General features: G+C 43.4%; 1 protein-coding gene across 4 annotated transcripts; it reads right to left on the bottom strand.

The window, feature by feature from the left end:
- Nucleotides 1-29040: 29040 nt before the first annotated feature.
- Nucleotides 29041-137883, bottom strand: LOC119975407 (ephrin type-B receptor 3-like). Of its 4 annotated transcripts, none has more exons than XM_038815021.1 (16): nucleotides 137733-137883; nucleotides 110156-110220; nucleotides 105315-105987; nucleotides 58804-58959; nucleotides 53664-53999; nucleotides 48915-49039; nucleotides 48055-48217; nucleotides 46829-46937; nucleotides 46639-46703; nucleotides 45818-45952; nucleotides 45475-45722; nucleotides 44724-44939; nucleotides 43068-43217; nucleotides 38836-39029; nucleotides 32103-32258; nucleotides 29041-31141 (listed from the first exon to the last, which is right to left on the bottom strand). In XM_038815021.1, the coding sequence occupies exons 1-16, from the start codon at nucleotides 137785-137787 to the stop codon at nucleotides 31033-31035; spliced, it is 2955 nt and encodes a 984-aa protein (XP_038670949.1). In that variant the 5' UTR covers nucleotides 137788-137883; the 3' UTR covers nucleotides 29041-31032. The 4 variants fall into 4 exon arrangements, with proteins under 4 accessions (XP_038670949.1, XP_038670950.1, XP_038670951.1 ...); XM_038815022.1 differs by having other exon boundaries at nucleotides 45830-45952; XM_038815023.1 differs by lacking the exon at nucleotides 32103-32258.
- Between the last annotated feature and the right edge of the window lie 6296 nt (nucleotides 137884-144179).

Raw genomic sequence — 144179 nt, 5'->3', positions numbered from 1 at the left:
ACAGAAAGGGGCAGGAGATGGGAGCGGACTAGCCACACTTGGAAGACTTCACCTACTTTGAGGAGTGGGCAGCCCAGCAGGCATGGGTGGAGCAGACAGATCCGTCAGAGATGAGAAATTGGCTTGTCACCTGCAACCAGTAAGGATCCAATCATGTCATAGAAACCTCAGGGCCAAGTGCTCCTCCAAGTTGGAGGCAGCTCATGCAGTCACTCACTCTCTCCTCTCTCACTTACTGGTGCGACCAGAAAGAGGGAAAGACGCAAAAGTGATAACGGCCTGTCCAGTACTCGGACAAACCCAGAGAGGAACAAGAATGTCATGAAGGATGAATGAGCACCTGCAGAGGTCCCACATCAGGCATCTACACCCACCAGCAGCCCAGAGACACAAACCTCAATAACTATTATATCTAGTTTCGGAAGTATCTCACAATTTGATGGTCACTGCAAGGTCACTTGTCCACAGCAAGAGTAGGCAGGGTCAGCGATGCTCTCCGGTATTTGGAGAAGTGCTGGGGAAGAGGCATCTGTGAAGTTTTCGCCCAATGGCAGGCCTCTGGAATCAACCTTCCACAAAATATTGGAGAGACAGCAAGAGGCAGAGGAACATCAGGCTGACGTGTTGGAAGCTCTCAACAGGGTGGAATATGAAGCTGAGGAGGCTGTCTGCCTACTGGCTGATGAAGTGGTGGCGACCTATGACCCCCCTTCTACCCCCCCCCCCCCCCCCCCCCAATGGCTATTGACTTCCCAGGAACCACTTTTGACCCCCTCAGAGTCGCACATTAATGCTCCCCCATCACCTCCCATCCATTACAGGTAAATGTAGAAGTCCCCTACTTACCAAGCTTCCCACTCCTGTTACGATAAACATACCCCACCTCAACATGCTGACCACCAAATTCACATCATCTTCCACATTCCCTCCAACAACCCTCAGTGCCGCTTCACTTGACATTGCCACACCCGTACCCACTCACCCTACACCACCTGGACTACAGAGTTGAAGAAGGCAGCTCACAACCACCTTCTCAAAGGCAATTAGGGATGGCTAATAAATGCTGGCCCAGCCGGCGATACCTCTGGGTGGCCTGGTTCTGGGCAGAGTGGTACCCTGGAATCCTGGCATTGCCACCCTGTCACCCAAGGAGTGCCACCCTGACACTGCCAAGGTGCCCAGATGGCATTGCCAAGCTGGAGAATAGCGAGAATGCCATGCTAGCAGTGCCAAGGTGCCTGGGTAGCCTGGGTAACATGTTGCTTGTGCCTTGGATCAGGCCCAGGGGTGTTATAACCTTATGAGGTGAGGTGCAGGGGGGCTGCACCCTTTGGGGTGTTGGAGGAGGTTCGGAAGCTGCGTAGGGGTGACAAGTGATTGGGGTGCCATTTAAAAATGGGGACTCCAATTATTCCTGCACTGGCGAGCTGAGTTTTCAGTGCAGGAAATGAATCTAAATGCAGCCTCAGTGGAGCATTCATTGCCGAGGCCCAAAAAAGAAGCAGAGTCCCGTTTAATAGCAGGGTTGCCCTTGGCTCTGCAAGCACCAGGAAACACCCTGCTAAATGTGCCCAAAAAACAACTCTTTTTTTTGCCTACAATGAAATATGGTATTGACTTCTCTTTGAAATGCTGCAGCCAGAATAGTAGAATACCTTTCAGGAAGGAATGGTAAAACTCCATGGTATTCTGGTAAGATCAATTCTTGCCCAATTCTAATCCACAACATCACTGATAATGTTGAGGTCGATGGTACACATGGCATTTTTATTGATGAGTAATTCAGAGACCCAGGGTAATGATCTGGGCACCCAGGTTCACAATGGCAAATGGGGAAGTTTGAATTCAATCAATAACAATCTTAAATTACAAGTCTGATGATGAACATGGAACCATTGTCAATTGTAAAAGCCCATCTGGTTTCCCAATGTCCCTATGGAAGGAAATCCGCTATTGTTACCCGGTGTGGCCTACATACGACTCCAGACCCACAGCAATGTGGTGGATTCTGAAATACCCTGAGAAATGTTTGGCAAGCCGCCCAGTTGTATCAAACCACTAGAAAGTCTCATGATGACGATAAAACCAGATGGACCACCCGACATCAACTTAGGCACTGGAAAAGGCAAATTACCCCTATCAATGCTGTAAAATCCTGCTTACTAACATTTGGGGCTTGTACCAAAATTGGATGAGCTACCCCACAGGCTAATCAACCATCAGCCTGACAGAATCACACTCACAAAATCATATCTCACAGGTAATGATCGAGATACCAACATAACCATTCCTGGATATGTTCTCCCTCACCAACAGTGGTGGCACGGTGGTATACAGTCATGAGTGAGTTGTCTTGGGAGTCCTCAACATTGACTAAGGACCCCAAGCCAGGGATTAGCCCTGGTTCAATGATGAGTGCAGAAGGGCATGCCAGGAGCAGCACTAGGCATAACTATTGAGTATCTCATTCCACCTTTGAAAAACCTCTGAGTTTAAATAATTGAAAATTAGTTTTTTTTTAAACTATACAGAGCAATTTACTGGTTTTATTGGTGCACACTTGTCGATTTCTTGATGAATTAAATATGACTTAGTATTTTTAAATGTTTTAATGCCTTTGCACATGAAAAACCTTAATTTTGACAGCTTCACCAAAGAGCAGAAAATGTTGCAATCGGCAGGAATCATACTGATGATTTTGATCTGGGACATGCAAGGCTAACTTCCTGAACAATGGGCGGGATTCTCTCTTCTGGGGACTAAGTCCCCATGCCCGCCGGAAATCGGGCGAGAATCACTCTGGACTTTTTTCTCAAACGTCCGGGGTGATTCTCCGTTTTCCAGGGGACTAGCAGAGCCCCGGCGTGTATCCCGCAACTCTGGCTGCCAGCGGAGCCCTGCCAGCCAGACTGCGCGGCGGCGCATGTGCAGGGCGGCCGCAAGCAGGTCCGTGCATGCGCGCAGCGACCCACTTAGGCTCGGGCACCACCGACATGGAGGAGCCACACAGTGGGCCCGCGTGAAGGAAGGTAGGTCCCTCACAGATCACGATGGCCCGCCGATTCTTGGCCCCCATCGCAGGCCTCGCCAGCGCTGAGGCCCCCCCCCCCCCCGGGGTTAGATAACCCCCGCCTCCCACCAGGACCACCACCGCGGCTGCGGGACCCAGCTCCCGCTGGGTGGTACCACATGTAAACCACGCTGGCAGGAGTTCGGCCGGTCAACCGCAAAGAATCACTATGGGGGCCTGTTCCAACGACCCCTGACTGGCACCGCGTCGACTACGCACGCGGGACTGACGGGTCTGCGGAGAATCGCAGAAGCACCATCGTGCCGGATTTCCAGCGTGAACGGCTATTCTCCACCCCTGCGTCGAGCACGATTCCGGCACAGAGGGTCGGAGAATCCCGCCCAATATAGTTTTAAACTTGTGGAAAAGATCATAGAAAAATGCGCTTGAATTCCTCAATTTTCTGTGCTGATACAGCTAATTTTGAGCAAATCCAGCACAACTGCACAGGTGCTCTGCCTGAAGCAGAGCTATGAAGGTAGCGGGCATCTTCCATTACACCACAATACTGCATCATCAGAATTTAAAGGGAGATGCTGCAACCTGCAAAAATGTCAAGCCCATCCAAGAAAGTACTTTTGGAGAGGAAGTTCAAGGTTGTTTCCCCTGTTAATGCACCTTCAAAAAGGTTAATTGGGTTCTAACATATTTTCACCTTTGTGCAATTTTCCTGGACTAGAATAACCTTGAGACTATTTTGCATACATGTCAAGGCATATACAACTTTGAGTTGGATGATCAGCCATCATCATAATGAATGGTGGAGCAGGCTCGAAAGGCCGAATGGCTTCCTTCTGCTCCTATTTTCTGTTTCCAAGGTTTTCACTTGTAATGCACGCTGAAGTAACAAACTGACATTTATGAGGCAGAGTAGCTGTCAAGATCACCTGATAGAGGGAAGTGACACAGTTCCTGGCACGTAAGAATCTGGAGATTTGGAATATAGATTTCTGCACTTTTTAAACTGGTGCTTTTGTCATTCTTCCTGCAGGCATCAGATTTTTAACTTGGTTGCTTGGGTTTGAAATGCCACTGCACATCAGCTGTCCATTATTGAAAGTGTCCAATTGTTTGCACTGAAATTCTACCTTGTCAGCATGGACATATTTCCTCCTCTTCTACTGTCAAATAATGGTCTTTCCTTCTGTCAACTAGAAATATTAACACATGACAACACATCAAGTGGCTACATGTTTATTGTAGCTATGACTGTACAAGTTTATTGAGACAGATAAATTATTTGATTTTTTAACTGATTATGGACAGGAATCAAGGTCAGGATGTCAAACAGGTTGGCAGTAAGATGCAGCCAGTGCCAGACAAGCACATGGGAATACAGAAGAACCATAAAACCAGAGAAGCTGTGCAATAGATTCTCACGACATAGGCTGTATTTGGAGAATTGAATTTTATTGGAGCTCACTCACTGAAAAGAGAGCCTTGAAGGGTGGCGACTAAAAGACCAATAGAACTATAGAAAACAGGAAATGATGGAATAGTTGACTCGGAAAAGCTACTTCAAACCAAACTGTAACAATAGAGCAATAACCATGGTACAAACTACTGGATGTGAAGTGAGGGGGCAGCGCGGTGGCGCAGTGGGTTAGCCCTGCTGCCTCACGGCGGCGAGGTCCCAGGCTCGATCCTGGCCCTGGGTCACTGTCCGTGTGGAGTTTACACATTCTCCCCGTGCTTGCGTGCATTTAGCCCCCACAACCCAAAGATGTGCTCACGGTAGCATGGTGGTTAGCATCAATGCTTCACAGCTCCAGGGTCCCAGGTTCGATTCCCGGCTGGGTCACTGTCTGTGTGGAGTCTGCACGTCCTCCCCGTGTGTGCGTGGGTTTCCTCCGGGTGCTCCGGTTTCCTCCCACAGTCCAAAGATGTGCGGGTTAGGTGGATTGGCCATGATAAATTGCCCGTAGTGTAAGGTTAATGGGGGGATTGTTGGGTTACGGGTATACGGGTTACGTGGGTTTAAGTAGGGTGATCATTGCTCGGCACAACATCGAGGGCCGAAGGGCCTGTTCTGTGCTGTACTGTTCTATGTTCTATCGGTGGGTTGATCACACTAAATAGCCCCTTAATTGGAAAAAAATGAATTAGGTTCTCTAAATTTATTTTAAAAAAGAATGTGAAGTGAGTATTGAACTTCTGGATAAAGTTGTGGAGGAAAATATTATGGAATCATTTAATATTGGCCGGCAGCTCTCAGAAAAGGGATTTCTGCCCCCAGGGTCCTATATCCCGGGATTGCCCACCACTGGCTTGTTGAAAAATTCCAATGCGCCTGGGACATCAGAGCAGGTTAAAGCCTCACCCTAAAATCAACCCAGGACAATAGAGGATTTTCTTCTGAAAATCAGGTACATCTTTAGACGTAGATTACAGAAGGCATTGTGCCGGAGTTTAAAGCTCTTGATTGCAAAACTAGCTGCCTCAGTGAAATGTTCTCCATTCCTTAGTACTGATCTGCCTAACCTTTGAGTTTGCAAAATTAATCAATACATCTTTGTGAACAGAACATGTAATTACCGGCCCAAGAATCCTTTGTATTGGGTATTTTCTTCACCTCCCATGGTGTTGTAACCACCATGACACATCTGTTCCTGTTTTATTTGTCTTCACCTGTCCTTTATTTTTGTGTCACTTAAGATATTAAAACAATTGTGCTACATATGAAAAGAACATTACATCAGCAAAATAAAAGCTTGGGAAAGCTTACACGACATCAATAAACAGATCAGCAAGTGCTTTTGAGTTGCATCTATTGTTTGATATTAATTCCTAAAATCAATATTTCAGCAACCACTGCCAAAATCCGAGTCCATAATTGCACAATAATCCACAGTCATTAGTTCTCCGGAAATGCTCTTTTGCTGAAACTTTGCCAGAACTTTGAAGATAAATGCACTGAATCCATCAATGCACTGTAAAAGCAATGAAAGTTATCTCAAACCCAATAACCAAGAAATTTACAATCATCATGAAAAGGTACGTTTAATAGGAATGAACAGTTTAATAGGAATACAGATGTGTGATAGAGAGCATCCTATCTGGCTGCATCACAGCCTGGTATGGCAACTGCTCGGTCCAAGATCGCAAAAAACTGCAGAGTGTGGTGAACTCAGCCCAGTGCATCACACAAGCTTGCCATTGATTCTGCATACACCTCTCGCTGCCTCAGGAAGGCAGCCAGCATTATCAGTGACCCCTCCCACCCAGACATTGCTTTCTTCCAGACCATTCCATCAGGCAGAAGGTACAGAAGTCTGAAGACCCGCACATCCATACATAGGAACAGCTTCTTCCCCACAGCTGCAAGACTCCTCAACGACTCCCCATCGGACTGATCGGTTCCCTGTAAGAACACCCTATGCTGCTTTTGCTCATGCATTTGCTTTGTTTGGCCCCTTGTTCCACACTGTAACCAATCACTGTTTGTCGATGTGCCATTTGTCAATAATCTTTGTTGATTATTCTTTTTGTCTACTATGTACGAACTGTGCACGTTCCCTCGGCCGCAGAAAAATACTTTACACTGTACTTTGGTACATGTGACAATAAAAAAAATCAAACAGTGGGCAGAGGTATCAGGCCATGATATTGGCTTGGCTGGAGCCTGATGCTACAGGAGTACATATACAGGAAGAAATTCAACAACCTGACCAGTAATTTTGAGGTAAGACTTCCATTCATATTTTTCTTATCACCTGTGCAGCCACATACCAATGGCCTCTGCATCTGTACTAACAAACCTTGCCCCCTCGGGCTTTCCATCCTCTTAAAAACTTCATGTTCCTCTTTCTGTTTCCTCTTGTACACTCAGCTCTAATTGAATAGTGGAACAGACTCAAGGGGCTGAATGGCTTGATCCTATGTTCTTATCAACAAACTTTGGGATAATTTCTTCCTGAGACCCATTTCCAAATGATTTATGCAAATAAAAGAGAAACACCATTGCTCTAATTTAAGTTAAAATAGCATTTCAAATTCTTCCTAGGTGTTTCAGTCTTCGAGCCTATTAATCCCTGTCCTGCAGTTTACCTCAGACAGCTTTCTAATTCCGTTAATGCTTTCAATGACGCAACTTCACTAAATTATATTTCTTTGTCCATGTAAACCGTACTTTGTGTATCTCTACATTGCTGCATTCTTTAAAATGTAAATGAAGTATAGCAAGCAGCAGGTGAAACATGGCAGTTGTGCCAGAATGAAAACAATTTGGCACAGATTTGGCTTTTTAAGAGCCAGACTGATTTTTTTTTTGTGCCAGTATAACTATAAAATAACTCAAAGAATGTTTCTCATTATAGATTTTTTTTGCATCAAATAAACATCAATTTATTAAAAAGTTCCTTCGTACTGACTTTGTATCTTGGGATATTAAAAAAATAACTGGCCATTCTTCTTACTTTGGCATGAAATTAGATTATTTCCAGAACAGTCATTTGGATTCCTTTTTTAATGCAGCTCTTTGTAAAGGAAAAGCAGACTTTGTAAATCTTAATGAATAACCTTGTTTTCACGCACTAAAACCCCACACAGATGGTATTCATAAGCCATTTCCTCTGGGCTTACCTGTAAATGTCGGCACTGGACTGCATCCCAGTGCTCCAATTGGAGACCAGCCCAGAAGAAAGCACAGTAAATTGTGAATAAACTGTCAATGTAATTTGTGATTAAATTTCAACAACACTGTATTCGAATCTGTGATCAAATGGAGTAGATCTCTGGAGATGGAAGGCTGGGATGAATCACAGCCTACCATATTCAGTATTTGTCTCTTTTAGAACATCATACTTTAATCAAAGTATAAAGCACCTGGTGGTTGTTAGCCTTTCATTTCACTCACTTTATTGTGCAAAATGTTTTTTCAATGATAAGTTTAAGCTTGTCAGTTGTGTACCAGACAAGAAAGCAACCTCTGCACTGATTGAATACTGAAAGCGTAGGCTGAGACATTTAATTAAAGTACAAGAATTGTTTATTGCTGAGGTAGTCCAGACAAACTGAATTCACCAGCATTACACCGGTTTAGTAAACATCTAAGATTATTTTTAAATTTGTACTTCATGAACAAACATCTGGCACAATTTTTCGGTTGTTGTCAGCTGTTTAGAGAATTCTAAATCATTTATTAAAACCTAAACAGAATTTGAAATTCATTGTTAATAGGTGCAATTTTTTTTGTCTTCAAATTTTTTTATTCCTTGTATTATTTGAAATTTGCTCTTTTGTTTGCTCTTGCTTCATGTTGGCTGTGAGCAGAATAATGCTGACTGGATTAACAGTCAAAACCTTTCTCTCAATCAACTCTTTTATATAAAATCCCAGGTTGACAAAAAAATCTGCTTGAACTCCTCTCCCCTCCTCGATAATGATGGCATGATACAACACAAAAGGTTTACTGAACATGAAGGACACATTGGTAACTATGGTAAACCAGTAGATTTTTGCAACATCAAAAAGTCCAGGTAATGGTCCGAAGGGTCCAGAATGGTAGGACTGGGTACTCCAATGGCTTGCTTCCCTGGTCAGGTCCTTCAGGACTTAAGTGGGACTATCATACCCAATCTTATGTATTCTATTAATCTCATGACCTGCAATACCTAACCCTATTGTTAGTGACAATATGGCCTCCTTCAATGCAACCTCCTCCAATCGCAGAACAAGAGGGGATTTCTTGAAGAAATTTAGCAATTGGCCTGAAAACAGAAGCAGGTCCTGTCAGGAAATCGGCATCACTGAGCCAAGTGCCATCCGAAAACTTGAGGGCCCATCGATTCTGTACCAGCCACAAAACTCACAGCGTCCTGACACTGTGGAAGAGCCATTAGATTTTACAGGTATCACAAATGTGGGTCGTGGTCATCTCAGACCAAGGCAGGGGATAATGAAAGATTTTTATTTATTTATGGACTTGGAGTGTAACTTTTTACTGGAAGAAGCTAGCAATAACATCCAACTCAAAATATAACCACTTGTAGTGGTGTGGGGCCATGCTACCTCCCTTCTTGGCCCTCCATACTCTTCTTGTTAAGGAAATTGTTGGTTATCTCCAGCTTCTTCTTCCTCCTCCTCTACAGGTGGAACAAATGCCCAATATCATTATGATGGATAAATTAAGATAAAACAAACAAATTAAGATAAACCACTCTAATTTTTTAATTTTACTTTCAACCCCCCCCCCCCCGCCCCCCCGCCCCCCCCCCCCCTCCCCCCACTCCGGGGCCCACAACCTATACATCCAAAAGCACTAGGGGAATATCAGTGGCCTGCTCAACCATGTCAGGGCTTTACTGGACTTGTTTTTAGTTTCTGTCCTCTGGCAATAGAGTGGAGCCACTGGCCATGCGAGGCAAGTGGTATTTGGTGTCAAATAAGCCATCCTTTCACCTTGCTCTGGCTAAGCAATGCAGGAATCTCAGACCCATGCACTATATAATCATGGCATGTTTGTGTATATTGTGAATGGACATATAAAGTTACGCACATTCAGCAAATGAAAATGTCCTGGTAATGCTACTGATGGCACTTTCATCGAAGGCTTATCTGGCCATATGGGTGGCACTCAGGGAATTCAGCCCCCTGAAATAATTGATAACTCTCTTTTTTTTTTCCATCCCCCACCCCATTGCTCTTTCTTTTTATCAATCCAATTCATGAACTGTGTACCAGAACAGTGAATCAATACCTTATTGCACCAAGATGTGGAGATGCCGGCGTTGGACTGGGGTGAGCACAGTAAGAAGTCTTACAACACCAGGTTAAAGTCCAACAGGTTTGTTTCAAACACGAGCTTTCGGAGCACGGCTCCTTCTTCAGGTGAATGGAAAGGCTTGTTCCAGAAATGTTTATATAGACACAGTCAGAGATGCCCCGGAATGCGAGCACCTGCAGGCAATCAAATCATCAAAGATGCAGAGAGAGAGGTAACTCCAGGTTAAAGAGGTGTGAATTGTCCCAAGCCAGTTCAGTCGGTAGGCCTCTGCAAGTCCAGGCTTGTTGGTGGGGGCCGAATGTAATGCGACATGAATCCCACATCCCGGTTGAGTCCGCATTCATGCGTGCGGAACTTAGCTATAAGTTTTTGCTCAGCAATTTTGCGTTGTCGCGTCTCCTGAAGGCCTCCTTGTAGAATGCTGACCCGGAGATCAGAGGCTGAATGTCCTTGACTGCTGAAGTGTTCCCCAACTGGAAGGGAACAGTCCTGCCTGTTGATAGTCACACGATGCCCGTTTATTCGTTGTCGCAGTGTCTGCATGGTCTCGCCAATGTACCACGCTTCGGGACATCCTTTCCTGCAGCGTATGAGGTATTATTGCACCAATGCACTGAACTGCTGAATGACTGCTGTCATTCATGTTAGCAGAGATCACATGGAAACATTGGGCTGTTGTCATCTTTATATCCACTGAAAAGATTTTGGGGGCAATTTTCAGCTGGTGTTAACTATCAGCAGGAACAGCGACGTGAGCGGAAAATCCAACAAGAATCGGTACACTTGATTCTCATTGGCGAGATTGTGTTTTCTAATTTTCCACGTCCCTCGCCGGTGATGGACTGAAATACACGGCCAGAAAGGGCAGAAGCTGAATAAATTTTAATACAATTCCCAAGCAGCTCCCCGCAACCTCCCCCCCCCCCCCCCTCCCCCCCACTACATTAATCTCCCTCATTGAATATTCATACCTCGCCGACGTGCTGTCAAGTCAGCAAGGTTTACAACAGGATTGGGAAAACATGAATCATTCGGAATCCCCCAAGGGTGCAATGCTCAGTATGCCCATCGATATGGTTGGGGGGGGGGGGGGGGGGACATGTCCGGGCATTGCCCTAGCACTGCCCATGGCACAAATTGCCAGTGAAAAGCTGACAGTGTCAACCTGTACCAGCGGACAGTTCAAGGGGAAGATCCTCGGGGAGCCCCATAGGGGTAGGTTTGCATTATGTCTGTTGGGGGGAGGAGCCCCCACTGCAGTTGGTGGTGGACTGGAGGGTGGTGAGAGCCCCAATATCAATGGTGGTTGGGAGGACCCCTGATGTTGATAGTGGGGGGAGGGGGGGGGGGGGGTTTGCGTGCCTTGGGAGGGTCTGGGGGAGGGGTTATTTTCCGTGCTGACCGATCTCTGGGCTAGCTCCATCAGTTCCCTCCCCACAACAGTGATGCCTAAACCATGTCCACTGCTTTTTTTTTTCCAGAATGGCTCGAAATCTGGACTAAACTCGGCTGTGCCGCTGGAGACGTACGCCACAGGTTTCAGTTAGAGGCTGACACTGAAAATGCTGTTGGAAAAACCTGCAAGCTGAGCCCCAACAATTGGCACATCTTAGTTTCAGCAGCTCGGGGTAAAGGGATACTGCTTATAGAAATAATTCGGATAACAGCTCTTTAATCTGTAGATTGTAGATACCCACGACTCAGATATTGCTCATTGTCACCATTCTCCTGGCTTCCATCTTCTCCTCCATGCCATCGTCATTCTTCTCCTCTGAGCCCAAGAGCATTGGAATACCAAATGGGAAATCCACTATTTTCTTTCAAATAAAACTCTTTTAAAATGGTTTGAAAAATTGAGCAAATACTTTTCAATGCAGAGATCTTACAGCTTTTTTTGTATTGGAAGACATTTCCAGCCCAAAATGTGACTAATAATGCCTCTGGGACATGGTCTAGTCCAACACAGCCCCATTAATAGCGGTGTGTTTTCCAGAAGGGACAACTGGGAAGAAAGAAAGAAAAGTCACAAGAACTACCAAAGCCTTCGCTCACCTTCTCATGCCTGTACCCGATGGGCAGATCAGCATCTTGCCAACAGAGGATGAAATCTGTGCAATTAGCAGATTGCCAGCATTCAGTCAGTCTCTCTGTTCCATTTACCTTGCTACACCACAAAGTTCATCAGGGATAATACTGGTATTACTTGTTTACAGCCTATTTCCATCTTTATAACATCACCCAACTCCACACCGAGTTCTGCTCATCGGTTACTGGAACCCTCATCCATGCCTTTAATACCTCTAGGCTTAACCATTCCAATGTGGCCTCTCACATTCCACCCTGGACAAATATAAGGTTATCCAAAATTCCGCTGACTTTGTTCCTACTCACACTAAGTCCCGTTCACCCATCACCCTTCTCCTCGTTGACCTCCGTTGGCTCCTGGTCAAGCAATGTCTCCATTTAAAAATTTGCATCCTTGTTTGGAATTCCTCCGTGACCTCACCCCTCCCCATCTCTAATTTTCTCCAGCGGGCTCACAACCCTCCAGAATATCCGCACTCATCCAATTCTGTTTTTTAAGGATTTCAATTTGGATTGCTCCATCTTTGGTGGCCGTACTTCCAGCTACCTAAACTCTGGGAACCTTTCCCTAACCCTCTGGGATTTTCTATCTCTCTTTCTCTTGGAAGTTGCTCCTTAACACATACGTCTCTACCCAAATTATAGGCCACCTACCATAATCTCACTTTCTGTGGCTCAGTGGCAGATTCTCCTGGAGTGTGCCTTGGGACATCTTGGGCAGGGTTCTCCGACCCCTTGCTGGGGGCGGCGTGAATCCTGCCCCCGCCGGCCGCCGAATTCTCCGGCCCCCCAAAAATCCCCCCCGACATGAATCGCACCACCTGCCTCGGAGAATGGCGAGGACCAGCGCGACGCAATGGGCCCCGGGGCCACCCGAATTCTCCACCTGCGATGGGCCGAGCGGCCGCCCGTTTTAGGCCCATCCCGCCGGCGTAAATTAAGGTATAGGTACTTACCGGCGGGACCCGGCTCCATGGGCGACCTCCGGGGTCCTCGGGGACGCGGGGGGATCTGGCCCCGGGGGGTGCCCAAACGGTGGCCTGGCCCGCATTCAGAGCCCACCGATCCACGAGCGGGCCTGTGATGTGGGGGCACTCTTCCTCCGCGTCAGCTGCTATGGACCTCCACGATAGCCGATGGGGAGATGAACCCCCTGCGCATGCGCTGGGATGACGCCAGCACATGCTGGCGCTCCCGTGCAAGCGCCAACTCACGCCGGCTGGCAGAGGCCCTTTGGCGCCGGTTGGCGTGGCGCCAAGTCCCTTCCACGCCGCCCGGTGCGGTGCAAACCACTATGGGGCCGGCCTAGCCCCTGAAGGTGCGGAGGATTCCGCACCTTTGGGGCGGCCGACGCCAGAGTGGTTCACGCCCCGCCTATTCCCGCAGAATCCCACCCCTTATTACATTAAAGTTGCTATATAAATACTAGTTGTTATTTGTTGTTGTTTTGCACTGGGAAAGCATTGTAAAACAGTAATTATGTAGGTAACCAAAACAAACTATGAACATTAAAAAAAATTAATTGAAGACATTCTTCCTTACCTGAAGCTCATTGTACTTCAAATTGAATTTGAATGTGATGTCAAACCAGATTTAAAAGTTTAAGAGTGCAGGGTTTTGCTTTGTTCTTATTTAGCACAATTTAATTATTTAACAGTGAACTTGGAAATCAATATTGACAGTAGAATTATTTTTAAGGTATAAAACCGAAGTAAACATATTAGCTATCAAAGTAGCTTGGCACATTTAGAATTCACGGCAAAATATTCTACTGAATCAGATTCCAGTGTGAACATATATTGAAGAAACATTGATCTTATTACCTCCATTTTATTTTTATATTGTTTAAAATATTGTGGTCATTTCAAATTTCGAAAAGTCCGAGTCTATTCAGCCTCTCCGCAGAGCTAATATCTCCAGATCAGGCAACATCCTGGTAAACCTCCTCGGCAACCCCTCCAATGCCTCCACATTCTTCCGGTAGCATAGCAACCAGAATTGTGTGCAATATTCCAAATGGGGCCTTACCAAGGTTCTATGCAACTGGAGCTCGATTTGCCAGTTTTTATACTTGATGCCCCGTCCAATGAAGGCAAGCATTCCATATGCTTTCTTGATTACCTTATCCACTTGAGTTGCCACTTTCAAAGATGAAATAAAAAAATGAAAATTGCTTATTTTCACGAGTAGGGGCAGCACGGTAGCATGGTGGTTAGCATAAATGCTTCACAGCTCCAGGGTCCCAGGTTCGGTTCCCGGCTGGGTCACTGTCTGTGCGGAGTCTGCACGTCCTCCCCGTGTGTGCGTGGGTTTCCTCCGGGTGCTCCGGTTTCCTCCCACAGTCCAAAGATGTGCGGGTTAGGTGGATTGGCCATGCTAAATTGCCCGTAGTGTCCTAAAAAAGTAAGGTGGGGAGGGGGGGGGTTGTTGGGTTACGGGTATAGGGTGGATACATGGGTTTGAGTAGGGTGATCATTGCTCGGCACAACATCGAGGGCTGAAGGGCCTGTTCTGTGCTGTACTGTTCTATGTTCTATGTTCTAGGCTTCAATGAAGTTACTGTGAAAAGCCCCTAGTCGCCACATTCCGGCGCCTGTACGGCTGGTACAGGAATTGAACCGTGCTGCTGGCCTGCTTGGTCTGCTTTAAAAGCCAGCAATTTAGCCTGGTGAGCTAAACCAGCCCCTGATCTGTGGACCTGTATGCCCAGATCTCTCTGACTTTCCCTACTCCTAAGAATTTTGCCATTTCCTGTATATTTACTCTCTATGTTAGACCTACCAAAATTCATTACCTCACATTTGTCCGGATTAAACTCCATTTGTCATTTCTCTGCCCAACTCTCCAACCTATCTATGTCCTGCTGTATCCTCTGACAATCCTCAACGCTCTCTGGCACTCCACCAACCTTGGTGTCATCCGCGAATTTACTAATCAGACCAGCTACATTTTCCTCCAAATCATTTATGTATACTACAAACAACTGAGGCCCCAGCACTGAGCCCTGTGGAACAACTAGCCACAACCTTCCATTCAGAAAAACACCCTTGTACTGCATCCCTCTTCCTTCAGTGACATGGAAGTTGCAATTAGCTTTGTTGCATCAGATTATCAAATTGGGCCCTGGTACGTTTAATTCCTTTTCAGCTACACAGTGAATTGATTAAATGAATATTGAGATTATACCCAAATTCACTTAATGCATTTCCTGAAAATTGTCGAATTTGTTTCCTGTACACACTGAAAAATATCATGAAATTTATAAATAAACAGTCCATCAGACAGAAGGTACAGAAGTCTGAAGACCCGCACATCCAGACTTGGAACAGCTTCTTCCTCACAGCTACAAGACTGCTAAACGACTCCCCCTCAGACTGATCTGTTCCCTGTATGAACACTATTCACGACGCCCTATGCTGCTCTTGCTCATGTATTTGCTTTGTTTGGCCCCTTGTTCCGCACTGTAACCAATCACTGTTTGTCGCTGTGCCATTTGTCAATGCTCTCTGTTGATTATTCTTTTGCCTATATGTACGTACTGTGTACATTCCCTCGGCCGCAGAAAAATATTTTTCACTGTACTTCGGTACATGTGATAATAAATCAAATCTAATCAAATTATTGCCAGCATCTGCAAACAAAGGTGAACACACTTCACTTGGACAGATAATTGGTACGTACTGCAACTTTCTAATGGAAGTTGGGAGGGCAGACTCAATGGCATCACCAAGATTTGTGAATGGCTCATTAACAGTGAGATTAGATACTTCCCCGAATCACCTCAATTGCTCTATGTATCCACTTTCAATGACACTACATGAACAAAGACATGCTCAGGCTGATCAGTAGCTAACAAAATTATACTCCCAAGATACCACTAGTTGATTTCCAGGCATTATTGTACCTGCTGACTTATGACGACTGGGAATTATCTTCTCAGGTTCAAGATCCATCAGATGTAAAGTTGTGCTATGTGTTGCGAGAGCATCTGAAACTTAAGTGTAGTATGGGCAGCCACTGACAATCTCAGTCACTTGCAGAATAATGGTTATCTCTGTGGCCTTCATCTCCTTGTAGGCATGCCGCAATGTTGGCCTTGGAAATGCCGCCATGAGGCCCACAATGATTGCATTCACCGCATGGTGCTACATCTCTCTAGTTCAGCAATCATCCAGCAGAGGATTATGTTCTAAGATGTAATATCAAATACCTGCAGAACCAGGCCTGTGTATAGGATTTAATTCCCGTCAACCTTGTTTTTTTTCGTACCCTTTACTGAACAAGAGAATTGCCCATGGTCCCTTTCCAAAGGGTTGTCCCTCTATCCTATCGTTTCCTCTTAATTGCACCCATCCCTTTAAATTACACTTGCACAAAGCTTGCCATTTCCATCACAACTGTGCTCAATGTACCCAGATGTATCAATATCTCTACCTGGAGGTACGCTAATGATATGACCTCAGAACAGCAGTACAACTCCATTTGGGTTCATCTCAAACCTTCTTCTAGCCACTCAGATTTCAACCAGATCAGAAAATCTAACCAAATCTATCATCAAGAGTGAGTGTACTATCCTTCCACATGATGTGAATGCTATGACGGTAAAATGGCTTTCTGCCAACATTAAAATAACGCTGATTAGAAAATCTAGGCTGAACTGTCAAAACTCATTTCAGTTGGGTTCTTTGCAATCTGTTGAATATTTCTTGAATCAACATTACTTGAACAGCTCCAGGTTTTGCTGAGAAAGCAAGCTGCAACAATGCAGTCACAGGGGAGTAGTTCAGATAAGAGCCCGTTGGACGCCACATAAACAGAATAAAGCCCAGTTGTTGGATAGACTCCATTCCTGTGAGAGTGGAATCAGTCTCTATGCCTGGAGAAAGCCTAATTTAGTTACACAAATCTGTATAAACAGCATGCAATTGATTATTAAAAATAACCTCAAAAATGTAAACATAAAATTGTCTTTCAAAATTTAACGTTTTCCAAGACAGCTAATAAATAAATTGGAGTAAAACAAGGTTGAAAGGATATTGAGTGGGTGTAGTGCACCATAAATAGTTTTGCTTTGCAATTATGGTTAAGAATATTTTGGACAACCTGCCCGAGATTTATGAGCAGAAACAAGATGACAGCTTTACATTCTCTGCAGAAGAAATTTCCTTCTATGACTGCGGCATAGTGCAACTAACCATTTATAGAGAATCAAAGGCACGCACAAACATCCAATAGGCATTACTGTAGTTCATCAAGGGATGACTATATATATTTTAGTATTAACAAGACCCAAACTAATATCAGCACCGACTATTGAAGCTGATAATATTCTACACATGCTGCGAAGGTCTTCACAAAAACTGAATCATAACTTTCAGTTGTCAGTATTTTGTGGTGAAGCTGGTGTTTCTGTTGAGACATCCTATCCATTGGTTTAAGAATCTTCATTCTCACCAAGCAAGTCATCGAAAACAAAGAGCAAGTTACTGAAAATACGGTTGAGCCATCTCTTTGCCGACACATTTCACGGAGACACAGCTTCTTGAATGTCTCTGCAATAGTACAAATGGCCCAGAAATCCTGCTGTATGGAAGTCATGATAGGAATAAACAGTGGAGAGATTTTAAATGTTACCTCAATATTTCTCACTCGATTTATACTGGAACAAAGCCTGTCGTGCAAGCAAGTTTCGTTTTTATTTGATTTGACCTAGGTTGCAAAGAAGCTGCAAATCTGGAAGAGCTGCTTAATACATTTGTAAAGCAAAATACTGCAGATGGTAGAAATATGAAAAAAAATAGAAAATGCTGGAAATATTCATCAGGTCAGACAGCAACTGTGGCGAGAAAGAGGGCCAGCAGGTGGAATTTAATGCCCTCATCCAAGGTCAGTTTTGAGGTGAGAGGGGCATTAAATTGTGTGGGAGGCCGGCAATTTGAGACCCAGCAGACTTCCCATCTTTGCCCTGAATAAATCTGGGGCAGGAAAGCTTGTGGAGGTCCTTCTTGCCTTGTCACCAATTGAGGCCTTTAAGTGAGCAATTAATGCTCATTTTAAGGTCTTATCCCTCTGTTGCTGGTATTCACCCAACAGTGGGCAGAGTATTAACCAGGTAGGAAGAGAAAATCCTACAGAAGTTGCTTGCAGGCTCACGGTGGAGGTGGTGAGATGGGGAAGCCCTTATTCAATGGTATTCAGTGTTTGATCCAGGGGATCTGGCATTGGGAAGGGATGGCGTGCCACCAAGAGCGAACCTTCTGCCCCTTACGCAAAAGCATCCTCTACCCTCTCCTCTCTGATCCCTCACCTTGTTACCCCCATCCTACCATTACTTACCTGTGGCCTGATTCCCTTGGCAATCCTGAGTCTTGTGTGAATGCACTACCAGCAGCTACCACCATTCCCCCAATGGCGCTGCCGAGCAATGCACAGCTGCCGATCCTTTATCTTGCGGAAGGTCAATTACTTCCCAGTTAAGTGACTGTTTTGTATTTCATTTGGTGGACATTCCTGAAAAGAGACAAAACAGGGCTCTGGCTGGCAGATGAGACACCCGTAACTTCTACTAAATGCTGCCCAAAGTTTCAGGCCAATGGCCCTTTATCAGAGCATCAAAATTTGATAAAGGGTCAACCACAGAGCTGCAAAGTGGTTAGCACTGCTGCCTCACGGTGCCAAGGACCCGTGTTCGATCCCATCCTGGGTCACTGTCCATGTGGAGTTTGCATATTCTCCCTGTGTCTGCGTGGGTCTCACCCTCACAGCCCAAAGATGTGCAGGGTAGGTCGATTGGCCACGCTAAACTTTCCCTTAATTGGGCAAAAATAATTGGGTACTCCAAATTTATTTTAAGAAAGGGTCAGCCACGTGACACGTTAAAATCTGCTTCTCTAAAGAGATGCTGCCTGACCAGTATTTCCTGTTTTTACTGCTTTACACAATCCTAGGCTTGTAAAGCAGTAGAAATGTGAAGCAAGTAGCTCGGAGTGGGTCACTGAAGCATGAACCATGCACCCGTTCATTATGGCTATTTTCTACCTTACGGATGACATCCAAGAGCATGGGAGAGAAATTGGTAAGGCCAATAGTTGGTTGGGAATTAAGCAAGCTCGCCCAATCCCCTGTTGCAAGACCCAGGTTAGGACTCATACCTCATTTGATTAAATTGACGGGCTGTCGTGCTATTTACTTTGTTCTGTGGCCGCTTGCTGGATGGTAGCACAGAAAACTAGCCTTCACAAATACATGATGTGGAGATGCTGGCGTTGGTCTGGGGTGGGCACAGTAAGAAGTCTTACAACACCAGGTTAAAGTCCAATAGGTTTGTTTGGTATCACTAGCTTTCAGACCCTGATCAGGACACACTGATGAAGGAGCTACCGTCCAAAAGCTAGTGATTCCAAACAAACCTGTTGTAAGATTTCTTACAAATACAATTTAAAGAGAGCCTTCACCTTTCAAAGGGGAGATGCAATGTTGACTCAGTCAACTGAATTGCAAATGCTCTGAAAGTGTTGGTGAAGGAGGGGCAATTGGATCTTCAGGCACACTTCCAGACGCTAATTGAGACAGTTGTCAGAGCAGGCCAAAACTGGAATTGTTGCAGATATGATTGTATTCAAAGGCAAATGCAGACGAATGATCTGATGATCTTACGCTAAGACTCCAAACCCATACCTCTTACTACTCTCTGCATTACCTGCAGCTCCAGTAATCAAAACATTGCTTTTGGTTATCCACGCACGTCAACTGTCCACAGTGGATTATCAAGTGCCTTCCGTCTCTCCTACCATAACCATTGGGGAATCACATCATAGAAGCACTGGAATGAACAATGTTAGCATAGAAGCCAGGCACTACAGGTTGGCGCAAGAATGACTTTTATTCTCTGGGTTCAATATAAGAAATTGTCGAATGAAGGACACTGAAATATTTTCATGTGTATAAATTTTGTATGGGTTACTGTTGGGTTTAATATTTCTGATACATTTAAAAAAGGAAAGTCGCTATAGTCCCAGATGACCATAGGCTGCTTTTCCCTTTGATGGGGAGAGCTAACTGCTGGTAATTTAACCTGAAGGTCACCACAACTCAGGCGAGGGACAAAGTTGAGAAGATGGGCCTTCATGAGTAACGTCAGCCAGTACAGGAATTGAACCCGTGCTGCTAGCCTTACTCTGTATCACAAACCAGCTGTCCAGCTAAGGGGTCAGTCATTTTCAAATTGTGAAACATGCAATACACCACTGTTAGTCCGCCAATACTTTCTGGGATATTCTACATTGGCTTTCAGCATCGAGTGGGAGTTTCCAGCCCTGACATCAATGGGCACTGTTGCATATGGGATGGTAACATTTGGAGAACTGCTACAAGTCAACAGAGGGAATTCTCCCAATCTGCCTGAGGCAGGTTTGGTGGTGGGCAGGTGCGGAGAATATGGTAGCAGCCAAAAAGCTGTGAACGCGCTGCTGTAAAATCATGTTGCAATTCCTCAAATGGCAGGTCGGTCATCTCGCTTGCAGGTGGCACAAACGCCATTTGCTTTTATTTGCATCTCATGAATGCTCATTAAAACAGTTGCCCGCTTGTGTCCCATCAGGCCTTCTGATCATGCCTGTGGGAAACCATGTTGGCATCAAACTAGATTGAAAGAATGGTGTGCACAAGACTGCCCTCAGTTGACAATACACTTTGAGGTGAGTGCCGGGGCAGACCAGTTCCTGCCCTTCATCTCGAAGCTGAGGTGATCTTCATGGACAGCACCGTGCTGCTGGACCCATGGACCCTTCTGTGTCTCCTGGTGTTGGGGAGTGCAGTGGTCTCCTTACCCCCTGATGCCACTCACCAGTGTATATGTGGACAGCACTGTGCATCCACCACAATAAAGGTCCACAGTTAATGGGAGTGGTGGGGTGGGGTGGGGGGGGGGGGAGTGTGGGGGGGGGTGGTGTGGACTGATGAAGACAATGTGGCAGGAGGGCTATGCAATGAGGTGTGGGGAATGACGAAGGCTCACAATGGCAGGCAGAGATGTGGATGAAGAAGACAAACAATGGAAGGCAGAGGGAAGACCACGGGGAGGGAGGTTGGACCTCGCCAAGCCTGCATGCAAAGCTCACAAACAAGGGAGTCAAAGGGATATCATGCCGTTTACTGGAAGAGGATCGGTGAAGACTCCAGATGTGGTGGGTTGAGATTCAAGTGGGACATGGGCCCCTTGCAGTTGATGGGTTCGGGAAGGGTAGTAGAATCAAAGAACAGACTCCACTTGAGGGTTTTAGCCTCTTCCCTCTGGGTTGCAGAAATGGGACTCTCTAGATCGAACCAAAAGTGCTTTGTGCACCTGTTCCGTAGTGCTTTTGAAGGTTAGTCTAGTCCCTGAAGCCAATTTTCAATTGATCTTCCTGGAAAAGGTTGAGGTGGAAACTGATTTTCAAAGGTTTCCAAGGAGGCAGAGAGCATTTGCACATTTGTGGAGTGGAATACCTTTATATTCTTTAATGTGCTGGAGTTCAAATAAAGGCATTGGGTGGGATTCTCCGTCTCGCCAGCCGGCCAATGGGGTTTCCCAATGCGGGCAGCCCCACGCAGTGGCGTGCAGAGGGGGGGGGGCCGACGGTGCATTGGCCCCGGGCATCCATTGGATGGGGGCATCCAATCAGAGAAGGGAAAAAAAAAAAAAAAAAATTTTTTTGTTTTAAAAAAAAATTTTTTTTTTAAATTTAGATTACCCAATTATTTTTTTCAATTAAGGGGCAATTTAGCGTGGCCAATCCACCTACTCTGCACATTTTTTGGGTTGTGGGGGCGAAACCAACGCAGACACGGGGAGAATGTGCAAACTCCACACGGACATTGACCCAGAGCCGGGATCGAACCTGGGACCTCAGTTCCGTGAGGCAGTTGTGCTAACCACTAGGCCACCGTGCTGCCCCAGAGAAGGAAATAAGATAGTAATTTTAAAATTTCAGCGGTGATAAATCAATTTTTGGAGGCTCACCACACTGCAGAGGCAGTTGTTAGCCCTTTATTCCTTTAACATGGTGTACCCTTTCTGTCTAGAGAAAATGGTCCTTCTCCCCATCCCCCCCACGCGCATGCGCATGATGTACGTGGTCCAACCATCAAAAGCAACAAGCAGACGTGGCTGTTCATTCCTGCGTTTCCTCGAGTCATAACTCGTCTTTTCTTCAGCTTTTTGTGCATCTAGATTAGTTCTTTTACCTACTCAGGTCAGTGAATAGCTCTAGAACAGGTGCAACTACGGTTTTTATAGGTTTTTTGGCGATATTTAATGAAATATTTACGTGGGATGTAGTAAGAGTGAAGCCTGGATGATCAGAGGACTGCTATGGCATTTAATCTCGGAATAGGAGACATTTATTCCTTAACATGCTAATATTCGAATACAGATACCACTAATTTGCAAGTCTATGATATAAATTGCACAAAATTATCAGTGGAGAATCAGTGTGAAATAATTTGATACGAAGGAACAAAGAAATGAAATATGGTTTATCCGTCTGCAACTGACCGATTGCTTACCATTTTCTTCCCATTTTCTCATGCGTCTTACGGTTTTTGAGATAGAAAATGAAATGTTACGAGTATTTCGTGTACAACCGAGTGGAGCACAGAACAGGAAAAAAAAGAGGGCCAGAGTCGAAGAAGAGTCCCATCAAAGAGGGGCATTGGATGCATGGATAAAAAGAAGTAAAGAAGAAGTAGGAAGAGCTGGAGAAGTAAAAGATGATGTGGGTGCAGAGAAGGATTTTTCTGATACGGATTCAGCTCGGTCAGAACATAATACTCTCTCTCCTCAGTCTCGTTGTCAGGATGATGATCCATGTGAAGAAAATAAAGAAGATATTTGCATATTTTTGCAAAGAAGCGATTTTGGCTGTTTGAAGAAACCGATTCCAGATCATTTGAAGATGACAATATTACAACATGGCCCTGAAAGATATCAGAATAAAAGTGGTCCATTTGCTGAGAAGGATGGGAGATCATTTTCCAAACAGTGGTTTGATAAAGTTTCCACAAACAGAGAAATTGTGGAGAGAAAATGGTTGTTATTCTCCATATCGGAAAGCATGCTACTGTTTTGTTTGCTTTTTGTTTTCAAAGGAGCATTTGTTGTCTGTGTCAAACTTTGGAAAGGAAGACGGTTTCTCCACTTGGAGAAAATTAAATCCAACAATACCTGACCATGAGAAAAGCCCTTCTCATACAGCTCACATGAGGGAATACCTGAACCTTGTAGTTCGACTCCATCATTCAACTACGATAGATGCTGAACTTCAACAGCAAATGTCTGCTGAAAAGAAAAGATGGAAAGCTATAACTGAACGGATTGTCGAGGTTATATCCTTTCTGGCAAAACAGAATCTGGCCTATCGTGGACATCGAGGAGAAGGAATATCTGGGTTATCAGAGCCAGGGGAGACAGTCAGTGAAAATACAGGAAACTTTCTAGCAACAATCAGACTTTTGGCCAAATATGATGACATCTTAGCAAAACACTTGCAGAGAGGGAAAGAGAAACCAAAAAGTGTCACCTACTTGTCCAACAGAATTCAAAACGAAATAATCAATCTTCTTAGTGAAACTGTCAAGAAAAATATAATTTCCGAAATTAAGGACGCAAAATATTTTAGCATAATGCTGGATTCAACTCCAGATATTGCCCATGAAGATCAGGTTTCTGAAATTCTGCGTTCCGTTCATATTGATGAAAACAGAAAAGTAGAAATAAAGGAGACATTTCTGGGATTTTTTCAAGTCAACAAGAAAGATGCAGTCAGCCTGGTAAATAAAATTCAGGAAAAATTGGAAGAAGACAAAATTTCCATGAATGACTGTCGTGGTCAAGCATATGATAACGCAGCAGTTATGGCTGGAGTGAGAGGAGGTGTTCAACAAAAAATTCTTGAAGTTAACCCAAAAGCTGTGTTTGTGAACTGCGAGAACCACAGCCTCAATTTGTCCTGTGTCCATGCAAGTGAGGTGCAACCTGTTGTTGTTACATTTTTTGGCATTCTAGAAAAACTCTACTTTTTTTTCTTCATCTACTTCTCGTTGGGAAGTGTTAAAATCATTTGTCACTCGGACTGTGAAAAGACAGTGTGACACAAGATGGAGTTCCAGCCATGATGCTGTGCACGTAATCCACGAAGAGTGTGACAACGTTATTGCAAGCCTTCAACACCTGCTGGAAGGAGAATTTTCAAGGGAAACTAAATCTGATGCAGGATCGCTACTGAACTCTATTCAACAGTTCCCGTTTATAGCTTTATTAAATTTTTGGTACTCAGTTTTATCATCAGTGGATAAAGTCTCAAAACGTTTGCAGGATCCGAAAATGGGGTTCCATGAAGCTTCTTGTGATTTGAGCGGACTTATTCATATCTTGAATTTGAAGAATGACGAAATTATCCACAATGCAATAGATTTAGCCAATGAATATTGTCAAAATTGGGGAATACCAATTGCACGAACAAGGAGAAGAAGAATAATGCCTGGAGAGTCAGCAAGAGATAGTGGACTGATGGCACAAGAAGAAATGAATAGAGTAATGGTTGAGATTGTGAACAGATTAAAAACTGAAATTGAAGACCGCAGTGTCCGTCTTCAAAGACTCAGTGACCGATTTTCTTTTCTTCTGAACTTGAATTCAGGAGTGATTGAAGATGAACAAGAAAGAGAGAAATTAAAAAAGGAATGTTCAGACTTTGCAAATTATTATGACAATGATGTGGTTGCAATTCAGTTATATGACAAAATTATTGATTTTGTGATGCTCCTTCGAGCTGGAGGGAATAGAGTTCCCCCTGATCCTAAAGATGCTCTGGAGTCTTTACTGCAGTATGGGAGGGATGTCTTTCCGACACTGTGTGTTTCATGCAGATTACTGCTTACAATCGCATTTTCAGTCGCAAGCTGTGAAAGGTCATTTTCAAAACTGAAAGTAATAAAAACATATCTGAGGTCTTCTATGTCACAGGAGCGACTGACCAACCTGGCTTTAATAAGCATTGAAAAAGAATTTCTCACAGCTGATGTAAAAAGTGAAGTAGTTCAGGTGTTTTGTGACAGGAGGTATCATTTGGGGAAAAGAACTTAATAAATTTGATTGATTTATATTAAAATCGAATAAAGCGTTTATTTCATGTTTCATCTGTGTTTATATATTCAAAATGTTTTCCTTTCTCATAATATTTCTCAGTATATTAGGCCTTATACTTGAGTCTTTGGGGCATACAATCAAGATTTGCCCCGGGCATCACCAGACCTCTGCACGCCACTGGCCCCACGTCGTTGGGGAATCCTCGGGCTGCCGGCGAAACGGAGAATTCCGACAGCGGACAATCCAGCGCATTGTATTTTAAATGTTGAATGAGCCATAATAGTCATTAAATTGAACTGATCATTTGGGGTAAATTAGTAAAGTGGGTATCGGAGACCATCCTGATGCAACATGGAGAGCATGCTGGCTCACGTCCTGCATTCTGAATATAAAAGCTCAATGTAATTGTAGATTGGCTTAGTTGATAGTTTGCCTTCAAATCAGAGTTACTACACATCACAAGCACATAAATCTAGGCTTAACCTTGAAGTGCAATACTGAATTATGGGCACCATGCTCCCAAAACATTTCTATGTGCGATCTTTGGTGGGGAATGCAGTGCAAATCCCGGCAGGTGGGTCGTCACAATTCAGGGGCGGGATTCTCCCCTTCCCGGCGTGACGGGGATCCCGGCGTAGGGGAGTGGCGCCAACCACTCCGGGGTCGGGCCTCCCTAAAGGTGGGGAATTCTCCGCACCTTTGGGGGCTAGCCCAGCGCCGGAGTGGCTGGCACCAGAAGACTGGCGCAAAAACCCGGCACTCCCGGCAGCAGGGCTGACCGAAAGGCTTTCGCCGGTCGGCGCATGCGCCGGCGGTGACGTCAGCGGCCAGCTGTCGCTGACGTCACCACCGGCGCATGCGCGATGTGGGTTTCTCTTCCGCTTCCGCAATGGCAGAGGCCGTGGCGGCCGCGGAAGAGAAAGAGTGCACCCAGGGCACTGGCCCGGAGTCTGAGCCGGGGGCCCCGATCGCGGGCCTGGCCACCGTGGGGGCACCCCCCGGGGTCTGATCACCCCCCGCCCCCCCCCCCCCCCCCCAGGACCCCGGGGGCCCGGTCGCGCCGCCGTTCCCGCCGCCACCAGAGGTGGTTCAAACCTCGGTGGCTTGAGAGGCCTCCCTGCGGCGGGACTTCGGCCCATCGCGGGCCGGAGAATCGCCGCAGGGGCCTCGCCGATCGGAGTGGCGTGATTCCCGCCCCCACCACTTCCCGGGTGGCGGAGAATCTCTGCAACGGCGGGGACCGGATTTTCGGCGGCCCCAGGCGATTCTCTGACCCTGCTGGGGGTCGGAGAATTTCGCCCAGGATCATAATTCACCCACACTTAAAAATATTTTTGGAGGGAGGCATGTTTTGCACCGGCACTGAGAGGGGCGGGGTCGAAATATGCCAGCAAGCTTGGCTCCACAGAGATCTGGGCGCTTTATTAAAGGGGCACTGATCTCAAATTAAGTGACAGGTCCCCTTCCTCCTCTCACCTCATACATCATGACTCCCCACTGACCCTCACCCTTGATCACAGAAAATCCTCACCCTTAATCACAGGGCAACTGCTCCCTCTCATGGCTGTTAATGCTTGCCTCCCCCACACTACGCAGGCATAGGGTGGCACATTTCCCCCCCACCGCCCTCATCCTTTCTGACATCATCCCTCCCCTTCCAAGGGTCACTGGCCTCAACCCCCCTTTTCCACCCCCTCACAGATCGCTGGCATCAACCCCCTCTCCCACCCCCACTCAAGGATCGCTAGCATTGGGACCCTCCCAATGGGTCTCCCTTCAGGCCCTGCCCATGGGAGTGCCAACCTGGCAGCTCTGGAGTGCCAGGGGACAGTGTCAGACACTGCCGTGCCATGTCCCCGGCCAGCCGGAGGCTACAATGGCCTCTGAGCCAGCATTATCATCATGGGCCTTCGTATGTTGAGACCAGTCATGATTCGCACCAGTTTCCCGTGATGTTGGAGGGTGGAAGAATAACAGGATCTGGGAGAATCCAACTTAAAGCCAATTTTGAATATTTAAATACTACTTTCAAAACCTAACCTGGTACACTCCCACCCAGGACATGTTTGGAGGACTGTTTCGAGCTCGGCACAAATACAGTTTCTGGCCTCTTCCGGAATTCTTCTGACATTGCGGGAATTGTGCCAGGCACAATGGAGCCAGAGAATCACCCCCTAAGTTGTTTGCTAGAGAGCTGTTTCCTTCAGATACAATGTTAAACTGAGGTTATGATCCCCAACTCTAAAAGAGATTGCTCCAGTTGACCATGTTACACCAAGGCTTTTATGTCTTGTACTTTCTTGTGAGTTGAATTGCTCATTGCTAACTAACCATTTATGATCCAGTTAAAATCCAGCTCTGTACAAGGATTTAATAAAGATCAATTCGGAAGAGAAAAAAGAAACCTGCTTCCATAAAAGTGACGTGAACAATGAAGGTGAAATATGTACCGTGGCATTAATCCATAAAAATTTATGGACTACAGCTGCCCCTAAATTTCCTTGAGCATAAGAATATGAACTGTCTTCACCTCACTCTCGTTTCCAGGGTCAGAACTCTAAATGCAACATCAAACATTCCACTGTATTATATTCAGCTTCCTGTCAGCGGAGTTGAAAAGAACCAAATGAAATACGTTTTCATGTTAAGACAAAGACCAGAACTTACCTAAATTTTTGACTATTTGTTGCAACTTCTGCCACAACTTAAATACGACCAGCTATTCCATCTTAAACCAGTCTCTATCCATGAGCTAGAGTTAGAAGGTTACGGGTGAATTACGGGTGTGTGCCTCGCACTAGTGAAAACCACTCCTTGGAAAATGAGTTCAAATGCACTGTTAGTTCATTACATTCATTGGATTTGAGTTTGAAAACTGCAGCAATAAATTAGTACCAGAGACTGTCATATTGAAAAATAGGTCATCAGAATTAAATCACTTCACACTGAACACAACAATGAAACCTCTTGGTGAAAAAAAACTTAAGGCAATACAGATTGAAATTAAATCCAGCGATTCTATCAAAATGTCAGAATATTTGGCACCAACATAATAGCCTCCAAATATGCAAGCTTAAACCAAACTGCTTTTATAAAGTAAAAGGAAATTATGAATAGAGGATGCCACAAAGCCCATCATACAAATGAGAATAATTTATCCAAAATATGAAGGAGAGGACTTAGCAGGGCGCTGGTAAAGAAGTAGATTCACAATGTGAAGATTGCAGTTTGAATCCATCAACTTTAATTCGGAGTAGTTTTTATCAGTTAGAGGCTGAAGTTGCAAGGATTCCTAATTATATTAGAGCATTCCATTTCTCTGCAGGTGGCTGAACGTTGCCTACAAATTGACAGCATGAGCACCTCTTGTTGACCAGTCACCAGATGGGGTTGAGATCAGCGGGGGCGGAGGAAGCAAGAAATATACAAAATGTACTCGGCTGTTCTAAATACTGGAGGATGCTCTGAGAAAATATGCAGCCATGTGGGAGGAGTAATGATTTACTTCAAGAGATCATGGATTTCGGTATTCTGCAGGACGCAATTAACAACATGCATGTGTATAATCACCTCATGAATGAGATTGAAGATTCAATATTAATATTCATCACGGTATTAAGAGCTTGTGAAAGATGTCCTCAAATTCAGTGATATCCTCAAATTGTCACATATATTTATCAATTGGCTGTCAGTATTAAAATAGTAATGCTGCATTCATAGTGTCGAATAGGATAATTTGAAATTTTAATTTTAATAATAAACTTTACTTTTCATTGGGCAATTTCTTTTGTAATTTTTCTGCATTGAATTACTATTTCAGGTCCCTGTGACTCATTTTTATATATCTAGTTAAAAAGGACTGAATTTCCAAGAAAGTTCTCTTCAAAAATAACCTCCACACAACTAAGGATGCCTCCGACAAGAGTGTTGTAATTAATCGCGCCCATAACACATTGCATTACCAATAGCCAACTTTAAACACAGGCAGTGGCACCGAGTTTGATGCACAAAACAAAAGAAACAGGCACAACAAAATACCATAAACTTCTTAAATAATTTAATTGCAAAAGTTTTTTAAAAAATATTTCTACAAATGCAAGAATGCATCATTTTTCACCATTAAATACATCTCAATATTTTAAAAAGTTTGCAAAATACTATACAGGTATGTTTTCAAAGTGACTGGAAGACAGCCATTAATTAGGTCTTTCTACAAAAGATTAGCCACTGTAAGGCTATTACAGAAGTACTAAGTGGAAAGATTACTCGAGAGGAAATGGTGGGCCAGATTATTAAAGCTTGCACCAAATTCACAGCAACATAACCAAATGTGTTACCTTGGTCACAGATGCTGTGCTGGCACCATGAACTACTACTGAATAATCTGTCACAACAAATAGTTTGGAATTATTTTTTACAACGTAGTGTTATTTTACAGAACAATTTGGGTTTAAAGATCTACTTTGTGATTTAGGAATACAGAACGTCAAATTTTAACTGTTGCATTCTGCACATTTTTTGCCTTGTCTATATACAATACAGGCATGTGCCATTTAGAGTGGCAAAATATACATGGTCTGTATTTATTCTTGAAAGCCCACACATTAACAAAGGGAAATATCTAATAGTATGTACAAATGTACAGTCTCCTCTGCCATATTTTCTTGGAATATTGAGTAACGGGAGGTTTGCAGCTGAACTTAGAATGATGCACTGTAATACAGCCTAAATTAAAAATGCTTATTGCCTTTTCCATATTTTGTTCCACAATTACAGACTCTATGCACTCAATTGTTTACAAAGGTTTTATCTGTTCTTTAGAAAAAATAAAATTTCCTGTCTTTTGGCAATGGCAACAAAATTTAACAGCACTTGATTGAACAGATGGCCATGAAGTTTCTTCAGTCATGTACAGCCACTCACTTTTCTTGACAGCTCTCACAGTTAATGTTCAAAATCACTTTGACGATTCAGACTCTGCTTCTACCATTCAGAAAGTTCCGCCCAACTCTTCTTCCATAGGTTACGACTTCATAAATTTCAGATGGAAACCAAAGAAATCCTAATAATAAAGTCCAGAAGGAAGACTCTGTCCGCCCTGCATAACAGCAGTTTTGAATCAGTCAGGATCAGTTCATTTTTTGAGTTTGTGTCATCCATCTTTGCCCAGGTGTTACACATATTGTAAGAGCTGTTTCATACTTGCCTTGGCAAAGCATTTCCTTCACATGCCAATGCACAGATTGAGCCAATACGTCCAGTAATCTGTTTACTTAGAGTAACCATAAATTATAGGAACACCTGGGAACTTCAAGTGAAATCTTATATGCATGATAGCTGGACATGTCTACTTTCACTTCCCTCTCAAGATGTAATTATCTTGATGCCAGTATTCAATGCTCAAGTGCCACACAAGTTGTGAAGAACCGTCAATTGGAACCAAAAGGTGCAATCACACCTTGAAGGTATTCCTGTTTAGCTGTTCCAATCTGGTTTTATTGCAAGTTGAGATTTAGGAACAAACCCAAGAGTCTTTATACAAGGTTGCCACATTATATACAGAATTGTTCAACTTTTTTGTTATTTTTTTCATAGATGGTGCCACGAAGGAATGCACACATAAGCTGAATTTCAAATCTGTGATCCAATATTTCATGTGGTATCTTGACACATCGCTTTTAAATAATACATCTTCAATATGAAGACTTAATATATACTGGCTTCTGGGCAGATGTTGCCTCCTGTGGTAACTCTTGATAGTTTTCGAAATCGTCACAGGTTTGGTGCACTAGGAGTAAGATTCCATGAAGCAAGCCAATTGCCCAGAAGATATAACTATTTTCAGACTGCATTCCTTTTTGGAGCCCTTTCAGACATTTTTCAATTCATGCTACAATTATCCTTGAACTGAGGGTTGACTTGAAACAATAGTTCTAGGTGCTCCACACAGGAAAAACTGGAAGCCAGGCACTGCACGCAATTAATCTACTTGACTTCAATCTTAATCAGTTCCAGAGTCTCTTGCTGTCAGACCTGCACTGGAAGCGTCTGGTTCATCTGTAACCTCATGTCCTGAATGCTGCCGAGAATCTTCTTCTGGTGCCCAGCCAACGTGACTCCTATCCTCAGTAAGTCTCTGCAAAAGAATGTACATTTGTTACGTTTACTTTGGCAAGTTAGTTTGACTGTCTTCCAAGAACAAAATACAAAGAATGTTCAATAATTCAATGCTGATGTCCTCAGAATGTTCTTTTTGCCTCCAAAGCCATGAAAAGTGCAATTTCCAAAATTTAGGATGAATTTAAAGGCAATGTTTTACAAATATCCTAATTGCTTTGGTTTAGGACATTTCTTTTTTAGACTTCTCTTCATCTTCCACGATTCCTCTATTTAAACATAATACTTTTGCATTATTTATGTTGTAATAAAAAGAATATAACTATGATTACACAATGTAGTAGTCTTTAAATGCAACCCGGTTAGCTGATTGGTATATGTCTCATGAACATTGGAGAGTTTTTTTTGGAAATGGGAAAAATCCCTTTTGCTATCTCTTAATCCCAAGTTCTCACTCATTAATACTGTTGTTAATATTCCTCATCTACAAGTTAATTCTACAGCCCCAATGATGAAAAAAATACTTATAATTATTTGGTCCCAATGATTGAAAAACACTTGTGAGTATTTGATATACAAAAACACGAGAATGAAGCCAGTTCCCCTTCAAGTCACACACTATCCTGACTTAGAACTTGCTTCACTGTCACTGAGTCATCAACCTAGAACGCCCATTCTAATAGCACTATGAGTGTAACCGCAACAAATGGACTGCAGCGGTACAGGAAGGAGGCTCACTATTGTCTCTAGGGCACGAGGGATGGGCACCAAATTTTGGTCTTGCCACCAATGCTCACACTCCACAAGAAATTTTAAAAAAAATTCTTCCACCTGGTATTGTAGGGACAGAATCCACACTTTATGTATAAAGCAAATCATGACTAAAATGGCTGCTACAGTTGTGCATGTTTGTATCTCAGCCTTAGTTCAGAACAAATTCCATGAACAGGCTAGAGAGAGTGATGAGGGTAAATACTTACTCTGCCGTCATCTGAGCAACCAAGTCGAAAGAGGTGAACCCAGCATTAATAAAATTCTCCTTGTACCGACCCATTTTAATTGCATCTAGCCAGTCTCCCACTGTGGTGAATGTGGTGTAGTCAGGAACAGTACGGTCCAAAAGAGGCTGGGAAGGGCTGTGGGGAAGATAAGACAAAATCAGTCCACACCTTAAGCCCTGCTTACATCAGTATCCAGAGTGAGTCTGTAACAAGTCACTTCAGGTACTGAACATGATAAGGATCACAGCTGCCCTATCTACACTACTCCTCATAGCGGTACAGTTCTGACCATTGATAATCGACAAAGCATGTCTCTACTGCTTTAAGATGTAATGTGGTAAAGGGGGTAACATAAACCACTACTGATGTTTCCTGTTAACATCTGCGTTGCCTATGGAACTATAAACTGCCAATGTCATTTGAAGCTTTCTTTTCTGCCAAATCCTCAATCTGAAGTAGTATTCAAAATACAATTACATGTTACATGCACCTTGACCATCAAGACTTGCCTCTTGTTCACCTTCATGTGTGTGTTGAATTTTAACTGGACTAAATACCAAAATAAACCAGATAATTCTTTACTACCAATCACAAGTGATATGAAACAATGGAAAACTGAAACAAATCTCCAAGAAGTGAAACTGGTGAAGTTAAGACAGAAGCAATGGAGTGTGTGTGGGGGGGGGGAGAAGAAACAGAGCATTTTTATTTTATTTTTCTTATAGTTCAGTGGTAAAAGTACTCAAGTCCCGACCAGATGGTAAATGGTATTTACCAGCGTCATGTTTATGTTGTAACCTGCACCAGGGGAGAAGATTTTTTGTGTATCCTGACTCTGGCACGGTTTATTCTGCAGCTGCATCTGTGCTACAGTGGCAATGTTACGCAACACCAAAATCATTGGTTGCCAATAGCTCGGAGTCCTTTGGAATACTTCTCTGCCAAAGTTTAGTTGTGCAGTTTTACCTCAAGAGAATTTAGTTATATTCTTTACTGGGGCTGGATTTAGCAGTGATAATGATGATGGCAAAACTATAAGTATTCGCTAAACTCCTCTGAAACTAACAGCAACTTCTGTAATCTGCATATGAACAGTTAAATGCTGAAATCCAGAAGTTGCTGTCAATGATTCTACCCGTCTTCAGGTGGTGTACTGTTAAGATCCCCCAGGATGCAATCAATTAGAGCTCATTGAACTCAAGTGAACTTCAACTGTTCAATCATTATTCTTGCTGTAAAAACGCTTGAAAAAATTATACTTATTTAATGAGGTGTAACTGATTTTTAATGGCATACCAGTTCATAATTACTATTCAACAGCCTCATTGGCCCGGAAAGAGTACGTTTATATTTGTTGAATGTCAAATTTCTCCATAATGATAAAAACATCCTGAATATTTTAAAAATAATATATTTTTTAAGTTTGTGATATTTTAGCTTCTACTTTAATCCAATGTGTGCACCTCAATCCTTTAATCTGTTACTCATATCATTTTAATTAAAAGTGAAGGGAATTGGTGGTTGGTTACTTCCTGTTTTGCTGTCTGAGAATACTTCAATTTTCTGAACTTATTTATGGAATGTGGATGTTGGTGGCAAGGCTAGCATTTATTGCCCATCCTGAATTACCCTCACCGCCACCTTCTTGAAAATGAAAATGAAATGAAAATCGCTTATTGTCACGAGTAGGCTTCAATGAAGTTACTGTGAAAAGCCCCTAGTCACCACATTCCGGCGCGATTTAGCCTGGTGAGCCAAACTAGCCCCATGTAATGATGAGCTGTTTGCGCTGCTTGATGATATCACTGCTGTTGGACACCTGAAGATCACCATGACTTTGGTGCCCGATTGAAACTGACATAAGGGAAGGTGAAACTCATGCCACAGAGATTGCTAAACCTTTGTGGGCAGTCTTCTTCAAGGTCAGTGGTGAGCGCTTTTGCTTCACTGCTGACTGTGATATCCAGCCCTAGCTATCTAATCCTTTACATTGGGAACCCAAATTAATGTGTTAGGTTTCCTTTATAACAAAACAATGAGACATTAGTTGCTTTCTTTGAAGTAAACTTATTAAAATATTTAAAACAATTTTTATAATTACAATACATGAAAAGTACAGCTGTAGCATTTATGCTTACAGTACATAGTCTACCCAGAATATACGTATGTCAGATATACAAATGACAAGTACTGAAACCTGACGAAGATAGTTCAGTAAAAGAACTCCAGTTAAATCGAGTGAGAACAATTAGCAGTGAGGCCATCAGGAAAGAATTTGAGACCCAGTTTAGTTTAATACTATACAAAGGTTAGTTTGCTTTGGACATATGAAGTGTTTTATGAGTGACAATTGCCAAAAGGTTCCAACCAAGGCATCCACAGACAGATTCAACGATAATGTAAAACAGACCATACAGGAAATGGATGAGAATATTTGAAGGAGCAGATCAAGCATGCATGTTTAGACGGCCCTAGTTAATGACCCATCCTGTCACATGGGCCAATATTAGAATTAATCTATTAACCGATGACGACACTGATGATGCATATGTGATTAAAAGCACAAAATGTATGAGCCCCTTTGGGAATTTGGGACTATGAATCATATTATTGACAGCTGCGCATTAAAGCCAGCATAGAGGTACAGAATGAGTCAAGGTTGTAGTAGATGTACTGTTATTTAAATGATATAATTTGAGGATCTGTTCCTCTGCACCTCCATTCAGAGGCATAGGGGATGCTTTCTAAAAGGAAGGCCTTGCTTTTCCTGTTGGAAGAATTTACAAAAATGCCCCGATCTCCTCCCGGGCACAAATGTTCTCAAGTTGCTTTTTCTAAATTTTTCCCATATATTATTTTAAATGAGGAAAATAATGTCTGAGAGGCACCGCACATCTCATTCCTTACATATGCTAAAGCTGAAATGGCAATTCAGGGCATGTGTTTTATTTACCTTCACCTCCAGCAACGCATAGATCAAAATTAGGTTCATATGAATCTAATTTGGGACATCTTTTTCACTTATTCACAAAGTGGGTTGAGGGAAAAGAACAGATGTCTTCAATCTTTCATTCTTGAATAAGCAAACAAATACTAGCCCGGGCCTAAGAATCATCTTTTCCACCCCATCCACACAATTTTGCTTTCTTTCCTAATGATTGCTTATTAAAGTTCCATTGACATTCACAAGCCGCTAGTACTTAACTGAGGTAGTTATTTCAAAATGAACGTCGAGTGAATTCCAGCAGATTATTCAATGGTGGGGGGTGGGGGGGGGGTGGCGTCATTGCCAAACCCACCACAATTCTCACCCATCATCTATGCATCAAAGTGCATAGATTTTTCAGCAAGCATTGTGTTCAGAGTTCTGAGCATAAGCTGCTCTGCACCCCACATCAGTTAATTCAGCAGACTCAGGATTTAACGTGAAGGTTTACAACTAGACCATGCCCAGTTTTGGGTGCATGAGGGATTTTGTTCACACCCACACATCCTCCAGCCTGAATGATGAAGTTTTCTATGTTCCCAACGAAGCATGGAATGTCTGCCAGTCAAGAAAATATCAAGTGTCATATCAGCTTTTAGATAAATGGTCTGGGGAGTGGGGGGTGGGGAGCCCTGGAGCTGGCTTCCCGAAATGCAACTCACAATGCTACAGACTGCTTTATGGCAAAGCAAACTTGGTGAGGGCAAGGTGTTAGGCCTTTTATTTGCATAGACAAAGGGGCTTTAATAATTGGACTTTAAAAAACCAAGCTGTTGAGAATTAGCAGAGAATGAAACAATATTGACCAAGCTCCTCCTCCCAAAACGAGGCGAGCAGTCAGAAAAACTGGTGTTAATAATAGAATCTCTACAGAGGAGGCCATTTGGCCCATCGAGTCTGCACGGCCCAAGTATCATTCCTAGGCCCAATCCCCGTAACCCCGCCCAGCCTTTGGGCATTAAAGGGCAATTTATCATGACCAATCCACCTAACCTGCACATCTTTGGGTTGTGGAAGAAAACCGGACACCCAGAGGAAACCCATGCAGACAGGGGAGAACGTGCAAACTCCACGCAGACAGTAACAAAATGCCGGAATTGAATTTGCTGGTAAAGACTGCCTTGTTTTTAGTTCTTATCCCTTCGGGTAAGGAGTGCGCTTCTGAGTGGAAAACCTTATTTCCTGCCCACTACATTAGGGTTTCATTCATTCTGCGTAGCACCCAGAAAAACAAATGCTGCATGAATCACCTTCTTGGCCAGACTACTCTTTTTCTACATGACTCAGTATTACTTTGCGTCGTTCATTTAGACAGTGAGTTATCTGGTGAGTTCCAAGTACCCTTTGTTAATATTTAGTTCCAAAGAGTCAGAATGGGACTTGAAAAGTTAACTCTGTTTCCCTCTCTACAGATGCTGCCAGACCTGCTGAGTTCTCCCAGCATATTTTTGTTTCTATTTCAGATTTCCAGCATCCGCAGCATTTTGCTTTTATTTAACTAAAGTGACTTACTTTTGTACTTCATTGACAAATCTGCTTGAAAGTACCACATTTATAAACAAATGAATGAAAGAATACAAAGTTACATTGGTTACATAGGTGGACAGACAGATTAATTGATGAAATTTAATGCAGAGAAATACAAAGTGATTAATTTTGATAGGAAGAATGAAGAGATGCAATACAAATTTAAGCGATTGCGGGAAAAGAGAGCCCAGAGAGTCCACGCACTCAAACCTTAGAAGATGGAAGGTCGAGTTGAAAAGGATGTTGAAAATTCATACCGGAAATTTGACTTTATATTTTGAGGCATGGAGTATGAAAAAAGTATCCTGAACCTTCATAAAACACTATCAGACACCAGCTGGAGTACTGCTGTGCTACTTAGAGCAGAGAAGGTTAAGAGGAGATTTCATTTGTGGTCAAATTGGTGAATGGTTTTGATGAATAAAGAGAAAACTGTTTCCAGGACAAAAGACTCAGTAGCCAGAGGGCACAGGTTTAAAGTGATTCACAAAAGAATCAGAGGTGACATAAGGAGAGAAATGATTAAGCAGTGAGTTGTTATGACCTGAAATGTGCTGCCAGAGAGGGAAGTGGAATCAATTGTAACTTTCAAAGGGGAACAGAATCAATACTGAAGGAGAAAGACTTCCAGGTTTATGGGAGTAATGTAGATAGAATCATAGAATCCCTAAGTGCAGAAGGAGGCCATTCGGCCCATCGAGTCTGCACCGACCCTCTGAAAGAGCATCCCTAATCTCAGCCCAAACCCTAACCTATCCTTGTAACCCCACCTACGGCCAATTTAGCATATCCAATCCACCTAACCTGTACATCTTTGGACTGTGGGAGGAAACCAGAGCACCCGGAGGAAACCCACACAGACACGGGAAGAATGTGCAAACTCCACAGAGACAGTCGCCTGAGGTCAGAATCGAACCCTGCTCCTTGGCGCTGTGAGGCAACATTGCTAACCACTGTGCCACCGTGCTCTTTGAAAGAGCCAGCAAAGGCTCAATGAGCCAACTGGCCTCCTTCTCACTACATCAACATATGCTGAAAGAAATAGATGATCATGGCTACATGGTGGCAAAAAACACATTCTTTTGTTGCAGACTACAAACACCGAAAAAATGAAGCACAAGTCAATTGTCCACCTGATCACATTTTACAGCAGTAAATGTCAACCAGACTTCCTTCTTGTACCAAATCTGAGCAAGTCAGTCCTGAAGCCTGACTCATTAATTTTATCTGTTGGCTTATGTCAGTCTTGTCATCGATGTTAACTCCAATATCGTTCATGACCCTCCTCATTCACTCTAATGTATGCACAGTGAAGGGATTTTTAAAATACTCAGTGCTTCATGTCAGTGAAATTAATTATTTCATACTCCTCAAAACTCCTTAATCATTCTGCCATGAAAGTTTAATTTAAGTTTTGACAAGTGATTCAGGTAGAATCAGAGATTTTCTTTGGGTTGAAGGCTTCATCTCTGTGACTAGAAGCATACTTCATCTAATAATCCCCATAGATTTATATATACTTTTTAATTAACTTGTCTGAAACTACCAAAAACTTTTCAGGACTCATTGTTTATTCCCATCATGCTGATAGCATTTTAAAAAAAATTTTGTGCACCCATACATGTAACTAATACACCTTAATTTCTATTCTTCCTGCATTCTTTAGCTAGGATTCTTATCTATCTTATCAATTAAGGGTCCCCTGACCTTGTGACCTTTAATTCAAAACAAGAAGGTCACTTCATTATTGTTTCCTGTCTATCACTCATCAATAAGTATCTATTTGCACAGGCAGAAAGAAAAGATCCAAAGCATTTTGAAAATCCTCAGCGTCTCTCCGTTTGCTGAAGAGACCATATTGTTTTTTTTGTGGTGCCACAGGTCACCTTACATGACAGGCATTATACTAAAGACCATTAGATAACCAGGGTCATGACCTATACGCACACCACGCTTGAGCAGCAGGCGCCGAGATCAAGATATTAAAGTTGATCACTTAAAATGTCAGTATTTCCAATTGTGAATTAAATGTTCTTTTTTCAAATGAAAGTACTATTTTATGGCATCTTTTTAACAGGAATAAATCATGGTTACATTATCTAATATAATGATTAATGAGGTAGGAAGTTAATCAAAATCAAAAGCTACCAGTACATTTCTATGTGGTCTTGGAAATTTCCACCTTGTAATGAGACATACCCTGGATTTGCAATGGAAACGACTTTCAGACTAGCTGCATTCCGAATGAGTTTGTCCAGTGTATTTACAATCTGGGCAAATTTGGGGCGGTTGTTACGATCTTTCACCCAGCAGTCCAGCATCAATTGATGTAGAGCAGTTGGACAGTCCATTGGAGGAGGCAAACGATAGTCCTGTTCCACAGCATTGATAACCTACAAGGGAATCCAAACCATTATGAAACAATGCAAATACACCAAACTCATTTTCCATAGCTCTCCAGATTCTATAACAGTGTCTTTAGAATGAAATGATGTGAAGATCCCGGCGTTGGACAGGGGTGGGCACAGTAAGAAGTCTTACAACACCAGGTTAAAGTCCAACAGGTTTGTTTTGAATCACTAGCTTTCGGAGCACTGCTCCTTTACCTGAGGAAGGTGCAGTGCTCCGAAAGCTAGTGATTCGAAACAAACCTGTTGGACTTTAACCTGGTTTGAGAATGAAACACAGCAAATGTCACGGTATTATTTAAAGAGGGAAGCAGATGGAAACCAGGGCCAGAGGTTTATGCTCTCCACTGGTGGGCTTTTAGGTGGGGGTGGGACGTGAAATTGAAGGGTCCCTCTGTGTTCCTGCTGCCTCAACCATACAGAGATTTTACAATGGGTGCCCTTCCTTAAGGTCCGTTTACCTGGGCCTCTGGTGCCTGGACTTGGGTTCCGATGTACTTCTGCATTTCTTCTTCTGTCCACTGCAGTGGTGTTGCTGCAGGGACTTGAGATCTGCTAGCCAATCATTCTTCCTGAGTGAGGGGCAGAAGTCCCATCTGCAGCCGCTTAATGTTCATTCGAACATGAACTGGGTGCATGGCACTTGAAGTCAGTGGGATGTGTTCCCCGTTGACTGTTCAGATGGCAGGAAGCGATACTCCACCATCTGAAAATTTCAGGCCCAGGGAACTACAATGATGTTGGGTTAGCTTCAATTGCAGGGAAATTATTGAAATACATCAACGTAGTGCGTCTGAGCACTTGGACAAGCCTGAACTGATCAAACTGAATCAGCAAGGATTTGTGAAACTCTGTGACTTCTGACTAATCTAGTTGAATTTTCTGAGACGGTTACAAGCATAATATGTAGGGGAATGCGTATGTATGCAGTCTACGTGGACCTCCAGAAAGGTTTTGTTAAGGCTTTGCACAAGATTAACAAGACTGAGAGCATTGGAACATCGCTGCACAAGTTCCTCAGGATAGTATCCTTGGCCCAACTACTTTCAACTGCTTCATACGTCCCTCCATCATCAAGTGAAATGAGGGATTGTTTGCTGATAATTGCATAATGTCATTTCTGTTCACAACTCCTCAGATAATGAAGAAGCCCATGTCTGAATGCAGCAAGACTTGGCCCGCATTCAGACTTGGGTTGATAAATGCAAAGTAACATTCACAGTGATCATTTCCAATTATGGAATCTAACAGTTTTCCCTGGAAATTCAATGGCATTGCCATTGCTGAATCCCCAACAATCAACATGCTGGGGATTGCCATTAACCAGAAACTGCACCAACTATATCAATAGTATGGCTACAAATGCAAGTCTGAGGCTGGGAATTATGTGACATGTAACTAACCTCCTGACTCCCCAAAGCCTGTCCACCATTTACAACAAGAAGTCTTACAGTGGCAGGTAAAGTCCAACAGGTTTGTTTCGAATCACTAGCTTTGGAGCGCAGCACCTTCCTCAGGTGAAGGAAGGAGCTGCGCTGGTGTTGTAATACCCCAGTCCAACACCGGCATCTCCACATCATGGCCACCATTTACAAGGCATAACTCAGGAATGCAATAGAATATTCTCCACTTGCCTGAATAAGTGGGGTGGCTGAGGTGGGAGGGTAACAACACCAGTAAATGCAGGGATACCAGTGTGATCACTGTTATGCATGTTTAAGCACCTCGGCAACACTCCTAGCCCCACCGGGACAAAGGCCCAATTCTTTGTTGGCAAAAGCACTTTTACTCTGGAACAGAGAATCCTGGCCCAGGTAAAACCACAGGAATCTTATTGTTTATTAAGAAAGGAAGTACGGAGGCTGTGCATCAGCATTGTTGAGACCCTGGGCCGGGCCGGAGAATCCCCACGACGGGACATGTCACCCCGATGCCGGCACGCGATTCTCCACAGAGCGGAGAATCGGCGCCATTGGCGCGGCGCCGGTCTCGGGTCGCCCTATGTGGCCCCTCCGCGATTCTCTGGCCCAGATGGGCCGAAAGGCCGTGGAAAAAAAACGAGTCCCGCCGGCTCCGTTCTAACCTGCCCTGAGCCGGCGGGACCTCGGCGTAGAAGGGTCGGGTAGCGGCCTGTGGGGTGGGAGGGGGGGTCAGACCCCAGGGGGGGCCTCCGATGTGGCCTGGCCCGCGATGTGGCATGGCCTGGCGGGTCATCCTCTCTAGTTGGGGGCCTCCTTTCCTACGCGCCGGCCCCTGTAGTCCTGCGCCATGTTGCATTGGGGTCGGCGCGTAGAAGGAGGCCACTGCGCATGTGCGGATCCCACGGCACACAGTTCGCGCCGGGATCGTCAGCTGGAGCGGCGCGAACCACTCCAGCGCCATGCTGGCCCCCTGTAGGGCCCAGAATTAGTCCTGGCAGTGGCCCGTTCACGCCGTCGTAAAACGGATTAGCGAATCCCGCCCCCGATCTGGAATACTGCGTTCAGTATTGGTCGCCTTACTGTTGGAAAGATGTAAATGCAGTTGATGCATTTCAAAGTAGGTTTACTAGACTAATGCAATGGGAGAGTTGTCTTATGAGGAAAGGCTGGACAGGCTAGGCTTGTATTTGCTGGAGTTTAGAAGCGTAAGAGGCAATTTGATTGAAACCTGAGAGATCTTGATAAGAGTGGATGTGGCGGGGTTGTATTCTCTTTGGGGAGAATCTAGCACTTGGGGCCACTTCGGACAAAGGTGAGGACAGTTTTTTTCTCAAAGGGCAGGGTGTCTTTTCCACAAAAGGTGGGGGAAGCAGAGTCTTTGAATATTTTTGAGGCAGAGTTTGATAAGATTCTTGGGTCAGGTTTCTCCGTGTTACCGCTGCCAGTGAGAACGGAGAATTTGGTGCCCAGCCAAAACACCATTCACTGCAGCGGAAACGTAGAATCCTACCGGCGGAAATGAATGAAAATTCCAGCCCTTGATTAATGAGGGAGTGAAAGGTTATTGGGAATGGATAGGAACGAGGAGTTATGGTTACAATCAGATTGGCCATGATTTTATTGAATGGCAGAGCTGGCTCAAGGGGCTGAGTAGCCTATTCCTGCTCCTAATGCATTTGCGTGTAATTTGTGCAGACGGAAGAAGAAAATTGAAAAGGGAGATCGGAAAGTGATGGATATAGCCCGACTAAAAGTGAGGACGTGTGAGGGGATCCACTTTGACTCCAAGAAAGACAAATCAGAAAATTGTCTTAATTATGTGAGACTGGGAGCTATGAATAAACAAAGAGATTTAGGTGTCCATACACACAAATCACTAGAAGCTAGAGCATAGGTATAAAAAGGAACAAAGTAGGTGAATGGAATCTTATCAATTATCTCAAGATGTAAAAATACAGAATTGCAGAAGTAATACCTCCATTGTACAGAGACCTGGTTAGAGCTCATCTGGAGTATTGTGTTAAGTTTTGGGCAACAAACCTCAGGAAAGATACACTGGTTTCTTTTGAGAGAGACAGACTTGGTGAGTTACCAAACTGATCATATACATATTTTTGAATCAAAATACACAGCATGCTAAAATCCAAGATTTGGCAGACATTCTAACAGTCCAGTTTCTCCATGGAGGCTGCATATGCTACAAGATCAAAAGCCTCACACAAGACGATAAAAGCAAAGGAATTGGATTTCCTTTCAGCTGCTTGACATTCAGCAATTTTGTTTAAAGCCTTGAACTGCCCACATCATTCCCTGTGAGAGCAAAATGCAGCCAGTCCCTTTCTGATTCTTCTGTCGGATCAAAAATATTCAGTGAGCATGCCATGATTTCAAAGCAAGAAGCCATCCTAAGAGTTGTGGATATCTGCGAGATAGCTCACCGCCTGAGGTTTTCCCTTATTGTGGGTAGAAACCTGAAGTGGATTCTGGAGTATAGAGGTATTCTTATTTCATTAAAAGTGAGTGAAGTTGTAATATTTTATTTTAACACTCAACTGAATCCCATATGCAATATGCCTGCCTGTTCATTAGTTCAAACACTTACATCTTGATTTGACATGTCCCAGTAGGGTCTTTCTCCATATGACATAACTTCCCACATGACAATTCCATAACTCCAGACATCACTGGCTGATGTGAACTTGCGATAAGCAATTGCTTCAGGGGCTGTCCACCTGATTGGAATTTTTCCACCCTGGTAAAAAGAGAAAGTTCCGTTCAGTTTCTCTTCATTTTTAATGCATTAATACCAAGCTACATGCAACATAAAACAAATGGCTACTTTTTTTCAGGGAAAAAACAGTTTAGCAGAAAGCTGTGAATCACCAGCCCCTCCCGCTGTTACTCTGTTCAGTGTTGAGGGCAAAAGATTTCCGTTTTCAAATTACAGAAAGGAGGGAACAATTTTTGACTGCTGCTTCCCGGTTTCTCACTTAAAAAATGGATACTGGCCGAGGAAAATCAAGTGAATTCCTTTGGTCCCTTTGAGACCAAGGCCGACCTGATTCAATTTTCAGGCATGCCTTTTAATAGCAGGAGGCTGTTCATCGTCATCATCATCATCAAAGGTTTGGCTATTTAAAATCATCTTTGTTGCAGCCAAAAGGTTGCAACTGAAAAGTCATCCAATCTATCGTTTTAAAAATGCAAATTGGTTTCTAAGGACCCTGACTGCCACTTTCACATATAAATGCATGAAGTGTTTGCAGTTTGCACTAGGTCCAATTGTAGCAGGTGTTGAATATTCTAACCAAGGATCATTGAAGGGATTGCTGAAAGACACTCCAAAAACAGCATGGGAAATTTCTGAGGAGAATTTCTATTGAATGTGGAGGAGCAAGAATGCTTCTTTTGGATCCGGCCCTGCTAACAGCCCTTTCTTGTCTACCTGCCCACATCAGCTCCCCCTCCACAGCAAAAGGCCTGCTGCATTCAGGGGAAACAAATCTACATGCAGCCAAATCAGTGGCCATGTACCCTAACCTCGCTCTCATCCTCCCCTCAGCTTTCAATCTTTCCTTGATTCTCGATCACCCAGCTCTCTTATTCACCAAAACAATAGTAACTTAAAGAAAAGACACTTCAGGTTTTATAAAAATATAACATTGAGAGACAACGACTGGAATTCTCCAGTCATTGCTATTCACTTTTCTCATCGACACTGCACCCCTCCATGGGTTTCCTGGCGGCGTGGGATGGTTACAAGGCGGAATCCTATTGACAAGCGGCGGGAAGATAGAATGCCCTCCACCAGCGAACGGCGCCCCACCAAAAAACATGACCTTCAAGCGGCTATTGGATAGGTACACTGATAACGGTAGAATGATGGGGTGTAGATTAATTTGTTCTTAATCTCGGGACAAAAGTTTGGTTTAACATCGTGGGCCGAAGGGCCTGTTCTGTGCTGTATTTTTCTATGTTCTATACGAGTGGAAATCTGAAGAATCCCACCCAATGACACAAAACAGCTTTAACAAGGAACTGGAATGCTTTCAAACTGGGTGTTGATAATTTAAAACATTCAGCATTTAAACTGAATGGAACTACACACAATGAATAGTTTTATCATTTAGATGTTTTTATAATTCATTTTTGGCCAGAATAACATTTGCAATGTTTTTGTACTTTCAACTACCTTGCTTCATTGTGTTCATGACTTGAGAAAGAATTTCATGAAACATAACCCATTTGTTGTCCTTACCAGCGAACTTGTGTAGGTTGGGTCAGTTGCATCATCCTCCAAAAACCTCGACAGCCCAAAATCAGAAACTTTGCACACAAGGTTACTATTGACCAGAATGTTCCTGGCTGCCAGGTCTCTGTGCACATAGTTCATTTCTGATAAATATTTCATCCCAGCTGCAATCCCTCTTAACATGCCAACCAGCTGGATCACTGTGAACTGTCCATCATTCATCTGAAAAGCAAGCAAAATAATAACCAACAAGGTCAGAAATTCAATGAACTAAATTTATGAAGCATTCTGTTTCTCGAAAGACAGCGTAAGAGGAGCTCGGGTTTCTTTGAAATTCCTGAGGCAACCCTGATGAAACAAAAATGACATCCCTTCAATCAGGTGACTATAAGGAACACACCTGCACTACATCACACAAAGAAATCTGCCAAGTGTGCTTGTATTTATTTCCAGGCTCTCAGTGAGCATATTAACCCCTGTCATCAAAGCATTTCACTTCAGCTGAGGGAATCCATGAAATTCCATATAATTAAATGTTGCTGTGTCACATTTAATCTAGGTTTAGAGGGAAGCTATGTGCTAAAATAATTCATCATGCACAGTAACACGGCTAAAGTTCAGCTTTGATGGAGTACAAAGTGGTGGCGGTGGATTGGCTGTCCCACCTGAATTTCCTTTCCATGGATTTCAACTTGTGCAAAGGAGCACACAATAGAAATCGCCATTATATGTAAGAGGCCTTTAATTTTTCACTTACTCTGAGGAAGGAGTCCAAAGCACCATTCTCCATAAACTCGGTAACAATCATGACAGGGCGGCTTTTAGTGACCACTCCCTCCAAATGGATAATATTTGGATGATCAAATTGTCCCATAATACTGGCTTCACTTAGGAAATCCCTTCGCTGCCTTTCAGTATAGCCAGCCTTAAGTGTCTTTATTGCTACAAAAATCTCTCTTCGCCCTGGAAGTTTAAGGCGTCCTCTGCATACTTCCCCAAATTCACCTGCACAACAAAAAATTACAAATTAAATTTCAAATTTAGCATTACATAAAACGTAGTCAATTTAGATATATTTGAATGTAAGAGATTGTCAATGCCTTTTAGTCTACCTGCTCCAATCACTTCTTCAATTTTTACACAGGATACATCAATTTCCTTGGCAAATTCTCTGACAGCTTCATTTGGATCTTCATAAGTGAATGGATCAATATATACCTTCATTCCTGGTGTGACTATATTTGTATAAGAAAACATGATAAATAGCGTTAATGGAGAAATATGCATTAAACTTTTGGGAATAATGGTTAGCTAAGGAAAATAGAAATTGAACCTCATTGTACTCATTTTACAAGAACAAAATGGGAGGAACTGAAGTCGATCTTCAGTGATCGCAACGACAGCTTTTGGCTCCTGTGTATATTTTTAGTGAAATAAAGGAAATGCTTTGGGATGAGCAGAGCAGAAGTTTGTCGTGCTCCATGTAGATTCCAATATGGCTACTGACAAATTTTTTTTAGATTTTAAAAAAATTCTTTCATATTTTTCTTCTGTGGAGACAGGAGGGGTAGGAATGTTCACCATGGTTCCAGAGTACTGTGACCTCTTCCCCTCCCCACACCGCACAACCCTACCTCAGGCAACTCTATCCCACTCAGCACTTACAAGAGGCTGTTACCGTTGAACAGCCAAATTTCAAGACGCTGAAATGTTTGAGATGCCTGTTTGAAGACACAGCAGGTGCTTCATTTCACCAAACATATTGAAATGAGCCCTGTAGCTCAGTTTTGGGTCTGTTGTGAGACCCATGGTTAAGCTCATTTGCTGGCTACACAGCACGTATTTGGGGCCTGAAAATATATTGAGACAAATTTCTACCCCAGTGTGTTTATTAATGGAAAGGCTTCATGAAGGAACTTACTGTGGCCAGTGCTATATTGCTGGAGCTTCTCAGTGTATTCTGACTCAGAGCCACTTCCACGTTTCCTTCATACAAAATAATTAAAAAAAATCCGTTATGTAAAACCTCAATTGTGATACCAAAAACTTAAATATGAACAATGAGAATTCTTATAAAAGATTCTTTTAATTTAGTAAAAATATTTAATTACCTGATGCACACAAAAGCAACCACAAGCACAGCGACAATAAAAACCAGGCCTGCAGTGGCCGAACCTACAATCAGGGGTAATTGTTCCTGGATGCTTTTCCCACTCTCACCTAAATGGAAAATGACAAGTTTTAATTAAGAGTCCAGCAAATACAATGGTGGTTTCACAAATAGAAATAAAAATCAAAGGAATGCAAAGCCCTTGACAGTCGGAATATTTTTTATATGCACACTCTACATAACATAAATTTAATCCTGATCGTAAATCATCATCTGCTTCCCACGGTTCTACATAGTATCTGGCCTCTTACAGATTTATTCATTTAAAAAAAAAATCAGTTGACAAGTGCCACTATTAAATCATAACAAACGTTGAAAATTAAAAGAGATTCAGATTACTCAGGCTTGTTTTAACGCCCAAATAAGAGTCCCATTTTGAGCGCGCATAGCAGTATGTTTCTATCAAACGGGACTCCTTTTTCTACCTTGTCAAGGAATGCCCTGCTGAGGTCACACATACCTCACTTCCTGCCCCCCGATCTTTTGAACCCTTCGGATTTCCCACTGCGACCAGCGGACCTCCTCCAATGCCCCAACTTACCTCTTAGAGATCCTCCAGCATCCCCCTCACCCAACTCTTAAGGGCAGGGACACCCTCGGGCCTGATCCGTGGCACCGGGAAACTTGGCAGTCGGGCATCTTTACACTGCCAGCCTCTCATCTTTGCAGTATCACCCGGGCACCTTGGCAGTGCCAGGATGGCAGTCAAGGTGCCAGGATGGCAGTGTCAGGCTGCCAGGGATCTTGTTAGATCTTGCGAGGAGTTCCGAGCACCACAAGTCTCGTGAGAGGCCTCTTGTGAGTTTACCAGCATCGTCACATCAACGAGTCAGGCATGACGAGGCAGTTCGGTCACACCCCTCATATTTTTCAGTCTACTGATAATGCATTTGACATAGCGTTAAATTATCCACAACTAATTTAACTTTATTAACAGGATTTTCTGGCCTCCAGGCGGCAGGCTTTCTGGCGGTGGGATCTTCTGGTCCCACCAAAGGCGATGGCGTCTTCCATGGCTTGCAGAGCAACCGCCAGCCAATGGCGACCTGCCTCTGCCACCAGAAAAACTGCCGTGAGGAGTGGGAGGGGTCTTGGAAAATTGCGGCAGATATTTCTGAACACTTCTATAGAATGCTGCCAGCCAAACTCTGAATAAAATAGACATACTTTTCATTAATGTCTGGAAATCTCGCGTTTCACTGTACTTTCCGTATCCAGCCACTGTCCTGGCGCGCACCTCAACTCCATAAAATGCAGTTGGTTTCAACCCTTCAATACGAATAGTGTTTTTCTGACTTGTAATGGTCGATGCTGTTGATTCATCTTGGTCCTGGATTAAAATAAACATAAAAATATTGAGGATAATGTATGACAGCATGGGGTTAATTGTTATTGACCCATACACAACATGATTCAGAAAGTTTCATTTATGAAAAATTCACTGTTTTGAGAAAAATATATGATGCATTATTTTTTTAAAAAAACTTTTTATTGGCATTTCTCATATTTATAAACAATTGTATATATAGACCATTTTTTCTCACCTGCGTTAATTAACTTTATTGTACAAAGTTTTATTTTGTCTTTCATTTAATTGGCCCTGTATACATTTCACCACCCTCTGGATCGGTCTATGGTCTCCCCCCCCCCCCCCCCCCCCCAATTCCTTCCTCCCCGCCCTCCCTTCTCTCCCCCTTCCCTTGGCTTCGGCTGTGTTTTGCTTTTACTCTCGTTACCCTCTCCCCATTCCCTCCTCTTTTCTTCTTCTGTGGTTTTATGATGCATTATTTGACGCATTCATGAGAAGATGATGCAACAAACGACTTGAAAAAAGCTGTTCATATTCTCTGAAATATTATTAAGAAAATAGATTCCCTCATCAACAGTTTACAAGATTCTGCAGTTTCCCCCCCAGTAATCAACAGCACTAGGCACAGTTGGAGCAACTGAAAATAACTACTGGTCAGAAAATGTGGCAGTGGTCAGGGGTTCGTGTTACCAACGTATCACGCACGGCATTACTGTACCTTTTCACGATATTTCAGTTCATAGTCCAGAATTATGCCATTGGGTTTTTCAGGTGCTAGCCATGATAGAGTCATGCTATTGGAAGTGGCACTCAGTAAATGCACCATAAGCACAGGAGAAGGAGCTGCAAAGAATGCACAAGCATTAAACATTGCCAACACATTGTTGTTTAGTTTCTGCCACCAAGCACTACCAACAGAAACACATATGGGTTACAGTACAGGTCTTTTGATCCATTGTATGTCTGACAGATCTATACTACAGCAATTCAAAACAAACCACACATTCATGCTGACTCTCTATAGTCCTGTACCTTCCCCTGTTTCAAATATATTGCAAATGTTCTATTATAAAGATGAAGTCATCACTGCCTCATTAACTCTCTCTGCAAAGGTATGTTGTTGTTGACTATGTATGGGTGGATGGTGGATTCCAGAATCCTTTTCTTTGATGGTTGTATTTACAATGTTGAAGGTTGTTTGGAGGTTGGTGGGACAGAGGAATTGTTGGCCAGGGGATTGACATTGTATTTGTTACCGTTGATTGTTTATTGGTGCGTGTAAATTTGGATGAAAATGTGAATAAAGGAGGAGAATAAATATATTTTTGAAAAAAACTCTCTCTGCAAAGTTTTCACATATCTAGCACCTTGTGAAAAAATCTCCTACCACTGTCCTCACTCCCATGGTGATAATTCTAAATTAGCGTCTCACCGAAACCTGAGCTGGGAATGAACTGTTTGCAATGCATTCTTTCAAAATTGCACACAGTGTTAAAAAACTCCATTAAATATCTAAACTTCGCACATTGAGCCAAGCCTGGTACCTAAAACTCACAGGATCTTCCTTCAGCTTAAAGCCACAATGCTACAAAACTGTCTCATTTGTTCAAGCACAAGGACAGACGTCTAAAAGCATGTCCTGAGCAGCTGCATACTTTCAAGAGTGATGAATACAGTGAAGTCTGCAGTGGGATATGTCTTGTCTTGTGAGTGCAGTTATTCATCACATCTCATTGCGCTCATGGCATATCTATTTATAACACCCATACTTCAGCCGCAACTTCAGAAAATAAATTCTTTCCCTTTATAACCCATAATGGACACACATTCTTATACTAATTATAAAGTTTAATAAAGATTAAGAAAATTAACTTTCCTTTATTTGCGAAGGATAATGAAAAAAATATTTCCAAACACGTTTTAATTATTTTTCATCCAAGATTATTACTTTAAGGTAATCACTCAAGATAATTAATTCTTCATCAATCTCATTGTTAAGACCACCAACTTCCATCTCTATGACTGTGCCTCAGCTCATCTGCTACTGAAGGCTCCATTCAATGGGCAGGGTTCTCCATCCTGGGATTCCCGGATCGCATTCCCTGATGGGATGGAGAATCGGATGTCGGGGCAAAATTGATCGGGATGCTCCGACTCCCCCTGCTGGCCGCATGAATGAGGTCCTGCACGCCAGCGGGAGCATTTAAATAAATGTAAATAGGTGTTAATGACCCAGTTGCATCCATTTAGGCGGGCCCAGCGTCCTATGACTATAGAATCAAAGAAAAGTTACAGCACAGAAGGAGGCCATTCGGCCCATCTTGTCCATGCCAGTGAAGTCACGCACTTGAGTGATTGGAATGCACTCACCTATTTTTGATGTTGTCAATGTTTACACACATTGGGGTTTCACCAAATAGGTCACTGAACCATGAAGGGAGCTGAATGAATCAAAGCTGCAGATGGTTTGTAAAGTTGTTAATCACAGACCACTACTAGAAAGCTTTGAATGGCTTGCACTAATGGATCTGGGGGAACTAGATGCAGGTCACAGCTGCTCTACTTCCAGGAATGGACATATGGAGCTGCAAGGTAAGTGTTATGGGTGTAATTCTTCTACTGCTGATGTCTAGACGACTCTCTAGCTTCCAGACAGGGGTCTCTTTTTCAGTGTGGGCGAGTAATCTATGGGGCAGGGCGAGTCTGTGGGAGGGGGGAAGAGTCCCTATAGGCAGAGGGTCACAGTAGGAGGTCCCTCTATTACAGGGGTCACTGTGGGAGTCTCCACATTACATAGGTCCCCGTGGAGGTCTCCCAGGTTGTCACCCTGTTACAGGGGTCCCTGTTGGGGTCTCCATATTATGAGGGTCCTCGGAGGGGATGGTAGGGGGCACCCAGGAAATTTTGGATTGGGGGATGCTGTGGTGTTGGTGATCTGCAGTGCGGGTGGGTGGCTGGCCGCAGGATCTCGCTATTGGGCTACCCGCTCAAGATGACAGCTCAATAGCGGGATTCCCTGGGAATAATATGCATGGCGAGGAATACAGAATTGCTTTCTGGTTCGTGCTCCCGGGGTGATTGTAAACCGATTGCAATTCAGCTCCGGTGTGAGAACAGTCTCCCAACGGAGAATCCTGCCCATATATTTTGTTACTTCCAGATTTGATTATATCTTTATAAAAATAATTTTAGAGTATCTAATTAATTCTTTCTAATTTGGGGCAATTTAGCGTGGCCAATCCATCTACCCTGCACATCTTTGGGTTGTGGGGGTGAAACCCACGCAAGAATGAAAGAATGTGCAAACTCTATATGGACAGTGACCCAAGGCCGGGATCGAACCTGGGACCTCGGCGCTGTGACGCAGCAGTGTTAGTCACTACGCCACCGTGCTGCCCGTACTATTTCAATGTACTCCTGGTCAGCCTCCCACAGTTTACCTTCCCTAAACTTGTGGTTAGCCAAATCTTGGTTTCACAAATCCTAGGTTCTGCTCACACATAATTCCCATGCTCACTAACTTACATTGACTGCTGGTTAAGCAAATGTCTCCCCTTTAGCATTCTCATCTTTGTTTTCAAATTGGCCTTATATCTGCTTATGTGGTTTAGTGTTGAATTTTTTGTTTCATGATACCTCTTTGATGCGCCTTAAGGTGTTTTACTATGTTAAAGATGCTGTACAAATACAAGCTCTGTTTTTGCTGTTAAGAACACATATGTTCACTTGCTTTCCAAATTATTGGTTTTGGACAGCAATCTACATGAGGAGCAACTTTGCTTAAATGAGGTTTCAAGTGGAATTGTGAATGCACTGAGGAAGTTCCATCATCCTGCTGCAGTGTTTAAACCCAACAATTTTAAAACTTTTACCCACAGAGTGAAAGACTTCAGATTTTCTCCATTTACAACTCCTGCTGCCATCTTCTCTAACCCAGTCACGCAACAATAGAAACTAATACCGTCCATTAAACAGCAATCAATGGACAAATTACATACATACATACTGCCTGGAGGTAAGATTCCCTTAACGGCCTAACCCAGAACACAGTCATCTGTCTCTCAGGGCCTAATTACAGCTACGCCATCCAGCACCTGGACTGCCAGTATGAATTCCTTTCTGACAAAGCCTGATGGCATCCCACCAGCTGCTTCAGGCTGTGACTTAGCAGGTCCCTTAACACCATTTCATTGTGTCAGACTTATAATATAGAAAGTGCCAGATGAATGAATATTCAAGCTCTAATCACTGAAAGATAAGCTACAGTACAAAAGGGGAGCTTAATGTGAAAGTCAGACAAGTCCTAACTCTAAGGATGGCCACCCTCAAATAAATCCTCTCATCTGAGGGGTCGAGAGCTTTCAATAATTGGAATCAAGAGTTTAAGAAACCTACAGGACTGTTACCACTGCAACACACATCCTTTGTGTGGTGACAGACTCAACAAACAGAACAAGCAGACGTAAAATGTGCATGTGTGCATCTGTAAAACACATAAAAAGACTAACACAACATAGGAATTGCAAACTTGGTAGGAATATAATTTGTTTTGTGCAACAAATATGTGTCAAAATGGCATTTTTCAATATGCATATTTTCTTTGCAACCAGGAGCTGCAATAATTCAGGTAATTTTATTTTGAACATTGTAAATATTTGTTGTTCCTTATGACATAGGCAGGCCAATAATGACATTGTTGGGACTAATTGTCCTGCTGCAACATACTGTTGTTTGCAGAAGCGTCAAGTGCAGGCACGTTGGTTGCAATAACTGAATTTTAATCTTCTTGTACCAGTTTCAGGTAGTGTACAAAAGTGCATTTCAGCTGGTATGACAGACCAAGTTGGATCAGGGCAGAGCTAGGAGGGATCAACTCAGACATATTTCATTGCATGCATCCTTAATATTAACCCTCCAAAATGAAATGAGACAAGAAAGGTTTCATCAGAGATCACCAAGAGTTATGCCCTGACTTGAGCCATGCTGGAAAACAGTAACATTTAATAAAAACAACTATCATACTGACAGATAAAAAAAAAATGACCTCGAGGAAGGATGGAGCCAGAATGCCAGCACTTTGGTAGGTGGTGCAAAAGTTCAATCCTGCCCACCTCCATGCTCGCCCCCATTGGAGCCTCAAAATTCAGCTTGAGATTTTGAAGTTGGTGCCAATTGTGTATACTTTAATTGTGAATGCAAGGTCCAATTTTGTGCTTGTAATGATGGAGAAACTGTTGCCGTTCAGCATCATTAACCTGGGAATCAGACAACAACCTCACTTTACCATCAGTGGTATCCTCCTCCTCCTCCACAAGGTGCAATGTTGTCTTCACAGATGCAGCCAAATCAGAACTCAGGAATTTCTCTGTACCACATTATAAAGTGTAGATCGCACTGATCCACTGAACTGAATTTATTAGGGAACTGAAAATTACTATCTTAAATGTCGAAACACTGCTCCACTTACCAGCCTGATTTGTAGTAATGTTAACTGCTACAAACTGAGGAGAGTATGGATGCTTGCTGGAGACGCCATTTACTGCTTGGATTTCCAATGAATATCGGGTGTGAGCCAAAAGGTTACTGATAAACACCTGCCTTTCTGTCAGGCCCAGCTGGCGTGGGACAAATTCTACATTGTCATCGCATCTGGAGCAGATTTTGCCCTCCACACTGCACTTCTTGCAGATGATATTATAGAGCAGGTCGTCACGGCCACCGGTTTCCTCTGGTTGACTCCATTCCAAGCTCAGAGAGGTCTTGTTCACATTTGAAATGACATTACGGGCAGCAGAAGGCACACCTTGGTAACGTTGAAATTGAAAATGGAAGTTAGAATGTTTGTTGAACATATATACAATCAACATGTATAAATGCTGAATACACACTGTTCATAATACATAATAATGTGTTATATTAATATATACAAAAATATATACAATAATAATATATATACCATAATATATTACATTTAATATTGTCTTGCAAGCACTGAATTAAAATACATAAAATCCTTTTGCTTCTATTTCACAGATGGCAATCTTTTCAGTGGAGTAATCTATAAAAAATTCAAATATACAAGCAGACTAGCAGGACTGCAATATTTACTTCCTTCCTTTATTGTAAAGTAAGAGTAGATTTGGAGCTACTTTTTAAAATGAACTGTTATTTTGAGACAGCAGGAGTATCATGCACAGCAAGTCGACAGGATAGCATCAGCTTTTAAAACAGTCTGTGAAGGTCACTAGAAAGGCAAATTAGTGTTTGAAAAGGAAAAGTTATAAAATGCCATCAAAGCCTGTTCTCAAAGGAGGCATCTGGGGTTGAGTTCTGCTTATACTGATAAGCTAGCCATGGAAGCAGCTGAGACCCAAGTTTTACAGAAGGCTGTAATGCAACTTCAGAAGTACTTTTAACAGCTAGACCGTTGCCTGCATTGTGCTGATAAAAGAAATGGAAGGCATTCAGAGATAGTGGCAAACCTTTAAACGCAAGGTAGATGTTGTATGGTGCATTTTTGCACCAAATGTGTTGGGGGAAACTATTTGCAGAGAATCATTGTAGGAAAGATAACATCTGGTTTGAAAGAGGATAAATATAATGGGCGGGATTCTCCGGGAATTGGCGGGGCGGGCAGAAACGGCGCATGGAGTGGCGGGAACCACTCCGGCACCCCCCTCCGCACCTTCAGGGGCTAGGACGGTGTCGGGAGTGGTTTGCTGGCCGGTGTGGAAGGCCTTTGACGCCGCGCCAGATGGGGTCGAAGGGACCCCGCCGGCCGGCGCGGGTCCGCGCATGTGCATGAGCGTCAGCGTCTGCTGACGTCATCGCCGCGCATGCGCAGGGGGGTTCACCTACATGCCGGCCATTGCGGGGGCTTACACGGCCGGTGCGTAGGAATAGAGTGCCCCCCCCCCCTCACATGGTAATTAGAGCTAAGGAGGATCATTCAGAAATATCCTAATGTTGCCTCAGTTTAATATCCAACTTGTTTCTTAAATAATTTTTATAGTTTCTCTGCCACAGATCTTATTACCTTTTCTAACGAACTTCCTAATGTTAGACGTTTTTTTAGTTTGAACTGCTGTCCTATTCTATGTTCATAATGTAATTTAGATACTCTGGATTTACCTTTTTCATTCACTTAACTTTACTGCTTTGAGGTCACCATGCCAGTGCTTCTTTACTGGGCTGAAAGCCCTGAGGTTTCGCCAGTTTTTTTATCATGTCTCAGACACCTGGCACAAGGAATTAGCTTAATGGTTCCATGTAACCAGTATGGTATCTAGGTTCCATTTGTTGAGATACAAACGATCACATCAAAGTCTGTAAAGGATTTGACCTCTCCATATTTAATTTAATCCAAATTAATACTGTTATTATGTTTTGAACTAAGGAACAGCATTGAAAGTAATGTATAGAGTCATAGATGTTTACAGCATGGAAACAGGCCCTTCGGCCCAGCTTGTCCATGCCGCCCAGTTTCTGTCACTAAGCTAGTCCCACTTGGCTGCATTTGGCCCATATCCCTCTATACCCACCCTGCCCAGGCCTCTAACTGTCTAACTGCTTTTCAAAGGACAAAATTGTACCCGCCTCTACCACTGCCTCTGGTCTGGCAGCCCGTTCCAGATGCTCACCACCCTCGGTGTGAAAGAATTTCCCCTCTGGTCTCTTCTGTATTTCTGTCCTCTCACCTTAAACCTATGCCCTCTAGTTCTGGACTCCTCTACCTTTGGGAAAAGATGTCGACTATCTACCTTGTTGATGCTCCTCATTATTTTATAGACCTCTATAAGTTCACCCATAAGCCTCCTACGCACCAGGGAATAAAGTCCCAGCCTATCCAGCCTCTCCTTATATCTCAGTCCATCAAGTCCTAGTAGCATCCTCGGAAATCTCTTCTGCACTCTTTCTAGTTTAACAATATCCTTCCTATAATAGGGTGACCAGAACTGAACACAGTATTCCATGTGTGGTCTTACCAATGTCTTGTACAACTTCAACAAGACATCCCAACTCCTGTATTCAATATTCTGACCAATAAAATCTAGCATGCTGAATGCCTTCTTCACCACCCTGTCCACCTCCGACTCCACCTTCAAGGAGCTATGAACCTGTATTACTAGATCTCTTTGTTCTGTAACTGTCCCCAACTCCCTATCATTAACTGAATAGGTCCTGCCCTGATTTGATCTACCAAAATGCTTCACTTCACATTTATCCAAATTAAACTCCATCTACTATTCATCGGCCCATTGGCTCCATTGGTCAAGATCCTGTTGCAATCTTATATAACCTTCTTCACTCTCACCTGTGCCACCAATCGTGGTGTCATCTGCAAACTTACTAACCATACCTCTTACATTCTCATCCAAATCATTGGTATATATCACAAATAACAGTGGACCCAGCACCAATCCCTGAGGCACACCGCTGGTCACAGGCCTCCAGTTTAAAAACAACCCTCCACAACCTCCCTTTGGCTTCGGTCGCCAAGCCAATTTTGTATCCAATTGGCTACCTTGCCCAGAATTCCGTGAGATTTAACCTTGTGCAACAACCAACCATATAACGGAAACATGAAGACTAATTCAATGAGTAACATCAGTTACCTCAGTAAGATCCGAGCAATCATTGTTATGAAAGGTATTTAATGTTAATCTGAAAATGTTTTCTCCTCATAGATTTTGGGGGAAATTTGAAAGTATTGATTACGAGGTGTATAGTTATTTTAAAAGTAGAAATACATATTTTGACAAGAATATGAGGGGCTGGTTCAGCACAGGGCTAAATCGCTCGCTTTGAAAGCAGACCAAGGCAGGCCAACAGCACGGTTCAATTCCTGTACCAGCCTCCCCGAACAGGCGCCGGAATATGGCGGCTAGGGGCTTTTCACAGTAACTTCATTTGAAGCCTACTTGTGACAATAAGCGATTTTCGTTCCATTTCATTTCAATATTCAGCCAAGCAAATAAAATCAACTTGCAGTATTTGTATCCCAATGTGCGGTGTGCTTCACTGGCAATCTGATATTTACTTACAAATAGATTATTTTAAAAATATATATAATTACATATTTCAACAAAGTCGAAGAATATTTGAGACTAAGTACCCAATGGTGGCTTAAACAGTGTAAAACAATCTCTGGTCAGTTGAATTATTTCATACCTGCACCAAGGCTACCAACTAGTGACAAAATACACATGTAACTACTTTGAACAGTGCTCAGGCTTAAAATGAATGTGTAGTAACTACACACAGAGATGGTTGCTTAAGATTTACAGACTAGCAGCATGGTCATTAATGTGTCAGAGGTGCCTTTACTATTCCAGATAATTAAACTGCAAATAACCCAATGGCACTATAAAAATATATCTGTCTCAGACATGTTCCCCCTAGTGCCATAAAAAGTAGAAACTAATGGGTTCGGGATCACAGGGAAAACTGAAAGAAGATTATAAAAGACTTGGAAGTGGTTTAAAAACTGCTGTCTTTGTTCTTGTAAGTCATTATCTGCTTTAAAGTCTTTCTCAAGACAAACTGCTATTTAGATCTGTGAAATAATCTATGTGAGTAAGATTATATCCTGGTTTTAGGAAGCTTAGGTTCTGCAATCGTTGTACCAATGCTGAGAAGACTGCACTTGATTAGTGTTTAAAATAGTTGGAGGTTCTTTGGATGCAATGTCATTCTTTCAGATGGGTCTGAAATTACCCACTGCTACACTGGTCATGTTCTTTTGGTTACATTTCAGTTTACATGTACAACGTCAAACTGTACGAAAATCTGCTGTTAAATTTTCAATTAATGGGAAACAACAGCAGAAGAAGTCTGATCATGGTCACCCTGAGTAATTTGACCTTCAACTTTAGATGGATAGTGAAGAGCGTTAGGATGTATGTGAAGCTTTATCATGGCTTATCTCCAGCATGATTCATTGCTATGATAGCTTATTATTTTAAAATATGAAAGAAGAATTCAGACGTAGTTACAGTATTGAAAAATAAATTATCGGTTAATGGTGAACATATAACATAAAGGACGTAATTTCTGAGCATCGTAAGACTTATTTTTTAATATAAATTTAGAGTACCCAACTCATTTTTTTCCAATTAAGGGGCAATTTAGCGTGTTCAATCCACCTACCTTGCACATCTTTGGGTTGTGGGGGCGAAACACACGCAAACACGGGGAGCATGTGCAAACTCCACACGGACAGTGACCCAGAGCCGGGATCGAACCTGGGACCTCGGCGCCGTGAGGCATCAGGGCTAACCCACTGCGCCACCGTGCTGCCCCCTGACCATCATAAGACTTAGCAAAAAATTTGGAAATTGGTTAATTTGTTAAGTTGCGAGTTTTGACATTTTTAAGATCATATTTGGAGCTTTAACAGGAGCAAATAATTGAGATATAAGTGTTCTATGAACGTGTAGGAGAGTAGGACACATATTTGTGCATCAGAACAGTGCCCTGGAATCAGAATTAATTTTGTGAGAATACATCTTTGTTAGAAAATCAACTGAGCTTAATATGAATGGCATGCTGTACTAAAAGTTATTATATTCATTTTTGGTATAAACAGATAGGAGCCAGTGACTAACTTGTGCATCCCATCTCAGGCAGGTCACTGTCTGCTCGATAGAATCCATTTTTGCAGGGACAGATAGTGGCTGCTTCGGAGTTGATCCTGCTGTTAGATGGGCAAAGGGAGCACGGTTCCTGCCCCTGTTTGGATTTGAATTTTCCAAGGCCACAAGCTGAAAACCAAGAACAAACAGTAATTAGGATCATAATATTTTCCCATTAAATGCATGTGGATGTCTAAACATTACTAGTAAGTCATTGGAACAAAGAGCTTTCCTTGCAGGGATAAAACCACATTTGGAAAGAACATCAGTAAATTTTACTTGGGAAGGAAGTGATCCAACCAACGATAATCCCAGAACCGTCTGAGATGAAAGCTGTAGAAAACACGGATCTAAGATTGCAGTCTCCACACACACACAAAAGACTCTGATTGTACAAAGTGAGCAGTGTATCAACATTTAAAGATAACAATGTTTGTGCAGTGCACTGCGATTCTGCGGTTAGGTGTCACGAACGCATCGGTTTTTTCCTTTTTCATTTTTTCCCCTTGTAATACATGGGCTTGGGACAGCCCGGTGGCGCAGTAGTTAGCACTGCTGCCTCACGGCGCCGAGGTCCCAGGTTCGATCCCGGCTCTGGGTCACTGTCCATGTGGAGTTTGCGCATTCTCCCCGTGTTTGCGTGGGTTTCGCCCCCACAACTCAAAGACGTGCAGCATAGGTGGATTGGCCACGCTAAATTTATACTTTAAAGAAATATAATACATGGGCTTGGAATAATGGTGGTTGATCACCATTATAGCCACCATAAAAATTTGCATTTAGCAGGTGGTTTTGGATGCTTTTCCTGCTGCCACGCCTCCAAATTTATCCAGCCTGGGGACCAGCACCAGTACGTGCTGGCTTGCCTGCGCCAGTGACTGGGTCTTTCATAGCGAACGAGTCCTGAAATGAGACTTAAACCTTTGGCCCAGAGACAGGACAGCTATCCACTCCAGGTCCTTCACTGAGTAATTAGCTTATTCCACGGTATTTGCAAAGCATGTAAAAAGCATCTCAGGATAGAACACATCGATTCCTGGAATTCAATACCAGAAATGTTCAAAAATATCTGTAGACTATTCAACTCTGAATTAGTTTTTTTCCCAAATATTTTTATTCTCCTCCTTTTTCACATGTTCTCCCGAATTTACACCCACGAACAATAAACAATAATCAGCAACAAATATGTCAATCCCCATAACAATAACAACGATCCCATCCTCCCACCAACCCCCAAACATCAGCCCGCATGTTTACATAAACAAGTGACAAAAAGGAATCAGGGATTACCCATAGTCACCCTTAATACATACAGCCCCCTCCCTCCCCCCGACCCTCCCACCCATTCCCCCAACTAATGTTCGATGTTATCCAGTTCTTGAAAGTACATAATGAATAATGACCATGAATTGTAGAACCCCTCCGAGCTTCCCGTCAGTTCAAATTTAACCTTCTCAAGGGTCAAGTATTCCAACAGGTCCCCCCCGCCACGCCAGGGCACAGGGTGGAGAGGCTGCTCTCCATCCCAGCAGGATCCGCCTTTGGGCGATCAATGAGGCGAAGGCTATGATATCTGCCCCCGCACCCGTTTCCAACCCTGGCTGGTCCGACACCCCGAATATGGCCTCCCGGGGACCTGGGTCCAGTTTCACGTGCACCACCTTGGAAATTACCCTAAAAACCTCCTTCCAGTACTCCTCTAGGTTTGGACAGGACCAAAAACTCTGAATTAGTTAGAGGATTATATTGAAATATGACCCGGAAATGCCAGTTTGTACAGATTTCTGGTATTATTTGTCAATGGCCGTCAGCATATGTTAATGGACCAGGTTTATTTGTCGTAGGACACGTAATGGTGCCTACCATTCATTAGACCTGCTCCTGCACTATTCACACAATGATTTTGCTCACAAAGTTGCTGAAAGCACAGGCAGATGGCATTGCAGCGAAGGAAATAGGGCACTCGGACCTGAGTGAACAGGGCAACTAATAAGGTACATCCCTAACTCATGACGCTTAAAAATTGGGAAATAAGCCCAGGAGGAGAGAGAATTAAATTCAATGTCAAATTGGATATGGAAAGAAATATAAAGGAAGAAAACATTGGAGTAAAAGAGAAAAGGAGACAGAAATGAAAAATAAGAAACATCAGCCTGGATTTTCTGGTCCCAGTACAGAAATTCCTGCCCAAAGTCAATGGATGCTTTGGCTGTCTCTCTTAATTCTCTGTCACGCCCAACATGGGGCCTGCCCAGAAAGCTCTGGCCATCATGTTAAAATGTAATATTTTTTAAATGATTCAAAAAATTTAAACCTGAAGGAATTAGACTCTACACTTATAATAGTTAATTTTTGGTGTCAGGAAGATTGATTTGCAGTAAATAACATTTATCATGTCAGTAAAAGGGTACTTACGCTGCTAATTACTAGCTCTAAATGTCTGTGGCGAGTTTAGTTTGTATCTATTGCACAAATACAGTAACTTCACGATATTCACTGCATATCAATAGTGAGACAATCAAAATATACCATTTTCCTGAAGCTGGCAGAAAAGTGGTGCAATTTGGACAGCCGCTTTCAGATATTTACATTCAACCAGGCATCTGTCCCTCAGCTGAAGATGCTGCATATTCACAGATAAACAACAGCAGACACCATTAGCAACTCATATTTATTTTGGCAGCAAATTCCAGCCCATTGTAATTTTATGACTCCGCTATTACTTCAGCACTGAGGGCCAACCATGAAATTGACAAACATACGCTCATGGTTTTTACAATTTTGACACTTTTGCTTTCTATATCAGATAACGGAAAATACACCTGCACAAATTATATTCTTTATAGGATTACTGTGATAATTTAGAGCCACTAAATATAACAGAGATAGCACAACTCCCAACCCTATGAATAACAGAAACTGGAAATTTGTCAAAGGCATACTGCACAGAACGCAGCCATTGCAATTAACTGTGAAGCATTTTTTCCAGGATGTGTTAATATTAAATAGGAACATACAAAACGGGGGCAAAAGTAGGGCGTTTGTCCCCTCGATGCTTGCTCCACCATTCGATAAGATCATGGCTAATCTCTTTGTGCTTCAAGTTCTACATTCTCATCTCTGCCAATAACCTCTGATTTCCTTGCGTAACAAGAATCTATCTTCATGTGTCTTAAAAATATCCCGTTACCGCTGTCTTCTGAGGCAGAGAGTTGGAAAGTCGCACAACCCTTCAAGATAAAAGTTTCTCCTCATCTCTGCCTTAAAAGGGGTGACCACTGATTTTTAAAATGTGCCCCTTCGTTGTGGACTCAAGTATAAAAGGGAAAGCCTTTTTGACGTCCACCTTGTCAACACCATTCAAGATCTTATAGACATTAATCAAATGACTCCTCACTCTTCTAAACTCCAGTGGAAAAACGTTTGGTCTGCCTAACCTTTTACTCATTCCAGGTATCAAATACCAGCTGCCCCACAAATTGGAAAATCACAGGAGGATTGCCACGGTATTTGCATGTGGCGAGGGAACTGAGTGCATTTCTGAGAGTTTGGTGGGTGGGGGAGTTTAATGTGTTAATCATCTTCATGTAAAATCTTGTCTAGTCTGTAATTAACAGTAACTGCAAAGTACTGAGTAAGTAGGCTAAATTTCTTTCTTTTTTCCAGCCGTATGCAGGTAAACACACTCTGCCGAGAATTGAGTCATTAATTAGCTAACTGGTTGAATCTTGTGCATCTCGTCTCAGTTTAGTTTACTTTAAATACAGGGTTCTTTAGTGTAGCTAAAGCACATGAGTGCAGCTGAAGATGTGAATGCATACTTAAGAGTTGTGTGAGTGGTGGAGTTCGATGAGGAGGGTGAGGGAGTAATTCGGACAGGGTAGGGAGTGGGTAAGAGGTGTTCATTTTGGTTAAACCTTTCTCACCCTCTAAGGTTTTGGTTCTTACTCGATTATAGGGAAATGATCTAGCTGTTTGCTGAATATCTGGTAAGTGGTTAAGATCTGTTCCCGTCCTAAGGTTTAAAATAGTATAGAAACTTGTGGCAAAGTTAATAAAATATAAAAAAATGCAAAGTAATTAATTAAAACACACTAAGGATGACAGGGCAGATGAAGCATCAAGGCTACAGCATAGAATCATAGAATTCTTACAGTGAAGAAGGAGAGCACTTGGCTCACAGTCTGCTCTGACCTCTGAAAGAGCACTCTACATATGTCTACACCCCGCTTTTTCCTCCACACTCCACCTAACCTTTTGGACACTATGGGGTGATTTAGCATGGCCAACCCACCTAACCTGCACATCTTTGAAGCCCCTGGATGCTAATGTGAACCAGGGCAAGCATGTCTTCAGTGAGCACTTGCGGTTTGAGGAATTTTGAATAAGAGTCATTGAGCTGGAGACTGAGCTTCAGAAATTGCGACACATCATCGAGGGGGGAAGTTACCTGGATGCTTTGTACCAGGAGGCAGTCAAACCACTTAGGATAAGGCCTTCTGATTTGATCAGTGTCAAGGAAGCCACTTAAGTGGGGGGAGCAAAAATGAATGCAGTGGTAGTAGGGCAATATAAATGAGATAGATTGGCAGTGACCTCTGCAGCAAAGAGCGAGTGCAGATGGCTGTGTTGCCTGCCTGGTGCCAGGGTTCAGGACATTTGCTCAGGTGGAGACGAACTTGACAGGAAAGTACAGGGAGTACAAATCTGAGAGTAAAACAGCAGATAACACTAGATGTTACAAAAAAAAAGGACAAAACTTAAGGCTCTGTATCTGAATGCATGTAGCATCTGAAGCAAAACAGGTGAATTGGTAGTGCAAATAGAAATTAATAAGTATGATCTCATAGTCATTACAGAGACATGATTGCAGGATGACATAGATTGGGACCTAAATATTGAAGGGTATGTGACTTTTGGGAAAGATAGGAAATTCAGAAGTGATGGTTCTGTTAATTAAAGGCGACATTAGCACAATAGTTAAAAATAATCAAAGTTCAGAAAACGACAATGTAGCAGTTGTTTAGGTAGAGATGATAAAGGCAATAAGTCACTTGTGGGAGTGGTGTACAGGTCCCTTAGCAGTAATTAGATGATAGGCCAGGGTATCAAAGAAGAAAAAGTGGGAGCATGTCAGAAAGGTAGGGTGATTATCATGAGCAATTCTAAACTACATACAGACTGGAAAAATCAGATGGGCAAAAGTAGTGTGGATGAGAAATTCATAGAATGATTTTGGGATAATTTCTCAGATCAACGTGTTTGGAGGCAACCAGGGAGCAGGCTATCCTAGATCTGATATTGTACAATGAGATAGGATTAATTAATGACCTCATAGTGAATCATAGATTCCCAACAATGTAGAAGGAGACCATTCAGCCCATTGAGTCTGGACTGACCCTCTGACAGAGCACTCCATGCAAGCCAACTCCCCTGCCTCTTATCCCAATAACCCCTTTACCTAACCTGCACATCACTGGACATGAAAGGGTAATTTAGAATGGTCAATCCACCTAACCTGCACATCTTTGGACTGTGGGAGGAAACCGGAACACCCGGAGGAAACCCACGCAGACATGGGGAGAATGTGCAAACTCCACACAGGCAATCACCCAAGGGCAGAATTGAACCCGCATCCCTGGTGCTGTGAGGCAGCAGTGCACCCAAAGGCACTCTATTTGCAGTGATCATAGTATGATTGAATTTTACATTTAATTTGGAGAAAGAAGAGGGGTTCTAAGACTAGTCAGTGTTTTATTTCCACTTTTCTAACTTCGGAAAGCACTTAGCATTGTTGAAGTGGCCAGCAGCTGTCAATCGAAAAAAGAACGTTTATAAACATTGTGGTTAGGATTAGTGGAGGGTACGTCAGATACATTTAAGTGTGAAGAGAAAGATAATTAAACAAACCTCCAGCCTGCTGTGTTTAAACTACTGTCAATCAATGCCTTGTTAAAGTACTGCACTACAAAATTAAATGAATGCTGAGCATATCAAAGGATCTTGGGGGATTTCAAGATTTTTCAATTATTGTGGGCTTTCTAGGAAGGCTCAGAAATGCATAGGACTGAGGGAGAAGATGTGAGGAAAGGGAAAGTCTTCCTGACTTGAATCTTGACAGGCACATGAACGGACAGGGTATAGAAGGATGCAGGCGGTTGTTGTAGATAGGACACATGATTGGCGCAAGCCAAAGGGCTTGTACCTGTGCTGTATTGTTCTTTATTCTTTTGCTCTTTGTTCAATGAACAGTCTGATCTGCTCAACATGTGTCAGGCAGAGCAGTTCAGAGTGAAAAGGCCACTTCAAAGTTTAAATAGGTCAGACACGGGGTGGGAGTAAGTTGGAGATTTGGGTTTCCAGCTCATCAATCGCATTCAAGTGAATGCACAGGAGCTGTTTGCATGTTCCTGACGGCAGGGCGGGAACGTGGGACTGCCACCTGGTGCCAATCCCATTATTGGGCAAACACAGGATTCTCTGCCCAATTGAGATTCCCAATTTTAGTGGCGGATAGCGAAAAATTCCACCTCACATCTGGAGTACCACTTACAGTAATGGTCACCTTATTTAAGAAATGATGTAAATACAAAGGAAGCAGTTCAGGGAAGGTTCACAAGATTAATATCTGAAATGGGCAGGTTTTCTTATGGTGAAAGGTTGGACAGGCTAGCCTTGTATCCATTGGAATTTAGAAGAGTAAGAAGTGACTTGATTGAACCAGATAAGATTCTGAGGGGACTTGCTATGGTGGGCACAGAAAGGGTACGGGAGAATCTGGAACGAGGGGCCACTGTTTGAAAATAAGAGATGGTCCCTTTAAGACAGAGATGAGCGAAATTCTTCCTCTCAGAGGGTTGTGAGACTTTGGAATTCTCTCCCTCAAAAGTTGGTTGAGGCAGTGTCTTTGAATACCTTTAAGGGAGAAGCAGATAGATTCTTGATAAGTACGGGTGAAAGGTTATTGAGATGGGCAGGAAAGTGAAGCTGAGACTAAAATTACATCAGCCATGACCATATTGAGGTAGTAGGCTCAAGGGACTGAGTTGCCTACTGCTGCTCCTAATTTGTATGTTTGTATGTATTGTCCAAAAATTGTTTGCAACAGACAAGGTTCCTGACTATCAATGTGCTCAAAGAAAATTACCCTCTCGTTTTAAATGCTAAAAACTAAAAATTTAGTCTCAGGACACAAGTTACATTAGTAGACCCAAGAGTTCAACCAATAATTTTGCAACGGTAACGGGTTGATCAACTTTGCAAAGTTGAAGTAAGTGAGATTGTGCAGGAAGGCTGTCAAAAGTCTTTCCTTACCTGTCTCCAGCTGGTCATTCAGCTCTAACTTCCTTTCCCCCCAGCCCAACTACCAGTGCCGCACCTACAGTTCTAAATCTGATTGCACTCCTCACCTCAATTTGACTCCAACAAAACTTCTCAGAGTTACGTGAGGTTCCAGTGTCATTTTGAAATGACTGAAACAAAGTCTCACTTTAAATCAAATTCTGAATTATTTTCCAGCTGAGCTGAAAGCCTTTAGAGAAGTGAGCCAACTTTTCATGGCTCCAGTCTCAATGCAGAGTCGATCTGATGCTGGGAGGAAATCGTAAAATTGTGCCCATGTGCCCAAATCATTGCAGTTTCAATTTGTGGTGTAGGAATCTGGGAACTACTGCCAAAAACATGTTACATTACAGGCTGTGATCATTACTTATTTAGACCCCGCTCTACATTCCTTGGCAATTTAAAAAAAAAGTTACTGGCCTACGATTCCCTTAGCACTAAGCTCACCTTATAAAACAAGCACATGACTAATCCTTTGCTCTGGCCCACTAAAGTTGGATTACTACAACAAAAAATGAATGGAAACTTTTAAAATATGATACGTTCTCCCTGGGCACGATTTAACCCCACCAAAAAGATCCCGGGCAGGATTTTGTGATCCTGAGGCTAAGTGTTGACGCCGTCGGAAACGCTATCGCATTTCTAGGGCACAGAAAGTAGCAGATGGTCCCATTCAAACTGGGCCTTGCCCAATAGCTCCTGACAAGCGAGCTACAGTGCTATCTTCTGGGAATTGTAGCTTTGAGGGCCAAGCAGTACACCTCAATTCACACATACACAACAGCAGCCTGGTCACTTTGTTAATCATAAAACAGAAATGTCACCTGCCTAATGACTCCAGACGATAAACAGACCTGAAATGGGCAGCATGCACATAACATTAAAGGCCGGAGGCTTTCTGGAATTTTTGGGTTGAGTGGGGTGACCTTTGCACAATGGGAGGCCACTGAGGTAGTAACCCCACCTTTCTTCCTATCCACCTGCTCTGCAAAGCTCACCATCCTCAATCCACTCCCTAGACTGGACAACCCCTCACCACCCAATATCCCCACTCTAACCTCACTCAGAGATGCATTGGGTCTTCTTCTTGGGATCGGTTGCAGTCCAAGCAGTGCCCAATAATGAGATATTAGTTCTGTTGAGCCTGGAACTACCTGAAAATCCAAATGACCATTGTTCCTGAGGACAGTGCTTCCTCAACTGTGAGGGGCGAAAGTCCCACATTCCAACTATTTAGCCCGCACGTAGAGTATTATGGCTGTGCGGCGAGCTGGCACGGATTCAGTTGGCTTCCTGCCGACTTCTCTCTTGAGGGGGGAGAGCCGTCCGCACCCCATCCCTGAAATATGCAGTTGGCTCTTTCCCGAGGCCTGACAAAGGCTGTCCGATGTTTTAGAATAGTTTTGAAGCTTTCTGACGGCTGAAACAAGCTTTCCCTATCCGTAACTATTTACCTTTAAGTGGAGGCAACCCTTTCTATTTAAGATTTTGTGCACCCTCTATTTGGCTGCCTGTTGGTACGAAATCAAAGCTCAGTTGGGAATTGTTCAAATGATCTAACCCTGAAAAACGAAGCGCAGCAACCTCAGTGTATTATAGGTTAGCTTGAGCGAGCTAGTCAGCCCTAATTGGGCTTCCCGAATTTGGTGATGATATGTGGTGATCTTTAATATTTTAGTTAGACAGTGAAATTTTAATGAGGGCCTTTCTGTGATATAAGATTACTCCAACTGTTATCACAGCAGTAAAAATAGAATATATCTACAAAGAGCCTCTTGGCAAGCAGAATCTGACAGGAAACTCATTCCTTTCTAATCTGACCAATGTCAACACTGATCTCTTGCAGCAGACTACTTCCAGAACACTCCAAGACAGTGAAAGAACTTAGTGTCTAAGTGATTTAACTGGCCTCTTTGGTGATGTGACACAAAAAAACATGCCGGTATTGTGCTACCTGGTGCTACCTCACAACGTCTGAGGGAAAAACCCCATTTTTCAAGAACTATTTTCACAGCTTAAGAAAAGAAATCCTAATTCAGAGAAGGGATTGATGTGAGACAACTTGTTCACTTCCTCCACTGAAATCTTGGTAATGATTAATTGTAAGCATATTCCATAAAATCTCGAGTTGAATAAAACAGGTTGTGGGTCACATGAGGTGAGATCACCGGGCAACGTTTCAAAGGAACAGTAACCTCCTGTGGTAACCTCATGGGTCAGGGTGGTTTAGAACAAGACAAAAGGTATATTTCAGAAAGGAAACATTGGGGCATTTACAAAATATTGATTGGATCATGTCAAGTTTTAGGAATTGTGGCCAGGATTCTTTAATAATGGGGCTATGTCCCCACGCCGGCGTGAAAACCGGTGGCAACGACTTCGGCGTTAACGGCCCCCAAAAGTGAGGAATTCTCACCTTTCTAGTGGGCTAGATCTGTCGGAGTCGTCCCCGCAGATCCAGCCGGCGGGAAACAGCCCGCGCGAGTCCGCGCATGCGCGGAACGGCCGGCGTATTTCTGCGTATGCATGGGGGTTCCCTTCTCTGCGCCGGCCCCCGGGCAATATGGCAGAGCCCTACAGGAGCCCGGCGAGGAGTAAAGTAGGCCCCCACGGAACCAGCCCACCCGCTGATCGGTAGGCCCCGATCGCGGGCCAGGCCACCGTGGGTGCCCCGCCTCCCCCCCCCCCCCCCCCCCCCCCCCCACTCCAGGACGGCCCCCGCAGACACACGTTCCGGGTCCCGCCGTGTGGGAGGTGAGTAATCCATGCCAACAGGACTCGGCCAAACTCATCGGCGACTCGGCCCATCGAGACCCAGGGAAACGCTGGAGGGGCCGCTGTCAATGGGCTCCGACCGACGTGCTGGGAATCCCGCAGGTGCCCGAAAAACGGCGCTGGAAAATGGTGAAGCCGGTGTCGGGGCGCAATTCTCGTGCCCCCCTCCCGGGGATTCTCCGACCCGGCACCGGGTTGGAGAATTCCGGCCTGTATGTTTCATGGACAATGGCCATTTTATTCAAGCTGATATGGAGGGATGGGAAAGAGAGGCAGTGGGGGGAACGGGGGTAGAACTCCTCTGTGCAACAAGTGGAATTCTTTATAATTTCATTTCACACGGTGGAGAAGAAATCTCCCCACAGGGATACAACTTATAGTTTTGAGGAGAGATTTGAAACACTGGGACCATTTTCACAAGGTACAGACAAATGAGAGAGGAATTAATGAACTGTTAAAAAAATTAAAGGTTTTGATTGGTGACAGTTTTCAGTTAATGGCAGGGGTTACAATTGAGGAGAACAGAGAACATTTCTTCACACAGAAAATCATGAGAAGTGGAATGGGATGCTGGCTAAAATAGAGCAATTGAGGTATGGACGGGATGATGTACAAGTAATTGACAAAAGGAGCACAGCATGCACAGCAATGAGAGTAAAATACTCATGGCATGATTGATGTACTTTCCCAGTGCTTGTACCTGTGTCACACTGAGGGTAATTATCAAATTTGAAACATTGCTGCTTCACAGCACCAGGGTTCCGGGTTCGATCCTGTGTGGAGTTTGCACTTTCTCCCCGTGTCTGCATGGGTTTGCACTGGGTGCTTCGGTTTACCCGCACAGTCCAAAGATGTGCAGGTTAGTTGGATTGGCCACGCTAACTTGTACCTTAGTTTGCAAAGGTTAGGTGGGGTTACGGGGATCGGGCAGGACCGTGTGCCTATGTAGGGTGCTCTTTCAGAGGGTTGGGATAGATTCAATGGGCTGAATGGCCTCATTCGGCACTGTAGTGATTCTCTGAAATCCCAAGCTATGAAATAAGAGGAACACTACACCTGCTCGGAGTGAACTAACTTCACCATAATGTAAGGATCATTCTGAAGCATAACCTTGTGATGCTCCCAACATGTATCACTCTAGTCTCTGAGCCACAAGGTTTTGGTTCAAATCCCAGAGCCTTGCGCACCAAATTCCAGACTGACATTACTGAGGAAGTGCTGCCTTTCACTAGAAATGTGAAATATGGGCCGGCTGCTCTGCTCTCTCAGGCGGATGTAAAAGATCCCATGGAACCATTGTGAAGAGCAAAAAAGTTTCCCCTGGCATCCTAGCCAAAATTAATCCCTCAATCAAACCATCAAAACAGATGATCTAATTGTTATCACATTGCTGTTTGTGGGAGCTTGCTTAGTACAAATTGACTGCTCCAACATTGACAACAGTTATATGTACTCCGTTGATTGATAAGTGCCTTGGGGTATCCTCAGGTCATGAAAGGTGTGTTATAAATACAAGTCTCCCTTCTTTTACTCATATTTACAATTCTTAATCACATTTTCCACAATATATTTAATTGCTTTCTTGACAGTTTTTTGCTTATGTGCACAGAATTTGGTTCAGATTCAGTGACAGAAAGACTGAGATTTCGACGGGATTCTCCTAACCACATGTTTCTCAGCGGCACACCTGACACAAAAGCTTCAACAATGCCTCAGCCCATCCCATACACTCGGATTACATTTGCCTACTTTGTGCTACATGTTCAATATATTACGATGTTTTGATCCATTGCTCAGTGATGACTCCTAAATGATTGCAGAATGGAACTTGACTGGCTACTGGATCTCACAGCAGTCTATTTGGGATTGAGGTAATTACATGCGCGGAGATACTTAACCAGGGTTAAGATCCGTACCACTAATAGTTCCAGCTGCAAAATGGGTATGTTTGAGGGCGTCATGTAGCGCAATGGATAGCACTGGGACTGCGGCGCTGAGGACCCCGGTTTGAATCCCGGACCTGGGACACTGTCCGTGTGGAGTTTGCACATTCTCCCCGTGCCTGCGTGTGTTTCACCCCCACAACCAAAAGATGTGCAGGTTATGTGGATTGACCATGCTAAATTGCCCCTTGATTGGAAAAAAATAATAATTGGGTACTCTAACTTTATTTTAAAAATGGGTATGTGTGGTAAGCAATTAAAATTGTAAAGTTCTGTGCTTGCTTTGTGCAAGCAGTGGTAATTGAGTAGCAGATTTAAAAGATAGCACTTTGTCACCTTACATAATTTCATAAACTGGAATTTTACCAGCCTTTTGGTGATGGATTGGGAGGCAGGAGGGCTGGCATAATAGCATGGGAAGGCAACTGGAGGATGGAGAAGGTGAAGGTGCTCAATGTCTTCTCACAGCCATGCCATTTTTCTAAGAGCAGGAAAGTGTAAACATTGGCCACAGACTGGAAGCCTGAGCCACTTAAGTGGTCATTTAAGGGCCATTTCACACCTCTGGGGGAACTCGCTCTCTCTGCGCCGATGGGAAGGAACCCACTACCATGTGGGGAGACCCCCAGTGAGGCGGGGCAGTCTCCCTACGGGTTCTGGGTTGGTGTCCCTTCGTTTTGGGATGTCGATGGCCCACAGAGTCTCTCCTTTTGTAGCAATGGTAGCCACCATGACAATATGCTGCCGTGCTGCCTTTGCACTTCTCTCTAATTGATAGGCGCTGGCACTGCTGTGGCTGCTGAGCTGCTGTCCGTCAAATTGGGCACAAAATCCAGCCCATAGTGTTATTATTGCAAAGCCATCAAACTATTATTTGGTGTGGTTGGATAGTTAACCTTGACAGCCTACTGCCTGTTAATACAGCATTGACACTGGTTGTCGCCTTTTCTGAGAAATGCTACACTGTTGTTGTGCCTTGAATACCAAGCAAGGGCAGCCCACATTTCATGCATTTTATACAGAAGAAATTTACTATCTGTAACTTTGGGGATTTTGTTCCTGCAGCACTTCATGGATTGTACAGAGATTTCCTTCGTGAACAAAACTTTTTCATCTCTGAAAAGCCATTTCCTTTAAATGCTCATTCTGAGGTAACACCTGTATGAGTAGAAGTTCACAATGAATATTGAATGAGGTTACAAACTTAGTTGGTAAGGCAGGAACAGGAATTCACAATGTATTAGTGAATTTTCTGCTCATACAGTTCACTCCCTTAGGTGCACACAACTCAGAAAAGACAGAAGATAAATTGAAGCATCCAAGGTAAATTATTCTGCTAGTGGAAGATGTGAGAAGACCGTGGCAGTGACAAATGAGGGCAAAAATTGTCAAAACAACTTTTGTTCGGAGAGCTAAGACAAGACAATAAAATACTTCAGGCATATTCAATAAATAGCCACAGATAAATTGCCAGTTTGTGCAATAAGCTCTCCCAGATACACAGCTAACATGCACATTCATTGTCAATGGTACTAGGAGCTGGACCAAGTTATCCAATCGGAGCAACAGTGAATGATAGACGAATGAGGCTGCAGACACTACAGTGATATTATGTGATCTCTACAAAAGCATTTTTGGACCAATATGGATGAGAAATGAAAGTGGTGAATTGGAATTTGCCTGCATTATCTCCGGAGGCTCAAATAAAGTTTAAATTGCAAAAGTAAAACATGTAGCTATTAATTTTGAGATGCTCTGACTAAATTTAGGACGTAGGTATGGTGATATGCATCACTGTAAATACACAAGGGGTTAATGTAAATACACGTAGACTAGATAGACACTGGAGGGAGCACCAGAGACATGGCAGACCGACATTCAACCAATAGGCCAGTAAGATACGGCACGACCAATTGGCATTCACAACACACAAAGAGGTGTCACTACCACAGGGGGGCATTACACCAACCCATATATAAGGACACAGCACACATGATCCTCTTTCCAGTGGAGACACTCAGTGAGTACACAGGGTTGATTTGAAACACATCACACCCACCACGTGGATTTTAGCAGACTGGTTTGTCAATCTGAGTAGCTATAGCAGGATTAACAGGAGAGTCGAATCCAAGTAGGAGAATCGTTAACAGTTTAATAAATGTGTTAAAGCTATCTCCAAATTTGAACCTTCCTTTGTCAGAGTGCACATCAAGGAAGCAGCTTATGCTACGTCGAAAGCATAACAAAACATGGTACCCATGGACCTGTTAAATCCATATAGTTACAACTCAGCAAACAGTGACAACCAGCGACGGCACCCAGGCAAGATGATGTTTGGAATTCCGGTTCCACAGCAGCTCAGGTACCAAGGCAATCTCAGTGAAAACTGGTGTTGGTTCAGGCAGAGATTCGAGATCTACCTGGTAGCGTCCGACCTAGATGGTGTGGCGGATGCAGAGAAACTAAAGCCTCTACTTACCATCGCAGGTCCAGAAGCAGCTGAAATCCTCCAGACCTTCAAATACTCAAAGGGGCAAAACAAGAGCGACTTCCAGGCAGTCCTGGACAAATTACAAGAATTCTGCGAGGCACATACAAGAAGAAAAGGTAAAAGAGGCGCCAAAACTCACCACGAGGTAGGCTTGCAGCAACAAATGGCAGTTTTAATTTGCAGCCTTCTTGAAAAAGGAGCTGCACATGCGCAGTTTCGCGAAGAGCGCACAGAATGGGAAGGTCCTCTCGCGCATGCGCAATTGCAAAAAAGGCCTTAAGTAAAGGAACAGTGATATGCGCATGAGCAATCGCCTCCTACGACCTACGACACACGTGTCATGACGTCAGAGGCCCCGGACCACGGCCACTGAAAGGAGAAATGTCCCAAAAAACAAGGAAAAAAAGTTTTAAAGTCGTAAAACCCGATTCATTCATCTGGAACAACAGTCTAATGCCTGAAACTCGAGCAGTAGCTGAAAGTAACCTCTGCAGAACCCTGCAACAAGCAGTTAGCACTGCCCAAAGAGATGATACAGACTTTGAAGACTATGAATTCTTCTTTGGACATCGCGAGCCCAATGCCAGCTCCGACACAAAATGTGATGATATGGTCTTGGAAGATTTCACCTTGGGAGGTGGCTACCCCCAGTACCAAATTCGAACCGCAACTAGACGTGTTGTACATTGAAGACCCCGACGACGAGTTCTTCGTGTTGGGAAATCCTCAGCCCAGCATGTATGACATCCCGACTCGTGAGTGCAGGATTATGCTGCGCGCCAAAAGACAGGGAGCAGTACAAGCCCACAGAGAGCAGCCTGCTGCCACACAGAGAGTGGTCCACGCACCGTGAAGAGTCCCCGACTCCATAGAGAGTGGTCCACGCATCACAAAGGGTCCCAGCCTCTACACAAGAAGTGATGACAGCCAACACAGCGAGGCCAATGCACGATTCCACACAGGGAATGCTGCAAGACTCCACAAAGGGAGTAACACAAGCCTCCACAGCAAGCTTGTGGACAGACTCCACGATTGAAGGAACGCAAAACTCCAGAGAGCAGTCCTTGCATGAACAAGACCATGAGGGACTAGCAACCTCCTCTGAGCAATCATCAGCAGACGATGCAAGTCTGCCACGCTCAAGTGAACAACAGAATGACTATGACAGTCTGCCATGCTCAAGTGCACAGTAAGAAGACTATGACAGTCTACCATGCTCCAGTGAACAGCAAGAAGAATATGACAGTCTACCATGCTCACGTGAACAACAGAGCGACTATGACAGTCCACCCAGATTGGTTGAGCCACCAGAAGAAGACTCTGACAGTCTACCCAGCTCAAGTGAACGACGAGAAGCTACTGAGGCTCTATCCACTGTATGTGCGACAAGTGACGATGGCATCCCACTTCCCGTACAAGATGTGCAACGTGACAGACCTCAGCTAGTGTGTGCAGAGGCACTCGACAATCACAGTGAGACTATTGGTGACTCCGGTGACACCACGTTACTTCAAACATCATTTGCGCGAGTCTCTCCACAAGCAAATGCATTCCTGAACATTTTGACTCCGGACGTGGAGCATCAAGAAACCTTAGCTGACTCAAGTGAACCTGAATGACTCCGGACGGGGAGCATCAAGAAACCTCAGCTGACACAGGTAAACCAGAAAGGGCTCCAGACGGGGAGCATCGACAAGCCAAAACTGACTCAGGTGAAACAGACCAGACTCCAGACGGGAGCATCGACAAGCCAAAGCTGATTCAAGTAAGCCGGACATGACTCCAGACGGGGAGCGCCGCACATTCAGTGACGGCACCCTCAAGGAAACAGCAGATGTCACAAAGCATGCTGACACGAGTAACTGTGTGAAGGACTCTTATTATCCACAGAGTGTGGTCCTTGAGCGCAACAAACACGACAACAAAACCAACCAACTCAACAACAACATCAAAGACAATAACAAGAAGCATACCAGAGGCAACAACGTTGACAGCAAGCACGACAAAAACAACAAAAATGGAACAACGACTGGTACGACATGGTACAACTCTGCCCATGAGGGACACTATTCCTGCTCAGCTCAGTACAATGACATACCATGGCAGGACGATGCATCTTACCAATTCACGTTTGCTGCACTACCAACAGGCACCATGGCTTTCAAGACAGATTGCATATATCGCTACCACAAGCATCGGAAGAAAAAAAAAGACTCCAAATCAGACAATGAAGTGATTTGACCACTTCTTTGTTCCTTACGCACAGGGACACTGATGGCATTCACAAGGGCATGCCACCATCAACATCACCAACCAAACAAGAAAGACACTCGACCATAATAATTAATGGATTTTGGATTCATACCTATGATTTGGACTTATTGTTTAATGATCACAGTCATCATAACTTGCACACAGCATCACTTATCTGCCTGTTTTTGTTCAATTTTCTTTAACACTGTACAGAAAATATGTAACACGAAAAAAGGCGGGATGTGTTGATATGCCTCACTGTAAATACACAAAGGGGTAATGTAAATACACGTAGACTAGATAGACACTAGAGGGAGCACCAGAGACATGGCAGACCGACATTCAACCAATAGGCCAGTAAGATAGGGCACGACCAATTGGCATTCACAACACACAAAGAGGTGACACTACCACAGGGGGGCATTACACCAACCCATATATAAGGACACAGCACACATTATCCTCTTTCCAGTGGAGACACTCAGTGAGTACACAGGGTTGATTTGAAACACATCACACCCACCACGTGGATTTTAGCAGACTGGTTTATCAATCTGAGTAGCTATAGCAGGATTAACAGGAGAGTCGAATCCAAGTAGGAGAATCGTTAATAGTTTAATAAATGTGTTAAAGCTATCTCCAAGTCTGAACCTTCTTTTGTCAGAGTGCACATCAAGGAAGCAGCTTATGCTACGTCAAGAGCATGACAAAACAGTAGGATCTGCATTGCTTGGCATGGTGGAGGAAGCAGATTCAGTCGTAACATTCAATTAAGAGCTGGATAAGTATTTGAACGGAAACATTTTCAGAGATATGCGGAAAGAGCAGGGGTGCGGTATTAATTCGACAGGTCTACCAAAGGGCTGGCACAGGCATGATGCGCTCAATGGCCTCATTTGGTGCTGCATTACTTTAAGATTCTATGCGGAGACTGTTTCAGATGTTCCATCAATAGTTTAATGGCTAAAAGTACTGCCTCGTGTAGAATAAAGCCATGTACACCAGAATGCCTTGCATTTTATTTCAGATCTGTGCATAGTTCTCAGTGGGAATAGCACTTGCAGTTATAGATTTGGCCTCTTCCCTGTTTAGCAAGAGTTCCCACTCCTGATTGATATTCCTGAGGCAAATCTGAATTTGTGGAGGCTGGCTAAGAATCAGATTAAGGTTAACTGTCATGCCCGCTATGCCCAGATCTCTGGGTGGTGTATAAAGCACAGTCCATGGGCTAACTCCTCAAACAGTGTCACCTTCAGGGAAGGAGATGAGAAAATTGTGGGAAAGAAAGTTTTGGAAAAATGACATTTCCCATCAAAAACCACCTATGTGATTTTAAATTCCTCCAAACAACTTATTGCTTATTGCCCCAATTGAATGCATTTAAAAAATATATTTTTTGCTATGAAAGGTTTCCTTAAGGCTGCAGAATAACTGTAAGCTATTCCTTCATGCAGCCCAGCTAGCGTGTTACAATTAATGTTCCCGTGAAGTGTTATTTGCATTATTTTATGTGATCACCATCAGGGCTGCCTGCGGCATTGTATAATGTGGTTCATTGAACATTGTTCAAAGCCATTTCAATACATTCTTCCAAAAATTTGTACTTGAAAGACCACAGCAGAAGTCTTTTTGTATTTAAAATAACCAACTCAGTATTTTCAAGTTCAGAAATATCAAGATGCTGTTGACTTGCTGCCTGAGTAATCCTTCATCATTGTCTTTGTGAATGGGACAGTTAATATCATTCAAAAAAATAGATGTTCCTGCACCTAACCTGCTCCGCAGTTTAATAAAGACACGTAGATGCTTTAATGAAAAGCAGATGGCTTCAAAATATGCCCAAAAGCATAACATTCGAATACTGTAGTGTAATTAAAATATCTCAACCATTCCCTTGGTTATTTTAGTACAATAAAGGTAATAAAATAGTTTAATGAATATATGTACACCATGTTGAGGAGAAAATGCCTCAGGCACTGCATCCTGCTATAGTAAATTTGTAGCCACCATCTTTATATTGCATTAACGAAAAGCAGAGGGGCTGCACACAGTATCAGCAGGAAATTAATTCATCAGCAAACCTGAAATGAAACTCTAAAACCAGTAATGTGTTGGCAAACCTTTCGATTAAACCACAAGTTTACATTGGTTTATTTTCAAGCTCGTGAAGTTCAATTATATATGTGATTTCTTGCTGCCGAGAGCCTCTATTCTCCATTTTATACACACACTGAATATGTCCTCCACTCTTCGATTGCCAAGCTTATCACAAGAATTTTAAATGAGTAATTCCCTTAATAATTGTTTAGACATTAAAACTTCATGCTTCCTCATGTATATTTACATTTTGTTGTGCTTTCAAATGTTTCTGTTCGCAAAATAGAAAATATGTAGCATTACAAGCAAATAACTAAAATTTCCCTTTAGGTAGCCTGGTCTTTTATTGAATTTAAGCCATCATTAGGTTAATTGGTTTTCAAGCTGTGATCTCTGGGCCTGAGGTCTTCTTTGCGGAGGTTCCAGGGTCCCAGGCATCATCAGATTCCCAAATGCCTCTTCATTTGACTTACCAACATCATGGCCCAGTATTTACAGGGAGATTGTGCAAAAAAACGTCAAGTAGTCCATGGAGCTTGTGACAAAGATATCTCAATGAATTTCATGACAGGACATTATTAACATTGTGTAGGTGTGCCTTACACAAAAAAGAGATTTGAAGACCAATTGCTTGGTTCACAAGTGAAGTTTCTCCTGCTACTCTAGGTTCACTGTCACTAACATATTATACCACGTGTTGATACAAAAGCCAAAATGCTGCAGGTGCTGGAAATCTGAAGACAAGAATTGGTGGAAATACTCAGTACAGCAAGCAGCATCTGTGGAGAGAGAAACGGAGGTAACATTTCAGCGATGACGAAAGGCCATCGATGCAAAAGATTGAACCAAATTTTCCTGGCCCAATGGAAAAGATTTTGCAGGCAGATGCCAGGGAAATAGTGGGAAACCTGATCAGAAAAGCTCTCCAATGCAGTCCGTCCCCTCCATGCAATTTTCCCAGGGCAGGATGCCAGGAGAATGGGAGAGAGTGGCCAATAAGCTCCTATTAAGGCTCCAATCAAGGACGATTATCCCACTTTTCCATCATTAGACAAGCTACAACATTGCGTCCGATACCCAGAAATTGCCTCCAGGTGGCAGCTCTGAAGGCCATCCTCTCAAGTATCGAAAGACAGCGTCGCAAAGCTGTTATGGTTGCAACCGCAATCATTTCTGGAAAGGAACTCCCCCTCAACACCGATAGCCCTGAAACCTCGGAGCCTCCATTTTTTTTCAAACATTTAGCAGACATGTAAGAGGTCCTCCATTTTGAGGCAGATGTGCATTCATCTGAGTCCTTCAGCAGAGCCCATATCTCCCAGTAGGGCTGACAGCCATTCAATGCTGTGGGCTCCCTCATTGGGCCTGCCACATTGTGATCCCATCCTCCGTCCTTAATTAACAGGCCACCTCAAGTAAAGTTGCTCCTGCTGGTGGCCATGTGCAGGCTTGGGACAAATTATGGTCCCGGCATCGGAGTCCCGATGCTGATGGCAAAAATTCAACCCATCAACTGTTTCCATGCTCAGAGATGCTGCCAGATCAGTTGCGCTTTTGTAGTGCTTTCTGCTTTCATATAACATATGCAGCTTGTTCTCGCTGCTTAAGACAAAAACAAACACATTCTTAATTTCCCTTAATGGGAAGTATAATAAGTAAAGATCAATAAGCTGGGGATAATTCAAACATAACAATTCCAGCTGAAAACTAGCAGAAATAGATTGCCCGTCGGCCTTACATCCACCTGATTTTGCTTTCCATTTACTTCAATGGCAGGGGAAACGGGCGGGATGGAAAACTGAGCAGGATGGGAAACGGGCAGGATGGAAAATTGGGCAGGATGGGAAACGGGCAGAATGGAAAATTGAGCAGGATGGGAAACGGGCAGGGTGGAAAATTGGACGGGATGGAAAATTGGGCGGGATGGGAAACAGGCGATTGATCAGATCCCATCAGTTTTGGCAGGCGAGACTAAAATTACTCCCAGTTGTATCCGTACTGATTTCTGAGAAGCAGGAACTCTAAACCTAATAAAGGCTAGTTTAATTTAAGACCTGGCATAGGTGGAGTTGAACTTTACAATTCCAAGACCTATGGGATTAATAAAGTGTACTATGAATAAAACGAAGAAAGTAATGGGAAGGGATTGCTGTAACTTTCTATTTTTTTTAGCCCTTGGTTCTTTCTTGGATAGAATCCCAGTTTGAATTAGGCTTTATTTGAAAAGAAGCAGAGTATATTTCTGCTCTTTTATGTCAGTATGGTTTTTTTTTATTGCAGAATGAAGGGACACTTTATCCTATTGCTTCACTAATTCTGCCTTGGCTATTCAGCATGAACTCTTTGACCAAAGCCTTTTGTTTCACTTCTCATGTTATTCAGTAAGTGAGCCCCAGGCTTTGAAGATTTTTAACCCTAGTAACAGGCAGATGAGTGACACTGTACTTCTATAAAGCATAAATGCCAGCAGTACAATGCTTTGCTAACTACAGTATTTTTCCTATGTTAAGTCAGTAAACTGTGCTGCAATATAGCTATTTAAGGCTAAACTAAGAATTGATTTGAATGTGGTTCATGCATTCAGTGAATGAATGCCACTAGGTTTAAAACGACACAAATATTTCCAGAACATATTAACAGCAACTGAAAATTTTCCAGGGTTTCACCAGACCCATACCATCTCCAGCAGGAGACCAGCAGTAACCATTAGAAAATATCTGGGACCCAGATATACCAGGTTTGTTGGTTCTTGAACTTTGAGGTCTGCTTTATAAGGTGTCTAACATGCACAGCCCCTTACAAGGCAACTTTTGTTGTGTGGACGTGGGAGATGGGAATGGGGTGGGGTGGGGCGAGAAGGGTGTGTGGGCTGCTGGGCTTGGGACCTTATGTGCTGCAAGTTTCAATTTTCCATGTTCATTTAGGATCTTGCATAATACTTCAGGGTGTTATTTCCAATGAGACACATCATTGTCCAGATGAAAGTGAGTGGTCCCATGCAAAATGGGCATTTCAAGAAAAATAATTGTTAATTCACCACCTTACACATGGGACAAACAGGCGATGGCTAGCTCAATTGGCTGGTTTGAGATGTGGAGTGATACCAATAACGCAGGTTCAATTCCCATACCCACTGAGATTATTCATGAATACCCTACGTTCTCAACCTTGCCCCTCTCCTGAGATGTGGTGACCCTCAGTTTAAATCGCCATCAGCTCTCAAAGGGGAGAGCAGTCTCAGGGATTATGGCAACATTTATGGTTAGCTCAGGAATGGCCTCTCTTTTTCCAAACTCCCAAGCTAAAATTCCCAGCTCCGTGGAGCAGCCAGGTGCCAAAGATGACTCCCTATGCAAATTGGATGCCTTCTCCTTGATCTGGCAACATTGGTGGATGCAGAATTGGAGGACACTGGAGAATGCAGCTGTACCCAACTGCCACATTGTGCTGTGTGAACTTTAGGGGTCCAAATATTTAAAACTTTTAATTCAAACTGTACATAAATAGAAGTAGGGGCACAGGAAGAATAGGAGATAATTGTGAAAAGAGGCCATGAACCTGGAATTAATGCAATTTGTGGTAAGTTTTCATTATTTGTGCTTCAGACTTGTTTTTCATGTGTCGGAGTCCTTGTATTCCGAGGACTCATCTGTTTAACTTCTATTCATTATCATGCTTCAGAGGAAGGGAGAAGTTGGTCCCCTCATCGATTTTCCATGTTTGTTAGCCAATTGTTCCAGGGATTCCAAATCATTAGTAATTAATTAAGCTTTGGCAATAGACTCAAAACGTTAGCTCCCCTCTCTCGCCACAGATGCTGCCAGACTGAGATTGTCTGTTTTTTTCTATTTTGGTAAAATTAATTAATTGTCTGGGAAGTGCTTTCAGATCTCCAAAGCTATGAAAAATGTTTGTTTTTGTGGAATTGCGGCCAGGATTTTGGATCAGGACTCCAATGTCAGGATGAAAAACGGGGCCTGACTCCAAACCATGTTGGAAGCAGTAACCTGACATTATTTTTATGATGAATTAGCCAATTAGTGATCAGAACCCATTCATTTAAGAACAGTGGGCAGGCCAGAGTGTTCACCAGCATGGAATGAGCTACAGACTGCCTTTGCAGTTAAAGGACAGAGAGGGTGTGATCCTCTGGCCACGCTGCGCCAGAAAAGCATCTCGCGGTCACGCAGTGTGGCTGTTGAAAGCCGGGAGTCCCTGCTCCCAGGATCTATCCGGCTCACAATGCCTCGCGAGATTCAATGGGCGGGATCACTTTTTAGCAAATCTGCATATTAGAGGGAGGCAGTAAGCAAACCCATAATCTGAATGTGCCTTTAAGCAGAAGACTCGAACTGAAGCAGCCTGCTTGTCAGGACATTGCATTGCTAGGTTTTATGTTTGGAGAGGCGACGTCAGACCCTTTGGCCCTGAGAAAATCTTAGGAACCAGTTTTGGAGGAAGTTGGTTCAATTGGTTAACTGGCAACTGGTGGGTTGGCCAGGGACAGGGTTCTCCCTGACAGCAGTCAGTGATTGGTTCCTGTGTGATGCTGCTTTCTGAGGGAACTTGACAGAAGTGATTAGACCTTGGAAGGGAAAGGAACACTCCCTATTTCTCTCTTGCTGAAAACCAGTGAGTGGCACATAGAATCATAGAATACTAGAATTTCCAGTGCAGAAGGACCCCATTCGGCCCATCGGGTCTGCACCGGCCCTTGGAAAGAACACACTCCGCCTCCACTCTATCCCCGTAACCCATTAACCCCACCGTACCTTTTTTGAACACTAAGGGCAATTTAGCATGGCCAATCCACCTAACCTGCACATCGTTGGACTGTGGGACAAAACCAGAGCACCCAGAGGAAACCCACACAGACACGGGGAGAATGTGCAGACTCTGCAAAGCCAGTGACCCAAGCTGGGAATTGAATATTGGACCCTGGAGCTGTGAAGTGACTGTGCTAACCACTGTGCTACCGTGCCATCCTGGATTTCTGCTTTCAGCGTGAGCGCAAATCAGAGACGATTCATCTCGAGTGGGAGAAAATAGCCTCCCAAACGAAGAATCCCAACCCCCTTTATCCTTTTATTTTATCTATATTTTTTTTCCATTTCAACACCCTTTCCCCTTGTGTTGTTTGTCTGTGTGTAGAGAGTGAGAGTAGATAGGAAAGGGGGGTTGGGAAAGGCGTTTCAGATAGTCAGTTACATTTTCTTCCATTCAATCATAATACTGTACATAATAAAAGGTTACTTGGGGTAAAATTACATACCTGCTGACTGTAATGTATCTGGCTCAACCAAGGACCTTGGGTATTTTAAATAAAATCTAATTTTACCTGTGTTGAGACTCTGGGTAAAGTGAGGCTGGAATTCACCACGCACTAGCTCAGGGTGCCGTGATATCTTTGTGACGTGTTTTTATTTATTTTTGCCACTGGTTTAGTGGTTATTAAATTTGCTTATTTCTTTAATGCAAGAAAACCTTGTTTGATGAACTCCTAATTGATAACAACTTAAATAGTTAACTATATTTGGATTCATATCCTTGTGAAAAAGGAACTTAAATCTTTGTTATGGCCAATCAGGGAGGTTGAATGTAGGCGAGCCAGTTCAACTCTTCTCACTTGGTCATATCAACCTCCCTAATCATTCATCCAGCCTCAAGATGCATTAAATTATTATCCATCTTTGCAGAAATGCTTGATTACCCTGAGGAAACTTCAAGTTCCACCTTAAAGACCCTTTTCCTCTGCCTAAGAAGTCTCCTTCTCCTCACAGTTGCAAGGTTCTCTACAACACATCTATTTTTGTATTAATTTACTTTGGCATATCTACAGATTTAATGAATTGAGAAAATGGATTTATAATATGAAGATAGGTTTCCGATGCAGAACCATTACTACAGCAGGGTAAATGAACCTTTTACCATGAAGAGATTAATCTTGAAATGACAAAAGAACTTAAGTACATTAAAATCTGTACAGTTAGAGGTTACAGTAATGCAGGACTTCCAAATCAAGTTTGCGGTTAGTTTGCCACAATTTGAATTTGGTTATTCTCCATAAAACCTGTAGGTCTATTGAATAAAGATAATTGTTAAATCTGATTATTCCCTATATTAATATTCCATCTCTAAGAAACAGAATATCCTGTTTCACTACTTAGGCATTATTTCGAGGAACCAAAATCAAGCTGATCATTTGAACGCTGAAAAAGTTTAGTGTTAAAAATATTTTTTTCATTGGACAGCTGTTAACTCAGATTTTATCATTAATTGGAGGAATGGGCAGTATAATGATATATGGGGAGTACAAATGGAGGGAATCTTAAACTGAATTCTTTTTGTCTGGAAGTATGTCATTTTCAGATGCTTTGTTTTCAGGTCTGCTTGTCTGTGATATTGGCCGCGATTCTCCAAGCCCACGCTGGTTCGGAGAATTGGAGTTGACGCCAAGAAGGCCCGTGATGCCGGGACGCGACTCTCCGCCGCCCGGAGAATCACTGCAAGCCACGCGCCCGCGATTGACGCAGCGCCGGTCAGGGACCGCTGAAAGAGGCCCCCGCGGCGATTCTCCATGGTCGCCGGCCGAGGTCTATCAGCGTTCCACCCGGCGGGAGCTCGGACCCGCGACTGTGGTGGCCATCCTGGTTGGGGGGGGGGTTCAGACTCAGAAGGGGGCCTCCACGACGGCCAGGCCCTTGAATCGGGCGCCACTGATCGGCGGGCGCGCACGCTCCGGGGTGTGGCTCCTCCATGTTGCACCGGCCCGGCATGGAATGGGCCATCCGCGCACATCCGCGGACCGCAGTGCCGGGCCGCATTTCGGCACTGGCGCTGTGTGCAGCACTCCGGCACTGTGCTGGCCCCCTGTGGGACACAGAATCGTTGGGCTAGGAGGCCCGATGACACTGGCGTGAAACACTCCGGTGTTTAGGCCAGCATTAACACTTAGCCTCCGTATTGCATAATCACGGCCATTATCACCCAAAATTCACCTGTAAAAATACTTTTCAATTGATCTCACATCCTTTGGCATTGTGTGATTCTAATATGTACAGCAGAGCTTTCCCCTCTCATAATTCATTCTTCTCATAATTCTCATAGCTCATCAATTTAGTACTTTATTCAATTCTCAGGCTTCAATTGTGAAATTATTAACAGTGACTCTCAGGCTAAATGGTCCATTTTACTGACAGGACCATTCTCTACACTCCTCTATCTCTAAGCATTTGGCATTTTATTCCACCTTAGCTACTGTTTGTTAACATATGAGAGGGCATTGAATGAGGCTGGAAGAACAGTCCATCAGACACAACTCTATTTCCTGTTACACTGTAGCTACAATCATTTTTATTTACTTTGGGATGATCAAAGCTTGAAAACTAGTAATCATTCCCTGGGCAAGAAAATATTCGAACAATATTTGTGAAGATTTATGACACCCATTTCTACAGCAACATTTTAAAATACTTTCATCTTAATAAGACTCTGCAAGAAGTTAATGTTTGTCAAAAAGAATCGCAGGTAAATTAACATATTAATCAGGCCAGATAAATTTAAGCACTGTAACAGTACGAGCTTTCGACTAACGTTGGTAGTTTACAAACTTAAATGCTGAGACATCTCGGACAGGATTCTTCGGAAATCGCGGGGCGGGCAACTCCGGCGCAAAGGAGTGGCGTGAACCACTCCGGCGTTGGGCTGCCCCAAAGGTGCGGAATCCTCCGCACCTTCAGCGGCTAGGCCAGCGCCAGAGTGGTTTGCGCTGCACTGGCTGGCGCAAGATGGCACATGCGCGGGAGCGCCAGCATGTGCTGGCGTCATCCCAGCACATGCGTGGGGCGGGTTCATCTCCGCGCCGGCCATCGCGGACCATTTCACTGGCCGGCGCGGAGGAATAGAATGCCCCCCAGGCACAGGCCCGCCCGCAGATCGGCGGGCTCTGATCGTGAGCCAGGCCACCATGGGGGCACCCACCGGGGCCAGATCCCCCCGCAAGCTCCTGAGGACCCGGAGTCCGCCTGCGGAGCCAGGTCCCGCCTGTAAACACCTGTCGTAACATACGCCGGCGGGACCCACCGAAAACGGGCGGCCACTCGGCCCATTACGAGCTGGAACCGGGGATGGGGGGACCGACCGGCACGATTCCCGCCCTGGCCAAATCCCGGCGCCGGAGAATTCGGTGGCCGGCGGTGTCGGGATTCACGCTCCCCGCCCCCGCGCGCCCCCCCCCCCCCCCCCCCCCCCCCCGCCGATTCTCCGACCCGGCAGGGGGTGGGAGAACATTTATTTGGATAGTAGTCTGTTGGTCCCTGAGAAACTCGAAAAAGAGATTCAAATTCAGCTGACAGCTTTGACTGGTACAAGTTGAAAAAATGAATTTTCAAGGCAGAGGTATTTGACTCAGGGCAACGTCTCATTGAAAACAGTCTCACCTGCAAAATGAAAAACAAATATACTTTTTCTTTACAAGTTCACACAAAATCTGTGCCTAGTTATTGTAAAAATCCGCAAGATTTGAAAGCACTGACATTTTGTTACTACAATAGCAGCAAGCATGAGTTAGCTGACATCCTGGGCTTTTGGAAGAGAGACAGATTTGTATTTTTAATCAATTCACATTTTATTGTGTCCATCTGTTACATTGATTGATCTGATAAATTTGTGGCTGACAACGTGTCTAATGCATCCGCTCCGCTGGTGGCTTAGGGAAATATTTGTCCAAAGTATGCAAATATAGCTACTGCCTAAACTGTGACCGTCACTAGCAAGCTCCATGTTAGATGAGTGACCTTTCGTAACTGATTTACACTTGGGCAGGTACTGACAAACAAATAAACATAAAAGCCAGCTATAATCAGCATTGAAAACTACCAAAATTGTATGAGGTGGATAGAGACTGAAACATGCTTGTCGTGCATTGCATAGAATCCCTACTGTGCAGAAGGAGGCCATTCGGCCCATTGAGTCTGTACTGACCCTCTGAAAGAGCATCCTATCTAGGCCCACACAACCAACCTATTCTCTTAACTCACCTAACCTTTTGGACACAACCCCTTTGGACACAACCCCTAAACAACAATTTAGCATGGCCAATCCACCTAACCTGCACTTTGGACTGTGAGAGGAAACCCACACAGATAATGTACAAACTCCACACAGCCACCCAAGGCTAGAATTGAACCTGGGTCCCTGGTGCTGTGAGGTAGCAGTGCTAACCACAGTTCTGCCCATGGGTAAAAGGCAGAATTTCATAGCATGATTATTCCACACCTTAATTAGAACAAAATTCCCCTTCGTCCGAGCAATACTGGGAACAAAGTCCGTAGCTGGAGAATCAAAGAAGACCCAGCAAAACATCCCCTGATTTTCAGTGGGAATTTCCAGACCCAAAATCCCAGCTAATGTGTTTTGAATTTTTCCAAAAAATTGGTTGTTTCAATCTGAATAAAAGGGAAGATATTAAACATCCACTGTTGGCACAGTGATGTCGGAATAGACAGAGTCTTGTGAGCCTGCTGACCCCTGAATTCCTGATATGTGCTCCCAATAGGTGAAGTTCAGTGGCTGGAGCATATATTGGTAAAATCTACCATAAAATATGTTTTATTTGATCATACTATTTTACTAAAACAACTCTTTGAATGTGTGTGCACACATACATTAGCTTGCTGGCACCATCATTGACTCTGGGGTTGTTGTTTTATTATCAAATGCATTGATGTAACCCGTTGTTCGACATCAATACAACTGAAGCCACCTTGTTAAGTCAGCGCCTATGAGCCTCGAGCTTAAAATCTATTATTTCCTTTGGGTCCTCACAACGGATAAGTCCAGTTGTGTGTAACCTCAGCATTCTCTTGAACCACAACTGAGCTATAAACACCCAGCTGCTGATAACACTTCTTCCATCACCAGACATTTCTCCATGTGCATACTTATCATCCAACTATCCGCTCAAATCCTCATCCACCATTACAAGTTCTCCAAAGCTCTCTTTCCTGGCATCACCCTCTCCATATTCAGACTTATGTGGAACTAATCCTGCTCCTTCACAGGTCCCTGCACTACTTTTGTGTTCACGAATGACTGGTTCCCAGCAGATTCCTTCCAAGATCCTGGTTCTAGTCTTTACATCTCTTCATGGCCTCTCACCGCCCGAATTAGGAAATCGCAGTGGGTCGTTTAGTTTACCTCCTCATTTATTTGAAACTCCACATTACTACATATTCCCTACTCCTTCCATAAGTGTGTCTCCTTGCTATTTCACCCTCTGCTTTTCAAATGCACCAATAACCAATTCTTGAGCTCTGCCTTCACATTCACTTCTTCATTTGCTGCTCAGCCACTGGCACTCTCTTTTCTCACAGTGTCAGTCTCACAGACTGAATACAGGTGTGTAGCTCTCCAACTGCTCCCCCCCCACCGGACTATCATTGGGGGCTCCACCTTGCCTGCACAATCAATGGGGGTTCCTCATAAGCACCGTGGAAGTATAGGCAGCGTTCCACCCCCCCCCCCCACTGCCAATCCCCCCACCCCCTTGCCTGCAACTTCTAGCCTCACTGCCAATGTGCCAACCTGTGCCAGGTGCACTGCCAGGGGTAAGCGCTAGGGCAGTACCGGGGGCTAATCTTATCTCTGTGCCCCTGGAGGAATCCCCTCAACTGAATCTCGTCTTTCAAAACCTGCTGTAAGTTCGCCGATGTGACATGACATGAATATTTAGTGGGGGAGGCGAGGTCATGTTGCGGGGCAGAGGGGGGGCTGACTAATGACATTAAAATTAATTGCAATCCATTAAAATTAGGTCCGCATTTTTTTGTGGGTGTGAGCCTCGTGACGAAACCGGCGGGGGGGGGGGCATGGAAAATTGGGAACAGCGACCACTCCGGATTTTCTGCCTATGCCTTCATTCTCTCTGACAGCGAATGCAGGTTAGAAATAGACTCATTGTGTTGTGAGATGTTCTCTTACCTGAGAAGTGTTTATGTGTAAACATTTAAATTGTAATCCTTCGAGAAATATTGAAGTTCTGAAGTTCATTAGTCTGAACCCGCATAACATTTCTTATTTTCCTCAATTAAAATTGAATGAATGAAGTGCTATTCAAGTTTCCTCTCAAAACGCCCTGCAATGAATGGACCAGGATTTCTTTTATTTCTTTCATTCCTTACACTTTCCTATTCACCTGCCTTGCTGGAGTTAATGCTGTATCATTTGTTAGCTTTAGCTTGGCTCCCTAATTTGTCAGGAACTAATTCTTCTGTAACCCCTTACAACGCTGACACCTGCGAGAATTCTCTCGTAACAGATGACTGCAATTAGTCACAAGTTACTGTTGATGTGGAAAGGATTCTTCTGCCTGAAGTAGTTTGTGTGAGAAATAGCCATCTGTGCCATGTCCTCACCACAGGACTCTATAGTCACAGAATAATTGTCTTGGCTAAAGTTCGAGGACGTGCAGCTGCATGTTACCTTGTTGGTACTAGATGTCATCAAGGGTACAATACCAATAGGTCACCAAAAACCTCTGAAAATCCAAAGCCTACAAGAGCAGAACTTACATGGAGATATTTCCAGTGTTATAAATTATATGCGGCTGATGATGTATGTGACCTCAGTGTGAGATTTTCTGTGAATAACCTGTTGTTCTTAGCACTGGACTGATTAGATGTCTAGATATTTAAAGGCTAGTTCATGCACACAATTTAAACACACCCTTTTAAACTTCTGAAACTTTGCACAGAGCATGTGATTTTTGCATTGAGTACAGAGGCATTCATAGTCCATATCCCTTAAAGACTGCAGCTTCAAATTAAAGGGAAGAAATAGATAAAGGTAACCTGTGAGCATGTGATGTGTGGTTTTTGTTCAGGCTGACGGGAGACAAAGAAGTGATATACAATGGCAAAAGCAATGAAAATGAGTATTTATCACCCGGCTAGATGTCTGACATTGTAGATGCTTTAAAGTAGGAGATATATTCAAAGAGAGCTGGTGTATGGAGGGCTGGTGTATGATGGGCTGGTGCATGGAGGGCTGGTGCATGGAGGGCTGGTGCATGGAGGGCTGGTGCATGGAGGGTTTGTATATTTAGGGCCTCTGTATGGAAGGCTGGTGTATGGAGGGTTTGTGCACAGCGGGGTGGAGTACGGAGGGATGGTGCATGGAAAGATGGTGTATGGAGGGCTTGTGCACGGTGGGCTGGTGTACGGAGGGTTGGTATTTGGAAGGCTGGTGTATGGAGGGCTTGTGCACGGTGGGCTGGTGTATGGAGGGCCGGTGTATGGGATGCCTGTGCATGAAGGGCTGTGGTACGGAGGGGTGGTGTGTGGAGGGGTGGAATGGCGATCTTGTATATTGATGGCTGGTGCATGGAGGGTTTGTGCATGGAGATGCCATCAGAGAATCACTGGCAACTGAACTTGAAGCTTAGACTCAGTTCAACGGGATAACTCTTGCAGCACAGCTGACAGAATGCGGCAACCTGACAAAATGCTGGCAGTGATATCTTCAGAACCTAGGAACAAATGTGGGAGAAGACAGCATGTTACCTTCAGAACAACAAGCTTGGGTAACTTGAAAGAGTTCAGCCTTAACGGGGTGACACCAGTGACTCCTACCAACTGTCCTCACCTAACACCAGAATGCCGCCCTGGCTACGGCAACCCGAGGTTTCAATTACGTCAACAAACAATGTAACGACTCGGACGAGGCACTCGCGAGAGTGTATTTAGGTAAGCCTTTGTAACAATACTATGTCCCAGATAGGTTAACGGTTCCTGATTATCGGGCACAATATGTATTAAATCTTTCACTATTTGTCCTTGCGAAACCGTCACAGAGCCTTATGATTCATTCATAGTATCTCATGCATATCTACAACACATCAGGACACACAGTCAAGATGTAAGTTACAATTAACGTCTCCTTCTTCACTATTCCAGTATCTCAAACGTACTTTTCCGCTTGCAGCAAAATTTCATGCAGAAAATTGCCTGTGAGTGAAATTGAAAAGGATGCAAACAATTAACGGGATGACAACTTGCTGTCAGAATAGTGAAACAGAAATCCTTGCAGCCTTAGAAAGACTTCATCTCAAACCACAAGCAGACTTTTCTTTGGCTGAAGGGGAAGAAGGCTAAGAAGCGACAGGTAAGAATGAAGAAAAAGGAAACCAAGATATAGGCACAAATCGACAGAAAGGTGACAGCAGCCCAACCCCCTCACTATTTGATGAGTGCTGAAGTGGTGGTGATCCTGCCTGAGGTAGTTGTAAGAATGGCCTGTTGTAACTAAGCTTTTGTGCCACTCCTTGCCTATAGCTGTTTAATTCAATGCATCTCCAGCGAGATGGGTCAATTTTGTGCTTCAGTGGTGCTACCAGGGGCTGATTTAGCTCATTGGGTTAAATCGCTGGCTTTTAAAGCAGACCAAGCAGGCCAGCAGCACGGTTCGATTCCCGTATCAGCCTCCCCGGACAGGCGCTGGAATGTGGCGACTAGGGGCTTTTCACAGTAACTTCATTGAAGCCTACCCGTGACAATAAGCAATTTTCATTTCATTTCATTTCAAGTGGTAGCTGTAGGTGTAGGCGTGCTTACAGCAGGGAATTCTCTACTGAGCTGGACCCTGTGATTACAGCTTCACATGATACTTGTCAGGTTGACATACCAAAGCATGTAGATTTAGATGGTGGCACCTTAGTGGAATCCAAAGAATCCCTACAGTGCAGAAGGAAACCATTCGGCCCATCGAGTCTGCACCGCCTCTCTGAAAGAGCACTCTATCGAGGCCCAGTACCCCACCCTATTCCCATAATTGCGTGCATTACTCATGACCAATCCACCAAACCTACACACCTTTGGACTGTGGGAGAAAACTGGAGCAACCGGAAGGAAACCTGCACAGACAGGGGGAGAACGTGCAAACTCCACACAGTCCAAACCAGATCCCAGGCACTGTGAGCACGGTTTAGGGCAGCACGGTAGCACAAGTGGATATCACTGTGGCTTCACAGCGCCAGGGTCCCAGGTTCGATTCTCTGCAGGGTCACTGTCTGTGCGGAGTTTGCACGTTTTCCCCGTGTGTCCGTGGGTTTCCTCCGGGTGCTCTGGTTTCCTCCCACAATCCAAAGAGATGCAGGTTAGCTGGATTGGCCATAATAAATTGTCCTTGGTGACCAAGAAGCTTAAGAGGGGTTACTGGGTTACGGCGATAGGGTGGAAGTGAGGGCTTAAGTGGGTCGGTGCAGACTCGATGGGCCGAATGGCCTCTTTCTGCACTAAATGTTCTATGTGAGGCACCACAGTGCTAACCATTGTGCCACAATGGCACCCATATGTAGCTAAACAGGCTCTGTTGGCTGTTGTTTACTCCAGCATGTCTTTTATGCTGTGTCATTTTAATATTTGATATCCTGTGATCAGAATGCCTCTGTGGAACTATCTTCCTCGTGTAAGCAGTCAGGTTTTCACATATTGAGAGGCGACCTGATAGAGGTCTACAAGATTATGAGTGGATTGGACAGAGTGGATAGTCAGATGCTCTTTCCTCGGGTAGGACAGTCAAATACTGGGGGACTAAAGTGTGCGGGGAAAAGTTTAGAACAGATGTGCAAGGCAAGTATTATACACAGTGGTGGTAAATAAATGGAACATGTTGCCTGGCGAGGTGGTGGTAGCAGGTACGATAGGGGCATTTAAGGGACATCCAGACAAATATATGAATAGGGTGGGAATGGAAGGATATGGACACTGTAAGTGCAGACGGTTTTAGTTCAAGCATGGTCGGCGCAGGCTTGGAGGGCCGTAAGGCCTGTTCCTGTGCTGTATTGTTCTTTGCTCTTTGCAAGACAAAGCTACACATTCTAAGCTCTGCAATCCTGCCAATCCAGTCATGAATGGTCGTGAACAATTGAAAAAAACTAACTAAATAAATAAATATTGGAACGATTTTCAGCCTGTGATCGCCGTCGGAGAACAGCGACGCGTTTCCTGATTTTCTCCACCCCTCACCGGTAGTGGCACCTGGTTCATGCTCACAAAGGAACCTCATTCGAATGCATTTTAATAGATTTTTATTTTATTTACATGCCTCTCCGACACATGATCCATTTTCACTCCATGACGGCCCAACGTGACCAATTGCAACAGCTTTTTAAAACGAGAAACAGTCGAGGGGATTCCTCCAGGATGTAAAGATGAGTATAGCCCGGGGGAGGGGCCCTACCTATTAATTTTTTTCTTTAAAGAGGATAAACATCGGTGTAACTAGAAAGCTGCTCACCAGCTTTCAATCTGAGCCTGACATTTTGCCAAATTCTGGTACCATTCCACCCATTGCACGGTAGCATTGTGGATAGCACAATCGCTTCACAGCTCCAGGGTCACAGGTTCGATTCCGGCTTGGGTCACTGTCTGTGTGGAGTCTGCACATCCTCCCTGTGTGTGCGTGGGTTTCCTCCGGGTGCTCCGGTTTCTTCCCACAGTCCAAAGATGTGCAAGTTAGGTGGATTGGACATGATAAATTGTCCTCAGTGTACAAAATTGCCCTTAGTGTTGGGTGGGGTTACTGGGTTATGGAGATAGGGTGGAGGTGTTAACCTTGGGTAGGGTGCTCTTTCCAGGAGCCGGTGCAGACTCGATGGGCCGAATGGCCTCCTTCTGCACTGTAAATTCTATGGAAAAAAATAAAAAATTATGCCTGCACCACTGGGCTTGGTATAATAGCATTCCTTGGGAACTGTCGGCTGTGCAAAAACCAAGCCTTTGTGAGCATGAGGGTGAACATACAGGATCTGAGATGCTCCTTGATCTTTCCAGCAACTCAATGTTGCTTCTCATCTTCTTCCAGAATTCAGAGATGCAAGGAGATTCCAAGGGGGAATCCAATATTGCACAATAGTGACTGCAGGATGATTAGAAAGCTGTCCCACATCAAATGTCAGACACTCGGATGAAAGAGAGTTACAGAAGTAGAACAAAAAAATACAACTAAAAGGGTTTTGAAATTACCTCAGAATTTAAAAAAGAACGTTCTTGTGAGGCTCCCTTAACCCTAACTTGCATAATCAGCACAGCAGATATTCTGGACGGTTAGCAACATGAATGAGCATCCATCCTGCATAATCATTGGAAACTTTCACACAGGATGCTCCTTATTATGTAAATATTTTAATGTTGCTCCATTTCCAGCAGCTGCTCTCGACCTCAACAAATGTATGCAGCATACAAACTGAACAGAGCCACCTCGCATAAGAGACTTCCATCCAATTTCCTCATCAGGTTTTCCCAATCTACAAATAGATCAAAGAAGCTCAGCCTACATATTTAAAGCTGAGCTTCTACATATTTGTGAACTGGTTTAGAATGAATATTTCACTCTACTCCTTCAGCAATAATATGGATTTAAAACCAAGTGAATACAGAAGCTGCACGTGGCACAGTGGTTAGCAATGCTGCCTCACAACTTCAGGGATCCAGGATCGATTCCAACCTTGGGTGACTGTCACACTCTCCCCATGCTTGTACATTCTTCCCACATCCGGGTGCTCCAGTTTCCTCACACAGTCTAAAGTCTGTCACATTCTCCCCATGGGTGCAATTCTCCGAGCCCCGCGCCGGGCTGGAGAATCGCCGCAACCGTGCCACACCGCTCCGAGGTGCGGAGAATCGCTGCCATTTACGGCGGTGCGTTTGGCTCGGCGCCGGTCGCGGTCCGTTGTCCACAGCGTGGCTGCTGATTCTCCGGCCCGGACGGGCCGCACGGCGGCGCGGAAAAAACAGAGACCCGCCGGCGCCGTTCACCCCTGGTCGCTGCTGTCGGGGCTCAGCGCGAAGGATCGGGGGGTCGGCCTGTGGAGAGGGATGAGGGGAGGTCCATTCCCGGGGGTTGGAGGAGAGATGCCTCCGATTGGGTCTGGCCCATGATCGGGGCCCACCAATCGGTGGGTCAGCCTCTCCCCCCGGGCCTACTTTGTTCCGCGGCCGGCCCCAGAACCCCCACGTCATGTTGCGTCGGGGCCGGCGCGCTGAAGAAGTCCCCCGTGCATGCGCGGGTTGGCGCAGCCTAACTGCACATGTGCGGGTTAGCACGCAGCCCATTTGGCACCGGGAAGGGAAGCTGGAGTGTCGTGAACCACTCCAGCGCCGTGTTGGCCCCCTGTGGGGGCCAGAATCGGGAGTCCCCGCGCCGTCGTGAAATGCGATGGCGTGCACGACGGCGCGAACACTTTAGTCTCCATTTCAGAGTGTCGTGCCCCATGTTTGTACATTCTTCCCACATCCAGGTGCTCCAGTTTCCTCCCACAGTCTAAAGGTGTGCAGGTGAGGTGGATAGGCCATGCTAAATTGCCCCTGGGAGTCCAAAAGATTAGTTGGGGTTACGGGGTTAGGGATGGGGTGTGGACCTAGCTGGGGTGTTCTTTCGGAGGGTTGGTGTAGACTCGATGGGCTGAATGGCCTCCTGTTGCACTGCAAGGATTCTATGAATCTATAAGCTACTTCCCCTCTGCCTTCAGCCTGCAATTTCAGGCTCAGGGCATTATTTTACTGGACTGTGCATTTCCCAAGCATAGTTCTGTCTCAAAAACATCGTATGGCTGGAAGGCAGGGGAGCAAAGCCAAGCAGTGCAAGCCTGAAGTCTATAGTGACTGTAATGGCAGTCAGTTCTAAAATAGCAACCGACTGAACTCCAGCCAACAAATACCAAGTAACACCTGGAAAACAAGACTGTTCCCCTATTTTATTGGTTAAATGTTGCATCTCAGGCCCTCTAACCTGAAGGGGGCTGGCTGACTGCAAAGCCTAAGGCTCGGACGAACTACCAGGATTTACACACTTAAAATAAAGAGTAGTATATAGCATGGTGATGCTAATTGAAAGACAAAGTGCAAATTCAGTTTGGAACAGACCTACACTACATCCTGCCTTTGAGGTCGATAGTGAAAGCAAATTAAACGCGCAATAACCAAGTTACAAATCTTTGTTTCCAGCATGGAGCTCTGTTACCTGGCACCACAGGCTGTGAAATCATGATGTCCCATAGGGTCACTACAGTGAGAGATTTTCCTTACTGAGGAGCAATTTAATATGATTACGACATTCTCTTTTTGCGCTGTGTCGCTGAGAAACATATGGGACGGGTTTTTCCGTGGTGCGGCACGCCGTCAGTATTCTCCGTTTCGGTCAATTGGGTTTCCCATTGTGGACCAGCCCCATGCCGTCTGGAAACCTCCTGGCTGCCGGCAAAATGGAGAATCCCGACAGTGGAGAATTCAGCCCATAGATGGGGGACCTGAGAATCCAGCCTGATGTCCAACTGACAAAAAGCTCCATACGCTCACCAGCGTCCACCTCCCCAACCCCTCGCTTGAACTTGACAACCAACCTCTTTCTCCCACCCCACTGTGAAGATATGCAGGTCACCATCCTTCATCCGCACTCCCTTCTCCATTCCCCTATGAGAAGAAACTGTGGCTTCTACCTTGGCAGGATCTAATGCTGGCCTCTTCCCACCTTCGTCTCACTGCAACCTCCTCCCAATCTCCCAAAAGAGGAAAACCTCCCTTAACAATGGCTTTTGCTGCTGCCTTTAGTGGCGGAAAAAAACAATCCTATTTCTCAAACTTTTCCTCTGCTCCTGTCTAACAACCCCTGTATAACAAACCGAAAACCGGTGCCATACTATCCAATCTTCACGCTACATTAAACGAAAACTGACTTTGAGCTAGGGACAGCTCTGCCACCCCCATATGATGAAAATTAAGTCTGGTGCGCAGCACACCTCCTCACCGAGAAGAAAATCAGCCCTTGGTCGTGGGCCAACTACTCCTGTTGTGAACTTCCTGGCCTGTCTCAACCATCTTTATCCTCCCCCCCTCCTCCTCTGCCTGTAATCCCTATCTTCATTTTCTGCTCTTCTGTGAAGGATGACCTTCACTTTCACTTCAGCTTTCACTTCAAAGAACATGAGCCATGGTGCAGTGCCACCCTCGCTCACTGCCCCAATTCATTTCTCCCCCTATTGCCTTCTCTTCCCTACCTCCCATTCCCATCTCCCTCCCATCCACCTGCCTCGTCACACTCCAGAACTACTTCCCCCATCCACTTCTCCGCCTGCCCTTCAACCTCTACCTTCCCCCTGTAGTATTGAAACTAATCTCGACTGCACGCGTGCAACATATGTAACATAATCCAATGTTACTGCTCAGACAAAGCAGCTGGCTTCATCTGTATCTGAGTTACATTGAGCACAATGTCTGGATTCAATAATTATATGACTGCAAAGCATTATTTTTCTAATGCACACATCTTAAGTATTTGCAGAGAGCAGGCAGCAGGAATTAATTTCTTTTACAGTTGGTAAACAATTTCATCAGCCTCTGTGGGTGATCAATGCTACATTCAGTCAAGCAACAGCTGCAGTCAATATTTTATCAATGAGTATTCAGACAGAAAGTTATCTATCCAGACACCAAGGGGTATAAATCTGTTTTTTTTAAAGAGAATGCTAGTTATGAGTAATCAGGGTAGTGGGAGGTCCAATGAAACCACAGGACAATAAAATCAATCTTCAGCTACAACGGGGCATATGGGACATTTCTTCTGATGCAATTAAGTGTATTCCACCAGTGGGAGAGGATAATGTATGACTGGGACCAGATGTTGATGCCATAAGTATCTATAATAGCCACCTAACAAAATATAAGGTGACTTTATACTCCCAACAGTATTTATCATAGGCAATTCCTTCCAGATAAAAAGGTTAACTTTGCATAAAAAGAAAATTAATATTTTAAATAAAATAGGAGGACAGTAAGTGGGGCAACCTTACAAGAAAAAAAATCATTTCAAGCACAGGCATGGTGCTGGATATAAAGTAACTGCCTCCAACTATGTACATCATCTAGCCTTTTGTTGTTAACACTGTTGAAAAAAAAGGAACAATGAATATTAATAAACACCAATGAAAACTCTAGATTGCGCTTAGATGAAAGAACTCGATTTGTTAGCTTTAATCAAGTCGTACATTTTACAAATTGTAGAATGAGCTTCCAACCATTGAATTACCATCAACAGCCAGTAATTTCCATTATTTATTAACCTTGCGCACATTGGTGTGGAAAAACAAAAGTGACATCAAGATAATGCCATTCAGAGAGAAGACATTTCACATGATTTTCAACAGTCAGGTTTTTTGTAGTGGCGGTGATGATAGCAAACTGTCAGCATTAAACCCTCATTACTCCTCTGAGACTGATTACCGTCTACAGTCCACACATACACACTTAAACGTGGAAATTCAGAAGTTGCTATCAGTGATTCTTCTTATCAGTTTGGAGCTGTTGAAATTTCACCAGAATGCAAGTGAACTTAGGAGAACATGTCATTTTATGTTAATATATCACGATAATAACCTTTGTAAAAGTTATACCTTGTTGAATGAAGCACAATTGGTTTCTAACAGTGCACTAAGTTCATAATTATTGCTGAAAAATCCCTCTGCCCACGAGAAAAACTAATTTTATATTTGTGGAATGCCAAACCTCTCCACTGATCAAAAAAGAATCGCATTACATATTTTTTAAGCTTAGTTATGATATTTTAGCTTCTACTTTAATCTCAAGTGTATGTCCCAATCGTTTACTTCAATTTTTCTAAAATGTAATTAGAATTGAAGGAGATCAGTGCATTTTACTTCTCGATTTGCTATGTCAGTATACTTTCCTGTGATTGGCAGCTTGCCCTGCTTGATAACTTGGATGCCTTGAGATCCCCTTGACTTGGTACCTGATTCAGACCCTTGTAGAGAAAGGGGAAATCTGTACCACAGAGATTGCTAAATTTTTGTGAGCGTTTTCATCAAGGTTAGCGGCCAATACCATTACTTAGCCGATGATCGCAAAATGCAGCCTTACATCACTAAGGCCTTGGCATTAATAGGACACTCTGGTTTTCACATCATCAAACAAAATCCTGTTTTGTGGTTTCACAGCAGCACTTCTTCAGTGGCCATTTCAGCTGATATGTTCCGGGCTTCTTATTAAATGTAATTTATATCATGCAGCAGTGAAAAAAACTGTGCCAAGAAAGCATATGATTTATATTTGGATGACTCACCTGCACGAACAGGCATTTATTTTCGCAAAAAATAGCTGAATATTATGCATTCAAATGAAGATAATAGATTCATCAGTGTCCTTTGTCTGGCAACAAGAATAAAACAACAAAAGAACTGCTATACCGTGCAATATTCAGATTCCCATGCACTAAATAATTCCAAAGAAGTGGTATGACAGGTGAAGTCGGATGAAGAGGATTTCCAGTTACTTCTCATTGGCTAGAAATGTCCCACCCTGACATTCTCACAGATTTACACAAAGCAACACAAAAAGCTCTATACAATGGGACCGAAACCTCTGACTATCCTGCAAAAGTTTTCTTTATATCTACTATACATCACCATGTCATTTTCAAAAATAGTATAATTGTCTCTCTTTCTACTAGTCTCATTGCACGATACCTAATGCCAGGGGACTTCTATTGAAATCGTAACTGGGGTGGATGTTTTCTCCCTACTGCCTAGATGGTGACCTGGAGAGCCCCCACCTAGCTGATGAAGACAAAGCTCTATTTGTGTTTCAAAGGCCACATGCTAGGTCACAATCTATTTCTGATGCATCAGTGGACTTGGAGCTCGTAGGCTTGACATAGGGGGCATGAGAGGCCATGGGTGACATGAAAATAAGTTTAAGATGCATGATTTACTGATCATTACTTGTGGAAAAACTCTAGCATGGTCACTCTTGCAAAGATAACCTGCAAAATTAGATGTGGTTTATGTAAATTATATCAGGGTAGGCAAAACAGTCTGTCTCAGAGTTTGCATTGGATATGTGTTCTAAAGTCACGAAAGTGAGTGTAAAGTTTTGCCCAGCCTATCACTTGCAGTATAGAGATATGCCAGAAATAATCTTGTTTGCTTCAGGAAAAATAGACTTTTTGGTCATCTGAATTAAATAACCTGAAAAGTGCTGCTGCAATGTGCTGCAACTCCAAACATTCGGAGCTGGGTTCTCACTGAGTCGGGTTGGCACAGGAGCTCTTTGAAAATGGCAGCCAGCATCGTTGGTGTTTCTGATTTTCAGGAGTGCCTTTTAAAGGTGTGGGCTAGTTCAGTTCAAAAGCCCACACCCTGCACTCCCAATCTGACCGACTCCACTGCAATTTTGAATCCTCTGCAATTTTCATGAAGTCAGGCCAGGTTTTCAGTGAGTGGTGGTTTACAACAACCTCAGAGATTTTCTGAACCATACATATGGTATGAGGAGAAATTTTAAAAGGTAAGTTCAAAATATCCTCCTCATGCCCCCATTGCCAAGGTATACCCGCAAACAGCCCATTTGGCCTGTGATGCCCCCCCCCCATGCCAATGTATGACCGTCAAACAATCCCTATGGCCCTCATTCACGCATGCAAAGTTAAGTCCTTCAAAAAATTCCCTGTAGCCTCTCATGCCCCCTATTCCAAGCTGTGGAGCTCCAATCCTACTGATGCACAAGTCACTGTTTAGAACAAATGAACCTTATTATGACAATTCTCCTTCTCCTCCGGGTCCCATGCCCTAAGATGGGGTTGGTCCATGATTATGCTTGGCAAAGTACAGCAGTGGTTTGCCATTGCATTCTGCATTGCAGCTAACCAGGAAAATCTCACCCATTTACTGCCTGTCATCAGGCATAATGGAAGAATTTACAGGCTAATAACCCATCTGTTTGGTCATGTTACGAACACAACTTCTGTGGTCATCAAGTCCTGAACTGGGATTTTAACCCAAACCTTTTGGCCCAGAGGCAGGGATGCTACCCCTGCCACAATACCTCTGCATGGAATGGAATGGAATGGAGTGACAATGGAATGTTTAAAAAACGTATTTTAAAAAGCATTAATTCATAACATTCTACTACATTTAAAAAAATCCTTTATTACAGGATACTTTACAAATGCTAATCATCAAAACCTTTAAAGCTACAATAGCTGAAACTGCAAGCACCTGAAATCTCTTAATTTGTGTAAGCATTGTGAAAATGACAGCAGAGATCAGAGAACCTGAGCTGTCAATGAAAGCTTTTTTCCCTTAGGGGTTTCGCTGTTGTAGTAATCAAGTGGATGGCTGGGAACTCAGCCAAGCATTCATAATGAGGCTTGGTGGAGAGCCCAAACTTGAATAGTTTGTTAAAAACCTAAGTCCCAGAGAAAACATTGCTTGTTTATTTACACAAGATTAAGAGGTTTCAACTGTTTGCAGTTTCATCAGAGGATGCATGAGAGGCCATAGGGGCTGAATGGGGGCTTTAGGTGGCATGGATGGAGCATAGCAAGTGTGTGGGAGGGGGGGTGAGGGGATATGAGGAATGAGGTCTGGATGGCTTTTCTGTGTTAAATCTAAATAGGACAAAGTTCCACAGCACTGAAATGAATCTTTTATACAGTCCGCCTAGTCACCTAACCACCCCTGGAGCTGCTTCCAGTCCTTCCTCCAGCTCCACTGGCCAGACTGCAGTCCACACACTTTCCTCTGTGACATTGAAAATCTATTCTTTGTGGATATTTTCTCCTTTAGTGAATAGGCCAAGCCAGGCATTTTCTCAATTCTCATCAAGGATGAAAACCAAGTCCTTTTTGTGGAAGTAAAATAAGTATAAACTGTAAGAATTGATTCTTCAATTGAGGCGATTCTGTGCTTGCTCAGCACCTCCAAGAAGATATCCTATTTTTGACATTCGTAAGAAATAGATAAAGTAATGTTAACACATAGAACAATAATACATTTAGGCCCAAAACCTTTGGGAGAGCAAAATCTTCTACCAATAACTTAATTAGAAGTTGAATGGAAGCTCCTCTTACAATCATAGGCCAGGATTTTCGGCCCAGCCACACCCTCCTTCCCAAAACGGCATGTTTTCTGGCAGCGGACGTGGATCGCCATTGGAGGGATTGTCCGGTTCCAATTAAGGCAATGGCAATGGTTTGCATGGCTCCCCCACCCCATTGCCGGGGAACACACCACAGGGGTCACCTTCAGGAAAGGCTGTAAAATCCCACCCACAGGTGGTTTCCTGTGCAATTCCAGTTAAACTAATGCTGGAACGGGATCAGCTCTGACGGTTAATCACCTGGAATTTTAATTTGTGTTTTAATTCAAATGTGTTCCATTAGATACGTTTATTATAGAATGGATTTCTAAAATTTGCTGATGACACCAAATTATATCGGCAAAACCTAGTGAAAGGAAGTTTGAATGTATTCGAAATGGCATACACAATGGGATCAGAAGTAATCCATGTACTTCTTTGGAAAAGTAACATAAAGTACACGCATTGTAAGAATTGAGCGTGCACAATGGTTGAACTTGACTTTCCACAATTCACTGAAAGCATGAAAGCAATGTGAGGTTGAAAAATGGCTAAACAGATAATGGGCTGCATCTTAAGGACCTCCAGTATCAAGACGTGTTATTTAAGCCAGATTCACTGACTATTAAGAGCATATTTGGAACTCGTGTGCACAATTTAGGACACCTTACTTTGAAAATCCAATGACGCATTTTGGGTGAGTGAGGAAGTAAAACTGACCTAATGTTTTGGAGTTTTACTCAATTAGCTTTTGAGAATCAGGGAAAACTTAATACAGATTTATCTTCTTGGATATTTACTTTTGTTGTCTTCCTCAGGAGACTGACTGGACTGGGTGAAGTTCAAGTCAGAATGAACTTTATAGGGCCTATGGAGGAAACAGACCTGGTGGGCTCAATGGCCTTTTTTGATCGAGTGTATTTCTCATATGGGTCAGAACTAGTTGGAAAATTTAATTTCCCTACCAAAAACCATAACATGCATTTTTACATCCTGGTAATTATCATTTTATTTTGTTGTGGCAGGTGTTCCGAATGCAAAGCTAGGCCGAAACCTCTTAGGCTGTAGAAGCTGCATCCATCAAATACATGCACATAACAAATCTCATTCATCACTTGCAGAGTCCTTTCGAAACAAGAGCATTCTCAATTTTCAGCATAATTTAGGTTCCAAAGGACTGCACAACCAGTTAATAACCTTCCCACTGAAGTCTAAACCAGTTTTCTGACAGATTTTCCTTTCCATTTTATCAATAGATTCTATTGAAACAATTGGTGAAAAAGCTGCAGCCAGCTTTGAGAAAGGAACACAAGAAAACCTGGAATGGGAAAGATTCCTGCACATTCATTTTATTAGAACATGAACATCCTACCCTATCTTGGCCTATTGTGACTTATCTTGTGTTCTGTGAAAAATTTCTACAAAACCTATACACTGTCACATTCATAATTAAATTAACCAGAATGTCAAAATAATGATTTGATCGTATCCGCTGCATCAGTAGCTCTGATCCCGGGCATTACATTCCTATGGTGCCAATTATTCTGGTATGTCCCAGGTTTTATGAACCAGCAGCCTGTGTTCTCTGGCCTTTCACTGGAAGTGGGATCCTCTGGTCCTGCCAGCAGAGCACGACCTCCCACGAGTTTCCCGGTGGCCTGGGATGGCTTCAATGGGAATTCCCAATCACAGTGGCACGAGCATTGAATCCCGCCACAAGCGAATGGTGCACCACCGAGAAACACGCTGCTGGGAAGCCGGGGAATCCCACCCAGCATTTTTCAGTGCTTGGGCACTTAAACAAAGTCTTACCAATGACTTAGCCCCACGATTCACCAAGGAGAGGAAATGAAAGAAGATAGGTAATAATTAATGAAACCCAAAGGGTTTACTAGCTGAAAAAGATAGAACATAAAGTTGATGTGAACATTTTGTTGCACATCACAGAATCTCAGAATTTACAGTGCAGAAGGAGGCCATTCGGCCCATCAAGTCTGCACCGGCCCTTGGAAAGAGCACCCTACCTAAGCCCACACCTCCACCCTATCCCCACACTTGCACCCTATCCCCGTAACCCCACCTAACCTTACCGTACCTTTTTGGGCACTAAGGGCAGTTTAGCATATTGCATCTTGATAAAGTCCATTCAAGTGAGACCCATAACTAACAGATAGTGTTTGGCTTCATTTGGGTCCGACATGTAGAATAAACCATCATCACCTGCTGCAAGACCAAGATGTACATGGTACAGAAAATCCTAGGACAACTTAACAGCTAGACCTAGTTTCTAATTATTCCATTTGAGGAACCTGGACGAAACAATCTTCTGGAGGCAATGGAGGTCTTGGCTGGCAGTTGGAGAGCTGGTGAGACCCCATATCACCATCTTTTCAGGTAGACCTGCCACATCTTGTGCCACTCAGGCACTTGACAGGCCAACAAAGAGCCTTTCCCTCAGATCAAGAATTCCTGTAGCGATGTCCCTCCCATCTCTGATTGGCCGACTCAGTAGCACCACCAGGGAGTTGATGGCTACTTCTGGTGCTACACCTATCCAATGACAAATGAGTTATGGCAGGGAGAGGGGGGGGGGGGGGGGTCATGGCGGAGGGAGAAAAGGCTGGATGTGGGTCTCAGTGGCTATTTCCTTTTAACCTGGTCACTTGATAACAAGGGCGTTGAGAGCCCTCAACCAAACATGGGCTCGATTCTCCAGAAATGGGGCTACGACCTCACGCCAGCGTCTTGAGGGCTTGCAAGGCCCCGGAGTGCTTCTCGCAGCTCTGGCTGCAGATACGGGGCTCGGCACTTCCGGTTGGGACATGGCGCCCCGTGCGACATGGCGAACTTGCACCGCAGACCGGAATAGAAGAAATAGGTCACCCCGATATCGCACGCGCCCGCGGATCTGTGCTGCCCAATCACTTGCCTGGCCATCCAGGAGGCTCCCCCATCCCGGTGAAGGATCCCCCCGCCCCCCTGAGTCCGCAGCCGCCAATCAAGGTGCCCAACGGTCTCTGTCAATGGCCCCCAACTCGCGCCGAGTAGACCACACGCGCGCGATTCGTGAGCAATTCTCCGGGGACTTGAAAACCGCAGGAGTGGTGCCGGCAACGATTCCCCCGTGAATGCCCATTCCCCGCCCCCACGCCGAATGTGATTTCGGCACGAAACTCGGAGAATATAGCCCCATGCCTGTTTATCCTGTTCCCTGCGTAACGAGCCTTCCACCCACCATGGTGTTAATAATAGTGGCAGCAGGTTGAAGCCCTTAAGTGTGCATTAGTTTCCAACTTAAGGATTTCAATTTCCAATGGAGTGATAGGATTATCCAAAGGCCTTCATGTCTCGGAATTAACCGATGGAGGTGAAGAAGCCAGGGTCCCCATCCATCACCCTCCCACGCAATCACATGCCACACCACCAAACTCACCGGAGGGGAGAGCACAAGAATCTGCCCAATATTTATATCTCCAGAGATTTATCAAATTTCCATCAGAGTATTAAGTTATGTGATTGTATTGAGAATTGAAAAAAACACACTGGAAAATATTCCAAAAATTAGACTTAAGTAACTAAAGCTTTCATGAAATAGGAAATCTCTAAAACATTTAAGTGAAAAGAGGCTAAAATACCAGAATCACTTGAACATGTTCCTACCTTGGCAAGCAGTTTCCTTTTCAGCAGTTTCATATCCAGGAGCACAGGTACAAGCTCCAACAGGTACCATCCACTCCCCATCACCGTTACAATATAGCTTCAGGGGGACAGATAGTTCAATCGCATTATTGAGACAGGTACCAGGAGCAATGACAAGTGATGTAGGTTCTGCCCCAGTCACTGTTTCTGGAAAAACTGCAAAATTTGCAATCACGGCTGGGCATTTCTTGTAGAAAACACGCAGAGAAATGAGTGACATGCATGATCCCAGATCCTGAAACGCGAGATAGAATCCATTCTTGGACAATGGACCAAAGCTTCTAATCTTCGTGTTGACTCTCCCAGACTCCAGTTTGGAAAAACTCTCATCTGGTGCAATGGTGTCCACCTTCACATAAGGGTTCTCCATCCAGGATGGAGTAGATGCTGTTGCCGAGTCTGTGTCAGATTCGTAGTAAAATAAATTAAAGGTTTCCTTACAAGAACCTGGGATATTTGGTATGCTGTTGCAGTCCCGCACAGTGAATTTCATCTCCACATATACTCTCTGAACATCTTTACGGGCAATGTAAGTAGTTCGAAGCCAATTATTCTGGTTTGCCTCCTTCACATTACAGACCTGGTATGTGCGAATAGGATTTATTGCATCATCATATCCACTTACTTCTTCCCACTGAACAAAGAAAACAAAGAATATTTGTTGTGACAGTAAAATAAACACTATCATTGTACAAATATTATGTTTCTAATGTTAACGTTACATTAACTATAAAATAGTTGAATTGGAAGTGAAAATTCAAACTGTCTTGAAGTGATGGAATTACACATTCTCAATCATTTAAAATAATCCTTTTGTTGCTGCTGCAGTTGCTTGCAGCATTCATATACATATGATCAAAACTTTATGATACATGTTTCAATTCCATTCTGCTTTAATTAAATATTATCAAACATGCAACCCAATTACTGGCCTTATGGTGAAGCCCAAATAATATATTGAGCAACAGCACCTCATCTTTCAATGAGGCATTTTCCAGTTTTCCAGACAACACTGAGTTCAACAATTTCAGACTGTCGGCCAGGATTTTCCGGGTGGGTTCCCCCGTGGAGCACGTGGCAAGCCATTCAAATCTCGGCTGACTTTAGCGGAATCGGGACTTTTTTTTGGCAAAGTGCGAACCCATTTGAGGGAAGTGGTGTGCAGCCCATCGTTTGCACTGCTGGCTTTTCCTGCCAAACTTTCAAACACTTTGCCAAAGAAAAGCCAGGAGGTGGTTCCCACACGTCATGCTGGTGGGATGGACTCATTTAGAGCCAGCCCCACCAGCGACAGTGGCTCTAAGGATGCCCCAATGTAAAAGGAAAATACGGACTCATCCCATAACCACTGATCCCCCCACACCACATAACACTCGGCACCTTGCCCACGAAGGCACCTCCCCCGCCGTAGTGCCGAATGCAGTGCCAGGGTGCTGCCAGGCATGTGCCTCTTCCACCTGGGGACTGTACTTACCTGTGCGCCCCGGCAGGTTCTGTTTGCCAGTTTCCCGTTTTACAGAACATGTTGTTAAACCCCACCGAGGTGATGTCACCCAGTACATTCCTTACGTGGGGGATGATACAGCAAGGAGGCCCGATAAGTATGTGGCAATGTATTTTAATGGGGTTCCCATTAGTACATAAAAGCTCCCCACTATTCTCTGCCCTTGCCACTATTCCTGCCTGCCGAAAACAGGGGTAGAAAATCCCGTGAAAAACGGCGAGCGGCGATTCTTCCGAGCCCGGGGGAGGGGGATCGCGGGGGGCGCCAGGGTGTGTGAAATTTGTCGGGGGTCCCGCCTGCGATTCTCCCACCTGGCGTGGGGAGCGGAGAATCACGCCCCGACCTGAAATGTTCACTATTTCTCCCTCCGCAGATGTTATGTAACCTACTGAGTATTTCCAGCATTTTATTCTTTTAATTCAGATTTCCAGCATCCGCGATATACTGCTTTTCAACTAGTACCCAACATAATATTTAATGTACCTCCTAATCAACTTTTGTAACATTTTGAATTCACAACTTTGTGTGAATAGAAATGTTACATTAACAAGACAATTCACGGTGCAAATTGTGTAATCTTTATGGAAATGAAAATCGCTTATTGTCACAAGTAGGCTTCAAATGAAGTTACTGTGAAAAGCCTCTAGTTGCCACATTCTGGCGCCTGTTCAGGGAGGCTGATACAGAAATTGAACCGTGCTGCTGGCCTGCCTTGGTCTGCTTTCAAAGCCAGCGATTTAGCCCAGTGCTAAACCTTTACTGATTGACTTCCCGGAACACAGGTTGACATTTGAGGCTGCTGGTATGGGCAAACTAAAATAACTGTGAAGATTTGTTTTCTAAAATGTGATTATTGATGTCTAGGCTGCTAGATTTACTAAGTAGTTAATAGCTGTTAAATGTCATAGGTCCCATCAAGCCTAGGCCTGGAAAATACTCAAGGCCGCTTTTTTCTTTTAAATTAGCCAGGCCTCTCTCAGGAGCCTGGACTAAAATTTGTTGACAGTGGGATATTTTTTTAAAGGTGTGGCTGATATTTTTGTTCGGCATATTGAACACCACTGTAGCTTACAATATGCAGAACCACTGTTCAAGCACAAATTGCAAATTAATTTATTTATTTCTAATCACCAAAGCAACTTCAGAGATTCTAATTACATTTATTTTTTTTGCTTGGTGAGGCCTTTTAAATTAAATAATTGTCACTGTGGTCGCACAGCTAATTACATTTGTCTAAAAAGAAAATGACTTTGGAGTAGAGAGACATTGTAAAACTGACTCCAATCTGAGCTTTGGACAGGGCATTGGAAAAGGAAGAGGGCACAGCATGCAATGCTACTAAAATATTTGTAACTGGATGAAGTATAATTAACAGGCTAAACTGCTTCTTCTTGTTCCACTTCATACATTCTTCTGTTTATCTTTCAGAACGATTGCAAACACATCTTAAGAAGTAACTTGTGTGGTTACAGTAATTACTTAATGCTGTAAGCTTTTGAAAAGGTTGGCAACCACAATCTGTTTCATAGGAATGTTTGTACGCATATTTAAATTGAAGAGTCACTTACTAATTTGCGAACATAGATTAGGCAAAGATAAATATAATTGAGACAGGCGCCTTGGTGCATTTATCTTATCCAAACACTGTCCCTGTGGGGCTTTCATATAAAAGAGTGTTTTTTTTTTACATTTGAAAAATATTTATTAAAAGCAAAAATAAAGTGAAACTCAGACTTTGCTCAAGACAAGAATGTTTTGTTTTACTCCATGGAAATACTGTCCATGTACGTTAGATATAAAAGAGTCATATGATGCAAATGGTGGGAAAATACATGCTTGACACGTGTGAATTGCACCTGGTTTTCAATACAGAAATTAAACTTGTCCATAATCTTTCTCATACTGAATGATGAAAGGGCATGTAAAGATTAATGATATTTTCACTCATTGACCAATCTTTTTCTTCTGTTCAGAAGTTTCACAGCTGTTCAAATATTCCTCCTCAGATTGCTACTGACAGAGAAAATGTTCTGTGTAGTACTCATCATCGATTTATTTCGCTTGTAGTTTAGCGGAGTCTTAATTCAAATGTGACCCTGACTTAGGCAGGATTTCTAAGATGGTAAATTAGTTATGTATCAGGGTTTGGTTGTACTTAATATTCCTTCTAATTAATTTCCACGCTTGCAAACAATCCTTTCAATTAATTGCTATAGCCCTTTTTTTAACCATTTTTACTGACATATGTTGGCATATTTGATTTGTTACTTGACATTGACTAGTTAAGTCCAAGTTGTTTTCTGTCTGCATAAGATTCCATGTCAGTTTGTAATTGTCCATTCTTATTCAAATGTTGGGGATCTTGGACTGAATTTGTACTCTGAAGCTGTGCAAACAATAGCACTTGCAATATTTGGCATATAATTGGAAGATTTATAAAAGATTTTTCATAATTATCCATTACCAATTATAGATAAAATGGAAATGTTCTTGGATCCACGCCCAGGTGCACTGTATTGTATGGGCAGACTGAATTTCAGAAATTCAGCTAGGTTGAAACATAGGTCTGTAAGGTAATTTATTCAATTTTAATCCTCAAATGAATTTAAGTAGTGGAAAATTGAGTAGGTTCGATTACAGCAGTTTATTCCCCCTTGCCCAATACACTTGGGCTTGGATCCATGAAAATGACTGCTCACGACTCTTCCTGTACCACTGATTCAACAGACTTTAACTGGTCAACAAAGATTTCGCGGTAACTACACTCGTTTTTCAAAATTTTGCATTGCATCATGTTGAAGTATTCCAAAATGTTTCACGTAGTTAATTACTTTAGTAGTGCAATAAATACTGTAATATAGTGAGAAGCAGCAGCGATCCTCCATCTGCAGCGTACCACAAACAGCAAAGAGGTGAATGTGCAGATGGTCGTTTTTAAACAATATCAGTTGCAGAGGATACAATTCTTAATATTCTTTATACAGTGTTAAAATATCTTTAACAATTTTAATGGACAGAGCCAGAGTTGAACATCTCATCTGAAGGGTAACAGCTCCATCAATACGCAATTCTGTTAGTACTGTAACATTAGGTCACTGACCTGAAATGTTAACTCTGTTTCTCTGTTCACAACATTGCTTGATCTGCTGAGTATTTCCAGCATTTTCTGTTTTGATTCCCTCATTACTGCACCAGAATGTCAGCCTCAGTAATTACCTCAAAGCACTGAAAGCTCTTCAAAGTTGTTTTACTGTTTTAATTGGGTTAGTCAATAATCTATTGCGTAAATTGTCCTTACCCCTGATTCTGGGTATGCAGTCCATCCCAATTCGGCAGTCGCCCATCTTGAATCCATAAGAGTCTCTGTAGACCAAAATGGAGGCATTATCAATGTACGGTCTAACAATGAAAAAAATAGTGATAAAATACCGAGCAGTAGCCAAAGTAACTCACACATTCACATAGCCCAAAGAATAAAGCAAGAGCAAACTTTCATTGCTGCCTCGTTTTAATCCATTCTTCAGAAATTTAACTGTTGCGCAATATGACATGTCATTGGCCTCCTGCTTTTAAAACCCGAATATCCCATTCACGCATGGAGAAGTAACTGTGCAAAGGGTACATATATGTCTTTTGAAATGAATGTTTTGTGTTTTAGCCACAGAATTTTTTGATTTATCCAGGATACAACCTGGGGGTCTCAGCACATAAATCTGCACTTTAGAAGACAAAGGTTAAGGAAACCTGGGGCACAAATTGCTTGGGAGGGAGGACAGGGTCAAAAGCACAGAAGGGTTTTAAAATGGATCAGGATAATTCGCATTAAAGATGCCCCACAGCAGAAAAAGACTGTTACAAATCATTGAAAGAGGGATGATTTCTGTTGCTGTACATGATGAAAAGCAGTTGCTCAGCAGCTTAACCATTATAAAAGGCTGTTGCTAAATTAAATCTGTGTAGAAAGATCGATGCCCGAAAATATATTTTGAGCATAAACTCCTAGTTTTGATCCTCACATAGGACACATAGATGGAGAAATGACTAGTGAGCAAAACGTAGAGGCAAAGGGAAGTTTATACGGCTGGAAAGATATCTAGCGGGATTCTCCGATGGCAAGATCCTCCGCTGTGGGGTTTCCTGACGGTGTGGGGTGGCCACAATTGGAAATCCCATTGGCCGACAGCGGGAATGGACCATCCTGCTGATGGCGGGGGTGTGCCGCACTGAAAAACGGGCCTTGTGGGACGGAGAATCCCGCCCATGGGGTTAAGATTAGTATTTTCCGATCCCATGGTGGGAATCATCATGAGTGGGGTGGATAGCTTAACAAACCATTACAACGGTCCGTTGACCTTGGGTGGGTCCCGTACAAGGTAAATAATGTTCCACAGGGCGTGTTTTGAGGTTGCCATTATTTACTCTGCACATGCAAAAATGAACATAAAATAGCAATTAAGGAATCACAATTGTCCAAATTTGTTGATGGTATCAATTTGAAATTATGGGAAACTATAACCAGGATTACGATGGATGATAGGGGCCAATATAAATTCGCAGGATGGCAAATAGTGGGTGGAATTGTGCCAAAAAATAGCAACGTGTCGGGTTCTGACTGGAAACTGGCATGCTCCCCTTAGAGAAACAGGCAGAATTTCCATTCAGACCATCCCATACTTTGCCTATTTTTAGAAGAGGGGGGTGTTTAGTCATTGTAAGGGGCCCGGCCTAAAGGTGCCGGTAGTCCTACTCCACAGAGATCAGGGCACCTTATTAAAGGTCGCCCTGATCTCAAAATGAAGTTAAAGGCTGCCCTCCCCCACACACAGGCATCGGCACCCTCAATATCAATGATCACTGGCATCAACGCCCCCACCCAAGGATTGCTGGCATCAACGCACCCCCAAAAGGTTCATTTACATCAAACCTCCACCCCATGAGAATCACTGGCATCAACACCACCTCTGCCCATAGATCGCTGGCATCACCCCTGCCATGTCCTGACCACCCAAGGCCTATACTGGATTCCGAGCACCGGATGTAGTCATCATTCTGGATGTAGAAACCAGAAGTGATTTCTGCCAGCGTTATGCCACACTGGCGGATGGGAGCACCTGGTGTTCCCGGAAGATTTAGCATTAAGTCGATTTAATATATTTAAATATATTAAAATATATGGTCATGGGATGTGAACCTGATTGCGTCATTCTGAGATCTCCCCATCTCAAATCCCGTTATGGTCCTCTGGCGAGGATTTCCAACCATGAGGGATTTGCGTTGGGATGTAATGGGGCTGGAAAAGCGGCCACATGGCCGAGGCAATCTGAAAAGCTCAGTTTGAAAGAATAGAGAATGGAAGTGTCCCATTAATTGTAAGAGTATGGAAAGGGTAAAGAAGCCTTGGTACACAGATGCATTTGGTGCAAATTTACACTCACATCCCCCTGGAGCACAAACAGTGATGCAGGTAGAAAATCACATGAGAATCGGAAAACGTGATTTTCGCTGGCGAGTGATGTAACAAGGCTCCACCCTTTCATTCGATATATTTAAATAAACGTTGATATCATTAGCGTGCTTCCCCGCCACTTCATCACCGCATATTTTAAAATGCGCTGTGCTAACGCGACGTCACATTGGTTTATAACTGCTTTTTAAAGACATGAAGCAGCTGAGGGGCATCCACCGGGCGCACACATGTAGGCATAGCCCCCCCGGGGGAGAGCTACATCCCCGCGCAGTGCCCCGACACTGCTTCCGGTACCCTGCCATTGGCCCCGGTACTGCCAATGTGCCACTGCCAGCATAGTACTGCGGGCGGCCCTATGGGGATCTCCATTGGGGGTGGTTGCCCTTATTTGTATCAGGGGGGTTGTCCCGGTACTTCAGGGCGGGTGGATCCTCATGCCCATGATGAGTGTGTTGCTCCTGTGCTTGTTGGAATTTGGGGCCGGGAAAAGTACCTGAAACCGGAGTGGGGGGTTGCCCCAGTGCGTGTGGGGGAGATGATTGTTCCACGGATCCATGGGGAGTGCATTCTTTAAGCACAGATCGGGGCGCCATCTGGATCTCTGTGGAGCCAGTATTACCGGTTCTATCAGGGCTCGCCACCATGACCACGTAGGCAACACCTCCAGATATTTTGCGCACAGTGTGCCAGATTATCTGGAGAGAAAAACTGGGTGTGCAGCTGGAGGACTGAACATCGCTTTTCCCACCTCAACCAGCATTCTGGGCACAGATTGGAAAATTCCACCCATATTCTATTATAGGAGGCTCACCAATAGATAAGGCCATAAAAAATAAAACATTTAAAATGATATCAACAGGCACATAAAAAGGAAAGCAATAATGAGTAAAAAGGAATAAGATTAAACTTGCAAATAACCTCATTTACATTTATAGTTTGACAGTTTTCTGCTCCCAATTGGAGGAAGCATACAAAAGTGAGCAGGAAATAAAATGTACCTTCACCAGACATTAGGAATTTGTTATGAAGGAAAACTTGAGAAGTTAGAGGGTTTAACTGGAACTAAAAAGATTGAGGGTCTTCAAAATATTGAAAGTTTAATTTCTATCTATCAATGAGACAGTGACAAGAGAACAGAATTTTAAGGCAAAAAATATGATATTACGACAAAGTGGAAATGAAGTTAGAAAACATTTCTTCACATAGATGGTGATTAGAATATGGGATTCTTCAATAAAAACCTCTGCTGAAATGGGGTTCATATTTTCTTATTAAGGGAAATAAATTTCTTTTAAATAAGGAACTTGTGTTTACATAGCAATGTTCACATCCGCAGGATGTTCACGGCCAATTAATTATTGTTGAAGGACACAGATGATATGTCGGCATTTGTGGTAGCCAATTTACATACACAAATATCAAACAACTGACCAGTTTATGTGCTTTTCATGATGTTGGTTGGGGCGGGGTGTGGGGAAGAGTACTGGGAGCTTACGAGGAAAATTCCCTGCTCTTCTTGATATTGTATCATGCAATATTTTGCATTCACCTAAGAATCATAGCGTCATAAAAATCTACAGTAGAGAAGAGGCCATTCTGTGGGTAGATGATGTGTTTTCTCATCCAAAGGATAGCCCCTCCAACAATGAAGTGTTCGTCTAGATTTTCTACTCATATCTGTAGTGCATCGTGAACCTTTGATCCACTGACGCGCAGGCAACAGTATTACCAACTGAGCCAAGCTGCAAGAGAAATATTAAAGAGTATGGAAAGTGAGGATGTGCCTGGATTTGATCAGGTGACCAATGGGGGAAAAAAGACCAGTGCAGACTTTTTTTTAAAGAAAATTTAGAGTACCCAAATCATTTTTTCCAATTAATGGGCAATTTAGCGTGGCCAATCCACCTACCCTGCACATCTTTTGGGTTGCAATGGAAAAAGCCAGACAAACAGGGGGAGAATGTGCAAACTCCACACGGACAGTGACCCAGAGCCGTGATCGAACCTGGGACCTTGGCGCTATGAGATAGCAATGTTAGCCACTGTGCCACCATGCTGCCCGCACCAGGGCAGACTTGATTGTTCAAATGATCTTTTCCTATCCTGATACATGGCATGTTGCTATGATTATATAATGTCATAGAATAATAGAATCCCTACATTGAAGAAGGGGCATCGGGTCTGCTACCGATCCTTTGTAAGAGCCCACTGCCCCACCCTATCCCCTAACCCCAGCTAACATTTGGACACTAAGAGGCAATTTAGCATGGCCAATCCACCTACCCTGCATATCTTTGGATTGTGGGAGGAAACCAGAGCACCCGGAGGAAACCCACGCAGACATGGGAGAACGTGCAAACTCCACACAGTCACCCAAGGTCGGATTCGAACCCGGTTCCTGCCGCTGTGAGGCAGCAGTGCTAACCACTGTGCCACCGTGCCACCCACTGCAGACAATTGTATTAACACACTGATTTCAAAACATAATTAAATATTTTTTAACGAAAAATTAATTATTTCATGTCTTATCTAATAGACACACACCCCTGAGTTCAGCATGGAATTAAATATTTTTCTGATCTTATTTTGCCTTACAGCAAAAAGCAAGCTGTTACTCACGAACTCCTGGCTTTAAGAGCACAGGTAATTTTGCCAATAGGCGATTGAGCAATAGATGAACACCAATGAATAGGGATGACAAAAGTTCAAATATTAACAAATGCATTGTCCAATTAATTATGGATTGTAACTCATGAAAAGCTGATGCCAAATTTGTTTGTTGCCTAACAAATCAATTAGTGCCATAATTAGATGTAAATCGACAGGAACTCTCGGTCAGTGGGATCAAGTGACATGCCAGTGTAAGCAAATTTGAGTGAATCAGGCTGCTGCTGCTTGTTTGCTCAGCAGTTGCTCAAACAATACAGATAATAAAAAGAACATGGATGACAGAAGTTAAATGATTCTGGTTTGTTCCAGTGAATTTAAAGTAGAAAAATAATATTGCCATTAAAGTCAGCGTTAATATCCAGAGCATCTGCATTTTGTAAAGCCATAAAGGTTAAGCTGCCTTTGTGGGTCATGTACTATGTTGTTTAATATGAGGCAGAATGTTACAGACAAAAGAATCCCCTGCAGGATTTTTTGATGTCCTAAAATTTGCTCTTGATATTGGTCTCTTAGTGTAAATGTTTACAAAATTGAACAAGAATAAATCAAGCAAATTAACACCAGTGCTCTTAAAATATGCAACAGTTAACTGAGATTGATAGTTTACCTGTTTTTACTATTTCCTTTCAAATACTTAAGACCAAAAAAATTCAAATACCTAATGATGAATACTAAAAGGCAGAATTTAAGGAAAAAACTATACTACAGAACGTGATTTAACTTAGATTTATTGAAATAAAATGGAAACATTCATCAGTGCTAAAACATTCAAGCACAGAAATGTCATAAAATCTCTGATCAATATTTATACCTTTTTTGTTTTCAGATGGCAGTGCTTTGTGTCATTGCTGCAATATGCTCCCTGATTTAAAATGTATTATGAAGCAGATCCATTCCATACTTTTTTTTACAAATCACAAGTTCGAGCTATCAGTACAAATAATCATGACTGCAGAATCATTTGGTCGCCATCTACTTTTAGTTACTTATATCAAATTGATCTATAGAATCTAAAGCTTCATGCCTGACAATCTTTTTCCTCTGAATCAATAACCCTCACCCTCAAGAGAAGTAGCTGTTGCACAAATCACAATCCAAAACCATTTACTTCTTGAATTATTGAACTGGAAAGTTAGCTGAATGGAATTTAAAGTAATCTTTTTTATTTCTATGCCACTGCAGTCCAGCATGTCAATCACAAAGTCATTTCACCTTATATTGGAAGATCAGAACAAGCGACAATAATTTTAGAAAATTGAATACAGGTTTCAGGTGCTGGGTTTCTCTCAGCCTTTCTTTCTTTAAATGGGAAGGAGACATAAAAGGTGAATGGGGAATCATGCTTTTTCTGGGGAGCAAAATGTTCAGTCAGATCATCTTCAATATTTCCCACACTGACCAAAAATATTGATAAGTTAATTTCAGTTAATAACATATTTGGTTAATCTTTAGGAATAGGTTTAGCCACAACTAGAAACTTGTATAGCTTTGGAATGAATTTTGAAACTTTAACAAAAGTCAGACCTAACTAAAAGCATCTGCATGTTTGGACTTTAGTGTATCGCACGCTAAAATTAATCAGATTGAGGATGTTGCAGACTGCATTCATTGCTGAAGAGATATTATGGGCAATGATTCAGAGGGGAAGAAAGCAGAATTGGAGAGGCGATCGCAGATTCCCATTGATGCCAAAAGCATTAATTGTAATCCACAAAATTATCTTCTGTTTAAATTATTATTTTACAATTCAACTCAACAGATCTGCAATGCTTTTGTGAGGTGGCATAGCTATATCCCTGACTGTCTCCTTATTTCTTACTCCTGAGATGTAGCATCAATATTTTTGCTGTCCTTCATTATATTGATCTGGACACCAATCACTCACGAGGGATTGTGAAAACAGGTTTATTTACTTAGACTAAGCACCTGGGAACATTTATACAGAGATAGGAAGCTTGAAGACATCAGCAGCAGATCCATGTGTCGGTGCTTTGTTCAAAAGCAAAATTGAAACTAAGACTGGATCGCCTGACACATTTCCTTTCACGTGATGTTGTACTGCTATCCTTTAAAGGCATATTGCAATGCCCCTCTTTCTTCGTAAGGATACTGTCTCCATGTTTCAAATAAGTATAACTATTTACAATACATGTTCATGTTTCGTCACCATTACATAAGTGTAGAGAACTGATAAATCAGCGAGTCTTAAAGTGTAAAGGTAATCTGCTGGTATACCCAGATCTTGTAATGGTAACCTTGTCTGGAGGTATTTTAAAATTTCACTCAATGATATGTGGGAGTTTCATTCTTGGATATTGTTCCTGGTTGCATTTGGGCTCTTGTCCTAAATGCATTAGGTCTGTATGGTGGTTGAGGGGATGGAATGGATCTGGTTTTTCCTTGATTATGGATGCGATTCTTCCAAAAGGGAACAAAGTCCCCTAGCGTGCGCATTTAGCCGCGAATTTCCCCGCACTTGCAGTGCCAAGAAACACATGGCTATTCAACACGACTCGCATTGTATAAGGTGTCTGAACGGGAAATGCGCAGCCGAGGCCGCACATAGCCCTGTTTTGTACAGTGGGGAGCTCCACACACCGGAACTCCCTCATGCAGTGAGAACTCGGGACGCCACTTTCTGAGACCCCCAAAACAATCCCCAACCTCCCTCCCAACCCGAACGCATGGGAATGGGAGGGTACCCGGCCCCCCCACACCCATCCCAACACCCACACCGGGCATGTCCGGCCCAATCGCACATGCGGAAGAATGCCAGCTTGGTGACTTGGGGCACTGCCAAGGTGCTAAGCTGGCAAAGGGCATGCAGCTGGGGGTCTCCAATTCCCTGGGAGACCCCCACAAGTGTCATCTGTGGGGGCCAGTACTGAATGGCATTCGCCCGAGGTCTCTGAGGTGAAGTGGATGAATTCCAAAGTCTCAGGTACCTCTGGAACCTGCACATTAGAGTGAGGGATTCACATCGCAAAGTCCCGCGATATCGCATTGCATCTTGCAAGGTGTGGCGAGCCGGGAAGATCCCGGCAGCGGGGTCTTTCGGCTTTTATCAGCCACGCTGTGCAGCGGTGAAATGCTTTTCAGGCGCAGCATGACCATCGGATCGTGCCCTATGACTCAATGTTGCGCTTTGTGTGCTATGATTTTATAGGAACGTAGTTCTAAACAAATCCATGTCACCTCAACTGGTTGCCTCACAATTTCTGTGGGACCTTGGGTGCAAACATGGCCCAATATTTTTTTATTATAAATTTAAAATACTAAGTTAAATTTGGCCAGGGTGTAAGTTAAATTTGGCCAGGGTGGTGGAGCAAATGAAGGGAGAGTTTCGGAGATGGGATGCACTCCCGCTGTCGCTGGCAGGGAGGGTGCAGACTGTAAAGATGACAATCCTCCCTCGATTTTTGTTTATTTTTCAGTGCCTCCCGATCTTTATCCCACAGTCCTTCTTCAAAAGAGTTAACGGGCTGATCATGAGCTTTGTCTGGGCGGGAAAGTCTCCGCGGGTAAAGAAGGCGATGTTGGAGAGGAACCGCAGCGAGGGAGGGCTGGCTTTGCCGAGTCTGGTCAATTATTACTGGGCGGCCAACATCGCTATGATAAGGAAGTGGATGGTGGGTACGGGGTCTATTTGGGAGCGGGTGGAGGCGGCTTCGTGCAGGGGCTCCAGTTTGGAAGCCCTGGTCACGGCTCCTCTACCGCTGCCGCCGGCCAAGTACACCACCAGCCCGGTAGTGGTGGCGACCCTGCGGATATGGGGCCAGTGGAGGAGGCATGTGGGGGAGATGGGGGCGTCTGTCTGGGCGCCAATCTGCGACAACCATCGGTTTGCCCCCGGCAGTATGGATGGGGGGTTCCGAGTATGGCGGCGAGCAGGGGCGGGAAGGGTGGGTGATATGTTCCTGGAAGGGAGCTTCGCGAGTTTGAGGAGCTTGGAGGAGAAATTTGGGGTGGTAAGGGGAAATGATTTTAGATACCTACAGTTGCGGGACTTTGTTCGTAGACAGGTCCCATCTTTCCCGCGCCTCCCGCCAATGGGGATCCTAGACAGAATAGTCTCTGGGAGGGATGAAGGGGAGGGTAGAGTCTCGGGTATTTATAAGGTGCTCATGAGGGAGGAAGGGTCCCAGACAGAGGAACTGAAACTTAAATGGGAGGAGGAGCTAGGCGGGGAAATGGAGGATGGGCTGTGGGCAGAGGCCCTGAGTAGGGTAAACTCGACCGCGACATGTGCTAGGCTCGGGCTGATCCAATTTAAGGTCGTTCACCGGGCCCATATGACGGTGGCTCGGATGAGCAAATTTTTCGGGATAGAGGACAAATGCGCTAGGTGTGCGGGAGGACCAGCGAACCATGTTCACATGTTTTGGGCATGCCCTGAGCTGAGGGGGTACTGGGAGGGATTTGCGGGGGTCATGTCCCAGGTGCTAAAAACAAGGGTGGTGATGAGCCCAGGGGTGGCAATTTTTGGGGTTTCGGAAGACCCGGGCGTCCAGGGGGAGAAAGAGGCCGATGTGCTGGCCTTTGCTTCCCTGATAGCCCGGCGACGAATACTATTGGCGTGGAGGGACTCAAAGCCCCCGAAGACGGAGTGGTGGCTAGCGGACATGTCGAGTTTCCTGGGGATGGAAAAAATCAAGTTCGCCTTGAGGGGTTCTGTGCAGGGGTTCACCCGGAGGTGGCAACCATTTATTGACTTCTTTGCGGGAGAGTGAGCGTCAGCAGGGGGGGGGGGGGGGGGGGGGGGGGGGTTAGAGTAGAGTAGGAGGGAAAATATGGCGGGTAGTACCGATGGGAGGGGAGCGGGCTTGTGCAATATGTTACGGTGGAAGTATTGAAAGAACGTGGATGTTTGCACATTTTTGCCTTTTTTGCTTCCTTTCTGATGATGTCTGTAACTGTTTATAAAGCCAAAAACTACCTCAATAAAATTGTTTATTAAAAAAAAAATAAATTTAAAATACCTAATTATTTTTTTTTCCCAATTAAGGGCAATTTAGTGTGGCCAATCCACCTACCCTACACATTTTTGGGTTGTGGGGGTGAAACCCATGCAGACATGGGGGGAATGTGCAAACTCCACACAGACAGTGACCCAGGGTTGGGATTCGAACCGGGTCCTCAGCGCCGCAGTCACGGTGCTAACCACTGCGCCACATGTCGCCCCTAACATGTCCCAACTATAGACTTGGCAATTCCCTATCCACATTTGTATCCTTGGCCATCTTCTCTTGCAGTTTTATAAGTTGCTCTCCAGTTTCTGAGAGAGTAGAATTGGTAGGTGGAGGTGAAATGGCACACAGTGGTATACCAAACATGAGGGCCGCGATTCTCCCCTACCCGGCGGGGCGGGGGAGTCCCGGCGTAGCGGTGTGGCACCAACCACTCCGGCGTCGGGCGTCCCCCTCTCTGCATCTTTAGGGGCTAGGCCCGCGGCAGAGTGGTTGGCACCACGCGACTGCCGCCAAAACCGGCGCCAATGGCCTTTGACGCCCGATGCCCGGCATCGGGGCTGGCAGAAAGGCCTTCGCCGGTTTGCGCATGCGTCGGTGCGTCAGCGGCCACTGACGTCATCACTGGCGCATGCGGGTAGGGGGGTTCTCTTCCGCCTCCGCAATGGCAAAGGCCCCGTCTTCTCAACCGTGCCCTTTGTCTGAGGTGTGGTGATCCTCAGGTTAAATCACCATCAGTGAGCTCTCCCCACTTAAAGGGGAAAGCAGCCTATAGCCATCTGGGACTATGGCGACTTTACTTGCCTTTATTACAACAATAGGTATTGTGGGCAATGGTTAAGGCGAGGGAGGGGGGTCGGGGCGGGGGGAGAACAGAATTGGACAGGTGGCTATAGATTCTCACTGATGCCAGACAGCTGTAACTATTAACCACAAAGTTACATTCTGCTTTTAACTATTGCTTTACAATTCAGCACATCTGATCTATACAATGCTTTTCTGAAGTGTTATGGCTATGCCTCTGGCTGTCTCTTCACTTGTTACTTTCTTTCTTCTCAGATGTAGATTAAATATTTTTGTAGCCCTTTTTGCTTTCACATCCTTCTTCAGTTATCTTTCAATTTACTTCCATTCAGGAATGTTTAAACATATTATTTGTGTGTTCCAAAGCTTCTCAGCAATATCTTTTCTCCTAATCTGCTTTGCGTAATTTTCAAATTTATCTTTGACTTTATCTTGCTGCTCTGCATACCTCACACAACACATGAAGGCATGTGCAGAGAATATTTTGTTACAAAATGCGCAGTTGCCCATTCAAGGAGCCTGGCGAGAATTTTGCTTCATGTGGTCGAGGGATCAATGACCAGTCGGCATAGATTTAAGGTGAGGGGCAGAAGGTTTAGAGGGGATGTGAGGAAAATCTTTTTCCCCCAGTGAGTGGTGGGAGTCTGGATCCCACTGCCGAAAAGGGTGGAGGAGGCAGAGACCCTCATAACACTTAAGAAGTATTTAGATGTGCACTTGTGATGCCAAAGCATAGAAGGCTATGGGCCAAGTGCTGGAAAATGGGATTTGAATAGTTACACAGGGCAGCACGGTGGCGCAGTGGTTAGCATTGCTGCCTCATGGCACCAAGGTCCCAGGTTCGATCCTGGCTCTGGGTCACTGACTGCCTGGAATTTGCACATTCTCCCCGTGTTTGCGTGGTTTTCGCCCCCACAACCCAAAGATGTACGGGGTAAGTGAATTTGCCACGCCAAATTGCCCCCTAATTGGAATATAAATGAATTGGGTACTCTAAATTTATGAAAAAAAATAATAGTTTGCCGGTTGTTTTTGACTGGTGCAGACACGATAGCCTTTTCTGTGCTGTTGACCTCTATGACTCTAAAATGGTAAGATTATATTTGTAACCAGTTGAGTGAATGTTATAGGTCAAACACAATGTAGATATTCCTACATTGCTGCCATGTTACAACTGGGCTTTGGCTAATGTGCCAAAACTGTGAAAGTCTTCTTTAAAAATTTAGCTACGCATGTCCTGCAAGGAGCTGTCTTGTGGTTTTCATCGTATTCCCTACAGATTTATGTAAAACCCAAGTGTGCCATTTTGCGCAAATGGTTTGTGACAAGGTTCAGTTCCTGTACTGGAAGTCATTTATCTTCATCAGAGGTGATGAAATGATCCCTGACTCTTGATTATACTTACCATGTGTCTGCAAAGGCATCAGAAGGTTGAAAATTCAAGCAAAAAATATAATGAGACTTGTGAAAAGATAGCTCGCAACTATGTGCTCTAATTTAAGACGGGCTTGACAAATATTCTCTCCAGAATAGTCACTAATAGAATTAAAGCAGATTTTTACTCATATGCCATGCAGTGTTGAGTGAAATTTTACACCTCTTACCTAATGGGGTTTTAATTTGCAAGCCCATAAACCGTGCTCAGCTGTTTATGACGTAGATAAATTGTATTAATTATATTGTTCAGCATCACTTTATAAGGACAGATAGAATTAGACTGAAGACATAGCCCAGACCTTTCATAAACCCCGGCAACATGTTACATATGTTAACAGACTGAATTAGTATGATCACTTAAAAAATGTACCAAATCTTCATAGACTTACTTTGCAACTAAAGTTGTGTAAATTATTTTGTCATACAGTAATTGAGTAGCCTTTTCTGATTAAATCTTACAACAGCTGCAACAAAAGAACTACCCCTGATATTATTTAGCGAGTGACATTCTGGATCATAACTGAGCTGTGCATTCAGATTGTAGTGACTACAACACTGATACACACTTGAAGCTGGGATTGTATCACTAAAGTACAAAAAAATACAGAAATTGAATGGGCAAAACAGAATGAGATATTTAGAGATGTCCTGTATCTGAGCAGAATACTGATATAGATTAAGTAGGCAAAGATATTGATTTCCATGTGGTAGAGGAATACCTGGAAACTCACAGCAAGGTCATTCGGCATCTGTGGAAAGAGCAGCTGACATTTCAGGTCATGCCCTTCATCAAGGCTCTGACGGGTATGAACCAGAAGTGTAGATTGTCTGTTTTCTTCACAGATGCTGACTATGCTGTTATATACTGTCAGCTTCTGTGTTCTGGTTTCAAATTTCCAGTATTTTCATGTTTTACTTATGGAGTACCTTTCTTTTTAATTTTCTGGTGAGGTGGGGTGGGGGTTAGTGCTGGGGTCTCCAGATGTTCCGGAAAGACTGGAAATCCACCATATTGGAAATTGAACATGCATCAAATCTCTCCGTCTTTCTGTATCCAGCCAGCTGTGACAACAAGCTAATTCGAATCCACAGGGGTGAATTTTCATCTGCAGTGTGCCTGGCAGCCTGTCATCTGCTGAGGGTATACTTTGAGAACAGGGGCACACATTTATCCCATTGTGTCTTAGATTCTTTGGTCCTAGAAATACCAATATTAACACACCACACTTTGCAAGCCAACAACACATTCCTCGCCCTGCCACTTTAACAGGGGCACTGACCTATTTAAAACTGAGTAGATTAATGCCTGCAGGTGAATGTTAACATTAAATTAGCAGAGGCAGGTCATGCATCTGTCTGCTAATAATGCCAATGACTAATTTGAGATTTACTGCTCCCAGTTGTCATAATCATCTTAAAACTAGTCTTTCTAATGCACGGCAATGGGAAGAACTGTTTTGATGGTAGAGGTAAAGAATGAAGCAGCTCCTGCTTCCATGCAGAATACTTGGCCCAAATATTCATGGGTTAAGGGCATGCATCCTGGAGTAAGATGCTTGATCCTGTTATGGACTGAACTGAACTCTTCACACATCTCTACTGAGTAATACTACACTACGTATGCTCACCTGTGCCTTTGTATTTACATTGTGTATTTATGTATGCCCTATGTTTTTTCATGTATGGAATGATCTGTCTGGACTGTACACAGAACAATACTTTTCACTGTACCTCAGTGCATGTGACAATAAATTAAATCCAATCCAATCCATTATGAGTAGGCTCTTAAAGACAAAGAAGTCATAAGCATTTGTTTCAACATCCTTAATGACTCAATGGTTCACTGCTTCCTGTGGTAGTTAGCCAGGAAGGTTCCAAGTTTGTTTTCCATTATGTTCCACGTTAGCTGATCTCTGTTAGATAGACAGTTAAGGTGATCAGATTGGTCTCAAGATCTCTGGAATAATTTGAAGAAAAATAGGCAGGTTTTCTTCCCATTAATTACTAATCTGTAATGCTGCTGGCAAATGTATACATTAATAGCATTTGAAGGGAGGGTCATGTTCAACTTTGATGTTATCCATAGTGGAATAATGTGTTAATATTCACTCTCTGGGTCTTCTGCCTTGTGAAAAAAATTGACAAGAAAATTGAAGAGAGGAAAATACACATTTGTTTTCAAATAATGTTTTTATCTTTTTATTTTTTGTACATAAATTTAGAGTACCCAGTTATTTTTTTTTCCAAATTAAGGGGCAATTTAGCACGGCCAAACCACCTAACCTGCACATCTTTGGGTTGTGGGAGTGAAACCCACGCAGACATGGGGAGAATGTGCAAACTCCACACGGACAGTGACCCAAGGCCAGGATTCGAACTGGGGTCCTCAGCGCCACAGTCCCAGTGGTTTTCAAATAATTTTAGCGTGCTAAGTGGAGATTAATTTTACTCCTGGTCTGTACATTTTTGCTATTATTTCTACACTTTAATCCCCAATCCCTAATCCCTGGCAATCAGCAAACATGCCAGCACACTGGCACAATGCGCTTACTGAACTTGATCGCCGCCCCTAAAACTTTATACCAGGTGAATGAGTGATCACAATCTTTGCCACGTTCACTATAGGAAAGCGGTGTGTGTCTGCCTCTTAAGTATTAGCGGAGGAAGAAACTGCAGTTACACTTCATGCCATTAGTTCGGTACAAGCTTTGTTAGTGGGCTTGAAAAATATTGAGCATGGGCCATCTTAATTCATATATCAGACAACAGGTTTCAGATCAGATTTAGCATTAACCAGCATTTTTATAAAACTTTATAATATGTATCTATAGTATTAGTAATTTACTGATTTACTTTCACCCATGATAACAGGCTCTGCAAATACTTTGTGATTTTTCTTTCCAGAAGATTTCAGAGTTAGTATTTATGAATGTCGATTTTCTTATATTTGAAATCATTTTGTTGGTTAGCTTAATCACATTAAGTGTTTTCCATAACCATAGGTTTCATAAAATAATTAAAGCTCGTACCAATTTAAAATATAGTTGAATTTGTGACTATGCTCTCAGATTCACACTTTAATTATGTTTCCCTGATATGTTAAAATATTCTAAAAGCAACAGAGAACTGTTCAGCTCAAAAGTATTGAGGGTGGGCATGGAGAGAATGTACACGGCGTTCTGTGTGTGGCCCCTGCAACTCTAACATTTGCTTGTATCGTAACAGAATACAATAAGGCATGAACTTCTATGAAGGCAACAGAGAACTATGGACCGGGGGGAAAAAATTGCACATTGACTTCTGAGAATGGACTCAGGCATGCACTGGCCTGGAACAAAAGCATCTGACAGGGGTTAACAATAGTGGAATCGTCCACCCCCTAAAGAAAGTTGATAGTTAATTGCACAAGACAGAATTATTTTTTTTTACACACAGCAGCCCCTTGCTTCAGTTGCTGCATGCGGAGTGCAGTCAGTTATACAAAACTATTCTTAAGGAACAATTACGCCGAGGGGAAAAAAAACTGTGAAAATGGTAATTTCACCAGCTAATGAGCTACAGGCTGCCCTGCTTGTCTCTCGCCTGCCAATCTGCAGTGAGCCTTGACTCAAATGAAAGAAAATGCCGCAGAGTTCAGGAGAACTTGAGCAACATCTCAGCAGGCAGTAATTCATCTGAGAAGAAAGAAAATCACAGTATAGTCAAGCCATGCAGTAGGTCTTAGCATGTTGAAAGTAGCAGACTCCTAGGTCCCTTTTGGGTATTTCCTTGAGTTTGACTGAGAACTGGATATTTCCTAAAGTCTATTAAAAAAAACTCCCTTCACTAAGATATGTTTTTCTCTCAGACAAACAGTTAGTTATCATAACCTGTACCATAGTTATTCATGATATATATATATACGCTATGTTAGACATTGGGTTTTGTTAATGGCGCATACCTGAATTCAAAGCAAATTGCCTCTGTTTGCACAAACAAGGAGTTTAATTATCTGGTCTTAATTTACTCAAACTAGTTTCACTGGTTCAAAATATTTGTGTCTTCAATACCATAAATTTTAAATAATGCAGTATTTGGGTGGTCTATTGCATTAGAAGACCAGACTTATCCTTGGGACCCAGTTCTGAACCCAGTTCTAGCTGATGATGAGTCTCTTGCTGTCGGCAATTACGGAAAGAAATTTGGATGATCTTAAACCAAGTTCATCATTCATTCACTGTCACACTCAGAAAAGCCACAGGGGTGCCTTGCATTGAAAATGAAAAATTCAGACTGCTGCGAAACAAAATGCCTGTTTGAGATTGGTGTTAATATATATTATTGCAATATATATTGTTGCAAAAAACAGTCAGGAAAAGTTGCTATATTATTTGCTGTGGCCGATCTCCGAGTAATTAATGCTGATATCAGTTGCTAAAAATGGAGAAAGTATACCTCTCACCATTCCTTCTAGTCACCAGCCTTCATAGTTTTCTTTGTTCACAGATGACTGTTGAAATTAGAAGGGATGGGCAACTTTGGGTAATGTTTTGACTTACTGTAACTTAATTGAGCATTATCAGTTATTTTTCCTATGAAATACACAGTTAGATGTCTCTTCTACCCATGATTGCCTAATAACCTGAATAATATATGTTCATTTTTCCTAATGAGATCTTATTTCCGAGGCTACATCCTGTCACAGTCATACACCCCATAAGCCATTCATTCATAAATCTTAAGCACTCCGGTCAATGCACATAAGGCCAAACTGTTCTCCTTTGGTCATTACATAAGTGTGAATAATTAAACAGACAATGAACAACATACAAACCATGGCTTTCTTCCTTCCCAATTTATGCATTTTGGAATGAAGTAAATCTACTGTAGATTTACTACCATGGTGCAGTCTGTCTGGATCTTCTTTCACATAGACATTGCAATGCCGTTGCCAATGGTACGATGCAAATTCTTGCTAAATGACACAACTGTGATTAATTAACATCTAAAATTGAATGTAAGTCCAAAGAAGGCCTTTTCTGAAACCGTCTACCCGATTATACTGTAATATCAAGGAAGCTGGGATATAGATTAAAAAATCTAAGTATCAGAAGCTCCTGCCAGTGCAAAATGGTGGTAATGTAACGTTCAATGAAGTGCTTCTAATTCTTGTCAACAAATCAAAATGTCTGCATTTAAAATAAACAGACTGAAGTGGATTTACAGTAAACCAGTAAATACTTATTCCGCAAGATCGTAAAAATGACTAGGGATTGGATGTACACCCTAGAACTTAGTCAGAAAGTTAAGGAATGTTGTAAAGGGATGAGTCGCCTTAATTTGCTTAGGTATGGGTGATGGTGTAGGTGCAGTAACAAAGAACTACTGTCTAAGTTTGGCATTGGTTTTCTGAAATGCACAATCACTAACCAGTTCCTGATCACAGAGGCAGCCCGAGGCAAAAACAAAGCCTGTGAAACTTTGTCTCATACTTTACCCTGTTTAATTAATACATAGGTCTTACCTTCTGCATTGCATGGCCTCTTTTTATGTAGCCAAGTAATAAGCAACTAATAAATATTCACTCTGGTGTGCAAAAATATAGTTCAATTTGTTATTAAAAACAATAAGAATTACATTTGCTATGAGTGCTGAATGCTTTCTTGTTTTATCTGTGGAACAGTTGCTTGGACTATTTTCCATTATCTGGCCCAATGGCCAGCGGCCAGCTGTTTGCTGTTACCTAGACATTTTACAAGAGGTTTGTCATTTTCTTCTATTATCTTTATTGACTGTTCTTATCTTCTGTCTCATCCATAAAAAAATTATAGTCCTGTGGTTTAAAAGGCGTCTAGTACAACTGTTACATTTGGTTTACCTCTCATACACTAATGTTTGTCTTCTCAGTAAAACCCAGGTGGTACCTGTTCATTTAAAGGGGTTTACTGTTCTGTGAGGCAGATTAGCCAGCACCCTATCATCAGTGTTGGTAAAACTGTAACACTCAATATACAAAAAATGTAAAGTATAGATGGTATTGTGAAAATGGCATTGCAAAATTCTGGCATTGAAATAAATAGTGCATCTGTTGTGACACTGTTCCCAACGGACAACATGTTTTCACAGCTCAATGTTCTTGCACTTGCCCAAATTATTTCCAATGGAAGCAACGTACCAGATTCCTTAACACAATAAATATATCATCATGCACCAAAGTAAATTTATCATCAATAACCATTTTAGCTGCTCTTGGCACCTAAAACTTTATCTTCATTGAAATATTCTTTTTAAATCCTGTAACCGATGGTATACCCGCTATTAATGTTCATATTAAACTGAACTTAGCACACCCTAGCCTCAATTTTATTTTACTTAGTAAGGAAAAATCCTGAAATCAACCCATAATCAATTAGCCCAATGAGTGCTGGATGAATTGTAGTCTACATAAAATGAGAATTCATCTCATAACGTAAGTCACTTCAGAATAAATGAGTGTCAAATGTGTATAAACTTTTCAAGACTTCCTCTGACATTCTGTGTAATGCACCATCAATGAATTTTTGCCATGGGGCATTCGCAATAATTATTTTTTTAATATGTTTTCCTTCTGAACATAATGAGAAAGTAAACAGAAACGTGGTAACAATGTTCTAATTCTAACAAAGTATTTAGTTTTAACTCAATTAACTAATTATTATAAAACTACATGACCTGTGTATGCATTTGAGATTTCAGTGATTGCGTTCTTTTTCTCATTGAGCACCTTAAAAATTTGATGAAACAAAAGTAGAAATATGATTGGATATAGATGGGATGGGCAAGAGCCTCGGGACTCAGTGGATGCCACAAGGAGGGATAGACCCTGCAGAATGAGTTTGATGGGAGCGTGCTTTCTTTTTTCGAGGTGTAATTCAGCACTGTAAGTTTCATAAATCATGACCTATCTACCATCAAGAAAATTCTACCCTTTTGTATGCATTGAAATGGAGAATCTCTCAGTTTATGCAATGGCTTTCGGATGAGCCTCGGAACACTGCTATATTAAGTTTTGAATACTTATTTTGCAGAAACAGAACTTTTCAGCATGCAGCATCAAGCTCCTACGATCCTTCCTTATAGAATCATAAAATTACTTGAATCATATAAACACTACAGTGCAGAAGGAGGCCATTCGACCCATCGGGTCTGCACTGACCCTCTGAAAGAGCATCCGACCTAGGCCTCGCCCCCACCCTATCCCCGTAATCCAGTAACCCCACCTAACTGTTGGGCACTAAGGGGCAATTTAGCATGGCCAATCCACCTAACCTGCACATCATTGGACTGTGGGAGGAAAACAGAGTACCCGGGAAAAAAAACGCAGACATGGGAGAACATGCAGACTCCGTACAGACAGTGACCCAAGGCTGGAATTGAACTCAGGACCCTGACGCTGTGAGGCAGCAGTGCTAACCACTGTGCCGCCTCATGCTGGAATGTTCCTTGACTAGTTAGAATGACATTTTTGTGAGTGCTCAAAAAAGCCAGAATTCTAAACTTACAAATCATGCTAAATTTAAAATAGACTTTTTCAACAGGTGCAGTTTCTGTGTCAAGTCACTTTGACTGTGCTGCCATTTCGTCTGCTGCTCTCTGTTCATATTAAAGTGGATAGTATACAACAGAGGAAACTTTTTAATGTTTTATGAAAAAAATATATTTAGTTTTCTATCTCAGTTAATACTCTGAAAACCGTAGCTTTCAATTATTTAATAACTGTGGTTACTGGGCATGTAATTGCCCATAAATTTAGCAGTTCCATTTCTGGAAGTGCCACTTTCAAAATGGTGAATGTAATCCCTCTGGAGATTTAAGTAGGTAAATATTGTGATGCTGCCACATTCGCAAAAGTCACCCAGATTAATATCAAATATTTAATAGCAATAATATTTTCTTTTGGTTTCATATCTAATACCATACTTGTAGTATAAATAGAATGCAGGCCACTAATTAATTGCATCAGATGTACAGAACCAATTTGTACAAGTAATAGTTATGAATTATTTGTTCCCTTCAAAACTAGGCCAGATTTTGTAATCAGCGGTTTGCCGCGGAGCATCCTCCCTCTCCCAGATACAACCGCCCACGATATAGATTTTATACAAATACACTAAACACACTTACACATACAAGGTTACAATACATCTATATTAAGGCCCCAAAGGGGTTCCTTAAGCGTGAAGCAGCCCCAGAGTGACACCTAACGTCCCAGCAGAGCATACCACCACCCCCTTCAACCCCTGACCCCACCAGCACACACAAATAGAAGCTGCCGGACTGTTCTAGTGCCCAGAAAGTCCACATATCTAGTTGAGTATCAAGCTCTTTTTTTTTCTCATCGGCCGTTTTGTGCCTTGAGCCATATTTGTCTCCAAAGTCAACAAACTTTCACATGCACACATAAAGGTAAACACACACATGCATATAACAAATGCACACACAACATATACCACATAAATACACACATATACCTGTATCGACACATGTACACATGGGCACATACAGCTTAGATCAATGCAATCCATTACAAGAAAGAGATGTTTCATATCAAATGCTTGCTCTCGCCACTAAATATAGGAACACTAAATAAAGTAGAACAAAATATGACTCTTTCGTTCAAGGCTAAACCTCTCTGTAGTGGTATTGTGTGATTTGTTTTCAAGTGTAATCATTTGTAGTAATTGGGAATTATTGGGGGTTTTAGACTCACAGCAATTATTCGTTAATCTTATGCATTTATTTTCGAGGTTGGGAGACAGCAAATGTAAGCAAGATTTTACAGGATTTGGCTGTCTGCGTTATTACTGCACAAGTCTCAACAAACAGTCAGCATGCCAGCGTTATGTGATTTCCTGGAGTAGAGGCAGGTAGAGACAAAGAAGAAAGGATAGACGATACAATGAAATGGTTCAAAAAAACCCAGAAACCTTTATTCCCATCTCAAGAGTCAGGCCATACACAAAATTTAATTGTAATAAAACAAAGCTCACGCTGGCTGCTGGATTGACAAATTGAACCTGGCTGTTAAGTACATTTGGTGTGTTATAATTTTGCAAATTTTCCGTGAATTCTCATTTTGACAGTCAGCATAAAAGTATTTGTAAAATTAAAAATGAACTGCCTTGTTAAATAAATCTATTGGTTTGCACTGATATTAATTACATTGGTCAGACACCTCTGTCTTTCTTCCCTCTTGGCCTGCTTCTTCTTTCAATTTCTTTATTTAATTTTTCATGCATTATCGGTGTGGTCTCAGAAAACTATTCTTGATGCTAACTTATTCTAGTGCCCATAGTTTCACCACCAGATGCTGTATTGCAGCTCAACACCCCCTCCTTTCATTACATTTGTCCCTTGTCGTTCTTTCTCTTTCATTACTTCTCTTCTTGCTATTTTTAACCAAACTATCACAGTGTTGTTGTATTCGTTCTTCCTACATTAACTTCAAGTTCTCACTGACTAAAGATGCTCATTGGAAAAAACAGCAGACACTGACTGTAAAACATCTGGCCAGCTGCACACACCATCGATCACTAATTGCTGCCCTGCAAAGGGAGGAATCAAAAGCTCCATCAGTGTTGTGGAGTGCCTCCCCATCCTCAGTGAAGCACACTCATGCTCATTGTTGTCTGGGAGGGCCCTTGACAGAGGGAGTCATTGACTTTTTTCACAGGCTTTCCTGCAGAGTGGGCTGTGTGAAGTGCTATCAAGGCGTTGGTTGTGCATGTGTATAGTCGATGTTTAAACGTGATCCTTTTCCGACTCCAAGAAATAGAATTCACCACCAGTTTTGGGAAACTGTGGTTTTCTCACACTTTTTCTCTTGTAAGGGCAATGTAGTTACATGTTCCATTCTGACATTGGTACATTTATAATTTCTTATGTTCCCTATACACACATAAAAAATAGGCCATCTCTATTTGTTTTAAACATCAATTTGGACAGAAGCTATTTGAATTATGTTTCTTTTTACCTAAAAGAGTCCTTATCATTTCGGGCCATTGACTTTCAACATAAAGCGGGCAAAATATAAACGCTTATTTTAAACACATTTCAGAAAAAATATAGAAAGATCAGCAGTAGGAACAAGATTGTAACTTATTTTTCTCACAGCGAGTCAAAGATGATAGAAGAGAGTTCAAATTAAAACTTCTCCCCTTAGCATGGTGTGACTTTCCAATTAGTTTGTACGCCGTGATTTCTGAATTTGATTCATGTAATGAAAATGTTTCTTTAATAGTCACTGCATTCTTAATCCAATTCAGTTTAAATATTGAACCATTTTAGAGGAAATGACACCAGTGCTCATTTTAAAGAACCAAGGGAAAACCCAACACATTTCAGGACTTCATGCTGTATTTTAAAGTCAGTATTTGCATCTTGAAGACATTGGAGGACCAAAGATAAAAATACTTTTTAAAAAGGTCTTGTTCCTATTCAGAGCTACCTATCGTTTTAGTAAATGATTGTACTGTTGGTGGAGCTAGAGCCATCTAATCCATAACCCCCATTGTATCAAAGTCTCATATCCAACCCATCTCTACAATTAATTTGACTGTTCGCATTTACACTTGGAAAATAACTTCCTACAATGTACCCCATTCCTGCAAAGACTACCTTACACTGATACCTTAATTACCAATGTCAGGCTTACAAACGCCACAGAATTATGCCATAAATTCCTTTAAAAGGAAGGGACTGAAATGACAGAAACTGGTTCAGGAAACATGACACACAAATGAGAAAACACAAGCAATTAATAAAGCATGAACAACTCGTCCCCGTGATGCTAAAACAACTTGTGGTGAAAACTAATGTGACCTTTTATTTCCAACAGTCTCCTGCGCTGCCAGGACTCATCATACATTTCAAATGTAATCCAATTTGCCTGTCGTTTTCCCAATAAGGCTCTATCGGTATTGCGCCAATGCTATTTCTGCTTTCCCATCAGCAAGTTCACGACCTCTTTCTGCCCTCTTGATGACAGTTCATGCCTCGGGATTAAAAACTGCAAGCTCGCAGTGCATTAATTCTGCAATTCATCATTCCAGCGTAAAAGGACAGTGTACCCACTTTCCCCGTTGATGTTTCAAGGTTGGTTCACACATTTGCCTCAAGTTAACAAATGTTCAAAAAGTTAACCTTGCTCAATAGGAAAAGGGAACAAGACAGCCGATGTAGAATAGGATCGGAGAGCTACAGACATACGTGATCATTCAACCTTAATATATTTCTGTTATTATTAAACAATGCTGTCTCCCTGTCCTGGGCACTCTCAGAGTTATTGAAGACAACTCGAAGGATAATGTCAACTTGGTGGAGTCCTTAGCAACCTGAGGGTGCACCAGGAACTGGCTTACAGCACCGGGGTTGTTCATGATGTGCCCACACATTGCACCAGTCCCACCACCAGCCCCCCCCCCGGGATATGTGTTCCAATCCCTGTGGCAATCCGCAGTGCAGACATCATTGGACAACTCGCTTTAATAATCGGGAGTTGTTCCGAGGATTTTCTTTTAGTCACACGAAACGTATCCGGTTGCAAGCGAGGTGCCATTTGCTTTGTGTCGCCCCATAATAAAAATATTATCAAGTGTCTGGATTAGAGATGAGCTGTTTATAAATAACCGGAAGTTCGCCTTGCAGAACGCTGCCAAATGTTGTAAACCAAGCCGTTGGTTATAATGAGGGTAGAACCACTCCTCAGGAAAGAAAACCCGTGAAACGCCAATTCTTCGTGCATGTTGTTTACTTAATGTGCTGTCATGGTATCTGGGGGATTTGCTTCCCTTTTAAAACAAATCCACTGAAAGGAACTAAATCCGCCGGCCCTTGTGCTGAAAGCGGCACAACAAGCAAGCACGCAACTCTGAAAGCAGAATCTAAACCGGACTGCCACATGAGCAGCCTTTTAACCAGCCTGCATTCCACAGACCGCCTTCCTTTATGGGAATGTAAAGGGAAGGGGGGAGGGAGAGAGAGAAAGAGAGGAAAAGCCCAGAGTAATGTGCGAAATTCACTTCAGACAAAACAGATCCCAGGAGCATAGTGAAATTCACACCGTCCATCCAGCCTCCTTGCATGTCTGCCTTGGAATGAGGGAATGGTGCAGAGCCCATTAGCAGCTGACAGCGGGGAAACAAGACAGCAGAGAGAGAAGCAACAGCTCCCAGGACACGGTCCCCAGTGCCCGGGCCAACACATGCAGCAGCCCCTGTCTTTCCAGCGACTACCCCCCCCCCCCCCCCCCCCCCCCCCCCCCCCCCCCCCCCCATCTCAACCAATTTGCGAGTCCGGTTTCCATTAAAGAAACACTTCATTTGGCACTTGCTGTTTGTACCGCCATCATCGCTCATTGTGATCATTTGCAGATCCTAGAACTCGGAAGGTGGAATTTAAGCAATCGCTCTCTTACCGAAGTCCAGAGCTCTATATTTTATTATATCTATATATATATAGATCAGCGCTGGGGATGTAACTGCGATTGATGTTTTACTGCTTGTACGTTGATCAATTTCATGACGGTGCGTCAATGCGTTGGAATAAAAGCTTCATGGTTACAGATTTAAGCAAAACATTTTCTTTTTTAATTTAGAAAATTTGTCCAATTTTAGGATTATTTCCATAACAGGATGTCTTGGGGATGAACAGTCGCGCAAAGGAGAAATGTGATTATTTCAGCTTTACAAATTGAATCCCGGACGGTATATTTGCTCCTTTTCCAGCTTGGTGGGGGATATTAATTATCATAACTTCTGTGGTTAAACATCATCATACTTGCGCGTCTGAGTTTGCATAATGCGTCTTGTAACATGTCTAACAAATGATTTAATTCGTGGTTATGGTGAGGTCAGGGTATTCAAATTCATTTGAATTATTAGTGTTTTATTAAATGGGTAGAGAGGATCACCAAGTAATCTTTGTTTTAAATATTAATTTCTCAAATATGCACTCGGGGCATAATATACACAAGCTGTCTCCAATGCAGGTTTTTTTTAATGCTTGAGTCAGCTTTTTATGAATATTTAATTTATATGCTGGGGTTAAAACACCCAAACTGCGCATTCTTTCTGTGAATCTCCGAACAATCTTGCACTGGTGGTGTCTATAGGATTCCGCCCAGGAAAGGCGGCTGTTTGATGAAGTTTTCAGGGAAGATTAAACGATGGAAATAAACAGCCCGCTGGTTTGCAGTGTAATAAGTAACAGCGCTGGGAGGTCGAATTTGGTGCAGGGTTTATCATGGGAAGGTTTAGTCTGAAGGAAAGCAATGTTCTCCAAGTGAGAGTCAACGTCGCCTTGTTAGCTTGGGTACTAAGAGCCCCGTGTCTGCCCCACAGCCCGTCCATTGCCAGTAACGCAATTCCTCTCTCCTCCTGTATTGCTCGGAAGGCGGAGAGGCGATTTCGCACCGAAAACATTGCTCCACCTGGAGCGATTGTGTTCGTGGAGAGAATATTAATTGTGCCCTGTTAACTAAGGGCCCAGTCCGCAGTGACTACCCTGACAGTTCAACAGAATATGAAATATAGACCAGAACAGTTTACAGCAGTGAGCATTCCCAGGGATTGAGAGTGCTGCTTGATGGATGAAGATGGGATACCATTTACCAGGGTTTCTGGCAGTCGCGGGCAGCCCCTCAACCTAACCGATGGGTGTGTGGAAGATAATCACATTCTACTCTGTAGCTCACAATCATTCCACTACATAGAAACCTAGAACCAGGTTTCTCTGCCGCTGTAAAATGACATTGTTGAGTAAATAAATGTCTTTGTGAAGTTCCTTGTCCAAATCGGCGGGCTGTCTGGATAACTTTTAGATTCTGCCTGGTTGAAAGCGGAGACCAATTGAAGGGTTATCTGAAGCATCATGGACGCCAACAGTCCAAACTGATTTGAGACAGCAAATAGTTAAACATGCATTCTGACCACATTTTTTTTGGCGAACGCAGTCAAAATGTAAACTTGCCCAACATTGAACGCAAACCACAATGGCATCGATACCCCAAGAGTTGTAATGACTTAGAACTGCCCCAGAATCGCCCTCCTATCTCGGGTTGTGAGTGGCAACAGCAGCTCCAACATACACAGGGTTTGCCAGCTACCCATTCCCAACCCATGCACATTCCAGCCAACCTGGTCTCCCCAAACCACAGCCAATCCACACTTGCTATTGATGAATATTTTATTCCTCGGGCTCCCAAACTCTGATTGACATTGATTTATTTTTTTAAAATAAATTTAGAGTACCCAATTATTTTTTCCAATTAAGGGGCAATTTAGAGTGTTCAATCTACCTATCCTGCACATCTTTGGGTTGTGGGGGTGAAACCCACGCAGACACGGGGAGAATGTGCAAACTCCACACGGACAGTGACCCAGGGCCGGGATTCAAACCCGGGTCCTCAGCGCCGTAGGCAGCGATGCTAACCACTGTGCCACCGTGCTGCCCTGATTGACATTGATGGTGGTCAACTGCACAACCGGTTAAAATACCCTCAAACCCTCAACACTTCGATTCGGGTTGCTAAACCGTCCCGTGTGAATCTGAAGGGGACGCGAACGCTTGCGGATAAACCCCATGTAAAGCCTGATCTCAGCTCCCCACGCACCGCACCCACCCTCATCGTAATAAGTTCCGTAGTTACTTTGTTTACTTCCAAACTCGGTCATTACAAAAATAGATCATCCCCGCGCTTCCGAATTAAAACGTCCTTCCCCAAGACCATCCCGGCTTCTTGACTCTCTCACTACCTTGGGTAAAGTTGATGCGGTGGAGGGTATACAGCACAGAGGATCAGGAATTCTGTGCTGGTCCCTGTTAGTGATTAGTGGCCTCGACATGGAAGAGAGCCCCCCTCTCTCTCTCTCTCCCCCCCCCCCCCCCCCCCCGGGAGGTTGTGCTTTTTGACTCTCAGGTACAGGCAGAGCTGCCTGTACAGAGCTAGCTGATCGTCAGGGGCCGATCGCAAACTTGAAGATTTTTCCAGACCCCCCTCGCCCCCCCCTCTCTCAAACGCAATCAGGACAGAATCAGATCTCAGAATCGCAGGTCCCACTCCCTTTTTTTTGGCTGCACCCCGATCGTCAGTCCTGCTGCCAAAATAAAAGAAACTGTTCTCTTAAATCCTTGGAACATTTCAACCTGGTCATTTCTTCCGAGTGTAAAACACACACGGGGCAGCTATCTAAACGTTAACTTATGCGCATTGTTTCTTGCGTTACACATTAAACGATGGTAGAAAGCAGAGAATCAACTCGAAAATGTAAGTTTATGGAGCAACTGTTTCCATAGACACTCTCGGTGCACAACAGGCTGTCTTGGTATGAATAGACTGGTAAAACATTGAAACATCTCGATTGCTCTGCTTCCCTATCAGGTGGGCTCAAAGACTTGCATGTAGTTGCCGCGATCTTGTTGCCTTCTCCGTCCCCCCTGTTTTGAATCCAATGGAAACTGCTGGGTTTCATCAAATGCTAAGAGTAATGAGACCTCTGAAAGGCTGCCCCTACCTTCAACAGCCATAGCCAGCGGGCAGAAGAAGTATAAAAACACCGAGATATCCATAATGTTAACTTCCCCTCTCCTCCTCGCCTCGTCTTATTCCAGTGCTGAGCTCACACTGCTCTCTCGATCGCTCTGGCACTCGGTCAGGAATCAGTAGTGAATGAGTGCGGCTTGCTGGGAAAGCCACTCGCACTGTCAATCAGAGAAGGGCAGTCCGCCCACAACTTCTGCGATTCATTGCTGCACCCGAGAGGCTGCTCCCAGCCCTGGAGTGTGTGGACTGAGCGCCTCCTACCGGCCGCCAGCAGCTCAGCACCCGAGTGGCATGAAACTGAGCTTCGGGCTGGACAAATGGACACGAGGCTCTTTAACAATAAAACACCCGTCGCACGGATATATTGATTTATTACTCATATTACTGAATCTCATGAAGATATTACTAATCTCTCGATTACAGCACAGTATATTAAATGTATTGACAAATAGGTCATTACACAGGGATACAGGTGATTTGTTCAGCGATCTCTCAGTTCTGCTTGTCACATTGACATCTCACCAAGTTGGAATCTTTAAACCCAAATCTTCACTAGACTGTTACAGAGCTTCTCCAAAGTACTACACCTTTTAAGTACCTTTTATAGATATAAAATTACATAGTCCGCGAATTTAAAAAAAAAACTGTATTTTTCTGGAATATATATCTACTGTATATAACGCTGACAATAATCAGACCTCAAGCCTGAAGGTTGTGATTACTGTAAAACACAAAAAGTGTTGTTTTAACAAGGAACGCACATCTGCTCAGGTGTAAAACAGACTTGACGCTCGATTTAATTATAGTCATTATTAGAGGAAAACAGCACAACAGAAAATAGTGCAAGAACTGAACATTAACGTTTTGTAACTGTTCAATGCCCCATCCTTGCCACAATATTTTGCGTCTTCCATTCAGAGACAGCATATTGTTTATCAATGGCTTCCCAAGTATTAAAAAAAATAAAAAGAAACATACGAGGCATCATTTTTAAAGTGTCCTCGCTTCCTCTTCAGAGGAAGTTTTATTGATCATCAAATTGAAACAATGGTTGTGTGTCTGATATTCCTGAGAGCTATTCAGTAAAATCTTAATCACCAGGAGGAACAATATAAAGCCTGGAAACCACATTACACCTATAATGATGACCGTTCGAAATAGTTAAACCGAATTCATTGGGATGATGAATGAAACATTCTACGTCCAGCGGGAGATTGTGATTTACTTCATGTCGAGTCGCCCTGAAGTTCCGTCTTGAGTAGGAAAAAATTCACTATACTTATATCGGCCTCTTTTACGACTTCTCTCCGCGTTAGGCTAATGCAAGCGGCGTGTGTGTGTGTTTGGACGGTGCACTGTAGTGTGCACTCAGGCATGCGAACTTCACAGATATTTGGTGACAATTTGGACACTTTCGGTAGTTTTTCCAATTTCCCTGTGAAATACAAGCATTCTGAACATGGACGAATCCTGTGGCTGAAAACTAAGCACCTTCACCCCGTACTAGTGGGTAGAGCACAGCAAATATCCACGCCTCCAATTGGCCCGAGTATAAAATCTGATGAGGGATTCAGAGCCGTGTTCTTCGCGTTAACAATGGGAACAGCTCAGAATTTGAATCCTTAAGCATGAGTCTGGGCTGAGGCTTGGCAGAGGAAACCATAGCATAATTTAAAACAAATGTCAGCAAAATACTTCATTGGTGGAAAAAAACGTTTTATTGTACAATTAACAAATGGGAGTTATAGAAATAATAGAGGCAAATTTGGGTTTTAAAAGTACATGCTCAATGGGCATAGATTTAAGTGCAATCGGCTGAATAAACAATTACCGCAACTTTCAATTTGTTTTCAATGTGTTAAGTGCAGTGATTTCACGAATACATCCCTATTACACAGCATCAAATTTACTGAGAAGCATATTTTTTTCTCATCTCAATCCAACCCACCCAAACTGCCCAATTTGAGGTGTTCCACGCTACATCATAGCGATACCGTTCTCTCCCACATTTATGTACCACAGATGTCATTTCATGTAACCACGTTGATGTCATAATGTATCTAATGCAACATTCCTGAATGACGAAGCCCTCTCGCTTTTGTTTTTTTTCGAAGGCCCACTGTCATTGCACATATATGTTTATTGAACAAGTGCCCCCCCACAATCTTCAACTTAATGGCCCTGATGTTAGTATGGATTCTTATTGTTCAAAGCTGGCGCAATTCTCCATTCGAGTTACAAACTCATTTGTGATTAATCTCCACACACTTTCTCTTCATTAGCTTTGAGCAAAATGTCTTTAGCCAGCATATTTTCTTGCTACTTTTCTCACGTTTGATAATGGGGGACGCGACCGAGCTCTGTGTGGTGCCCCCTACTTCTGTTCATCCATTTACTCCCATCGACTGTTCCATTAGAAGAGACACGCCGCGGAGAATGTCCCCTGGAGTAAATAGAAGTTTAACTATGTCATCTCTGGAGAATATATACATGTGAGGCCTGCATTTTGATACTTCAATTTGAACTGTTGATGTGTCCTCTTATACTCTTATGGAGACGGTAGTCCTTTCACTAATTAAAACAGAAAGTGTTTGCTGTTAAATAGAAGACTTCCGAATGTTTTCCCGTTTAAACAAAAATATCCCTTATAAGGAATTAAGGGGGGGGGGGGGGAGGGAGGCTGTTGGAACCGAAGAAAAACAAAGATAAATGACGGATACTGCCATAGTATTGGCTTTCTCTTCAGGAACATCATGCTGTTATCCACATATACATCCAAAATATGGCCCTACTACTGTAACACCGTAAGTTATACATTGCTGTAAGGTACATTTGTCTGATCAAGGTTCTTTTAAAAAAAGATGAACATATACTGGATGAGCACTTTAGAATATATCACAAATGATTGTTTTCAATAATCTATACGTGAGCATGGGTACATAAGCTACAATATGACTTTTATTTTGCAATATGCAATATTAACATTTGCACTATCACGTACTTAAAAGATCTCCATTTTCACACATATTTCCAGTAAAGCATGCGTTACTGGATGGGGTGGAATCGTTACTTCCGACGCTGTTATGAATCAGCGAGTGCGGTTTCTCCCCGATGCTGGGAATTAGTCAGACAGGTTAGCAACTACCTGAAAGTGACTCTCTGAGCCACCTGAAAGCTGTATTCTTCCACCACGCAAAGCGCTCCCCCAGATATCTATCGTCTGACGTAAACAGTTGCTCTGTCTAATCTCTATCCGGGTTTCAAACCACTTTAAGGCATAGACGTATCAACTGATAATTTGACACTTTCCTATTCAAATATGTAGCGAAACACCGGCTTTACAGATAAGGCTGAGTGTTTTAAACACTATCTGAATTCTAAAGGTTAAACCGAGGTTTAACAGTAATAATTTTGCCTTGCCGGTTCAGTTACTGCAGTGGGTCTACACAGTATTGCCGACTTTATAAAGTACGGACAATAGGGGGAGGGGGGCATTGGCTGAACAAACTTATTGCGAGAGGTTCCGAAGGTAACTCTAGTGCCCTTTCTTGCTCCTGTTCCCCGTTCGGTCCCGTTTTCTCTGTCGGTGCATATCTGTCACCCGGCATCGAACCCTCATCCCAGCAAACATTCGTCCAACACCCGGGCGCATACAGGCGGCGGCAACTTGTGCCACTCACATCGCAGGACCAGAGGAAACAAGTAAACACGCAAAATAAGTAACTCCCAACACTCCGCAGTGTAATGAGTGTGTGTACATTACTATACGAATAGCTCCTGCTGGTTAAATATATTTATATTCTGGTACTCAGTAAGGGGGGGGGGGGGGGTACTCTCTGTAAAAAAAAATACCTGCGTCCTTTAAACGATATCCCACAAGTGAGCAGGTCATTTATTATCAGTCAGTTTACCGAGCTGAAGGTCAGATAGAGATGAAGTGAAAGTTAATGAATTGAGCGGAGATGTTGCAGAGACTTGTGAGTTTCATCGGGTCATGGGGGGGTTACACTGAAATTGAAGGAAACAAGATTTTAAACCCTTAAGGTTGCCCAATCTTTCTAACAGAAAACATGAAATAAAGGGGTTAAATGTGCAATCCACTTTTAAGTCAAGCGATGTTGAGGCGACTCCGGTTCTGGGAAATGTCCTGACTCAATCTGATTTCCACTCTTTCGTGTCGCAACACGGGAGCTCTGGAGGTACGGAGAATGAAGTTCATCTTCACCCCCACGATATCCACTCGACTTTCCCTCAGGATAATTCGGTAGCCGCGCATTCTCTCATCGAAATGATGTGCAGTGAGGTTAGAGAATGACCAACAATCGATTGACTGGCTCCAGGGAAATTTAAAAAATATGTGGTTTTCAGTCAAAGCGTTGACATCAAAGTGATTCTGTTCTCCGTTAATTTGCTGAAAGGGGGTTCAGACACTTGTGCGCTGTGAGGTTTTAACCAAGCAATTTTAAATGGAAGATACTGAACATGGCAAGAAAAACTAAAGTTGAAAGTTTATGTTTATTCGGAGTCCAAATTAAATGAGTAAAAAGTCAATGTCCAGTTTGTAATCTTTTCCCTCCTTCAGTCAATAGTTTAACGATAAATTAGAAAGTCGGTATTTCTCCCAGACCGGGCAGAGATTAAGGAGAAATACTACACTAAGCAAATAAATCTAACTTTGCTGAGCACCTGAATTCTCTGGAAAAAGATTGCTGAGCCAAAGTGATTTTTTTGGTAAAATGCTGAGATTTCGATGTTATACGTGTGGACAGATATATAATTATTTAAGGTAACACAGATAGTTGTGAAAAATATGGTACAGCAATCACTGCGTACCCTTTTTGGAGAAGTTGATCTTCAGGTGCATTTCTATTGAAGTTACCAAAATGCAATATGTGTACTGCACCCTTTCTCGCACCGTTTATTCACGGCTCGTTAGTGAGATGTGTGCGGTAAACGCATAATCCTCCCATTTGTGTGTGTGACCAGCAATCTACATGCTAATCCTGGACGGTGACAGGTGAGAGATGAGTCACCGTTGGTAATTCACAGACAGGCTACAGGATAAAATGTACTGGAACACAGGGGAAGGTTACATCCGGTGCATATTGTTAATGTGTTGCCAAACGTGTTATTTGTTTCTTGTCTGCATCCTGAAGCCAGTTCATGAGGAGGGGACTGGAAGGAAACACTGGTTCAAAGCCAAGCCTCTTGCGCCACCTACGGGTTTGATACACAGCATCGAGGCAAAATCTCAGGACGACCTTGTTTGTTCTGCAATTAAAAAAATTAAAATAAAAGAAACACTCGTTATGTTTCTGCAGGAGTGCGAAAACCGCCGAATTGTTCTGTATTGATTAAATTTAATACGGGTGTGATACATTTGAATTTTCCAACCTGGTCCCTGATCCGCAGCCTTGTTTTGGCCCACGTTTTGCAAGAATGACAATGCAAATCAGCAGACTCTGGAGGCCACTTGGTAAAAGCACTTGCCACCCTTTGGGCTTGATACTGCATTGTGTATGATTTCAGTACTGTCTCAAACTAGGGTTAAAAAGCAGATTCACAGAACAACAAAAATCACACCCAGGGGTGTTTCCAATATTTTAAGGAAGTTGAAGGTTTTAATTCATGCTTAGAAAACATTTAACATTTATCAGGAACACGACTTTTCCTCAGTGCTGCACACTCTGGCCTGAGGATTTTTAAAAAAAATCCTTCAGGGGATGTGGGTGTCACTGGCTGAACCAGCATTTATTGCCCACCCCTAATTGCCTTTCAACTGAGTGGTTTGCTAGGCCTTTTCAGAGGGTAGTCAAGAGTCAGCCACGTTGCTGGGGGTTTGGAGTCACGTGTCGGCCAGACAAGGTAAAGGTGGCAGATTTCCTTACCTAAAGGACATCGGGATTTGGTACAGTATAAACACAGGCTTAGGGTTAAATATGCATCCTGCTGCACAAAATAAAGATTTGTAATTAAATAGAGGTTTTCCAGACCCCAGAATCTCGAAGGTGCTTCACAGTCATGGAATTTGTTTTTGAAGTTGCAATGTAGGAATGTGGCAGCCAATTTCCAGACAGGAAGCTCCCACAAACAGCAATATGATAATGACCATTTTCTTGTGTGTGATATTGACTGAGAGGCCTGAGGGGGGGTAGGGGGGTCTGACCCCGGGGGGCCTCCTTAGTGGCCTGGCCCGCGATCGGAGCCCACCGATTGGCGGGTCGGCCCCTCTGCCCCCCCCCCCCGGCGTCCTTTCCTCCGCTGGTTCCTGGAGCCCTGCACCATTTGGCGTCAGGGCCGCCGCGGGGAAGAAGGCCACTGCGCATGTGCTAGTTGGCCGCTGGCCCAACTGAGCATGCGCGGACCCTGCGGCGCCGGGATCAGCAGCTGGGGCGGCGGAGGCCACTCCAGCGCCATT

Source organism: Scyliorhinus canicula, chromosome 13, assembly GCF_902713615.1.
Source record: "Scyliorhinus canicula chromosome 13, sScyCan1.1, whole genome shotgun sequence".
NCBI classification, from domain to species: Eukaryota; Metazoa; Chordata; class Chondrichthyes; order Carcharhiniformes; family Scyliorhinidae; genus Scyliorhinus; species Scyliorhinus canicula.
The sequence above is the reverse complement of the archived record's forward strand: the minus strand, read 5'-3'. Positions and strand labels throughout refer to the sequence as shown.

Coding starts and splice junctions, on each gene's coding strand:
- LOC119975407 (XM_038815021.1), bottom strand. CDS start 137,787: ATGGATATCTCGGTGTTTTTATACTTCTTCTGCCCGCTGGCTATGGCT. Junction 110,221..137,732: donor GCTGGCTATGGCTGTTGAAG/GTAGGGGCAGCC, acceptor TTTGGTCTACAG/AGACTCTTATGGATTCAAGA. Junction 44,940..45,474: donor CTTTGGACTCCTTCCTCAGA/GTAAGTGAAAAA, acceptor CTTGCTTTTCAG/ATGAATGATGGACAGTTCAC.